The sequence below is a fragment of the Labeo rohita genome, chromosome 24 (assembly GCF_022985175.1).
Source record: "Labeo rohita strain BAU-BD-2019 chromosome 24, IGBB_LRoh.1.0, whole genome shotgun sequence".
Lineage (NCBI taxonomy): Eukaryota > Metazoa > Chordata > Actinopteri > Cypriniformes > Cyprinidae > Labeo > Labeo rohita.
Window position 1 is genome coordinate 7,863,169 of NC_066892.1, and position 127,049 is coordinate 7,990,217.

At 34.0% G+C, this 127,049-nt stretch overlaps 3 protein-coding genes across 6 annotated transcripts; 2 read left to right on the forward strand and 1 right to left on the reverse strand.

The window, feature by feature from the left end:
- Positions 1-4,269: 4,269 nt before the first annotated feature.
- Positions 4,270-38,345, forward strand: snx7 (sorting nexin 7). 3 transcript variants are annotated; one of them, XM_051098676.1, is made up of 10 exons: positions 4,270-4,502; positions 10,152-10,343; positions 10,429-10,539; positions 10,772-10,936; positions 13,099-13,297; positions 13,428-13,627; positions 15,684-15,770; positions 19,485-19,586; positions 26,972-27,124; positions 37,356-38,345. In XM_051098676.1, the coding sequence occupies exons 1-10, from the start codon at positions 4,380-4,382 to the stop codon at positions 37,431-37,433; spliced, it is 1,410 nt and encodes a 469-aa protein (XP_050954633.1). In that variant the 5' UTR covers positions 4,270-4,379; the 3' UTR covers positions 37,434-38,345. The 3 variants fall into 3 exon arrangements, with proteins under 3 accessions (XP_050954633.1, XP_050954634.1, XP_050954635.1); XM_051098678.1 differs by having other exon boundaries at positions 4,291-4,497; XM_051098677.1 differs by lacking the exon at positions 19,485-19,586.
- Positions 38,346-41,496: 3,151 nt separating this feature from the next.
- On the forward strand, positions 41,497-52,088 carry LOC127155487 (uncharacterized). The gene is made up of 4 exons (XM_051097713.1): positions 41,497-41,608; positions 44,284-44,348; positions 48,365-49,197; positions 51,499-52,088. Exons 1-4 carry the CDS (start codon positions 41,574-41,576, stop codon positions 51,646-51,648), a joined length of 1,083 nt encoding a protein of 360 aa, XP_050953670.1. The 5' UTR covers positions 41,497-41,573; the 3' UTR covers positions 51,649-52,088.
- A 2,141-nt stretch (positions 52,089-54,229) lies between these two features.
- Positions 54,230-120,452, reverse strand: plppr5b (phospholipid phosphatase related 5b). 2 transcript variants are annotated; one of them, XM_051097543.1, is made up of 7 exons: positions 120,390-120,452; positions 104,546-104,734; positions 88,993-89,125; positions 83,749-83,999; positions 73,969-74,145; positions 66,567-66,701; positions 54,230-58,210 (listed from the first exon to the last, which is right to left on the reverse strand). In XM_051097543.1, the coding sequence occupies exons 1-7, from the start codon at positions 120,447-120,449 to the stop codon at positions 58,181-58,183; spliced, it is 975 nt and encodes a 324-aa protein (XP_050953500.1). In that variant the 5' UTR covers positions 120,450-120,452; the 3' UTR covers positions 54,230-58,180. The 2 variants fall into 2 exon arrangements, with proteins under 2 accessions (XP_050953500.1, XP_050953501.1); XM_051097544.1 differs by lacking the exon at positions 120,390-120,452 and having other exon boundaries at positions 104,546-104,924.
- Positions 120,453-127,049: the final 6,597 nt, after the last annotated feature.

The following is a 127,049-nucleotide window of genomic DNA, read 5'->3' on the forward strand; positions in this document are numbered from 1 at the left end:
ACTTAGTAAGCAGGAAGTGGTGCAAAATTAAAGTTCATAGGTGGTAAAGATACATAAGAGCAGTATTAAGATATTAGCCTAATATTTCACATACCTGACCAGAAATGATAAGAACAAACATTAATGTTGTCAAGATTCTTGCCCTGAAAATACTGGTTCAGTTTGGCCAACCACAAACGCCTTTTGTTCCTCAGACAGTTTTTTGCACTCTTCTTCTTGATTTGTTATAACTTTTGGCAGTCTGTAGTACTCCAAATGTTTTTCTCAGTTTAGTACAGCCCAAAATATGACAATAATTGACCATTTTCAGCAGCAAAAATCAGCAAAATATGCGAGTTTTGTTCAGTTCAGTGACACTGTTTACATTCAGTGCGGCCAATATGGCCGATTGAAGACGCGTCGTGAAAACCCTCTAATGTTACATCAGAACGATTGCAAATGTGATATTTGATTTTATAAAACAGTCCAGCAAACACGAAGCTAATGTTGACTTACATTTAGACACAATTTCCAGTTTTTGCTCTCTCTCCTCAAAGAAAATTTTCAAACAAAGCCACAACTGCGTCTCTGAGAAACACACGACGGTGATTCGTTATATTCCTTATGATTCGTATATATATATTTAACGTATATTTTCCCTTTTTTACTCTAAAATAATTTCAAATATCAGTATTCAACTTTTTTTTTGAACATCAAAACAGCCTGTGTAAGTGCACCTAATGCCACTTCAGATGCAGATTCTGTGCAACCTCTGCAACACCAAACAATTTTTGATGATACTGATTTCACTGGTAACAGCCTTATAGTGTCTTACTATTTGAATTTATTGAATAAATTCAAGAATTGGACTCAAAAGATGATGCATACATTGAATTAGGTTAAAAAGAAATTGGCCTTATAAAGATAAAAATGTCCATAAAAGGTCAAAACATCCTTTTAAACTTATTGGAAAAGTTCATTTATGTTACCGTTACTGAACAGAATATGAAAAATATCAAAAGCTTTGGGAGTCAGCTGTCCACGGCAGTCCTAAATCCATCAAAATACCTGCACAATAACACGCAAAGCAAAATATCATCTAATTATCATTATTGACAAAACTGCAGAATCTCAACATATCATATTTTTGTCATTATTGCACACTCCTAATAGGTGACCCTGGACCACAAAACCAATCATTTTTAGATTTATATATCATCTGCTGAATAAATAAGCTTTCCACTGATGGTTGGTTTGTTAGGATCGGACAATATTTGGTCAAGATGGTGCAAGATCCGAGGGTGCAAAAAAATCAAAATATTGAGAAAATCGCTTGTAAAGTTGTTCAAATGAAGCTCTTAGCAATGCATAATACTAATCAAAAATTAAGTTTTGATATACTTATGCTAGGAAATTTACAAAATATCTTCATGGACCATGATTTTTACTTAATATCCTAATGATTTTTGGCATAAAAGAAAAATCATTTTGACCCATACAGTGCTACTTATGACTGGTTTTGTGGTCCAGGGTCACATATGCCAACTCTGCAAGACTGCATAGGCCTACAGTCCCAGACCCTTCACTAGTGGTGACATCAACGTCAGCTAACAGATAAAAAAATAAAATCCATTTTACTCTATCCCATTTATTAGCATTCCTCAAAGACCCATTAAAACCTTTCTGAAATCATGCAGATCTTTCTAATGAAGAAGAAGCTGAACCTTCTAAAGGCATTTTAATAGATGAATTAAAAGACAAAGTAGTGTCCAGCTGCTTGGCCACAAAAAAAGAGAAGTGCCTTATAATGAATAGTCATTATTACGACATGTACTAGTTGCTAATGAGAGCGATCATGACGGCGCAGTTGTTGGATTGGACACCTGGTAGGTATTGAACAGCAGTCACATTTAAAATGCATTTAGAAAGCTGATTACAACCATATGAAATAAGGTATAATGGTCCTCGTCAGAATTCACGGCGTCTCAAACAGCGAGTCGAAAAAGACCGAATATCGTAAAAGCGATAATAACTATTGCACCCGTCTGGGGGGTAATAAATAAATAAATGTGTGCTTTGCAACTGTGCATCAGCCAGCAACGAGAGAGACTCGGCTGTGTGCGGATTTAATTAGAAAGCAAAGCTTTTTTTGACAGTAAATTGATTTTTAATTGTCTTCTTCTGCATTCGCTCCAGGTGGCTCAAGTCTTCTCTATTTGATGTTTTGTGTGCTTTATGTGAAGGTTTTTTCCTCCTGCCAAAACACAGTTTATTATGGCACACTGCAGATTAGCAAGCGGCTCCCCCAAATCAAGCCTATTCTACATCTGAGGGACATCCAGTGGGGTTTTAACAGAACTGTTGAAATTCTCTGCAGCACGGTCCAGCAAATGCACTCAGAAACAACAGCAATAGTGGAGTTTTTTTTTTTTAAAACATGGTCTGGTCGACATCGCTAATGGGCCCAACAGGAAGGAAATGTAATTTGAAAGGAGCTGATCTATGTACGCCATTGTTGTGGGGTAATGCTGATGTAATTATTATCTGCCGTTGATGGAGGTCGGTAGAGGAAGGATTTGGGACCGTGCCACAAATTTGTGCAGCATGCCAGGATGTCGTTCATTCACACACGGTCACACAAAACACTATATAGATGGTTAGACGAGCTTTCTGTGAAGTAAACAGCTCTGCTGCTGCAACTTTGCTCAAGACAGACAAGGTAACTGAGCAAGTCAGAATGGGTGTGGTCTGCACATAGAATTTGATCTAATGAGGTTATATTACATAACACATTCCCTATATCCTGCCTTACAAATGACTTTCCAACAGGCTATTTATCATTTACATTAAAAACAGTTTTAATTAACAGCGTGCATTGAATATTCTCACTGCAATGGCTAAATAAAGATTGCTTCACAGCAACTCATACATCATATGGCGTGATATTGTGACACGGTTATGAAAGTCTTTGATCGCCACACGTCAAAATGAGAAAAAAGGGTCCTATAGATTCAGCTTTAAATTGGTTATGAAAGCAAATGATATAAAATGACAGTACGCTAATGTGTTCGGGGTGGGGCTGACCTTTTCTGTTCTCAGAGCTACAGCTGCCTGATTCAGGCACGCGTGAGGCCTGCCCTTTCTATAGATATTCTTATACTTTATATGCTTTATAATGCAATCTATGCAGAAGGGCGTCAGCATTCGAAAAATTATTATTTTATCCCAATGTATGCTATAGGAAAACTCTTGATTTAGTTTCATCAAAATAATGTAATATAATAAATAAAAAGAGATCAGATATATCAAAAAATCAATGCTGATCTGTAGTTTCACTAATAAACTCATTTCAACAACGTAAAGCTTTATAATTTATGATGAGTCCAAATTCAAAGAAATACGATCAAGCCCTACATTCATTATATCCAAGGGAATGGTCTTTATTTGATTAAATAAATGAAATAACTGACAACTAATGAGGAATTCTGTGACAGAATATTTTATATTAATGACTAGAGCGGTCTCATGATAAGTACTTAAATTTAATATAGTCTGACTGGCATGTCCCCAATTAGATATTTCCTAATAAGTCTCTTATTAGATATGCCCGATTTTGTCCCATAATACAGTCTCACACCGCAAAATAGTTGAGTGTTTGCAGAGCTATATAGAAGTGTAATTGCCACTGTCATATGAAGTCTTAATTATGAGCTCTGCCACATTGCAAAGGCCTTTAAATTGAGCAACAGTAGCATCTGCTGGTTGGAACAGGACATGGCAGGAATTCGATGCCAGTTCCACAAATCCCAAACTGATGGTGATGCATTACTGAAAGCATGGGAATTTAATTTAATATTTCAAGACACTAGAGCCTCTACAGTATTTAAAAAGTATTTATTTGTTATATTTTGTAGTGTAAACGTATTTATTTGTATGTTTTGTAGTATATAAATAGTAAATTAAATTAAATTGGATATTTACTGTTAAAGAGCTACATTTGAAACACGTAAATGTTAGTTTACACACAGATGTTTGTAACTTAGGTTACTAAATGGACTCCAAAACCTATAATAATATGTAAGAGTATGTCACACACGTGTATAAACCTGCCTTTTAAACTTCAAAAACAATAATACGATTTAAATGACTATTATTTCACAGTTCAAAATTGAAAGGCAACAGCTGTTGGTCAAAATCCAACCATAACATCAATCCAAATACCGTAAACATACTACTTCACATGGGCGTCCCGCAGCTTTCAACTCTCGGCCCTTTTCTAGGCGAGCGGTTTCCGATTCTGCGCAGTTGAGCCTGATCCGCCTTGGCTGAGCTTTTGAGAGTTGTGCGGAAAAACCGATGAAGTCCAGAAAACTTGTAATAAAGTAGCGATTTGAGCAACGATGAGTGGATCTGTTGTTGACAACACCGTGTCATCGGGCAATTCTTCGGCTGCGATTCCGACAGACATCAGCGGACCAATATTAGATCTAGACGAAGACGATGACTTGGAAGTTTTCAGTAAGGTAATTTATAATCAACTAGTTTCAACTGAGCTCGACCGCAGGTTGTTTGATCGGTTCTGTGAAACCCAAACATAACTAGAGTTGCTATCTTTTGATTCGACATCACAGACGACGTGGAAATCTCAACTTCTCACTGAAATCTTAATGTTTTGCTGTGATCTGAAGTTCCAAAGGTCAGCGATCAGGCGCTGTCATGCCATGTTTTTTTCACTTCTGATTTTTTTTTACAGTTTTACTTTGTGTAGACGAAGTCTAAAACGTCTGTTTATGCAGTACAATTTGTTTTAAATAGTCAGAGCTCATCGATTAGCTCAGTAGAGATCCAGCTTGTGCGAACACTTCTGTTATTTGAGTTTATCAGTCTGTCTCACTGTCGCGGACATAATGTATCTGTCTGAGTGTCTGTCCGCCTGTCTGGAGCGCAGTCAGCAACTAGGCAGAACACCCTAACAATTCCTAGCAAACTGTTGAAACATCCTAGCAATAGCTGGCAACAGTTAGAAAACCCTAGTAATGCATAGTAACAGATAGAACACTCTAACAACTGGCCATAACGCCCTAGAAACCAGGAAGAACACCCTGACAAATTCCAGCAAGCTATCAGAACACCATAACAATGACTGACAACAGTTAGAGCTCCATAATAACACACAGGAACACTCTAACAAAACCTAGCAACCAACCAGAATACCCTAGAAACGCCCAGCAGCCAGTTAGAACACCCTAACAACACCTAGCAATGGTTAGAACACCCTAATAATTCCTAACAAACTGTTAAAACATCCTAGCAATAGCTGGCAACAGTTAGAAAACCCTAGTAATGCATAGTAACAGATAGAACACTCTAACAACTGGCCATAACGCCCTAGAAACCAGGAAGAACACCCTGACAAATTCCAGCAAGCTAACAGAACACCATAACAATGACTGACAACAGTTAGAGCTCCATAATAACACACAGGAACACTCTAACAACACCTAGCAACCAACCAGAATACCCTAGAAACGCCCAGCAGCCAGTTAGAACACCCTAACAACACCTAGCAATGGTTAGAACACCCTAATAATTCCTAGCAAACTGTTAAAACATCCTAGCAATAGCTGGCAACAGTTAGAAAACCCTAGTAATGCATAGTAACAGATAGAACACTCTAACAACTGGCCATAACGCCCTAGAAACCAGGAAGAACACCCTGACAAATTCCAGCAAGCTATCAGAACACCATAACAATGACTGACAACAGTTAGAGCTCCATAATAACACACAGGAACACTCTAACAACACCTAGCAACCAACCAGAATACCCTAGAAACGCCCAGCAGCCAGTTAGAACACCCTAACAGCCTAGCAATGGTTAGAACACCCTAATTCCTAACAAACTGTTAAAACATCCTAGCAATAGCAATGGTTAGAACACCCTAATAATTCCTAACAAACTGTTAAAACATCCTAGCAATAGCTGGCAACACAAGCAACCAACCAGAATAAAAACGCCCAGCAGCCTAGTAATGCAATGGTTAGTAACAGCAAACTGTTAAAACATCCTAGCAATAGCTGGCAACAGTTAGAAAACCCTGTAATGCATAGTAACATAGAACACTCTAACAACTGGCCATAACGCCCTAGAAACCAGGAAGAACACCCTGACAAATTCCAGCAAGCTAACAGAACACCATAACAATGACTGACAACAGTTAGAGCTCCATAATAACACACAGGAACACTCTAACAACACCTAGCAACCAACCAGAATACCCTAGAAACGCCCAGCAGCCAGTTAGAACACCCTAACAACACCTAGCAATGGTTAGAACACCCTAATAATTCCTAGCAAACTGTTAAAACATCCTAGCAATAGCTGGCAACAGTTAGAAAACCCTAGTAATGCATAGTAACAGATAGAACACTCTAACAACTGGCCATAACGCCCTAGAAACCAGGAAGAACACCCTGACAAATTCCAGCAAGCTAACAGAACACCATAACAATGACTGACAACAGTTAGAGCTCCATAATAACACACAGGAACACTCTAACAACACCTAGCAACCAACCAGAATACCCTAGAAACGCCCAGCAGCCAGTTAGAACACCCTAACAACACCTAGCAATGGTTAGAACACCCTAATAATTCCTAGCAAACTGTTAAAACATCCTAGCAATAGCTGGCAACAGTTAGAAAACCCTAGTAATGCATAGTAACAGATAGAACACTCTAACAACTGGCCATAACGCCCAGAAACCAGGAAGAACACCCTGACAAATTCCAGCAAGCTATCAGAACACCATAACAATGACTGACAACAGTTAGAGCTCCATAATAACACACAGGAACACTCTAACTGTTAAAACACCTAGCAACCAACCAGAATACCCTAGAAACACCCAGCAGCCAGTTAGAACACCCTAACAACACCTAGCAACAGGTTAGCAACCAACCAGAACACCCTTAGAACACCCTAACAATTCCTAGCAAACTGTTAAAACATCCTAGCAATAGCTGGCAACAGTTAGAAAACCCTAGTAATGCCTAGTAACCGATAGAACACTTTAACAACTGGCCATAACGCACTAGAAACCAGGAAGAACACCCTGACAAATTCCAGCAAGTTAACAGAACACCATAACAATGAATGACAACAGATAGAGCTCCATAATAACATACAGCAACACTCTAATAACACCTTGCAACCAACCAGAATACCCTAGAAACACCCAGCAGCCAGTTAGAACACCCCAACAACATCTAGCAACAGTTAGAACACCCTAGTAATTCCTAGCAAACTGTTAAAACATCCTAGCAAGAGCTGGCAACAGTTAGAAAACCCTAGTAATGCCTAGTAACAGATAGAACACTTTAACAACTGGCCATAACACCCTAGAAACCAGGAAGAACACCCTAACAACACCTAGCAATGGTTGGAACACCCTAGAAACAAGGCAGAACACCCTAACAATTCCTAGCAAACTGTTAAAACATCCTAGCAATAGCTGGCAACAGTTAGAAAACCCTAGTAATGCATAGTAACACATAGAACACTGCAACAACTGGCCATAACACCCTAGAAACCAGGAAGAACACCCTAACAAATTCCAACAAGCTAACAGAACACCATAACAATGACTGACAACAGTTAGAGTTCCATAATAACCCATAGGAACACTCTAATAACACCTAGCAACCAACCAGAATACCCTAGAAACACCCAACAGCCAGGTAGAACACCCTAACAACACCTAGCAACAGTTAGAACACCCTAGAAACTAGGCAGAACACCCTAACAATTCCTAGCAAACTGTTAAAACATCCTAGCAATAGCTGGCAACAGTTAGAAAACCCTAGTAATGCATAGTAACAGATAGAACACTGCAAAAACTGGCCATAACACCCTAGAAACCAGGAAGAACACCCTAACAAATTTCAGCAAGCTAACAGAACACCCTAGCAACACCCAACAAGTGTTTAGAACACCTTAGCAATGCCTAACAAGAGTTAGAATACCATAGCAACTGAACACCCTAACAATTCTCAGCAAGCAGTTAGAAGACCCTGTCAACTTATAGCAACAGTTAGAATACCTAGCAACAGTTAGGACACCCAACAACTAGGCAGAGCACCCTAACAGCTCTCAGCAAGCAGTTAGAAAACCCTAGCAGTACCTAGAAACAGTTAGAACACACTAGCAACTGAGCAGAACACCCTTACAGTTCTCAGCAAGCAGTTAGAACACCCTAGCAACAGTGAGAACACCCTAGCAACTAAGCAGACCACCCTAAAAGTTCTCAACAAGCAGTTAGAACACCCTAGCAATGCCTAGCAACAGTTAGACCAGCCTAGCAACTAAGTAGAACACCCTAGTAACTGGGCAGAACACTCTAGCATTGCTTAGCAGCAGTGAGAACACTGTAGCAACTAAGCAGAACAGCTTAAAAGTTCTCAGCAAGCAGTTAAAACACCCTAGCAATGCCTAGCAACAGTTAGACCACCCTAGCAAATAAGCAGAACACCCTAACAGTTCTCAGTTGGCAGTTAGAACACCCTAGCAATCCCTAGCAACAGTTAGAACACCCTAGCAACTAAGTAGAACACCCTAAAAAATCTCAGCAAGCAGTTAGAACACTCTAGCAACGCCTAGCAACTAAGCAGAACACCCTAGTAAGTGGGCAGAACACTCTTAACAGTTCTCGGCAAGCAGTTAGAACACCCTAGCAATGCTTAGCAACAGTGAGAACACCCTAGCAAATAAGCAAAACACCCTAAAACTTCTTAGTAAGCTGTTAAAACACCATGGCAATGCCTAACATCAGTTAGAACACCTTAACAACTAGGTAGAACACCCTAACAGTTCTCAGCAAGCAATTAGAACACCCTAGCAATGCTTAGCAACAGTTAGACCACCCTAGCAACTGGGCAGAAACCCCTAAAAGTTCTCAGCAAGCAGTTAAACCACCCTAGCAATGCCTAACAACAGTTAGAACACCCTAGCAACTGGGCAGAAAACCCTAACAATTCTAAATGCTATCTGAGAACACCCTAGCAATGCCTAGCAAAAGTAAGAGCACCCTAGCAACTGTGAAGAACACTCTAACAGTTCTCAGCAAGCAGTTAGAACACCCTAAAATTGGGCAGAACACCCTAGCAATGCCAAGCAGCAGTTAGAACACTATAACAACTGGTCAGAACACCCTAACAGTTCTTACTAAGCAGTTAGAACACCCTAGCAATGCCTAGCAACAGTTAGAACACCATAACAACTGGTCAGAACACCCTAACAGTACTCAGCAAGCAAATAGAACACCCTAACAACTGGACAGAACACCCTAACAACTGGACAGAACACCCTAACAGTTCTTACTAAGCAGTTAGAACACCCCAGCAGTCACTCAGATGTTAGATGATACTCAGATGATCTTTAAACTGTTTTAAACTTTCAGATTTCAGCTTTGTCAGTCTGACATCAAAAGTATTCTTAATGAACTTTTATTTGTAGTTGGAGTGTTTATACTTCTCTAACTTTTTGGTTGGTGTTGTAGTCAGTATCAGCAGTGAGTGGTTATGAATGGAAGTGTGGTGTTTGTTGGGTAAAGCAGCAGTGCAGTTTGTGCTGACTACAGGCCAGTTTGTTATGACAGGAAACAGACGCTCAGGCTTCTTTCCCAGCAGCTGCGGCTAAACGAGAAGGATTTGCATGCGTCAGTGTTTGGACCAGAAAAAGATAGCAAGACAGTAGGAAAATCAGATGTTTGTCTCACTGTGATCAAAACACAAACAGCTCTCAAATCAAGTTCAGAGCAATATTACGTACAATTATAATGATACACTGTGATGGCATGAAACTGTGTTTATGTAGTTTAGTAACAAAAGCGGAACCGTTCATTGTGTTTTATATATTGTGCTTTCTTTCTTTCTCTTTCTTTATTAATTTATTTATGTGGTATTCCAAGGTATTTTAAAGAATGTCAGGGTATTGCTATTTTTACGAGCATTGTACCATAGTAATTTATTTCTGTAAATCAACTTTTTTTGATGCCAATTCACGTCCAGTTTGTTAAAAACACATAAAGTACACCTGTTTTTTGCTTGATGTGTAAACACTCGGGCTGTTAAGTGTTGACGTGTCCTGATGCACGTTTTGTGTTTTGTGTAGGATACGACTCTAACAGACGGCAGCTCTTTCAACGCCTCCATGCAGACCTCTCCTGCTTCAATGATCAACCAGTACAAGTTTGAGGAGGAAGAGGAAGAAGTTGACACCAAAGATATTTTTGTCACAGTCGATAACCCAGAGAGTCACGTAACGGCTATTGAGACGTACATAACCTACCGGGTTGTGACCAAGGTACGGCCGAACTGAGCACAAACTCACTAAGTCAGGTTCTGTGAATACTTCTCTCATCTTTTTCCATCATTCTCCCTCACGTCAGACCACACGGAGCGAGTTTGACTCGAGTGAGTTTGAGGTGCGAAGACGATACCAGGACTTCCTGTGGTTAAAGGGACGTCTGGAAGAAGCTCATCCCACGCTCATTGTTCATGTAGGTGAAGTGTGTGAGTTGTCAAACATTCTGGGGACTGAACACAGTATGGAAGTTTATTGGATAAGGTGTTAAGAAGTCTAAATATTCATTTTTCCATGCAAATGTGCTTGTAAAGTTTTTTCTATTACTAATGCCATAATTTGAAGACATTTCACTCCCCTGTCAGAAATGTTTTTGCTTGTGGTTTGCTAAAAACTCAAAAAATGTTGACCTGGTTGTGTCCTCTCAGCCGCTGCCTGAGAAGTTTGTGATGAAAGGAATGGTGGAGAGGTTTAGTGAAGATTTTATTGAGACGAGGAGGAGGGCGCTGCACAGGTTCCTGAACAAAATAGCAGAACATCCCATTTTCTCCAGCACTGAGGATTTTAAGATCTTTCTCACAGCAGAATCTGGGGTAAGTTTGATTGATTGGTTGATTTTAATTTTTTATTTATCTATTTTTTTTACATTATATACAATTTAGTTTATTTATTCGTTCATTCAGTTACTGATTTTTATACATTTAATATCAATTATTTATTATTTATTTATTTTACCTTTTATTTATTTATTCATTTTTATTTTATTTTTTATTTTTATATTCATTCATCTATTTTGTTTTTATTTTTATTTATTTACCTATTTTTATACATTTAATACAATTTATACATTACTTTATTCTTTTTTTTAATTTCGTTATATGTGAATCTGTTCTGTAAATCTTATACAAGTGATTTATACATTATTTAAACATTTTTATATTCATTCATTCAGTTATTGATTTTCATTTAGTTATCTATTTATTTTTATACGTTATATGCAAGTTCATTTATTCATTTTTATTTAGCTGTCTATGAATCTGTTTTATAAATTCCATACAGTCGATGTATACATTATTAAAACATTTATTTTTATATTCATTTATTCATTTCTTATTAATATTTAGTTATCTATTCGTATACATTATACGGTTTATTAATTTGTTTTTTCTGTTATCTATTTTATACATTTAATACAGTTTATTTATATATTTTATTTTATAATTTATTCATTTTTATTTAGCTATCTATGATACTGTTCTATTCAATTGATGTATACATGTTTAAATGTTTATTTTATGTTCATTCATTCATTTCTTATTTATTAATATTGATTTAGGTTCTATTTTTTATACATTATACAATTATTAATTTATTCATTCATCTGTTTTTATACATTTAATACAATTTATTTATACATTTTTTTTTTTTTATTTAGCTGTCTATGGATCTGTTTTATAAATTCTATACGATTGATTAATACATATAAACATTTATTTTTATGTTCATTCATTCATTTTTAGTTATCTATTTTTATGCATTATATACAATTTATTTACTCTTTCTGTTATCTGTTTTTATACATTTAATACAATTTATTTATACATTTTATACATTTATTTATACATTTATACATCCAGTTTTGTTGAGTTATCTATGAATTTTTACATTATTTTAATATTTATTTTTATATTATTTATTCAAATTTATCAATTTGTATTTAGTTAATTTATTAATTTATAATTTATATTTAGCTATCTGTGAATCTGTTTGATTTGTACATTATTTAAACATTTATTCATTCATTCATTTTTAGTTATGTTTTTATTATACATATATAAAAACAATTTATTTATACATCGTTTATTCATTTTTATTTATTTATTTGTGTAAATTAATTTGTTTTAGGTATTTTTTTTTTACATTTTATAGAATTAATTTATTTTATAAATATAATTTATTATTTGATTAATGTATCTATATTTCACTTGTTTTTATTTAGTTATTTATTCACTATTTATACATTTATGCATTTATAAAATATATTTTTATAATCATCATTACTAACATTATTATAAATAATGTAGTTAATACAGTAGGGGGTATTAAACTTTAATTATTATAATTTAAGCATTAAAGTATTTATTAATCAATTATTAAACTCTGAAGCATAACTCATCCGAATTAATTAATTTTTTATTTATTTATGAATCTATTTTTAGAAATGTAAAAAATACTAGAATCTAGAAACCAAAATATCATAAAAACTAACATCCTAGCAACCATGCAGCAGTGCTAGTGTTGATGTTTCACTGCAAGGTTTTGCTTGTCTGCCAGTATCATTGCTTTCTTCCTAATAAGGATGTTAAAACCTGTCTGTACACATACACACTCCCACATTACCCTGATAATCACTGACCTTCTGTGCGTTCACTATATATGATCTCAGTTTTGCTTTTTAAGAGGCTTATGTTGAATCCAAGTAGATAATGTGACAGTTTCTGTGTTTAGAAGCGGCTGAGTGACCTCTAAGATAAGTACTCTATAAAGAGCTCCTCACTTCCCTTCAGCCATAATAAAGTTTTGCTGCTATAGATATTTGACGCTTCGTAGGCTGCAGTACAGTTTTATCAGCTATTTGCACTGGTGATGCCATTACTGGCCGACCATGAAAATATTCACACATTTTCAGCCATTAGAGGCTTTTGCTGAGAGTTATTTTGCTGTAGTCTCACCGTTCCTCTGATTCTCCGTACAGGAGTTGACCTCTCACAAAAAACAAGGTCCAGGGTTTCTTAGCCGGATGGGAGAGACGGTAAAAGCGGTCGCTGCTGCGGTCAGAGGGGTCAAAAACCGACCTCAGGAGTTCACAGACATGCAGGAGTACGTGGAGGCCTTCAGTCAGAAGATCAGCTCACTTGATAAAGTTACTCAAAGGATTGTCAGAGAGCAAAAAGGTTGGACTTTTTGTCTCGTTCACACACTTTTCACTGAATACTCATCTTGAATTGGTTGGTGCTTACATTAAATGTATTTGAATAGGCTATAGCTGTAGCTATAGTTATGGATATACTGTTGTTGTCACAGAGTACCTGGAGGAGCTGAAGGAGTGTGGGCCGATATACGCGCTGTGGTCACAGTCAGAGGAGGAGCTGGCTGAGCCCTTGAAGACCGTGGCAGGGTGTGTGGACAGATGCACCAAGGAGACTGAGGAGCAGGTCAAACATCTCAATGATCACCTGAATCCGGTCCTTCATGAGTACGTCCTCTGCGCCGACACACTCAAGGTAGTCCAGCTGACGAGATGTTCCTGTTTTGTGTTTCTTAAAGGGACAGTTCACCCTAAAATTCAAATTCTGAATTCCAAACCTGTAAGACTTTCTTTATTTTGCAGAACACAAAAAGATCTGAAATCTAAAGAAACTAATACTGTTATTCAGCAAGGATGCGTTAAATTGGTGATGGTAGAGACATTTATAATGTTACAAAAGATAATTTTGAACTTTCCGTTCATCAAAGAATCATTAAAAATATATCAAAGTTTCAACAAGTGTAATCAAATACTTCTTATCATCAAAAAATACTGGAAAAAGTATCACAGGTTGCAAAAAATATTAAGCAACACAGCTGTTTTCAACATTGTTAATAAATCAGCATATTAGAATGATTTCTGAAGGATCATGTGACACTGACGATTGGAGTAATGGCTGATGAAAATTTAGCTTTGAATCACAAAAAGAATTATATTTTAAAGTATGTTACTGTTATTTTAAATTGCAATAATATTTCACAAAATTGCTGTTTTTTCTGTATTTTTAATCTAATAAATGCATGATGGAAATTCAGTGTTGCATCACAGAAATGAATTATATTTTAAAAGTATATTAAAATAGAAAACTTATTTTAAATTGCAATAATATTTCACAATATTCCTGTTTTTTCTGTATTTTTAATCAAGTGAAACATGATAAATTCAGCTTTGCATCAGAAATAAATTATATTTTAAAGTATATTAACATGGAAAACTTATTTTAAATTGCAATAATATTTCACAATATTCCGGTTTTTCTGTATTTTTAATCTAATAAACGCATGATGAAAATTCAGCTTTGCATCAGAAATAAATTATATTTTAAAGTATATTAACAGAAAAATGTTATTTTAAGTTGCAATAATTTCACAGTATTACTGGGGTTTTTTCAGTATATTTAATCAAATAAAATGCATGATGAAAATGCATATTAACAGAAAAATGTTATTTTAAAGAAATAAACTATATTTTAAAGTATATTAACAGAAAAATGTTATTTTAAATTGCAATAATTTCACAGTATTACTGTTTTTTTTTTTCAGTATTTTTAATCAAATAAAATGCATGATGAAAATTCAGCTTTGCATCAGAAATAAATGATATTTTCAAGTACATTAAAATAGAAAACTGGTCTTTTAAAGTGCAATAATATTTCACAATATTCCAGTTTTTTTCTGTATTTTTAATTAAAAGAACGCATGATAAATTCAGCTTTGCATCACAGAAATAAATTACATTTTAAAATACATTAAAATGGAAAACTGTTCTTTTAAATTGCAATAATATTTCGCAATATTCCTGTTTTTTCTGTATTTTTAATCAAAAGAACGCATGATAAATTCAGCTTTGCATCACAGAAATAAATTACATTTTAAAATACATTAAAATGGAAAACTGTTCTTTTAAATTGCAATAATATTTCGCAATATTCCTGTTTTTTTCTGTATTTTTAATCAAATAAATGCAGCCTTGATGAGCATAAGAGACTTAAAAAAATAAGTGATCCCAAACTTATTTAAACAGTGTTTAAATGGAATACTGTTATTTTAAACTGTAATAATTTTTTCACACATTTTTTTTTTTACCAAATAAATGCAGACTTCAAAAAAAAGAAAAAAAAAAAAAGAATTGATTTGAACATTCTTTAAACTATTTTATTTTACTAATATTTTTTTGTGTTCTGTAATATGATTTGAAATGACGTGAGGGTGAGTAAATGGCATCAGAATTTTCATTTTTAGATAAACTATCCCTTTAAGTATAGAATGTTATTTATTTGTTTAAATAAAATATTCTGTTCTCTTTTTATACTCAAGGCAAATGACCTGCTAGTATAAAAATCATGTTTGAATTGATATGATGTTTGCTGCGTTTCATCCCGTCTGACATAAACCTTGACGCAAAGCTAAGATCAATACAGTCGGCATTATGTTTTTCCGAGGCTTATTACATATTTCATCCAGCCTAAGATTTCATTAAAATATATTGATCATAATTTTCATACTTCATGAGTATCGATCATGGGTTTTCAGGCGGTACTAAGGAGGCGAGACAACATCCAGGCGGATTTCGAAGCGAAGACTGAAGCTCTTGCCACGAAGAAGGCCGACAGGGACGCGGTAGGTCTATTATTGACTCTTTCAATTCTCCACGTAATCCATCCAGTGCTCCTTTGAAAATTCATGGAGATTATTTTTAATAAAACAGAGCTCTTGCTGTCATCCCGGCTTTCATTAGACAGCGCTCTGTTTTAAGCTGTAAAACGAATTTGGAGAGATTATACGATCGCTGTAGATGTCCCTTAAAGCCAGACCGCTCTTGAAGTGGGACGCTTTCAAATATTACTCATATTGCCCAAGCTAATATTGCCATATTTAAGTCTCTTTGGCTTTTTGAGTTTATTTTTGTCAATTCCATCAAATATCAGGTGTTGGACGGTTGAACGCTCTGAAAGGGCATTAATGGACAAAGTACCGATGGTGTCCAGAGAAGCTTAGCAGCATCTCGGCTCTCTTGTCAATTTAATTACGTGCTTTGATTGAGCGTGGTCCCTGCTGACTTACGCTGCTTACTACGAAAGGCCATTTCCAAAATGAGAAGGTATCCCCAATGGCCTGTTTTTTTTTTTTTTTTTTTTTTTTTTTTTTTTTTTAAACCAAAGAACTATATGCTCCAGATTCACCCTGAAGCAAAAACAGCAAGCCATAAAATGAATTTGAATATGATCCTTATGCAAAAACGCTTGTGTCCACATTCAGCTGTGGATTAGTGCATGAAATTTGCATAAAATAACTTCTAGAGAGCAATGTTGGGGAACTTTCTTTTAAAATTGTACTTTGGTCAAGGTAAAAGCTACTTAGAATTTAAATTAGTTAAACAACTTTCAGACTATACTTTAAAAAATCTATATATATTTTCATTCCTAAACCAAAGGCCCCCTTCCTAAAATATAGAATATAGCTATGTATTTAAATGTATAAAGACCTATTTTATTCTGTGAAAACTAAAAAATGGGTCAAAATTGTGTATAAAATATTATGTGGAAAATGTTTACTTAAAATATTTAATAAATATTTCAATTAAAATAAGTGAATGAATATAAATGTATAGATAAATTAAACAAATAATACATTTATAATGATAAATAAATTCATTTTAAAAAAGCAAAATGAATAAATAAATTGAAAAATAATTAATAAATAAAATGCATAAATCAATTTTTATAAAATGTATAAAAATAGATTCATAGATAACTAAATTAAAATGAATGTGTATTTGAAAAGTGAATAGATGACTAATTAAATAAATTGTATAAATATTTATAATAAATGTTTACTAAATATTTAATTTTAATTTAATTTAAATATGTCACAATTTTTTTTTTCTGCTCATCATTGGAGTAATTTTAAATCCTCTGAAGAGAAAATTTGAACTTGACTTTAATATTTATATTTTTTAATAATTATTACTATTTATTTATATATTGGCCTGGAAAACCCTTGAAAATAGCAATATTCCTGAAGAGGTACTTGAAAAGTGCTTGAATTATTGAAAGACAATGTATCTAAATAAGTGTTTAATTTTGTCAGTAAACACATGTTTTCATGCAATTCAAAAAACATACTTTTTTCGCTTATTTCAGTTAATGTCAAAAAAAACAATTGAGATAAGCAAGTAGTAGTACTGACAGTGTCATGTAAACATGGCTGAAGATGTGAAAAGAGAACCAAATCAATTGAGTCATTTACGCTGGAACCGCTCTGATTGATTCAAACGCATGACTTTGATCATTCATTTCAAGTGATTCACTAGCAAAAACCAGTTCATATGAAAAGAGACATTCATTTTTCGATAAAGATTGGATTTTTTTTTTTTTTTTTTTTTTTTTAGATTGGAACGGGTTTGTGAATCACTTTGCAAATTGAATGATTCAAATCAAATGATTCGCAACATGCGATTTGAAGTCCCGATCTAAATCAAATTATGTGCGATACGCAAAGTTACGATCTAAGTCAAATGATTTGCGATCCACGCTCCGAGTCCTGATCTGAAATGACGGTTCACAATTCATTATTCAGATTGGGACTTTAGAGCAGACTGTGAATCATTAGATTTAGTTCGGAGCATTTTGTATCGCAAATCATTTGTTTCAGATTGGGACTTCAAATCGTGTATCATTTGTTTTCGATTGGAAGGTGTTTGTGAATCATTTCTTGAATTAAATGATTTGAATTAAATTATTCAAATCAAATAATTCACGATTTGAAGTCCTGATCTAAATCAAATGATTCGTGCTCCAAAGTCAAATGATACATGATCCAACCTCCGAGTCCTGATCTAAATTGTTTGTAAATCATTCAGATCAGGACTTTTGAGCATGGATCACGAATCATTTGATTTAGATTAGAACTTCAGAGCATGTTCACAAATGTTTTGCTTTAGATCTGAACTTCGGAGCGTGGATCACGAATGACGAATCATTTGATTTAGATCGGAATGGGTTTGTGAATCATTTCTCAAATTGAATGATTCAAATCAAATGATTCGTGATATGCGATTTGAAGTCCCGATATAATTTGAATAATTTGCGATACACAAAGTTGAGATCTAAGTCAAATGATTTGCGATCCGTGCTCGGAGTCTTGATCTGAAATGATGGTTCACGAATCATTATTCAGATTGGGACTTCAGAGCGTGGAACGCAAGTCATTTGATTTAGATCGGAACTTCAGAACTTAATTTCGCAAATTAAATGATTCAAATCGAATGATTTGAATCAAATGCTTCGCAATACATGATTTGAAGTCCCGATCTAAATAAAATCTTTTGCTATACGCAAAGTTCGGATCTAAGTCAAATGATTCGCGATCCATGCTCGGAGTCCTGATCTGAAATGATGGTTCACAAATCATTATTCAGATTGGGATTTCAGAGCGTGGAACTCAAGTCATTTGATTTAGATCGGAACTTCAGAGCTTATTAAAGCGAATTAAATGATTCAAATCAAATGATTCCCAATACACAATTTGAAGTCTCGATCTAAATAAAATAATTTGCAATACGCAAAGTTCCGATCTAAGTCAAATGATTTGTGATCCGAGCTCGGAGTCCTGATCTGAAATTATGGTTCACAAATCATTATTCAGATTGGGACTTCAGTAAGGCATTTGATTTAGATCAGAACTTCAGAGCTTAATTTCACAAATGACATGATTCGAATCAAATGATTCGCAATACGCAATTTGATGTTCCGATCTCAAACAAATGATTCGTGATACGCAAAAGTTCCGGTCATTATTCAGATCGGAACTTCAGAGCATGGATTGCGAATCATTCGATTTAGATCAGAACTTCGGAGTAATTTAGTGAATCGACAGTTTTTCTTGTTTATTTTTCAAACAGTAGAAAACATCAAACCACTAAGGCAATAAATTAGTGTTTGAGAAGTCCTAGAAAGTCCTGAAATTTCAGTTTAAGTAGTGACGATCAACAGCATTTAACATTTTGCTACAAAAGACCTAAAGCACCAATAAAAATATAAATAAATACCTTGTGAATTTTTTTTGAACTGGTTCATTTACACAAAAGAAGCAATTCACTAAAATGTAATTCCAGGTGAGGACATATGATTAATGCTTCTGTTTGCTCAAATGCTGACTGAATCTTTAAAGCTACGTGTGCAATGTAATGTGACAAAAACTGCGATGTAACAAGCAGTTGATGGCGTTTCTGAATTTCCATAGTGTGATGTTGCTCAGCAGTGAACGTGTTTTGTGACTTCAAGTCCAAACATGTCCATATTCATATTTCAATTGCTCATGTGTCTACTGAAGGAATCTAAGGTGCTGAGTTTAGCATGGGACAGCTTGGTGGGACGATCCCCTGAGGAGGTCAAACAGCAGAAACGACAGAAACTTAAGGGCGAGATTAAGGAGGTAACGTTTCGCCTTAGCGCTTGGGCTTGGCCTGACTAGCTTCTTCTGGCTTTATCTACTCAAAGGTTCGTTTGACATGGTAGATGGTTTTTCTGAGGTGACCACACCTTATTATGAGGGCGTGTTGTTGCCTTGTCTTTGTTTCACACATTTTTGCTTAGTTTAGGCCGCATGTGGCTTTACGTGTGAATGCTGTAGTGTGTGACGTCAACATCTACGCTGTCTAACATGCTGTGGCTATTCTGTGTGGATAACAGCCTAATTTTTCACTCTGCTGCTGAGCTTGTTAGTGTAGTAGGCTTTTTCCTATAGAATTAAGGTGTGGTGCATGTGACCTTTTGCAGACTTTGTGCTACAGACATAAATAAAACCTTAAATCATGTAGGCTGTTGAGGAGAAGTATGTTATTATGTTCTTGGAGATCAGGGCCAGTTGCAAGAGACTCATCAGGCTGGGCAAACCTTTAGTTATTTATTTATTTATTTATTTATTTATATATATATATATATATATTATATATATATAACCATTTTTTTCCAGTTTTATTGTCATTTTAGTATTTTTAGTATTTAAGTTAATTTAAATGAATTATTTTTAGTATATTCATTGTATCATTGTTACTTTAGGCATTTTTGTTTTTTATTTAAAGTGTTTGAGTTTTAGGGCTGCCAAAGTTTTGTTTAATCACATTTTTTAAATTTTAATAAATTATGTTTAGTTTACTTTAATTATTTTTTTCAATGTAGTTTCTAGCTTTTATTTAACATTTTACTATTTTAGAACTGCTGTAAACCTAAATAAATTGATTATTTTATTTTATGTTTTTAATTTAGTTTACTGTGACATTGTTACTTAAGCATTTCTTTTTATTTTCATTTTAGTATTTTAGGGCCAAAGTTAATATGTTAATTTTAATAAATTATTTTTAGTTTATTTTTTTCTATGTAGTTTACCCTACCATTGTATCACTGTTAATTTAAGCATTTCCAGCTTTTAACATTTACTATTTTAGGACTGCCAAGTAGGTAATGAGTAAACTTAAATAAATTGATAATTTTTTTTGTGTGTGTTTTTAATTTAGTTCACTGTGACATTGTTACTTCAATTAAAAGTTAAAGTTAATATATTTATTTATGTTTTATTTTAGTTGTTTTAGTGTAGTTCACCCTATCATTGTAACATTGTTACTTTAAGTAGTTTTAGTTTTTATTTAAAATTTTAGAGTTTTAGGGCTGCCAAAGTTAATGAGTAAACTTAAATAAACATATTATTTTATTTTTTTATTTTTTATTATTTAATTTGCAGTTTGTTTTTAATTTAGTTTACTGTGACATTGCAACTTTTTTCAGCATTTTTTTTTTTTTTTTTTTTTTTTTTTTAATTTTCAGTTTTATGGTAATTTTAGTATTTTAGGGCCGCCAAAGTTAATATATTAATTTTAATAAATTAATTTTAGTTTATTTTTAATTTGTTTTTTTCAGTATAGTTTTCTCTATCTTTGTATCATTGTTATTTTTAGTTTTTATTTATTTATTTTATTTTATTTAAAATTTATTTTAAATAAGTTAATGAGTAAACTTGATCATTTTATTTTCAGTTTGTTTTTAATTTAGTTTACTGTGACAATTTATTTTAGTTTAGTTTTAAAGTTGTTGTTTTTTTTTTTTTTTTTGTTTTTGTTTTTGTTTTTTTCCAGTGTAGATTACCCTATCGTTGTATCATTACTTTAAGCATTTTAGTTTTTATTTAAATTTTTTGTATTTTAGGGCTGCCAGAGTTAATGAGTCAACTTAAATAAATTGATTATTTTATTTTCAGTTTGTTTTTAATTTAGTTTTCTGTTTTTTTTTCTTTATTTTAATCCATTTTTGTGTTTTGTAGTACTGCCAGTTTGTTAACTATAATAGGTTTTTTTTATTATTACTTTTTTTTTTTTTTACCTTAAAATTGTTGCTTTTTCCCACATTTTTTTTTTATTTATAATGTTTCTTTTTATTTGCTTTTTTTATTTTAGAGCTGCCAAAGTTAACTTGCATCATTTAAAAATGGTCAACAGCATTACATTTCTCAATAATGGACTAGTGTTAACTTTTTAGTAGAAATCTAAAAATCATGTTAAATGCTGGCTAGTATCAAAAATCAAAAATAAAACATTTTTGTATGTTTTTATTTAAATAATTTTTTCCCATTTGTGTCAGTTTTTAATCTTCATTTGAGTTAAGAAAAATACATTTTATGTTAACCAAAATAATTACGTTTTAGTTCTAGATTTCGCTAGCGAAATGGTTTGTTATAATATCATAGAGGTTCCCATATGCAAGTTATGAAGCTCAAACCTGCTCTTCATCACTTCCTAATCCTACTTTTCCCCTTTTTTCCCCACTTAATTTCCTGCCATCTCTATACTTGTCACTCTAAACGAATGAGAAAAATACTGTAGGATGCCTGCATGTGCTTTCTCTCCAGTAGAGGGCGGTAAAGGTCACTATAAACAAGTGGAAAATCATCCCATTTATAGGAATCTAGGAGTCCCTTCAGTAGTGTTGACAAACTTGAATATGGGACTCAACCTCACCCAAGTTTGCTCAAGATGATTTATTCATTTAAGAATGGATGGTAGAGTCATTAGTTTGGCTTTATGTAAAAATCTGTGTATTTCACTGGCAGCAACATCAAATCAGCGGAACCTGCTTGTCAAAAGCAAGACGCGGCTGTAGACAACGTCTCGTCCCTAGAGCACTGCGTCCATTCACCAAACACAACTTCTGTTCCACAAGACAGCCTCACGTCTGATTCACACAAACGCACGCTACAATGGAAATGAGATGAAGCTCTGACAGACGGCTACCTTTTGACCTTCATTAGCTTACCTGTCAAACATCTCGCTCTCTCTTTCTTAAATGTTCCTCTCAGTCTTGGCCCACTGATCTGACATGCCACCGTTCCCACAGGCCTGTCATTCCCGACATCACTGGGCATGTTTACTGTTAATCTCTCACTATGTTTAAACACTGATAGTGTTGAGTGTCATCCGGATGTGCTTTCACCCCTAGAGAGCTCGTGCACTAAATAGAGTATGATAGAGTTGTTAACAGCCACCTTGTGAGCCAATCAGAAGCTGCGCAGTGACAGGAAAGATTTGTGCATTGTGCAAATATACACAATATGATAGAAAGTTTTCAACACCTCTGGAAAAACTTTAGGGGATTTACTATTTCAGCAACAAAGTCTAATTTTCTTTTAAAAACTTACTGACCTCAAGTAGCACAGGCAAATTTGGAGGCAGAGTAAATATGAACAAGTGACAATTATGATAGTCTGGTTTGAAAGCATATTCAAAGCTGTCAAATATGCTTAGCATCGTTTAAACAACTCGGTTAGACTTTCGAGACAACTCGCAGAGAGCCAAGAAACAAATTAACTTAATTACAGTGACTGATCTAGTTGATATCAGCATATCGAATTTATTCCTGCCTGCTCAGCAGGATTTTACAGGAGTTATACGCCTCAGTAATGAAAGTTTTTACAACACTCTAAAAATGGCCGTACGTCAGCAGTCTGACGGCAGAAGAGCTACTCTAATAATATTGGCGTTGCCATCTTGGTTTTAACTTGTCCGTTCAGAGCTACATGACTTGTCATCTCCAGAGTCACGGGTCAGGATTAGGGATGCGCAAAACTACATATTTTCAAAATTGGTTAGTCAGTATGTCATCCAGAGGATTAGTTGACTGTCTTATGGAAATCCTATACAGTTAGGCGGGTTTAGGGTTGTGACCACCAGACCTGATTAAATTCTTGGCAATGTATGTAAAATTCAACCCCTTTAGTAAAATAAATGATTTTCATCAAATAAATAGACTAAATAACAGCAAGCTTTTATTGCATTTCTTATTAAATGTTGAAAAGAGTTCCGCTGCTTAATAGTTTTGTGGAAATCATGATTTTAGTGCTGATTCTTTGAATAGAAAGGTCAAAAGCAACAGCATAACAAGGCAGCTTATATGCTTTTATCAACCTCTGTGCTGACTTTGATACTACCGATGGCAATATTTCTTTTACTAGGGTTAAAATTTATGTTGGTGTTAGGTGAATTGCATTGGCATGATTCAAATTGTACTTATCGCCTTGTAGCAGTAAATGAAAAGGCGTCATATTGATCACAGTTTAAATATGTAGTACCGCAAGACTCAGTTCTAGGACTGTTGCTTTTTACCCTGTACATGCTACCATTGGGAGATATCATTAAAGGGATGAAAATTCTGTCAAGGTATGAAAATGTAAATTCTGTCATTGATTACTCGCACTCATGTCGTTCCAAACCCTAGACCTTCGTTCATCTTCTGAACACAAAGTAAGATATTTTTGATGAAATCCAAGAACGTTCTGATCCTCCAAAGGCAATGTTCCCAGACCCAGAAACGTAAAGACATCATTAACGTAGTCCATGTGAAATCAGTGGTTCAACTGTAATTTTTTACGAAGCTAAGTCAATAGTTTTTGTGTGCAAAGACAACAAAAATAACGACTTTATTCAGTGTGTCGTGATACTCTTGTTAATGGCGGAAGACGCCAAAAAAAATTCTTACAGGTTTGGAATGACATGAGGGTGAGTAATTAATGGCAAAATTTTAATTTTTGGGTAAACCATCCCTTTAAGAAATCTGAAACTTGTTAGACTGACAATAGTCAGCTCTATATTACTTTGAGGCCTGCAAATCGTGCTTATCTAACTATTAACACCCTGTAGCAGTAAATAAAGAGAGGTGTCATACTGATCACAAGTTCAGTATGTAGTACCGCAAGGCTCAGTACTAGGACCGTTGCTTTTCACCCTGTACATGCTACCATTAGGTGATATCATTAATCTTCTGAACACAAAGTAAGATATTTTTGATGAAATCTAAGAACTTTCTGATCTTCCAAAGGCAATGTTCCCAGACCCAGAAACGTAGTAAAGACATCATTAACATAGTCCATGTGAAATCAGTGATTCAACCGTAATTTTACGAAGCTAAGAGAATAGTTTTTGTGTGCAAAGAAAACAAAAATTATGACTTTGTTCAGTGTGTCGTGGTAGTCTCGATAATGCTGGAAGACAGTGGCGCGAAAGAGTTGAATAAAGTCATTATTTTTGTTTTCTTTCCGCACAAAAAGTATTCTCATAACTTCATAAAATTACGGTTGAACCTGTGATGTCACATGGGCTATTTTAACAATGTCCTTAGTACCTTTCTGGGTCTGGCAATATTTCAGTTACAAGGGATGGTTTAACCAAAAATAAAAATTCTGTCATTACTCACTGTCATGTCATTCCAAACCCGTAAGAGCTTCGTTCATCTTCAGAACACAAATTCATATATTTTTAATGAAATCCGAGAGCTTTCTGACCTTTCATAGATGGCAGTGTAACTGAAATGCTCCCAGACTCAGAAATGTAGTAAGAATATCGTTAAAATAATCCATGTGATATCAGTGATTCAACTGACAAAGCTATGAGAACACTTTATTATGGTTGAACCACTGGACTATGTCAATGATGACCTTGCTACGTTTCTGGGTCTGGGAAGATTTCAGTTACATTGCTTTCTATGGAGGGTTAGAAAGCTCTCGGATTTCTTTAAAATATCTTTATTTCTGTTCTGAAGATGAACGAAGGTCTTACGGGTTTGGAACGACATGAGGGTGAGTACAATCCCTTTAAGAAAATTAAGAAACACTCCGTAGCAGTAAATGAAGAGGTGTCATATTGTTCCCAAGTTCAGTATGTAGTACCGCAAGGCTCAGTACTAGGACCGTTGCTTTTCACCCTGTACATGCTACCATTGGAAGATATCATTAAGAAACTTAAAACTCGTTACACTGACAATAGTCAGCTCTATATTTTTTTGAGGCCTGATGCAAATCGTACTTATCTGACCATTAACACTGTGTAGCGGTAAATGAAGAGGTGTCATATTGATCACAAGTTCAGTACGTAGTACCGCAAGTACTGCAAGGCTCAGTACTAGGACCATTGCTTTTCACCCTGTATATGCTACCACTGGGAGATATCATTAAGAAACTTAAAACTTGTTAAACTGACAATAGTCAGTTCTATATTTTTTTTGAGGTCTGATGCAAATCGTACTTATCTGACCATTAACACTCTGTAGCGGTAAATGAAGAGGTGTCATATTGTTCCCAAGTTCAGTATGTAGTACCACAAGGCTCAGTACTAGGACCGTTGCTTTTCACCCTGTATATGCTACCATTGGGAGATATCATTAAGAAACTTGAAACTTATTACACTGACAATTGTCAGCCCCTTATGTGACCTGTCGTAAGTAGCACAGGTATATTTGTAGCAATAGCCAACTATTATTACTAATTTTCTCCACATTTTGATTTTTTGCACCCTCAGATTCCAGATTTTGAAATAGATGTATCTCGGCCAAATATTGTCCTATTCTAACAAACCACACATCAATGGAAAGCCTATTTATTCAATCTCAATTTAAAAAAAATGACTCTTATGAATGGTTTTGTCGTCTAAGGTCACATGTTTATTTGAGGCCCTATGTAAATGGTACATATCTGACCATTAGCACTCTGTAGGATTAAATGAAGAGGTGTCATATTGTTCCCAAGTTCAGTATGTAGTACCACAAGGCTCAGTACTAGGACTGTTGCTTTTCACCCTGTATATGCTACCATTGGGAGATATCATGAAGAAACTTGAAACTTATTACACTGACAATTGTCAGCCCCTTATTTGACCCGTTGTAAGTATATTTGTAGCAATAGCCAACTATTATTACTAATTTTCTCAACATTTTTTTTTTTTTTTTGCACCCTCAGATTCCACATTTTGAAATAGTTGTATCTCTAAAAGATATTGTCCTATCCTAACAAACCATACATATATTCAATCTCAGTTTAAAAAAAGTTTACTCTTATGACTGGTTTTGTGGTCCGGGTCACATTTATTTGAGGCCCTATGTAAATTGTACGTATCTGACCATTACCACTCCGTAGGAGTAAATGAAGAGGTGTCATATTGATCATAAGTTCAGTATGTAGTACCGCAAGGCTCAGTACTAGGACCGTTGCTTTTCTGTACATGCTACCTTTGGGAGTATGGGAGTACTACCTTTCCTTGAGGCCTGATGCAACATTTGCAAAATTCATTAAAAATTAGATGACTAACTCCCTACTACTAAATTCAGAAAAACTATCTGACTCCTGACTGTTTTTCAATCCTAAAATATTTCTAAATAACAACACTTATCTTAAAACTTGGCTACTTGTGAATGGATTTTAATAGAGAAAGAAACTGGTTCCGTGATTCTCTACCAGCAGAGGCTAACTGGACCATGCTAACTAACCAATCCTTGTGTGTTCAGATGAGAGATGACCTGGATAAGACAGAGGACCGGCTGGAGTGGGCGAATAACGCACTCAAGAGCGACTGGACCCGCTGGCAGAAGGTCATGAGAAATGACCTACGATCAGCCTTCATCGACACGGCAGAGAGCAACGTCAGCTACTATGAAAAGGTGAGACCTTTGCTTTGTTTTTTGTGTTTCTTTACATGTCTTTTTATAATCTTGTTGACATTTTATAAAAGCAATAAGCCAATTGAGGTCGCCGGTTGCTACTCCAAATTTGATCAAGCTTTAAAACAGTGATGTAATTGAGAAAATTTCAGACATGAGAAATAAACATTCACAGCTATGAGGTGGTAAAAACCATTCCCGTTGAAGACTTGGACAAACCGCCAACAGATTTTACAGGGATGTGTGTGGCCATCTGCCTGCATTCATTTGCACAGCCGCCCTGGATGTGTGCCAGCAGAGGGTGGTAGTATCTCATTTTTATCCCTGCTGACAAGTAATTGCACTCCAAGTCTATAAATGTTGACATTGCTCACTAGATTGGACGCGTTTAAGCCGGTACACAGCTTAATTTATCTTTTTTAAAGCTTTCTTCCTCTGCTTTTCAGTCTTAAACAGTAAATTATGACCTCAAAGTTAAAAGTATTTTATAATAGCAACACAAAATAAGAAGCATAAGAAAAGTTTTAGAGATGTTGTGATCTCTGTTACCTGCTGTGCCCTCAGACGCCCTAGAGAACAACCTGTTATTGGACAAAAACAGATGAATGAGTTTATAGCGATAACGAATATGACATACTCTCTGTTTGGTCTCTAGAGAGGTTGAGGAGACAATCAACGGGAGATTTCAGATGCAAACAGAGTCAAAAATAAGCCGTGCTGTACGAGAACTGTCATTCACACCAGTGTTTGGGAAACTGCTTTAAATTAGTAGTTTGGCAAGCTGCCGTTTCAAAGTAGTTTTGACTGTAGAGAAAAACTAGCAGTGAAACTTAAGTCAGAGTGGCAGATGGTAAAATAAGACCTAATAAAATTTACTAAAATATGAATAAAAGCTAAATGCAATTATGAAATGGTCCGATTTTGTAAATTATTCTCCTAGGCCTTTTGTTTTGTATGCGACATTTATTTGCCAAATCCTTATACTTGTTTTTGAAACTCACAAGCAATTTCTAAGCGAAAATTGTCTCTATTTCAATTTTTTTTTAGTGTACTTGATCCAAATGGCCTCAAATAAAACTCTTGGGGAAAAAAAAAATTATATATACATATATATATATATATATATATATATATATATGAAGAGTTCAGATGCAAAACCAGCTAAAAGCCATCTCGGTCAAAAATGAGATAATGATACTGAGTGAATGCTCTCAACACATATTATACATCCATCAACTACTTTTTCTTCAAACTCGCTAAAAAAACAGCTTCAGCCCAATCAGAAGTACCAGTACTTACATAGAAACCTATACATCTGAGCCTGATAAAAATGCATTTTTTAAAGAAAGAAGTCAGATGGATTTAGCTGGTTTTGCATCTGAACTCTTCATATATATATATATATATATATATATATATATAATTTTTTTTTTTAAACTATGCCATAAACTACCTAAATTATCGTTAAACCAGCAACTAGTTGTTGTAGTGGATCTCTTTGAGATATCAGAATAATGGTAATAAAAATTTACTGTTAAATTTAGCAGCAGCACCGCATTTATAGCTTATTTTATTGTCTGATTTTGTAAATAATTCTCCTAGGCCTTTTGTTTTGTATGCAACATTTACTTGCCAAATCCTTATACTTGTTTTTGAAACTCACAAGCAATTTCTAAGTGAAAATTGTCTCTACTTTAATTTTTTTTAGTGTACTTGATCCAAATGGCCTCAAATAAAACTCTTGGGGAAAAAAAAATTATATATATATATATATATATATATATATATTTTTTTTTTTTTATATGTATGTATGTATGTGTGTGTGTGTGTGTGTGTGTGTGTGTGTGTGTATATATATATATATATATATATATATATATACATTTTTTTTTTTTTTTTTTTTTTTTTTAACTATGCCATAAACTACCTATCGTTTGTCAACTAGTTGTTGTATTGGATCTCTTTGAGATATCAGAATAATGGTAATAAAAAATTACTGTTAAATTTAGCAGCAGCACCACGTTTATAGCTTATTTTATTGTCGACAAGTACTGCAGTATGGTGTGCTGTTGTGTTTTTCACAAATAAAACTTGAACCTTAAACTTTTATTGCATTATTTTGAGTATGGTGCAGTTTCAGATAAAATGTGCCATTATGTGTTGAAATTTGTGCAATAAAGCTGAAATAATATTTAGGTACTGTTAAAACTAAACCACAAGAAATAGAAATAAATACTGCATGTTCTAGGGTTGTGCAGACAGCACACGTGTGTTTTTATGTAACCTCCAGGCAAAGAGGCATTTTTATTTAATGTGGAAGGAAGAGCCTGACAGCATCAAACACTGACCTAAAAGAGAATAAGGTGGGAGAAAAAGTAGAAAAACAGTGAGATGGTAGACGAATGAGAAAATGTGTTTGTGTTCGAGAACTTCACCAGCACTGATCTGTGGGGATATCAGTTAATAGAAAATCCAAGCTAGAAAATGTGGTTATTTTGTAGTGAAATTGAGTAAAGTCGTTCTTTTTGTTGTATTTGCTTACAAAAAGTATTTTTGTAGCTTCATAACATGATGGTTGAACCACTGATGTCACATGGACTGTTTTATCAATGTCCTTACTACCTTTCTGGGCCTTGAACGACGTAGTTGCGTTGCTGTTTATGCAGGGTCAGAAAACTTTTCGGATTTAATGAAAATATCTTCATTTGTGTTTTGAAGATGAATGAAAGTCTTATGGGTTTGGAATATGAATAAATGAATAGCAGATTTTAAATATCTTGCAATTAATTAACTGTTATGCTACTAATATTATTTGTTGTGAAAAGTTTTGTGTGTGTGTGTGGTGTTAGAGGTTATATGTTGGCATTTGTTTAGAGTTGCTCTGTGACTTATTAAAAAATAATTACTGAATCAGTGTATTTTGTTCCAGGTTTTACGGTGTAATAATTACTCTGCTGTAATATTAATCTTCAACTTTGTTCTCTGTTCTTCCCCCCTTGCACTTCCGCCATTCTCCCAGCTGAAGTAATTTTCTCATGACAAATGGGAAATAGCAGACAAGTCATTCTCCACTGACATGAGAAAAATGTATTTTCCACCTCAGATTGTGACCGTTTCATTTTCATTTTTGAGCTGGAAGGGTCAGCCGGTGTACGTTAAAGAGATAGTTCACCCAAAAATTGCATAAAGTTAAATTGTGGCATATTTACCATTATGTTGTTACAAAACTGTGTGTCTGTTTTTTCCTATGGAACACATAAGAATGATTCATTATTATGAATTCTAATTATTTTTATTTTATTTTTAAATATTTTTTAAGTTATTTTTATGATTATTATTGTTATTATTGTATACAGTATCTCACAAAAGTGAGTACACCCCTTACATTTCAGCAGTCATTTTAGTATATCTTTTTTTTTTAAGGGACAATACTATAGAAATGAGACTTGGATATATTTTAGAGTAGTCAGTGTGCAGCTTGTATAGCAGTGTATGTTTACTGTCCCCTAAAAAAACAGTCAAAACAGCTGGCAACAAATTTGAGTACACCCTAAGTGATAACAGCACTATGTCATTTAACCATGCAAAGCCACATGTCCTATTCATCATGTTCATGTTTTTGTCTGCTTGACAGGACCATACAAAGTTGTGTGTCTTGTATTACAGCAGTTAAAAAGTAGAAGGTCCGCTTGTCAGAGCTCAGACCATACGCTGCACACTGCAACAAATCGGTTTGCATTGGCGTCTTCCGAGAAGGTAGCTCCTTCTGAAGCTGGCTGACAAGAAAGCCCGCAAACAGTCTGCTGAAGACAACCTGTCCAAGAGCATGAATTAGTGAAACCATGTCCTATGGTCTGATGAGACTAAGATAAACTTGTTTGGCGTCCAGCATGTGTGGTGAGGCCCTTTTGAGGAGTACCAAGAAAATTGTGTCTCTCCTACAGTCAAGCATGGTGGTGGTAGCGTCATGGTCTGGGGCTGCATAAGTGCTGCTGGTAATAGGGAGCTGCGGTTCATTGAGGGAAACATGGATTCCATTATGTACTGTACATTTCTGAAGCAGAACATGATGCCCTCCCTTTAGAAACTGGGCCGAACGGCAGTTTTCCAACATGATAATGACCCCAAACACACCACCAAGATGACAGTTGCCTTGCTGAGGAAGGCGCAGGTGAACATGATCTGACCTGAGCCCTATTGAACACCTATGGGGCATCCTCTAGTCTAGCGGAAGGTGGAGAAGCACCATGTGTCTAACGTCCAGCAGCTCCATGATTTCATTATAGAGGATTTGAAGAGGATTCCGGCAACAACCTGTGCAGCTCTGGTGAATTTCATGCCCAGAATGATTAAGGCAGTGTTAGATAACAATGATGCTAACACAAAATAATGACACTTTGGGCACAGTTTTGACAAGTTCACTTAGGGTGTACTCACTTTTGTTGCCAGCTGTTTTGACAAAAATGGCTGTATGTTGATTTATTTTCAGGGGACAGTAAATATACACTGCTATACAAGCTGCACATTGACTACTCTAAAATATATCCAAGTTTTATTTCTATAGTATTGTCCCTTGAGAAGATATACTAAAATGATTGCTGAAATGTGAGTGAAATATATATATATATATAAAGATATAAAGACATTTTCATTTTACTTCCCTGTAAAAGTCAACTGTAACATTGTTAAATATAATATTTAATATAATATTAACATAATTATGCATTTAATTGTACTGTCTTATTACTTATAATGAATATGTAATGTACATTTTCATAATTATATTTAATGTTTAATTTGTGTATTGAATTTTATATATATATATATAAAATGTATGTATATGTGTAATTATATAATTTACATTTTCATAATTATATTTAAGATTTAATTTGTATATTGATATAATTTATATATTATATTAATTATATTATTTTCATATTGGGTATGTTTAATATAAGTTTAGGTATTAAATTATTCCTAAAAGTATCAGTAAATTAAGTAATATAAATGATATTTTCATCATTGTATATAATATTTATGTATATTGATATAATTACAATGACTATAAATCTATCCATCTATTAATTATTGTTAATTATTAATATATATTATAATTAGTACAATTTATATATATATATATATATATATATATATATATATAAATTAAATTATACTAAATTAATATCAGTAAGTTAATATAAATTAATCTAATCATAAATAATCATATTATATATTAAATCTAAATATTAAAATGTTAATAAATTATAATTTATATTTTAATTCATATTTTTATTTTGTATTTGTATTGTATATATTTAATGTAGTTTAGATATTATTCTTTATACTAAATTAATATCAGCTTCCAGGTCAAAACAACAACAGTGCACTACTGTATAATTATTAATTATTACTCAATTTCATATTTAAATTATTATTTTTTTTATATATATATATTCATAAAGACATTTGCATTTGACCTCTGCTCCCTGTACACATCATTAAACTGTAACGATGCAATCTCTAATATAAGGAACAATGCAACCCAGCATACTGGTGTGGGCGGACATTCAACATTTGCATGCCGCTTCATACAAAAAAAAAAAAAAAAACACAGCAGCCATGTACTGCAACATGGCAACTTCAGAGAATTGCCATGGAGATGCCATAGCAACAAGCCTGTAGCTGAAACGATAGCAAAGATGAGGAAGCTGTCATTAAATGTTAGATATAATTCAGCAGCACAGAGCCTTCGCAGGGTTTTCAAACACAGACAGCTGAAACATTCCTCTTGTTAAAGCAACAGCTGATGCAACTGATGTTTAAAAATTCACATCTCAAGCCCTTCGACCGTCTCTCTCCCTTCCTGTAGCTGAAACAGAAGTGTTGTTCGCTGTCTGATCTGTGCAGTTACGTCTCAGGTGTGTCTGTGTTGATGTGTTTTATTATTCATGCATCGCTGCCCGATTAGCAGCGAATTTGGCTGAGCTTGTGTCAAGCTAATGACCCTCCTGGTAACACAAGAGCCATTATAGAGACTGGTAAGCATGTGTCAAACTCTCAAGACGACTGAAATTGGTGTTGACATGTTCAACAAATCAGTGATCTGGAATGATCACATGGGTTTTATATTGTGCCTTTCTGCCTTTATTATAGTTTTATTGTGTCCTCATGTGCACGGCATTGCAAATACAGCTTTAGTTGTTGATTCTGAGGTTTCTAGAACATGTTGTGTTCAACTTTTCTTTGTTCTCGTTTCTTTTTTCTCGCACTTCCACATTGACCGTTTTCTTAGCTGAAGTAATTTTCTCACGACAAATGGGAAAATTGCAGACGTGTCTTTCTTTGCTGAGATCAGAAAAACACATTTTCCACCTTTGAATGGAACAGCTTCATTTTCATTTTTCTTGTCCTCATTTGACCAAGTTGTGCTAGAAGGGTCAATCAGTGTTCTTTAAGAATAGTTTAGTGTACTAGTGTAGTTTATTGTGTTTTAGGGATAGTTCACCCAAAAATTTCAATTGTGTCATCATTTATGCACTCATCTCATTCCAAACCTGCATGACTTTTTCTTCTGTTTTGTTTGATTGTTTCTTTATTTATCGCATATTTGTTGGCTGTTTTTAATCGTGATTAAATTATAACATTTGTTTATTAATATAATTATACATTTAATTAATTATACTAATATAATATATGTATTATTTAAATAATTTCTATAATATCTGGATATTAATATTTTAATTATTGAAAACTGTATATTTTATATATTATTTATATATTCATAATTATGCTATTTATATTTATTATTATTTATTTTATTATTTATTTATATATAAATAAAATTAATTAATGATACTATTTTATTTGAATTATTTATTATTAAATTATTTTTATAATAATTGGATATTAAAATGTTCATTTTATATATATATATATATATATATATATATATATATATATATATATATATATATATATATATATAAGATTATAATTCTTATATATTTTATTATAATTAATATATATATATATATTGTATCATTTATATATTCATAATTATACTATTTATATTTACGTTTATTTAAATTAATTTATTTATAATTTATAATATTTGTAAATTGCTATTTTTTTATAGATATACTAATATTTTAATTTATTTATAATACTTGTATGTTAATATATTTAAATTATGGAACATTGGCGTGTTATTTATTGAATGTTGGTGTCTGCTATTAATTAATTTTAAATTTAATTAGATATTTATATATTAATATAATTATAATTATAAGTGTCACTATTTGAATTAATTTATAGTACTTTGATATGAATGTATTTTCATTATGGGACATTGGCATGCTAATTATTGAATGCTGGTGTCTGTTATTAATTATAATTAAATTTAATTAGATATTTATATATTAATATAATTATAATTATAAGTGTCACTATTTGAATTAATTTATAGTACTTTGATATGAATATATTTTCATTATGGGACATTGGCATGCTAATTATTGAATGCTGGTGTCTGTTATTAATTATAATTAATTTATTTATAATTTATATATTCATATAATTCATTTATATTTTCATATATATATATATATATATATATATATATATATATATGTATATGTATATATATATTTGATGTGTAATATGTATATAGATAGATATATTTTAGATAATATTTTTAAATTAATTTATTTATAATATTTGTTTATTGATATATTTTAATTATTGAATGTTGGTGTCTGTTATTAATTATAATTTATTTATTAATATAATTATAATTTATATTTTCATATTTATTTTAATATTAATAATTAAATTAGTATTATACTAACTATATTATTTAAATTATATATAATTAGCATAATTAAGACAAAAAAGTGTATATATACATATATATACATGTGTGTGTATATATATATATATATATATATATATATATATGTTATATGTATATATACACACACTTTTTTTTCTTAATTATGCTAATTATATCTCTTTATTGAAGACTAGTGTCGGTTACTAATTATGTTATATTAATATTTTTTTAATTATAATATTTATTAATAGAATTTATATTTTCAATTATTTATATAATGTTTTTATTTTATTTATATTTTTATATTTACTATTATTTTAATTAGTTTATAATACTTGTATATGAATATACATATGATTGTTTTTATTTATTTATTTTATTTATTTATTTTAGAATGTCGATCCAAAAAGCGATTCAGGTTTGTGTTGCACTTACTGACCATTAACCATAGCAAAATCATCATTATTTGCTGTCAACATAGTTTCATTCTTTTGCTCTATGAATTCACAGATTCCCAGATTTCTCTAAACTTTAGCAAGCAAAATATGATCATTCTTTGCATATGCTTTTATTCTAATCCTACATTTATGTGAATGACAGTGAATGGCACTGAGCGACCGCTGTTTTAACCGCCGCAGCTTAATCAATATGTTGAACTTGAGTGACACAGATGTCCACTGCTTCCTTAAACTCCACTGTTTGGTACTGAGACAAATATAGCCGTGTCCTAGTGTGATTTGGAGGGCGACTGTGGTCCGGCGGCCTCACGCACAGCCTGTCCAAAGTCGTTTACTGAGGTCACGTCAAGTCTGAATCCTGTGGTGATGGAGTGCATTGATTAACTGCTTTTGACAGTCGGTCAGCCGCAGCCAACACACCTCCAGAGCTTCTGCTGTGAAACACGCTCGCGAGCCGCATCTGAGCCGTTTGGGCCGAGGGGTGTTGAGGTGTTTAGGGGTCTGGGCGGCAGCTGATGAGTCCCAGAGAGGACATTTATCAAGGGCTTAGAATCTTGACACCTAAATGGCACTCGGGATGAGGAGCCACCGCAGCCTGTGAATGAAATTGGAAACCAAATGGCAGCCACTTGTCAGGCCTCACGGTTAACGCTTTTTAAACTTCTATTTATTTCACTGCAGTCAAACGTTTTTACTGATGTGAGAATGTTTAAAAAAAAAAAGTCTTAAAGTCTTAGATGGATGTATGTATTACATATTACAAATTAAATACAAATTAAATACATATTTAATTATTTAGTATATAGTATAATTTATATATTTATAATTATACTATTTATATTTAATATTATTTAAATGGATGCATTTAGAATTATTAATAACATTTGTTTATAGATATAGTTATAGTATTTACTATTATTTAATATTATGTTAATATATATTAATTATTGAACATCGGTGTGTTATTTTCAAATGTTGGTGTCTTATTATAATTAAGTTATATTATATTAATTAAATTCTAATTTATATTTTCATAATTATACTAGTTATTATTAGTATATTTTAGTATAATTATTTAAATATATTTTAAAATTATATCATTTAGATTATAATTATATATTTTATTGTAAAATATTATCATCTATCATATGTAATATATACAATATAAAACTTACATATATTTTTTATGATTTAGTATGTTATATAATTTATATATTCAGACTTGTACTATTTTTATTTAATAATTATTATTAAATTATTAAATATATTTACTAATTATTTTTATTTATTTATAATACTTATAACATATATATATATATATATATATATATATATATATATATTTTTTTTTTTTTTTTTTTTTTTTTTTTTTAATTATTGAACATTATTTTTTTCAGTGGTGGTGTCTGTTATTATAATAAAATTCAATTTAGATATATAATTATAATTTATATTTTCTAATATTTTACTGTATTAGTATAATTATTTAAATATATTTTTAAATTATTCATAAATTATTCTAAAATAATATATTCTATAATATGTGTAATATATAATATAATAATATTCAGAATTTACAATTTTTAGTTGTTATTATTTACATTTATTTGTAATTTATATTTGTGTATTGATGTTTATGATATACTAATATACTAAATTACTAATATTTAAAATTGAGTTATATATTAATAAATTTTAATTAAGTTAACCGATTTATATATATATATATATATATATATATATATATATATATATATATATAAAATTTAAATCATAATAACATAATTATTATATTAATAATAATATTATACATATTATTAATTATTAAAATGTATATATATAATTTATAGATTTAGAATTATATAATTTACATTAATGATCATTCATTGCATTTCAGTTATTTACTAAGTGACATGTATTTATTCCATCTGTTCTCTTGCAGTGTTTGGCTGTATGGGAGTCGTTCTTGCATTCTCAAAGGACAGACGCTGAAGAAAATGGAAAGGTTGACTTTTCCTAATCTCTCATGGTGCTTATATCTGAACGGGACGACCAAAGATGCTTTTATTCCTACAGAAACCAGTAAGATTCATATTTAGAGACTGAGGCACCAAAGAGAGGGACAGTCGCCCTGTACAAACGTCTCCACGTTCAACAACGAAATGAACAGTACGTTTGGCCCACGTTTGAATTCTTTTGATAATAGGGGAAAATAACGTTGCCAAATCTTTTATACTGAGAACTTTTTTTCCATTTTTGTTTATAAAAATACAACACAAAAATAATTCCTGGAAAATGAAGATGCACACACTATGGCTTTATTGCATCAGCTGACCTTTCTAGTGTGGATTTTATCCATATGATGTTTGAGATTCATACGCCCTGCCCTTTTGCAGATCAATGCAAATGCTGTTTACCTCTTATCAGAGCTGCCTCGCTGCAAAAACCATTCGATTAGTGTAGAAATAAATATAAATGCACTCTGAATCTATGCATTTCTTACATCGGACTGGATTGATCATTGTGCGATTCCATTCAGGTTACTGAAGCTGAATCTATATGCCAACATCATATATTGAAGAAAATCCTCACATTCCAGAATTGTTTACATGTTATTGAAGTGCATAAAATCAAAAGAATTTACCTGTTGCCTTTGAATATAAAATGAGTGTATTGTTTTAGATACTTCGATATGATTTTGAATGCAGTGCACTAATATCGTAATGTGTAATAAATTGCGAACTGATTTAAAACTCTGCTTTTACAGATCATTAGTGAATTTAATGTCTTGGAATTGTAAAGAAAAAAATGATTGAAAGAAGTCTTGTGGTGTGTGTTTTTAATTCTGTCTCGAGGGAAAATAAGCAAACAGTGCAGTACGTTGGATCCTGAACTGGGTTACCATCACAGTTTGATCACATGAAATATTAAAAAGCTCTTTAAATAACTCTGTGCTGTACAATTATTGCATTAGTTATTGGAGTAATTGATTAAACAAAAAACAGTGTACTTTAGGGTTAATTATAGCGTCTTGACCAAACCAGTTCTTTTTAGTAAAAGAAAAGATACGGTTCAACCTATATTGTATGACTCATGAACAAATGACTCTTATGAACAGGTTCTTTTTAGTGAATCAAAACGTACGGTGCAACCAATGTAGCCTGATTAACAAACGAATAACTATAATGTACTGGTTCTTTTTAGTGAATCAAAAGCATACGGTGCAAATGGTGTAGCCTGATTCACAAACAAATGGCTCTTATGAACTGATTCTTTTTTAGTGAATCAAAAACAGTGCAAACAATGTAGCCTGATTCACATACAAATGACTCTTATGGACAGGTTCTTTTTAGTAAATCAAAAGCATACAGTGCAATGTAGCCTGATTCAAAAGCAAATGACTCTTATGGACAGGTTCTTTTAGTGAATCAAAGCATATGGCACAAATGGTGTAGCTTGATTCACGAACAAATGACTCTTATAAACAAGATTTTTTTTTGTGAATCAAATAATACAGTGCAAATAATGTAGCATGATTCACAAGCAAATGACTCATTAACAGGTTCTTTTTAGTGAATTAAAAGCATACAGTGCAATGCAGCCTGATTCACAAGCAAATGACTCTTATGGACAGGTTCTTTTAGTGAATCAAAAGCATACAGTGCAAATGGTGTAGCCTGATTCACAAACAAATGACTCTTATGAACTGGTTCTTTTTTAGTGAATCTAAAACAGTGCAAGCAATGTAGCCTGATTCACATACAAATGACTCTTATAAACAATTTTTTTTTGGTGAATCAAAACATACAGTGCAAATAATGTAGCATGATTCACAAGCAAATGACTCATGAACCAGTTCTTTTTAGTGAATTAAAAGCATACTGTGTAAACAATACTGCCTGATTGACAGGCAAATGACTCTTATGAACTGTTTATTTTTGTGAATCAAAGCATACAGTGCAAATGATGTAGCCTGATTCACAAACAATTGACTCATATGAACAGGTTGTTTTTGTGAATCAACAACACAGTGCAACCAGTGTAGCCTTATTAATGAACAGATTGTTATGAACTGGTTCTTTTTAGTAAATCAAAAGCATACAATGCAATGTAGCCTGATTCACAGCAAATGTCTCTTATGGAGAGGTTCTTTTAGTGAATCAAAGCATATGGCGCAAATGGTGTAGCCTGATTCACAAACAAGTTACTCTTATGAACAGGTTCTTTTTGTGAATCAAAGCATGCAGTGCAAATTATGTAGCCTGATTCACAAACGAATGACTCATATGAACAGTTCTTTTTGTGAATCAACAACACAGTGCAACCAGTGTAGCCTTATCAATGAACAGACTGTTATGAACTGGTTCTTTTTAGTGAATCAAAAACAGTGCAAACAATGTAGCCTGATTCACAAGGAAATGACTCATGAACAGGTTCTTTTTAGTGAATCAAAGCATACAGTGCAAATGATGTAGCCTGATTCACAAACAAATGACTCATATGTACAGTTCTTTTTGTGAATCAACAACTGTTATGAAGTGGTTCTTTTTAGTGAATCAGAAACAGTGGAAACAATGTAGCCTGATTCACATACAAATGACTCTTATTCATAAGATTTTTTTTAGTGAATCAAAACATACAGTGCAAACAATGTAGCCTGATTCACAAGCAAATGACTCATGAACAGGTTCTTTTTAGTGAATCAAAAGCATACAGTGTAATTTAGCCTGATTCACAAGCAAATGACTCTTGTGAACAGGTTCTTTTTTAGTGAATCAAAAACAGTGCAAACAATGTATCCTGATTCACATACAAATGACTCTTATGAACTGTTTTTTTTTGTCAATCAACAACACAGTGCAAACAGTGTAGCCTCATTCATGAACAGACTGTTATGAACTGGATATTTTTAGTGAATTAAAAGCATACAGTGCAAACAATGTAGTCTGATTCACAAATCAATGACTCTTATGAACAGGTTCCTTTAATGAGTCAAAAGCATACAGTGTGAACAGAGTAGCCTGATTCATAAACAAATGATTCTTATGAATAGGTTCTTTTCTTGAGAATCAAACCACAATGCAACCAATATAGCCTCATTAATTAACAGACTGTTATTACCAGGTTATTTTTAGTGAATCAAAAGCATACAGTGCAACCAACATAGCCTGATTCACAAGTGTCTTTAATGAACGGGTTCTTTTTAGAGAACTAAAAGCAAACAGTGCAAAAAATGTAGCGTGATTTACAAACAAATGACTTAAGTCATATTTTAAGCACATGTAAAATATCATTTTGAGAGAAAATCAACTGATATCTTAGAGTTTTGAAGTACATTCAGTTTCTTCAGCAGACCCCTTTCTCTGGACCACTGAAGTTTGTCCATGTGGACATGAATATTCCAGAAGCATGGAATGTGAAGAGGAAAACCAAGCCCAGACTTATCCCAATCCAAATCCCAACACTTTCACCAAATGTCTTAAAGTTATGCACCCTCAGACTTAATCACTATTGCTTCCACAGCAATATTAATTTTATATTTGGTTTAAAATTAAGTGCACTACAAATGTAAAAGCACATGAAGTTTATTCCATGGCTCTTTCATTTTTCCCTGCCATCAGCAGCAGCTGTTCCCTGACTCAAGCATCTGAGCCTTCGCTGGCAGAAAGCAGCTCTGCTCTGGGCTTTCCTCATGGAGACTTGGAGAAGGAAAGTACATGAATGCCTGAGTGACCAGATGGATCAGACAGCCTCAGGGAAGCCCACAGTTTCCTTCCACTCGTCATGCTTCTATCTGTTTCTTTCAGTATCTTCCAGCACAAGACTTCAGCGTGACTAAAGAGAAACTGCCAGAGCAAGATTTCGAATCCTGCCATTTTAATGGCGTTCTCATTGCCTTAGATGTTTCTCGTCAAACTCTTTAGAAAATGAAATGCACTACATACATTAAGAGCAGGTATGCACATTAATATTTTGGTAAGTTTTGTTCATTAGCTGTTGGCAATGGGAAGGCCGCTGTCATACCTCACCTTGGCGAGTTATTGAAGCGTGTCCAAGTTCCTGGTTACTGTTGTGTCTCTTGTGTGTAATTATGGCATTGGGTGCAAACATGACCATGTCAAAGCGTTCAGAAGAGACCACGAGATAAACCTGTGCCAACATGCAGCTCACGGAAAATAAACAGAAGACTAAAAGGTACAGTTATTAGCTTTATTTGACTATTATGCTTCTTAAATTTTACTTGATATCAGACTGCAAGCCCAGTGACTTTCAGTGTTTAGTTTCATTTTTTGGTGAAAAAAAAATTAATAAAATAAAAGCTATTTTAAATGAACAATGTAATGAATATTCAATTTATTAAAGCCAAGTAGGAATCTCATAAAGTTAGTGTTTTTAAGTATTTTACATTTATTAATAAAGTTGAATAAAGTAGAAATGTTTAGAGGATGAAGTTGAATTTACGAGAATAAAGTAGCAATGTTTCGAGAACAAATTTGAAATGTTTTGAGAATAAAGCTTAAATGTTTAGTAAATAAAGCCGAAATGTTTTGAGAATAAAGCTGAAATGTTTAGTGAATAAAGTCAAAATTACGAGAACAAAGTACATTCAACCGGCCTCACAACCGCAGACCACGTGTAACCACACCAGCCTATGACCTCCACATCCAGCATGTTCACCTCCAAGATCGTCTGAGACCTGCCGCCTGGACAGCTGCTGCAACAATCGGTTTGCATAACCAAAGAATTTCTGCACAAACTGTCAGAAACCGTCTCAGGGAAGCTCATCTGCATGCTCGTCGTCCTCATCGGGGTCTCGACCTGACTGCAGTTCGTTATCGTAACCGACTTGAGTGGGCAAATGCTCACATTCGACGGGGCCTGGCACTTTGAAGAGGTGTTCTCCTCACGGATGAATCCCGGTTTTCACTGTACAGGGCAGATGGCAGATAGTGTGTATGGCGCTGTGTGGGTGAGCGGTTTGCTGATGTCAACGTTGTGGATTGAGTGGCCCATGGTGGCGGTGGGGTTATGGTATGGGCAGGTGCATGTTATGGACAAACAAAGAACACAGGTTCTTTTTTTTATTGATGGCATTCTGAATGCACAGAGATACCGTGACGAGATCCTGAGGCCCGCTGTTGTGCCATTCATCCATGATCATCACCTCATGTTGCAGCATGATAATGCACAGCCACATGTTGCAAGGATCTGTACACAATTCCTGGAAGCTGAAAACATCCCAGTTCTTGCATGGCCAGCATACTCACCGAGCATGTCACCCACTGAGCATGTTTGGGATGCTCTGGATCAGCGTATACGACAGCGTGTTCCAGTTCCTGCCAATATCCAGCAACTTTGCACAGCTATTGAAGATGAGTGGACCAACATTCCATTTTTGGTCAGTGTATAAACAACAATAAAACATTCTAAAAGACTGAAGTCACCTTTATTTATATACCGCCTTTAACAATACAGAATTGTGACAAGGCGGAGTGAATTGTGAAGTGGACTCCAACTCGTTAACATAAGTTATTGTTATCTTCCGCATGTGCAAAAGGTTAGAATATACTCTCAAAATATTATAACTTTAATCTTGTAATTGCTACGAATGAATCTCGCAATTTTGATGTTATTCTTAAAAATATTTTGACTTTATACTCAAAACATTTCGACATTATTCTCATAATTTTGACTTTATTGTCGAAATATTATGACTTTAATCTCATAATCTTAAATACCTAAATCTAAAAGTTTCGTTTTCAGTTCTCTCTGTTATGAAAACCCATTTCTGCTAACAAGTTTTAAAAAAAATTGTAACTTTATATCTTCCATTTTTTGAGTTTATCTCAGAAAGTGAATTTATGTCTTAATTTAGACTTTATACTGTGGCTTGGAAGCAGTTGTATCGGCTCTGCTCTCTCTCTCTCTCTCTCAGTGTTCCTGTACTCAATCTGCTGGAGGAATTAAGAGTTTTCACACCGTCAAAACAAGCCATTTCCATTGTATGCTGCACTGAACACAAGGGCTGGAACAGAGAAAATTACTCTGCTTCTGCATTACGCTTTCACAAAAAGTGTGCTTTAGAGATGTTAGAGGTGGTTTGTGAGTAGCGCTGATATGAGGTGATGGTAATGGAAAACAATAGCCAGGAATAATTATGGACCTCCATGACTCATTGGTCCTGGGCTATAGAGTCGTTCTCTATATCTCTATAAGCGCTTTGATGAACTGCAGAAACATTCACAGGGATTCTGTTAGCATTGTACGCTCAATTCATCTCACTGCTTGCTAAACTGATGTTGTTTTGCTATAGTGAAGAGCTTCTATTGTCCTGCCTGTTGCCATCACATCAGAAACAATTCAGTACCAACCATCACGCTGAATACAACACACTATGGGCTGCTTTGTAAAAAGTCTCCTGTCAGTCCTTTCTTTGGAAATTCAGTTTCATTTTTGACTTCACTGTGGTTCAATTCAATTAGAAAATGTCCAAAATTGCATTTTGTTGTTCAAATGTTGGTTTTTAATATGTATATATATATATATATATACACACATACATACACACAAACACACACACACACACAAATACCTGAAATTACTGCCTTGAGTTATTTTGGAATAAATGTAAAATGCTTAAAACACTAACTAGATGATATTCATAGTAGGCTTTAATAAACTGAATATTTTTTACACTGTTAAAATATAAAATAGAAAACATTGGAAAATACATATTTAATGTACATTTTTACTGGAAAAAGAAAGCAACAATGTCATTAAGTCAATAGCCTAACTGCACTTCTGTCTTCAGACTTTAAAAAGGGGAAAATTCTGGTCTTTTATCCATTTATGTCAAAATGTTTCCACAGAAAAGACGAGAAGAGGGATCTGTGCTGTGCTTGGGAATGTTCCGATACAGATGGCGGCATCAGTGGTAAGCAATCAAACACATTCATATTCAGTCAGTGAATCTATGTAATGGCTTACGTTGTAATGAATCTAGTTGGAAAGAGTAAAATGCTGCCAAAGAAAAATCAATAATACTCTCTGAAATGGCTCTAACGCCACATCAGAGTCATAATCAAAGTCCTGAGTGACAGTCCCACAGAGTTCCCTTAAACATAGTTTAGTTCAAGCAGCAGGAGAGGAGATAATGGATGACGCCGGCGTTTTCCTGTACGCGACTTGCGTCTAATTACACTGTTGCTTTCACCTGCTGCTACGGGAAATTCCTTATGGGGATCTGGAGGCGTCCATTATGTGTGGCGCAAACATTTGTCTGCTACTGAGTCTAGCTTGCTACCCAGCATGCCTCAAAATCACCTCGCAGTGTGCATCGGGACTGAAAGGCGCGACTTCCTGCCAATCACTCAGCATGTAAAGGTTTCTCTACGCATGGAGGCATGAGGCCAGATGCTTAATTTGCAAATGTTTTTCTGTTTTGACTGGTTATTATGTTTGTTTGGGCTTTTAACTATTGTTTTGACTGGAGGGTGAGAATTTATTTGTCTCTAAAACAGTTTTTTCAAAAATGGTTGGAGTGATAGGATACTGGGCACACTTTTATGCTACCAGTCAAAAGTTTTTAAACAGTACGATTTCTAATGTTTTTTAAAAGTCTCTTTTGCTCACCAAGCCTCCAAAAATGGTAAAATTTTGAAATATTTTAACTATTTAAAATTGTAATTTATTCCTGTGATTTCAAACCTGAATTTTGAGCATTAAAAAGATGCTAGATTGGTCCAATTTAAGACATAGCCACAGTATTTTTACAGTATTTATTTTAGAGGAACTTCCAAGCAGCCTCATGTGGGAGCTCAACAAGGGCACAGCGTGAGTAACGACCACTGCTGACTATTAGACGCGCAAATGACACTTCACTCACAACAGCACTCTGGTACTGAGTCATATGTGCTCAAACCATATACAATTATTGTAATTGATACAATTACCAACCCAACTCCCCGTTATGGTATTTCCTTGCATTGACATTTTCTCTGTCAGAGACAAAAAGGAGGAATAGTTCACCCAAGATGAAAATCTGCTAAATATTTACTCAGATTTGGAGAAATTTAGCATTACATCACTTGCTCACCAGTGGATCCACTGCAGTGAATGGGTGCCGTCAGAATGAGAGTCCAAACAGCTGATAAAAACAGTATAATCCACAGGTAATCCACACTTGTATGGACTCCAGTCCATCAATTAACATCTTGTGTAGTGAAAAACTGTGTGTTTGTAAGAAACAAATACATCATTAAGATGTTTTAACGTTAAACTGTTGCCTCTGGGAAATGACAAATCTACTTTTTCACTGGAGAAAGCAATATTATGGATAGAGGACTCACATTTTAACTGAAATTAATGGTTTGAAGTTAATATTTTAATGATAAATTGATTACAAACACACTGCTTTTTACTTCACAAGTGTTTACTTTTGTCGTGTGGATTATTGTGATGTTTTTATCAGCTTTTTAGGACTCTAATTCTGACGGCACCCATTCACTGAAGAGAATCCATTGGTGAGTAAGTAATAATGCTAAATTTCTCCAAATCAGTTCAGATGAAGAAACAAACTCTACATCCTGGATGGCCTGAGTACACTTACACCAAATTATTTATTTAATGATAAACAACAGCATTGTTTACAACAAATTTTGCACAAAAAAAAATATTTCTAAGGCTACTCTGTGGGTGATTTTTAATAAATTAATTTAATAAATCATGATTTTTGTGTGAAAACATTCTAAGCTGTTAGGGAACATCAAAGCTTAAAGTAGTGCATATATTGGATATTTTTCCCAAACTCTAGTATTTGGCATCTTCTCAAAATGTTGTGAGCAATAACAAAAAACCAACACCGCATATTATGCAGAGATCTCACAGGAGCAAATATTAGCCAGATGTTGTTTACTCCAGTCTCATTATATAAACAGTGGCCCCAACGTCTGAGACCACAGTGAAAATTTGATTAAAAAGGGGGGAATATCCAATATAAATAATAAGAAGAAATATGTAAGATTCTGCATGATTTCTTGGCCACACTGATTTTGGAATCTTAGTTGTTCTTGCTTTGAATGATACACAAGATTCTTTTTGAATATAGAAACATTTAAGCATGGCAATTTGTAATATGTTAAAATGAATCTGTATTAAATTGGTAAATAATGGAAAATGCACTAGCTGTCTATGAGTTTGTACCCCCAATATGTCTCTCTGCTCTCCAGAAGTTAGATGTTAAAGACGTTTGCATTGAAACCCTTTACCACTTACCTGCTCTGGAGCAAACGGTGAGTCACTGCGAGTCCCACAGCGTCAGTGCAGCTTTCTGAAAGATAGCCGTAGAGTGGGACATCGATCAGAGCCGGGCCACGCTGGGCTCAGACCTGACATTTAAAAACCGGACCTGTGATTAATCATCGGCCTAACAGGGCTCAGACTTCACAGCATTTGTAATGAAGCCCTGTGAACACTCAAAGACCCAAGAGCAAGAAAGCAGGAGGGTTTACCATCTCTGTGATAGATGTAACCTTGTTAACAGTCTAAATAGGAATGCTTATATTTACCCAAATATCCTGAGAATTCATTCTTGTTCCCAAAACAGACATTAGATCTTCTCAACATATTCCCAATGCAGGTATGAAATCAATAAGATGCAGTTTAGCTTCTAAATCAGCTAATCAGGGTTTATAGGATTACTTCAAAATTACCAGCAGGTGTGTTGCACTAGCCTAATGGATAATCAGAATATCTTTTCCAGTTATTCTTTTCTAGGAGTGAGCTTAGCAGTAATAATAAATAACACAAATAGTGCTAGTGTAGTTATTTGTGTCTATATTGGGGGTTTTGCTAATGAAGAATGGCAAAAAAGCTTTTCAGAAAGCACCTATTTGGTAAGGCTGCGATGATAAATTGATGCTTCATGATGATTTGTGAATCGAATGAATCACGATTCTCTCTGGAATCGATTCTGAGCTTTTTAACAGCAGGTGAAGCTCTAATCTAGTTTTTAAACAGCAGACTCAAATGCTCACCAAGAAGACCGGTAAAGCGCGTCTCAGAATGCTTTTATGGCGTGAAATTAATGTAAACAAAAACTACTGTGAACATCTTTGTAATTCGCTTCAACCTTTTTAAACTTTACATTATGAACGACTATTTTAGGTGAAAGTTTGTGTAAGGAATTGAAAGCAAGCAGAGTACAGGTGATTATAAGGCAGTGCCATCTCGTTAAAAACTAAGCCCAAAATCTGCAAAACGATGATTAAATAAGCAGCAGGTGTGTTAATGCTTTTTTATGTTTTTATTCAATTTTGATTGTACTGTAAACCGAATCATTACATTTTATTGTAATTGTACATGATATAGAGGGTTTGCACTTACATCATGATTTGGTTAGTTGAGTTACCCGGATTGGCGATACTCGGATGTAAACAACAATATGGATTGCATGGTTAATGTACTATTGAATACATTGTACTGCTAATTTGTGCTGTTTAAACCACAAAAAACGTAGCTGCTGAATCATGGAGAAGGACTTAGTAAGCAGGAAAGGGCACAATATTTTGACAAACGAAAGTTAATAGGTGGTAAAGATACGTATGAGCAGAGTTAATTAAGATATTAGCCTAATATTTCACATACCTGACCGGAAATGATAAGAACAAACATGAATTGTCAAGATTCTTGCCCTAGAAATCCTGGTTCAGTTTGGCCAACCACAAACGGTCCGACTGGTTAGTACAGCCCAAAACATGACAATAACTGAACATTTTTAGCAGCAATAATCAGCAAAATATGCAAGTTTTGTTTGGTTCAGTGGCATTGTTTATATTCACTGCCGCCAATATGCCTGACTGATGATGTGTCGTGAAAACACTCTGTAAGAAGTGTTTCTTAAACAGCAAATTAGCATATTAGAATGATTTCGTTTTCTTTTTTTTTTTTCAGATGATAATTCATTTCACAGATACCAGGAGGCCAAACAGAAGGCTAGGCAGAAATGCAGTTACTTGGACGAGAGGAACATCATTTTGTCCCCTCATTTATTTGCTCAGCCCAGGTCATGCGTATCCGGAGCAAATGATGCATCGGATGAAGGAAACTCAAGATGGAAAGCATCTCAAATCAGTAGTGCCCCCTCTAAATCTGCCAACCCAGATGTGAGCATTACCACTGAGAGACCAAATGCATCGGACCCAAGCTTTGTACCCATAAATCCCAGCATATCTAGTGATTCAATGACCCAGAGACAAAATACTGTCAGCGAGAACTCACTGCAAATACATATTGTAGAGGTGAACAGCATTCTGCCAATGATAGAGTGGATTCCCGAATCATCTCATGAGCAAATGACAGAGGAAACAACATCCTGGAGGTGTGAGGGATTTGTCTCGGCGAAGCATGAAACAAGGAGTCCCGAAGCTCTTTGGAAAAAGGCATCTGGACAGAAAATCGAATGGTGCCGTGAGCGCCTGGCTAAGGCGGCCCACCTCGGGTCATCACCTACTGCAGCCAGACCCAGAGTGGTGATCCGAAGACTGGCACGAGGAAGAGGTCACAGAGGGACAAGCAGCCATAAGGAGCAGAAGCTCAAACCGTTGGTGAATCACAAAGACTTGCACAATAGCTACTACAGTCATTCAACACTAAAGAATCGCTATGGATGTCTCTGTAGCCCTGTCCAGCCACGGTTGAGACACAGTACAGACCAGCGAGACGCCGCACAGACCCTGGACATGAAACAACAATGCCAGGAGAGAGAGTTTTCAAATGCGACTGGGGTAAGATTTATGTTCTCAAACTACACACGTTTTGCTCTTAAAGCCCAGACTATTTCATTGGGATTCCCGCATTGTTTTCTGTCCACTTCTTACTCAGACGTGTCAGTTGATCGATGTCCTGACTTGAACTTCTCGCCTTTAAAGCACAAACGCCAATTTTTACAAGCGTGCAAATTGAATGAGAAGCAAAACAATGCGTAACAAAATAAGGCTGCTTGTTCTTGCTGGGAAACCTGTGGCATGGATTGATTGTTTTATAAGGATATCGACCTGTTTCGTGGTAAACAGAAATGAATGGTTTTGTTACACAATCAGCCACTGTTTGATTCCAGATGAATGCTGGGTTATGGACCGGTAGCTATTGTTAGCTGCAAAGTATTACAGGAGCAATTTAGACTTTATTGGTTATTGGAGTGCATACTAAACACTGCTTTAGTAATGGATAAAAATATGTCAGTGCATTGCAATGCATAAGACTGGTAATGAAAAATCAGTGCATCTGTTGTAAAACTTAATTAAATATATAATTTAATTAGATGAAATGAATCTAATTTCTTGTAAAAAGCAAACAAATCCAAACAGAGGCAGACAATCAAATAGGCCAATAACTGAAGGGAACTGACTTTACAAAAGCATTACACATTACCTTTTTAAAAGTAATTACAAAATTGGTACAGAAAAGTGAAGTTACTTTGGAGAAAATCTACATGCCACAAGTTTAGATTTTCACAAGATCCAATTTTCTTTCGCATTCTATCTGAGCCACTTCGAAATGTCATTTTAAATTGGATACATATCCAATATCTGGACGTCCAGTCTACGTCTAAACACACATATCCCATTCTCCTCAACCCACCACAATGCGAGGGCGACAAGTTTGCCCATAAAGGCTACACTGTAAGTCTAATGGACAGATCTGATCTTTTGGCCCACCTGTTTACATTCACTTTAGACATGACATGCAAAATCATTTCAAAATGATCCTACATCGCTACAGAAGTACCGGCCCAGTCTTTGCAAAGTGAACATGCAAAGATCATCAAACACCCTTAGCAAAAAAGGTAAAACAGCGATATAGGGCGATTTTGAAGTTGAGGGAGAACATGAGATGGGAGTTTTTTCGACATACCCTAACTGTCATGAACTGGGAAAAAAAACTGATTTCGGGCAGAGCAAGACAAGCATTTGACATTAAAAAGTATATAAATTGTATTATTTTTATAAAAATAACAATTTCGCTAGATAAGACCCTTCTTCCTCGGCTGGGATCGTTTACAACCGTATTTTAGATCGTTTGAAGACGCATTTAAACTGTATTTTGGAAGTTCAAACTCGGGGCACCATATGAGTCCATTATATGGAGAAACATCAATCAAAAAACATTTTTTTATGACTGAAGAAAAAAACGTGAACATCTTGGATGACAAGGGGGTTCTGGAAGTAGATTTCTCCTTTAATGTAAACACAATGTTGTGTCAAAAGTGAACAGACGGGCCAAAAAATTGGATATGGTCAAAAGATTGGATTTGTGCATTAAAAGTCCTTGCACACTGAGTCTGAAATTATCGCCCGGAATTTTCACGTTGTGTCGACCTCACGTTGTGTCAATCATATTTACACACTGTCTCTAAAGCATTCAAAAAAAAAAATTGGAATGAGTTAAATTTTCTGCATTTTTCACATCTGTAACAAGCATTTTGAGAGGTGTTTTGACAATTCAGAGCCACTGTGACGTTACATGATGAATACGAAAAGAAACGGACTCGGTGTGCAAGGACCTGCAGTGTAAATGCAGCCTAAATGTACAAACAGATCAGCAATGGATATTAAGAAAGCAAATAGGATCAATTTTCATCTCATGTTGAGTTTAAACAAACCGATTAACTTCAAACAGGCATTACTGAACCATGAAGTGACCAGATCAAGTAAATTTCCCTCTTAATGTGACCCAGCCATGCTAAATTAACCTTTATTAGTGTGATGTTTGTGCTTGCTTTATTGTGAATAATGATAAACCTCTCAAAAAATAAAAAGACTTCCGTAAGCTCAGGTGGCCTGTTTTCACGGCAGTTCAATCTTCACCGGGAGCATTAGCAGCAGTCAAACCCAGAGAAAATAAGAGGGAATCTCAAAGCAGGAGAACGTGTTTCCCTTCGGAAAAGAATCAAACCTTGTGATGTGGGAAGGAATGAGAAATAGAGACTTTCCACTTTGACCCTGTTGAGTGACAGTTATAAATGTGAGCTAGTCGAATCGCTCCATCTTTTCTGATTGCTTGTTTGTCCGTTTGTTGCTCCTCAGGACATACGGTGTCACTCAGGATGCCCGAAGGACGCCGAATCCCCAACGACTCCGCACCATGTCACTCTCTCTCATATTTTACAGGTTCTCCAGAGCAAACCAGCCAATTTTCCTGAGGTCAGGGGCCAGAGATGCCACAGGGCTCTTTAAACGCATTCAATATTAGACGTCCGACGTTTTATACCCCGTAAAGTGCTTGTCAAAGAAAACACCACAGCTTTAGAATATATTTTTTTATTCAAACTTTAAATTTCATCGTCTCTACAGTGTAAAAGGTCATGAATTCAAAGCCCTAAAAGGACTCAGAGATGGATTCACATCGACTTGGTAGGAAATCCATCTGTAGTATCCAAATAAACCATTTAGTAGTGATTCTCAAGGTGGGATGGCAGAAGAAAATATAGCAATCAGAAGTTAAAAAAGCTTTTTGAGGTCGAAAGAACATCTTTTAACAACCGAAAGCAAGCTAGAAAACAGAACGTAAATATAAACACGATTAAAAAACATCTATTTGGTACACAGTAAACCAGTGTGATACTACAGCTAAGATTCAAAGAATATCAATGATTAATACAGTACAATATGTACTTACAGTATGCCATCGTACACCCACAAACCCCCAGCCACACATACACGTACAGCACAAACATAAGAAAATAAACATCGATAATCTCTGACAAAAATTATAATCATGTGCATTTACACTGTACACACCATGTTGGTTTTTACTGTAATACTGCTGCAGGCGCTGAGCGCTTTCATTAATTTTTATGCATGTTTTTTTTCTTTCTGCATTATAAAGTGCAGCTATCCCTTCTGTGATTAGTGCTTTAGCAATAATATACCATTTATCACACCAATATATTATATATGTCTATATATATATCAATAAAAATATACATACCATTTGAGGGGAAGCCAAATGGGAATTTTCTCATGAGATATGAAGAATCACATTATTGCTCTTAAGGATTGGTCACATCAGCAGGACGTCGTACTATACGAGGGGAACCATATAATCAAGCACCAAAAGTCTAAAGCTTTTAAAAGAATATTCTGGGTTATTAGGAAAATAACCTCCTGTTGAACCACTGATGTCACATTGATGTCCTTACTACCTTTCTAGGCCTTGTGTCAGTTGCATTGTTGTCTGTGCAGGGTCAGAAAGCTTTTTGATTTCATCAAAAACATTTTTATTTGTGCTGAAGATGAACGAAGGTCTTACGGGTTTGGAACGGCATGAGGGTGAGTAATTACAGGATTTTCATTTTGAGTGTACTGTCCCTTTAAGATGAAGATAACCCAGAATATTCTTTTAAATGGCACCACGACATGACTGAATGAAACATAGGGCCGGAGTTTTGAAATATAACTTAGCGTAGCACTGATATTTTCAGAACAAAATAATGTAGGAGGCTAATTTATATCCACAATTTTACACGAGGTATCACGGTTTTTAATAATCACAGGAGGACAGGTGACTTTCTGACTTAGTTTTTCTTTAACATTAAAGGAGAAGTCCACTTCCAGAACAAAAATTTACAGATAATATACTCACCCCCTATAAGAAATTATGTTTTTTGAGGAAAACATTTCAGGATTTTTCTCCATATAATGGACTACGACGGCGTTTTAGTGCCACCTTAAAAAATAAAAAAAAATCTAAGATTACGAGATTAAACTCGTAATATTTCGAGAATAAACTCGAAACTACGAGAATAAAGTCGAAATGTTACGAGAATAAAGTCGAAATGTTACGAGAATAAAGTCGAAATGTTACGAGAAAAAAAGTCGAAATATTTCGAGAATAAACTCTTAGTAATACGAGATTAAAATCGTAGTATTTTGAGAAATAATGTCAAAATTAGGAAAAGAAAGTCGTATTTTACGTGAATGTATTGTACGCTTCCACCCACAACACAAACCGACTGAAGCTGTCAATGCAACCATTAATTGCAATGCCGTACGGCTTGAGTTTATCATATGAATCCATATGCCACAATGCGCTGGGACCCCGGCTGAAGTACTGGCGAAGCCGTTTTTCTACTGTCGTGCCGAACGGTTCTTAAAACGCTGTCCGTCTCCGTTGGCATGCATATCCCCTCAGCATTTGTTGGTAACCTTATACCTGTCGTCGCCTTTTGTTTATTTTATTTTTTGCGTTGTTTGTAGTTGTGTCCTTTTTTTCTGTTATTTAACAAAGTCCCAAAAACAGAAACATCTGATCATCATCCATATCTCTGTTTATATTACAATTGCGTTACCAAGGCAACGACTGACACATTTGTGTTTACATTCCAAAGAGTTCCGTTATCAGCACCACAGTGGAAAATGAAGCCGTATCCGTGCTGACTGGCCCGGATCGGCACGGATCGGCACGGAACGGAACGGTTAAGCGAAGAGAACGGTTCGGCCCGATAGTGGAAAAGCGGCTAAAGTCTCTTGAGAAACAACATCCTGTTCGAATAGCACACAGATGTAACCACCGATATCCGTGGAGTCGACCACTGGTCGCCATTTCAGACTGCACAAAAGAGGCAATTTCGGAGAATAAAGTCGAAATGTTACGAGAATAAAGTCGAAATGTTACGAGAAAAAAATCGAAATATTTCGACTTTTTTCTCGTAACATTTCGACTTTATTCTCGTAACATTTCGACTTTATTCTCGTAACATTTCGACTTTATTCTCGAAATATTACGAGATTAATCTCGTAATCTTAGATTTTTTTTTTTTTAAGGTGGCACTAAAACGCCGTCGTAATGGACTGATATGGTAACCAGAGTTTGAACTTCCAAAATGCAGTTTAAATGGAGCTTCAAACGATCCCAAATGTGGTTGTAAACGATCCCAGTCGAGGAAGAAGGGTCTTATCTAGCAAACCGATTGGTTATTTTCATTAAAAAAAATACAATCTCGAATGCTCGTCTTGTCTTGCTCTGCCTGAACTCTGTGTATTCTGGTTCAAGACAGTTAGGGTATGTCAGAAAACTCCAATCGTACTTTCTCCCTCAACTTAAAAAATCATTTTAAAATCATCCTACATCTCTGCAGAAGTACCGACCCAGTCTATGCAAAGTGAACATGCAAAGAAGATCAAACACCCTTAACAAAAAAGGTAAAACGGTGACATAGGACAATTTTGAAGTTGTGGGAGAACATGAGATAGGAGTTTTTTGACATACCCTAACTGTCGTGAACCGGAAAAAAGTTCAGGCAGAGTAAGACAAGACGAGCGTTTGACATTAAAAAGTTTATAAATTATATTATGTTTTATAAAAATAACTGATCGTTACGCTAGATAAGACCCTTCTTCCTCAGCTGGGGCTGTTTACTGCTGCATATAAACTGCATTTTGGAAGTTCAAACGCGGGGCACCATAGAAGTCCATTATAGGGAGAAAAATGCTGAAATGTTTTCCTCAAAAAACATAATTTCTGTACGGCTAAAGAAAGACAGACATGAACATCTTGGATGACAAGGGGGTGAGTACATTATCTGTAAATTTTTGTTCTGGAAGTGGACTTCTCCTTTAACAATACTGATCCTCAGTGAAAGATGTGCTGGCCACTAAAACAGTGTGAAACAAATGCCGAGGCGAGTATCGTTGTTAAACAGACACGTCTGACGGACTGACTCATTATTTGAGATGGCTGGTGATTGTCTTAGCAGATGATCTGTCTTTCACAGCTGGGTGATTTCAACTCAAACCCAGGCTCTGAAAGCCCATTGGCCGCTGAGTGAAACTGAATCCTGGCTTGTGAATTATCTAACCAATTGATGTGGAATTTATTTTTTGCTGCCAGTGCAGTAGGTGAGTACTTACGTTTATCTGAGCTTTGGTATTTTTGATTTTTTTTTTTTTTTATGTGAGCTTTCAAAAGGTATTTTTAGCTTATTTTCTGCCTTATTTTTGTGGACACAGTGTATTTATGTATGTATGGAAACCAAATTCTGCCTCAGAGTTTTTTACAATTTGAGAAACTCACACTGTGAGATATAAAATCATAAGAGTAGCAATTAAGAGAGCTTCAATGAAGAAAAATCAACTCATGTGAGATAAAATCACAATTATGTGAAAAAAGATGCAGTTGTGAAATCTACAATTGCAATTATGAGAAATAATGAATGAAACTGTCACGTTTTGAGACTTTAGTCACAATTGTAGGATATTTAAAATCACAATTATGAGAAAAAAAGATGCAGTTGTGAGGTATAAACTCACAATTTGAGACTTCAGTCACAATTTGATTAAAAACTTGCAAGTGTGAGATATTAAATTGCAATTAAGACAAATCACAATTATGAGACAAATGCTTCCATTTGTGAAATATAGTCACAATTTAAGAAAAACGTTGCAATTCTGAGAAACAAGGTTGCAATTTTGAAATAAGTTGCAATGGAGAAAAACAAAATCATATTGTGAAATTTAAAAAAAAAATCTAAATTATGAGAAAGTTACAGTTGTGAAATATAAAGTTGCAATTACGAGAAATAATGAATGAGCAAATGAATGGTCACAATTTGATATTTCAGTCACAATCGTGAGATATAATGTTGCAGTTAAGAGAAGTAAAGTCATATTGTGAGCTAAAATCACAGGAGAATTAAATCTGCAATTGTGAGATACTGAAGTCACAATTATGAGAAAAGACACAGTTGTGAGGTATAAACTTACAATTTAAGACTTCAGTCAAAATTTGATTAAAAAGTAATTGTGAGATATTAAAATCACAATTTTGAGAAAAAAGATGCAGTTGTGAGATATAAACTCACAATTTTAAAACTTCAGTCAAAATATGATTAAAAAGTTGCATTTGTGAGATATTAAGTTGCAATTAAGAGAAATAGTGATATTGTAAGACAAAAATCACAAAAATGATACAAATGGTTCCATTTGTGAAATATAGTCACAATTTGAGAAAAGAGTTGCAATTCTGAGAAACAAGCTTGCAATTTTGAAATATTAAGTTGCAATGGAGAGAAATAAAATCATATTGTGAGATTTAAAAAAATCTAAATTATGAGAAAGTTACAGTTGTGAAATATAAAGTTGCAATTCTGAGAAATAATGAATGAATGAATGAATAGTCACAATTTTCAGACTTTAGTCATAATCGGGAGATATAATATTGCAATTAAGAGATATAAAGTCATATTGTGAGATATAAAATCACAGGAGATATAAATTTGCAATTGCAAGATATTAAAGTTACAATTATGAGAAAAAAGATGCAGTTGTGAGGTATAAACTCACAATTTGAGACTGCAGTCACAATTTGATTAAAAAGTTGTAATTGTAAGATATTAAGTTGCAATTAACAGAAATTGTGATAGTGAGACATAAAATCACAATTATGAAAAAAATGGTTCTATCTGTAAAATATAGTCACAATTTGAGAAAAAAGTTGCAATTCTGAAAAACAAGGTTGCAATTTTGAAATAAGTTGCAATGAAGAGGAAAATCATTGAGAAAAAAAAAACTTGATTATGAGAAAGTTACAGTTGTGCAATATAAAGTTGTAATTAAGAGAAATAAGTGAATGAATGGTCACAATTTAAGACTTTAGTCACAATTGGGAGATATATTGCAATGAAGAGAAGTAAAGTCATATTGTGAGATATTAAAATCATAATTTTGAGAAAAAATATGCAGTTGTGAGGTATAAACTCACAATTTGAGACTTCAGTCACAATTTCATTAAGAAGTTTCAGTTGTGAGATATTAAGTTGGATTATTATGAGAATATGGTTCCACTTGTGAAATATAGTCAAAATTTGAGAAAAAAAGTTGCAATTCTAAGAAACAAGGTTGAAATTTGAAATTTGATTTATAAAAAAGGTGCAATTATAAGGGGGAAAGAAAAATCGCAATTATGACAAATATTGTTCTTTTTGTGAAATATAATCACAGTTATAATCGCAGGAAAAAGTGATATTGTGAGACAATTACGATTATGACTGAAAGTTGCTTTTGTGAGACATGAACCTTTCGTGAAAAAATTGTGAGAAGTTAAATTGCAATTAAAGTCACTGTGAGATACAAAATCACAAATATGAGACAAAGTTGCATTTATGAGTCACATATAACTTCTCTCACAGTTTAAGAAATACTGTGAAATGCAGTGTCACAATTTCAAGAAATAAACTCATAATTACCCCTTTTTTAAAAACTCTGAAGCAGAAATAGGATTCCATATGTTTGTACTCATCCAATGCAAGCATTAAAAAAACCCAAAAAATTCATACATGAATAAACATTTTCTGGAATATATGACGACGAAAATTTTCACAACTACAAGTTAAGTTCATTTTGAATTCCAAGCGCAGGTATTTGCATCAACCTGCCACAAACCTCTCATATGCAAACACAGACACGTACGCTCCCCACATACGCGAGCGGCTGAGATATTCTGAGCTCTGGATGTGAGCTCGGTCTGCAAAAAAGCCAACAGAACCGGTCAGGAAAATGTGAAGTGCAGCTTCAGTCATTAATTGCGTGATGGTAACAGTTATTAGTTGACAGGACCAATATTTCCACACACACACAAAGCAAGGGCAGAGCGATCCAAAACGACACCATAGAGATTATGACCACTGCGTTAGCGTTGAGCCGGGACTATCGGGACTGGACGGTAAACAGCGTGGATGTCCAATGTGTTTGCCACACCGGCGAATCAAGGTCACGTGATCTCAGCGAAGGCGATGTGATTCTGTTAACAGAGTGAGACGGAAGAAACAATGTCAGCAAAAACTGAGAACATCAAACACATCAAATCTGCTTCGGAAGTGGAAAGACTCTTTTAGATGTTTCCACACAAGGTTTAAGAAGAAAATATTTACACTTTCTACATTTACACCTAAGCTCACTGCAAAATAACATCTTGTTTTTCAGTAAGAACATCCTTTTTTTCTTTTTCATTAACCTCTTGAAATTGTTAAAGGATTAATTCACTTCCAGAATAAATATTTTCTGATCATTTATTCACCCCCATGTCATCCAAGATGTTCATGATTTCCTTTCTTCAGTCAAAAAAAATTATGTTTTTAGACGAAAACATTCCAGGATTTTTCTCCATATAGTGGATTTCAATGGGAGCCAATGGGTTGAAGGTCCAAATTGCAGTTTCAAAGGGTTCTACATGATCCCAGCTGAGGAATAAAGGTCTTATCTAGTGAAACGATTGGTCATTTTCTAAAAAAAAATAAAACGTATATACTAACCACAAATGCTCATCTTGCACAGTTCAAAAAGGTAGGGTAAGGTGAAAAACTCAATGTCATTTTGTCCTCCAACTTCAAAATCGTCCAACATCATTGTTTTACCTTTTTTTTTGTAAAGGCTGTTTAATTTTCTTTGCACGTTCACTTTGTAAACACTGGGTTGGTACTTCTGCCTATGTCTACATGACCTTTCCAATGTGATTATGTAATGCATGAAGTCGAGCTAGTGCGAGATGAGCATATATATATATTATTTTTTTTTAAGAAAATGACAATTGTTTACTTAGATAAGACCCTTATTCCTTGGCTGGGATCGTGTAGAGCCCTTTGAAGTTACACCGAAACTGCAGTTTGGACCTTCAACCCACTGAACTCCATCAAAGTCCACTATATGGAGAAAAATCCTGAAATGTTTTCCTCAACAACCAAAATTTGCCAATAGGGTAAGAAAAATAAACAAAATTAAATTATTTATAAATTTTATGTATTTTAATAAATCTTATAAATATTTTAAGTAATTTCTTAATATGTTAAATCAATTTATTAAAATTGGATATATTCACTAAAAACAAGTCTTAATATCTTTTGAAAAACCTTAAGGATGTTTATTTATTTTAACTGGAAAACAAGACAAAAATATTTAAAGAAAAAAGCGTTCAAGAGTTTTTATTTTTATGTTTTGAAAGAAATCTTGTGAAATTTTATTACAATTTTAAGTAACAGTTTTCTATCTCAGTATATTTTCGAGTGTAATTTTTCCTGGGATGCAAAGTTTGAAGTCAGTGAGATTTTGTAATGTTTTCCTCCAAGGCTGCATTTATTTAATGAAAAATATAGTAAAACTGTTATAACTGTCAAAATAATATTGCCAGGGCTCAACACTATGCCTTGACATGTGCTTGTAAATCAGTCATTCACTTGTCTGAGTAAAAAAGTTACTGGTCTGGGGCAAAAAAAGTATTTTTTTTTTTGGCATGAATGTAATCCACTCTGTATCATCACTGCTCTATGAGGTCTTACTTTAATCAGCATATTTGTAATATTTATTATATATAAATATAATAAATAAAAAGACGAGTGTTTGACATTAAAAAATACATAAGTTGTATTTTTATGAAAATAACCGATTGTTTCGCTAGATAAGACCCTCCTTCCTTGGCTGAGATCATTTACAACCACATTTGGGATCGTTTGAAGCCGCATTTAAACTGCATCTTGGAAGTTCAAAATTGGGGCACCATAGCAGTCCATTAATGAAAAGTCCTGAAATGTTTTTTTTTTTACGATTGAAGAAAGAAAGACATGAACATCTTGGATGATAAGGGGGTTAGTACATTTCATCATCTGTAAATTTCTGTCCTGGAAGTGGACTTCTCCTTTAATGTTGAACCCTGATTACTAGTTAAAATAAGTTTTCAAAAATGTACTCCTATGATGCAAAGCTGATTTTTCAGCATCATTATTCCAGTCTTTAGTGTCACATGATCCTTCAGAAATCATTCTAATATGTTGATTTGCTGATTACAATTATCAATGTTAAAACAGTGATGCTTAAAGAAAAACTTTTTTAGGATTATTTAATAGAAAGTTCAAAAGAGCAGATTTTATTTATATAAATCTTTTGTAACATCATACATGTCTTTACTGTCACTTTTGATCAATTTAATGCATCCTTGTTGAATAAGAGGATTAATTTCTTTAAGAAAACAACAACAAATATTTTTCAGCCCTCTACATTGCGAGTAAATCACTCGCATATGCGACTACATCTTTACTCTGGGCGACTAAACGATGTGTAATATTAGCCACTGGCTACAAAGTTTTCAGATTTTACTCGCCAGTGTGTGATTTGAACGCTAAGTATAAGTTTAACACAGATATATTTTCACTCGCCGAACACTGACTGAGCGCTTCAGAGTTTCATTCTCTCTCAAGCGATCTGTGTTATTTTTCAATTCTGCGCAGCATACCTGTATTTGACGTACCGTAAACTCTAGAGTGAAGGTGCACGACTCGCCGTCGCTTTGTCTCACACACACAAAGAGAGAGAGAGCGAGAGAGTCTTACATACCATGCTGAACTGACATGCTACTAGGGCTGCACGATAAATCGCATGCGATTGTGAGGCGCACTTAGTCAAAGCTACACGCTACATATAAACGATATTAAGAGTTCCTTTGGAATTCTTCAGCTTTTAAGAACTGCCGGTTTCTTCGGTAGTAGGCGGAACTAATGCGCAAACAACAATCTCATTGGCTGGTGCTCACCTATTATCGTCCCTGTTTTGATTTCAGCAAATCACTTCAAGCGAACGCAGACAACGTGATTAATATTCATGAACCCAGCAGCTCATTAATCCTTAGGGCGTTTTATATTGTTCTTATTAGTAGAACTTGTGTAATAATAATAAAAATAATTATAATAATAGTTATTATTATTACTATTACTATTATTATCAGATTTATTGTTAGTTTTTTCCCTTTCTTTATTATTACAGAAACACTTAATTACCAAAAAAGCACCACCACAAGTCCTAAGTTTAGTTAAAATAACTAATATCCATTCATACATGGTTACCAACACTGTAAAAAATGCCCGTGAATTTAACAGTAAAAAACTGTAAAAATGCTACAGTAAAAACATGTTAAATGGTTAACAGTAAAATACTGTAAAATTTACAGTGAATAACCATAAATTGACATTCCCAGAATTCCCTGTGTTACATTTTTTTTATTTGATGTTTTTTTTTGTTGAAATAACTCTTTCTTCTTAGTTTTCACTTAGTTTTGTACAATAGGGTTGTATGTTACATCTAATGTTGTTAAATTAATGTTTATTGCATTATTTCAGTTTCATGTGTGTTACCATGATGGTGTTTAGTGTTTGTGCGAATGACACTGCATCTTCTATATATGTTAATATTTAAAAGCTTTTTGCGATGAGCTTTGGTTCATCATGTGACTTTCTCATCACCACCTGCTTTTGGTGGTTATCAGTGTATTACAAAGGTACAAAACAGATTTCAGTACTTCAATAGGTTGGTAAATTAACATTATATCAGTTAATGAAATTACAGTATTTACCTGTAAATTTAAGTGAAAACCATAAAATGTTAAACGTTGCTACCGTAACTTTTACAGTAAAACTCTGGTAACCACAGCTGCCGGTTTTTTACCGTACATTTTACGGAATTTTTTTTACAGTGAAGTTTTAATTCTAATTACTAAAGTTCTATCATTATCATATTATAATGCTTGACTGACTGATGTTAAGAGTGTACTTTCAGATATTTAAAAAGCTGTGCCATTTTACAAGATGTTTTAAATTATAAAAATAGGATCCTTTCACTGAGTCTCAGAATTTAGGACTCCACAAGATCACATTAGAAATGCAGTAAAACATTAATGCATGAGGACAGAAAGCATCCATGTGTGCCAAGCTGTAATGATGTGAGTTTAACACAAATATATATATATATATATATAGGCAGCTTTGCTAAAATATAGGCCTAAATCTCCCACTACTCCTTTATCCATATAACACAGTCAAAGTTCCTGCATGAGGCTGACCATAGGGACCAAGCAACAGCAAACACTAATGGTTCTGTTTAACCTTCAGCTGCCATATGCTCTCGGTTTACGAGCCCAATCTGAAAGAAAATGAGTCCCAGTCAGAATCGTTCAATTGTACATGGCGAGATCGAAAAGATGGATTGTTTCCGTCAGATCTGATTGGGCGTGTGACTTCGCTGGTCAAAACTTTATTATAAAACGCAATGTTCTGTTTCTTACACGCTTCACGCAGATATACACACAAATGGGAGTTCTGCTGGAGTTGTAGCTGAATTTAATGATAGCTAAAATTTCATGGTGCTGAAACTACACGCTGCATTAAAAAAATCCATAAATAATACAGCTGGAAATGGAGTGAGGTTATCAGAAGGATCACAGAAAATGCTCCGCAGGTCACATCGCTGATATATACACTGTGACCTCGGTAGAGAATATAGGGCGGATTTTGCCAAACAAATTATTTCTTGCTTCCAGCCACTTTCGCCGTGATCCCGCAGTCTGTGTGATTTGAAGAGACAAAACATAGACGCGGATTTTCCTCGCTTTGTCCTCCTACTTTCAACGGCATTATGGTTTCTGACAGCAATCTGTCTGGGGGATATTTCAGCAGAAAGCAAAGTGGAATCGTCTGTTTTCCATCCCAGAAACCTCACGGGACGTAACCGCATCCAATCTACACGGCCGGACGGATATCGCAAATAAATATCTCGAATTGGCACCCTTGACTAAAGAAGAAACAGAAGATTAGCATTTTTATTGGGCCTTAATATCCTACACATTTCATTTGCTGCATTTCAATAAACTGTCTGTGAACAGACATTGTTCCCAAATGGTTTTATTGCAGCTGAATAAGCAAACAACAACAACATTTAATCCCTCATATACTGCAGAGAGAAAATTAACACCGCATTCTGGGATTAAATTATTCTCTCGTTTGCTTGCTTGCAGGATCGTGAAACGAATGTGTAAATAAAGGGTCATACTTGCAGCTTAATTACAGTCTGACGGGGCTCAGCGGTGGCCTGTGGCTTAATTAAAAGCTGAACACGAGGTCTGACTCTCCGCCATGGAGGATAACGGCTGCTTGGGAGCGCCTCAGGAACGGAGGATTTTCAAGCGTGTTTCGAGTCTCTGAGGACTTAGTAGTGCGTTTCGACTTCTATTGGAGGTAAGGAATTGCTGACGGTTTTTAGGTCACCTGACTCAAACACCAACACCAGGTCTCAGCTCAGGTTTTAAATGGATTCTGGAGCAGTGGCTATGGAAGGAAACGGACTGGAAGAACCTGCGCGTGTAAGGAATCCTTATTAGATCACAAAAAAGCCTTGAATGGTGAGACTCTAAGGTATATTGCAAAAATAAAAAATATAAATAAAAAATAGACACGTGTCAAAATATCTTGTAAAAAATTATATTTTTTGTCCAATCAATCAGCCAATATCAGTGTGTATTTTGAATCCAGTGTGACATATAAACTGAATGTGTGTTCAATGAGTTTTCAACAAACTCCCCACAGGATGAAAATAATGTTTTAATTTATTTTATGATACATCATATAACCAGGGTTGTTTCATTTATTTAAAGTAAAATCATAAAACTGTTGTTACTTGAAATGGTTAAATTAAACTTAAAATATTTTTAAAAACATACTTATTTCATATATTGCAACAAAAATTGAATTAAAACATAACATTAAAACATTGACATATTTTTTTAAAACAAATAAAGATGACAAAAAACTAAAAAATAAAGACATTTGTTGATAACAGATTTTACTAAAAACTCAAAATGGCCACACCCAAAAAGGCTGACATATGAAAAATAGGGTATTGTTCTATTTAGTATGCAGTTTTTAAATCTAATGAGACCAATCTTATGATTTTTGGCCAAACTGATCAGAAGTTACAAGAAGAAATGTCATATTTTTATATATTTTGACCAGTAGGTGGTGCTGTGCCAAAACTACTTATGTGACCTCAGGTCATGCTTGTTACAACACATACCAAATTTGGTCAGCATACACTAAGGAGTTGCTGAATTTCATAAAATTTAATGCGTTTTACAAAAACGGTTTGGTATATCAAAAAGCTTTTGATAACTTTTTTGACAGAACGCTCTGAAGATCATGTGAGCCAATTTTGGTGAAAAACTCATCTAGGATTTCAAAAAAAGTGTTTTTTTTTTTTGTTGTTGATTCATATAAATTCAAATTTCGACTCGGTATGAGCCAAGGAATGAGAAGACAAAATAATTTTGCTCCTAGATCTTACGGTTCAAAAGTTATTAGCAAAAAGTTCAAATTTGTCCTGTTGATGGCACTACAGAGTTTGAGTTAGAGACTCCAAATTCGCTGTGGTTAATGATGAGACTGTTGTCTATCTGTGTGCCAAATTTCATAACTTTCCCACAAGCGGTTCTATAAGATTCATAACAATACGTTAAAGGGTTTTTAAAAAAATGGAACATATGAAAATATAGCTAGATCAATCATATGATTTTTAGGTCAAACTGTTCAGACATTATAAACAAAAATGTCTATTTTTATATCTTTTGACCAGTAGATCATGTGCTGTGCCGAAACTACTCATGTGCCCTCAGGTCAATGACAGGACAAAAGAATTTTGCTTCTAGACCTTATGGTTCAAAAGTTATAATTAGATACATGAGGTCAAATTTGGCCTGTTGGTGGCACTAAAGAGTTTGAGTTAGAGACTCCAAATTTGCTGTAGTTAATAATTAGACTGTCTTCCATCTGTGTGCCAAATTTCATAACTTTTCCGCAAGCAGTTCTATAAGATTCATTAGATAATACAGCATGTATCTACAAAATCGAAATGGTCCACTCTCAAAACGGAAATGGTCCATGCAAAAAATGGAACATAGGAAACTTGAGTATCATTTGATTCTGTATGCCGCTCTGAATCTAATGAAATCAATCATAGGATTTTTTTGGTTAAACTGTTAAAAAATTCTAAACAAAAATGTCATTTTTTATATCTTTTGACCAGTAGGTGGTGCTGTACCCAAACGACTCATGTTCCCTCAGGTCATATTTGGTATAACACGTACCAAGTTTGTTCAGGATCTGCTAAAGTGTTGCGAAGATATAGTCTCATGTCCATTTTTGTGTGAATTTCGTCAAATTAATTAAAGCACTTTACGAAAACAGTTTAGCATATTACAAAGCTTTTCATAACTTTTGCCAGCATTGTCTGAAGATGATCTGAGCCAATTTTGGTGAAAATCAGACACACCATCTAGGACAAGTTCAAATTTTGCTTCTAGACCTTACAGTTCAAAAGCAGAAAGATTAGTTCAAATTTGACCTGTTGGTGGCGCTACAGAGTTTGAGATAGAGACTCCAAATTTGCTATGGTTAATATTGAGACTGTCCTCTATCTGTGTGCCAAATTTCATAACTTTCCTGCAAGCTGTTCTATGGGCTGCCATAGACTTCCAGAGCAGAAGGAGAAGAAGAAATGAAGAAATGACAGTAGATCTTTAAATAAATAGTAAGCTAAGTGCAAATTATGGGGGAAACGTAGATCTAGCAGTACTAGACCTATGATTATTAAGATTAATTAATTATTGAATATTTACAATTATATTACAATAATATAATTATTGCATCATACTTTATTCAAATTACAAATAAAATATGTGTGTGATATAATTTTTACTGGATGGTCAACCAGTTGCACCCTGAAAATGATTGAAAATATCTTCTCCAGCTCCCTGAATGTCAACAGATAATCTGCACATTAGCTTTAAGTTAAGAAAAAGATCAGATGTAACCATGAAGATTGAACTGCAAAGGACTTGAAAACACACAGCCGGAGATGCCGAAGCTCTGGGTACGCTTCAATTAGATACAGGTAATTGGTTTGTTCAGTTGAAATGAACATGATTGGGTTTTAACTGGGTTTTAATGACGTGTCACTGTACTCCAGAGCTTTGGCAGCTTGAGCTCCTCACACAGGTGCGCATACGTTTATTGCCTTGTGTTCTGCAGGTGTCTGAAGCGGCTGCTTTTGCCTGTGATCCAACTAAAGAAACTCAGGAGACGGCCTTTCAGAGAGCGGGACGACAATTCCTCATCATCCGTTCTCAGTTCTGTCACCTGAGGGACAGGAGCGCACGGATACACATCTTGTTGATACGAGCGCTCAAACTGACACAATTAGGACCCTTGAGAGCTGATTCAACACAGGGCATGTACCACGCGGAAGCTCATCTGACAGCATGGTTCCACAGATATCAAGGTGCTCTGTACCTGTGAAGCGATGTACTTTTCCAGTGGACTCTCAACCCTGGGCGAGCTGACCATCGGATTGCTGCTTAGGTGGTCCTGTGGGGGATCCTCGTTCAGCAGTTGTTTGCCTTTGAAGTTATGGACCACACACACCACCTGAAACAGGATAAATATATGATTATTTAAAAGGACAGTTCACCCAAAATGTTGGTGTCAGTGGCTACCATCAACTGTTTGGATGCCAACATTCTTCAAAATATTTTTTTAGTCTGTAACGGAATAAACAGATTTATACAGGTATGGAACAATCTGAGAGTGAGTGAATGATGACAGAATTGTCAACTATTCCTTTAAGGATTGATGAAAAAAGAGTTTGATGAGTTTGATGAATGCTGGCAACCCAAAGTTTAGTATTAAAATCTCAGTCAGTGTTTCTTACATTACAAACATACATAATTTAGCACGCATAAGTTATGCACAAGTGTAAATAATGAACATGTAAACCTTGAAATGGCAGAAAGTGTTGTGTAACACCGGTAGAAGAAAAAAGAGCTGCATGAACGCCAGTGTGCAATGAATTTCTAAATATTAGTGGACAAAAAAGTACAAAAATAAGGATTTGTGCAGCTGTTGATTTGTTTTGAAGTTCTGGAATACAGTGTCAACATAATACAGCTGCACTGTCACTGGAGCGGATAATATTAAAGCACACAAACTTAATACAAAGCTACTGTGTAACGCACAGTCAGGGACAATCGTGTGTCACAGTGGGGAGAGAGAAGAGTGAAATAACAGTAATTTTCTTAGCTGACATGTGAAAGACCTCGACCTATAAAGCGGAATACAGCTACTATCCATAGCTGTTCCCACTCGGATAGAAAGATAGATAGATAGATAGATAGATAGACAGATAGATAGATAGACTAATAGATAGAACGACAGATAGAATGATAGAGTGATAGAACAATATATAGACAGAACGACAGTATGATAGATAGAATGACTCATAAAACGATAGATAGATAGAATGACAGAATAATATAATGAAAATAGAATAAAAAATAGAACTACAGAATGATAAAATGATGGATAGAGAGAGAACGGCAGAATGACATAAAATGATAGAATGACAGAATAATATAACTACAGATAGAACAACAAGATAAAACGATAAATAGATAGATAGACAGAACGATATATAGATAGAATGATAGAACGATAGAACAATAAATATAGACAGATAGATAGATAAATAGATGATAGATAGATAGATAGACAGATAGATAGACAGACAGATAGATAGATAGGTCGCACAATAGAACAGATAGAACAAATAAAAGGATAGAACGATAGACAGAACAATATATAGATAGAATGATAGAACGATAAACATGGATAGATGATAGATAGATAGATAGATAGACAGATTAGAATGACAGAATGATACATAAAACATACAACAGAACGATAGACTGAATGATAGAATGACAGATAGACAGAATACATAGAACGATAGATTGTTTGAACAATAGAACAATAGACAGAACAACAGATAGAATGATAGAACGATAGATAAAACGAAAGAACAATATATAGACAGAACGACAGAATGAAAGACAGAATGACAGCATGATAGAACAATAGAACGACAGATAGAATGATAGATAGAATGACAGATTGATAAAACGAAAGAACAACAAAACGATAGAACGACAGATGATAGATAGATAGAACAATATAGACAGCATGACAGATAGAGCGATAGAATGACAGAATGATGGATAGAACGATAGACAGCGATAGACAGAAGGACAGATAGAATGACAGAATGACAGAACGATAGATAGAATAACAGAATGATACATAGAATGATAGAATTATAGATTGAATGATAGAACAATAGATAGAACTACAGTTAGAATGATAGAATGAAAGATAGAACAATAGAAAGAACAATAGAAAAAAACATTAGAACGATAGAATGATAGAATGACATGATAGATAGAATGACAGAATAATAGAACGATAGAACGATAGATTGAACGATAGAACAACAGAACAAGATAGATAGATAGATAGATAGATTTACATAAAGTCATTACTGTACTTGCTTGCACTTCTTGCTGTATATAATTCTCTATTCCAAATATGTATTTGTATGTTGCTGAGTGTCCGCTTTTTCTGACTTCTGTGCAAAATCTGTTGATGATATTAATAAAAAGCCCCAACACAGCAGCCAAGGGCCAAAGTAGGTCACATATTCTCTTGGTAGTTTATATTCTGTCATCATATATGCAGCTTCTGGATCTCCAGCTAAACAGAGCATGTTTGAATCACTAACCTATTGTGGTCTAAATGAGGTCAATATCTTACAGAGTGGGCTCCTTACTCGACGAGAAAGCTTAGCACATGCAATTTCAATAATTGGAGCGTGTCAGCTAATCACATGATTCTTTGTGCGCTTCCTCCAACAAAACGGCAGCTAAATGCTTTCATAAATCACAATCTTAGTCGCCGAAGAGGATTCGTAATGGCCTGGCAGTAGGGCTAAACACTTGTCTGACCCTCAAGACCAGAGGGCGATATGCAAGCAATATAAACAATGGAACGAAAAAACATGAGTATAATTTTACATTTGCTCAAGAACAATAGACAGACAAATCAAATGACAGAACAATATAACAATAGATAGAATGATAGAACAATATGTAGATAGATAGATAGATGACAAAACGATAGACTGAATGATAGAATGATACATAGAGGATAAATAGACAGATAGAGGATCTATCTATCTATCTATCTATCTATCTATCTGTAGACAGATAGATAGATGACAGATAGATAAATAGATACATAGATATAGATAGATGTACAATGACAGAACGATAAATGAAACGACAGAACAATAGAACGATAGAACGATAGAACGATAGATAGATAGATAGATAGATAGACAGATGGTAGAACGACAAAACAATAGATTGAATGATAGAATGATACATAGAGGATAAATAGACAGATAATGACAGAACGATAGACAGAATGATAGAGCTATCTGTAAATAGATAGATAGATAGATAGATAGATAGATAGATGTACAATGACAGAATGATAGATAGATAGATAGATAGATAGATAGATAGATAGATAGATAGATAGATAGAAAGAAAGATAGAAGATAGATAACGACAGAACAAACATCAAAATGATAGACAGTCAGAGAACGACAGAATGATAGATAGATAGATAGATAGATAGATAGATAGATAGATAGATAGATAGAGAGATAGAGAGATAGATAGATAGATGTACAATGACAGAACGATAGATGAAACGACAGAACGGTAGACAGACAGATAGACAGATAGATAGAAAGAAAAATAGTAGATAGATAGATAGATGTACAATGACAGAATGATAGATAGATAGAAAGAAAGATAGAAGATAGACAGAAAGTGACAGAACAAACATCAAAATGATAGTCAGAGAACGACAGAACGATAGAACGATAGAACAATAGATAGATAGATAGATAGATAGATGTACAATGACAGAACGATAGATGAAATGACAGAATGGTAGATAGACAGATAGACAGACAGATAGAAAGAAAGATAGAAGATAGATAGATAGATAGATAGATAGATAGATAGATAGATAGATAGATAGATAGATAGATAGATAGATAGATAGATAGATAGATAGATAGATAATGACAGAACAAACATCAAAATGATAGACAGTCAGAGAAGGACAGAACGATAGAATGATAGAACGATAGATAGATAGATGTACAATGACAGAAAGATAGATGGAACGACAGAACGATAGAACGATAGATAGATAGATAGATAGGGAATGACAGAAAGATAGATAGAAGATAGATATAGATAGATAACAACAGAACAAACATTTAAATGATAGAGAATGACAGAACGATAAAATGATAGAACGATAGAACGATAGATAGATAGATAGATAGATAGATAGATAGATAGATAGATAGATAGATAGACAGATGTACCAGGACAGAACAATAGATAGAATGACAGAAAACAGAACAATAGATAGATAACGACAGAACGAACATTAGTTAGAGAATGACAGACAGATAGAAAGATAGAAAGATAGATAGATAGATAACAACAAAACAAACATTAGAACGATAGGTAGACAGACAGAGAACGACAGAACGATAGAACAATAGACTGACAGGTAAGAGAGAGAAACAGAATGACAGAACGATGGAGTGAACAACAGACAGATGAAACGACAGAACGACAGATCAAAGGATAGAACGATAGACAGAACGATAGATAGATTGATTGATAGAGAATGACTGAAAGAAAGAAAGAAAAAAATCTATTTTCCATAGAAGGTTCTGCAGAAGAAAAAAGTCAAGTAGGTTTAGAATGACAGGTGAGTAAAGGAATTTTTCTTTTTCACATTTTTTTTGTGAGTGAACTGTCTTTAAGGTTTAAGTGTTTTGACAAAGCTATAATCAGCTGCCTTAGCAAACACCACTAATAATGTGATAAAATAAGTTTAGTCAAGGTTGAAAGTTGACATCAGAGAGCAATCATGCAGCTTTCTAAACACGGCTCCGCTCAAATCTCTCCAATATTGCTCCAATACAAGAACTAGGCTGCCACACTGTTTGTTCAGCACCAACAGCCCACTCTCAGACAAATTAATAGCTGAAGTCAATCAAAGAATCATTAAAGAGCTCAGCCTGACAGTTCATTACTAGAGAAATCTCTGAGAGACCACTCAGGAATACTTTTCTTTATCTTGACAGTGACTGGAATGAAGTTAGACAGGAGTTAGGAAATGTTTTCAAACTATTTAATTCACTCTCTGATAGTTAATGAAATCATAAGGGGGAATTCTCTCGACAAAGAACCATTTGTGAAAAAATCTTCAACTGAAATGACACCAAAATTTTGCCACTAAGATGTCACAGCTCTCTAAAAAGTTCCTTTGTAGCTGTGTGGTCTTCGTGGATCCACAGCTTGTGGGCCTCTCAGCCCTGATGTGCCCTACATCACAGCAATGTTTTTATCCATTCTTCTGGGACTATTATCTTTCATCCCAAAATCAGGCCTTATCTGGAACATTACATGCTGAATTTGCAACATGCGAGGTTGAATTTCATGGATTTTTTATCTTAATTGTGGCACTCTTTTTTGAACTTTTAGCGTATTGATTTAACCATCAAGTTGGTTGAATTCTACAGGCTAAAGTCTAGAAACAAAAACAAAATTTATACCTGCAGATAAGCAAAGCATGAGTCATTGTGTTTGATTGTAGTGTTTGAAAACTCAGCTATGGTCTCCATAAATGCATTAGCATTTGCTCTTATCTCCTGTGCCCTGAGAGGGAGCCTGTATCGTGATGTGTCCAGATGGTGGTGGAATAAGGGTGAAATCCATCTTCCTGCATTTGCCAACTCTTCTGCGCAATTGGATTTAAAGGAATAAGAGGCCTGAAGCAGAGGGTCTGCAACAGGGCTGGATGTTGCCATGAGCTTAGCTGGTCCTCTAGAATGTCAGTATGTGAGCGGTTCTTCTACTTAGCTTCCCACCAGCCGACATGATCCTTTCTCTATCCTGTTATCCTTGCTTGATTGAGCTATGTGTAATTTGCTCATTCAAATCCGTGTAACTCTAACTAGTGTTAGTTTACAAAAACTGTATCATCATTTAATCACCCTCATAGTTTGCTTTTTATAAAACTACTGCATGGGTTTAGAAGACTTAAATGAAAAGGATTTTTACAAAATACTTTTTTATAAAAAAAGATTGTATCCATAAAAAGCAATTTCTAGAAGATTAAATACTTTTCAAATATTTTTACGATAAATTAGTTATATCAGTGTTGTTATTGTTCACTAAAACAATTAAAAACACTTTTGTTAGATAGATAGACAGACAGACAGATAGATAGATAGATAGAATGATAGAACAATAGATACAACAATATATACAGTGAAAGATAGAACAATACAGCTGTGGAATGATATACAGAACAATAGACAGTATGATAGATAGATAGATAAGATAGATAGATAGAATGAGAACAACAGACAGAATGATAAAATGATAGAATGATAGAACGATAGATAGAACGATAGAATGATAGATAAATATAGAATGACAGAACGATAGAAAGAGAACAATAGAGTGATAGAACAATAGATAGAATGATAGAGCGATAGATAGATATAGAACAACAGAGTAATAGACAGAACAATAGATATATAATAATAAAGGATAGACAGAATGACAGGCAGAACATTAGAATGATAGAAAGAATGATAGAATGACAATGACAGATAGAACGACAGAACGACAGATAGAACGATACATAGAACGATAGAACGATAGATAGATAGATAGATAAATAGATAGATAGATAGATAGATAGATATGGAATGACAGAACGATAGAATGACAGATAGATAGATAGACAATAGATAGAACGATAGATAGAATGATAGAATGATAGAGTGATAGATATAGAACAACAGAATGATAGACTGAACGAAAGATATATAGAACGACAGATAGAAGGATAGACAGAATGATAGAACAAACAGATAGAACAACAGAACGATAGATAGATAGATAGATAGATAGATAGATAGATAGATAGATAGATAGATAGAACTCTATTCAGAACGGCAGACAGAATGATAGAACGATAGACAGAACGACAGAATGACAGAATGATAGAACAATAGATACATAGATATAGAACGACAAAATAATAGAACAACAGAATGATAGAATAACAGAACAACAGAATGACAGAACGATAGAACGACATATAGAACAATTGATAGATCGATATAGAAGGACAGAATAACAGATAGATAGATAGATACAGTGATACAGAACAACAGAATGATAGATAGAACAATAGATATATAGAATGATAGAAAGAAGGATAGACAGAACGATAGACAGAACGGCAGATAGAATCATAGAACGATAGAATGATAGACAATGACAGAATGATAGAATGACAACGATAGATATAGAACGATAGAATGGTAGAATAACAGAACAATAGAATGACAGAATGACAGAACGATAGATAGATATAAAACGACAGAATAATAAATAGATAGATAGATGATAGAATGATAGAGTGATATAGAACAACAGAATGACAGAACAATAGATATATAGAATGATAGGAAGAATAGACAGAACGATAGAAGGATAGACAGAATGGCAGATAGAATGATAGAATGATAGACAATGACAACAACAAAATGATAGAATGACAGAACGATAGATAGATATAGAACGACAGAATGATAGATAGAACGATAGAATGACAGAACAATAGATAGATAGATAGATAGATAGATAGATATGGAACAAAAGAACTGATTAACTGATTAAAAACTTACCAGAAAGGTGGCGATGGCCACACCGATGATAAAGCCGGCGATGACATCAGACCAGTGGTTACGATACTCTGCTACCCTGTTTATACCCGTTAAGAAAGCCAGGCACACCAGACCCAAAGACATGACTGGTTTAGCCAGACGAGTTCCTTTGGCTTTCACTGTAAATGTGATGTACATCTGAAATCAGAGAGAAAGAAAGTATTGATTTTGATTTGCAATCATTTGCGTTTCATATCACACAACTCAAGCTGTTTTCTGTACTCCTACCTCTCGGTTTGTGGGTATTTACTGTACTCTTTGTCACTTTATGTGTTTTTTATTGGTTGGATAGTCATTAAAATAACATGTAAATATCCGATCACACAAACCTCGTGACCTAAGGAGGTGATCTTAAATGCAGACATGACATCAATGTAAACGCATCATGTTATTCAGGCCAAAAACATGAACCTTCCTCCTCCCAAACCAAACTATGTCAACATCCAGACACTCAGGAACCCCACAATCATGGGTGGATTCGAACACCACTTGCCATCCAGGGCAAAAAGAGCATAAACACAGTGACAGAAAGCACTTCAGCAGCCTACTGTTGTTATGGTTACATCCTCAGGCGAATTGTGACTTGTTTGCAAGCTTCTATTTGTGACTAGGTGAAAATATGTGCTCTGACCATCTTATAATCTAACTTCTGTTACAGATACTTTTTTCATTCTTTACTCATTACATTCTTCAAAAAAAGAAACTCATACAGGTTTAGAACAATTCATTTTCATCCTTTAATAGATGAGTCCTCTGAACAAATACTGTTTATGTATGAGTGTTTATGTTCTCAGAGAGGTTCATGGGCTGGTGAACAGCTATCCATCACCCATTCAGATCAGTCAGGTAAAGACAGAGTGGCAGAACATGCCTATCCATCCAGAGAGACATCTGTGACTTTGTCTCTGAAGTCACGTCATAGCAAGTGAATGAGAAAATGTGGACAAATGTGGGCTGGTCCTGCCGACTCACTGTGGAGTATGCATGTGTGTCAGCGCTGAAGGTCGTAGATAATCAGCCATCACTCCTGAGGAAACGCCACACAAAGACAGTAATTGTTACCTTGTGCGAGTCGGAGACACTACAGCGCCGTCTCGCTCTTTCAGAGTCTCTCTCTTGGATTCAAAGGTCATTGTCACATTGTGACCTGATTTTATTCTGTCTCCAGGAGGAGCTGGGGTGAGCAGGCGCTTTTGATGTCCTCAAATCTCAATATGTATGACCAGGCAGATCAGACAAAGTAATGCAGGTACAAGTATGCACATCCAAAGGAGATATATGGAACAGAAATATGAAGTATATTTAGTATTTACATAGTGCTACTCAAGCAGTGAAGTGCTTTGTCGACATCTGATGCTCACTTTTGACTCTCATTTAAACAGATAGTTCACCCAAAAATGAAAATTCTGTCATTAATTACTCATCTTCAGAACACAAATTAAGATATTTTTGATGAAATCTAAGAGCTTTCTGACCCTGCATAGAGAGCAACGCAACTGTTAGGTTCAAGACCCAGAAAGGTAGTAATGACATCGATAAAATAGTGTTGCCAAGTCTGCGTTTTTTGCGCGAAAATGGGCTACTGTAACAACGTTTTTTTTATGTCCCTGGGTTGAAGCGACCCCAAAAACGAGATATTTATCCCCTGGAATTCACATTTTACCAAGGAAACACCACCAAAAAATGTGTATTTTAGTTCCCTTTTGAAATAGGATTGGAATAGTTTTGGGTAGCAATTGGGTGGGTTTTGTTGTGCAAACCTGGCAACCCTGAAAACAGTCCAACCATAATTTTATGAAACTACGAAAATACTTTTTATGCGCAAAGGAAACAAAAATAACGACTTTACTCAATAATTTTTTCTCTTCCATGTCACATGGACTATTTTAATTATGTCCAATTTTAATGAGTCAGAAAGCTGTCAGATTTAATCAAAAACATCTTAATTTGTGTTCGAAAGATGAACCAAGGTCTTACAACATGAGGGTGAGTAATAAATCAAATAATTTTTTATTTTTAGGTGAACTATCCCTTTAATCTTTAAAAACACTAATTTATTAACAATGTTAATATAATATAATATAATATAATATAATATAATATAAATATATTATATAATGTAATATTGATATATAATATAATATAATATAAGCAAATCTCAAAATGAATCACATTTATAATATTGAAATGCCTAAATTTGTACTTGTAGCATTTAAAATGACTGATTTTAATTAATTAGTGTTTTATTTTTAAGCTATGTGGACAAAACAATTAATATATTTGAAAATATGATTTTTATGCTCATCCTGACTGGATTTATTCGATAAAAAATTTGTGCTGGGCAACGATTAATTATATATTTTGAAAATATTTATGTGTTTACATGTATATATTTATAGTCATATAATTTATATTATATTTAATATATAAACATAACATTTTTCTTAAATATATACATGAATGTGTGTGTATTTATATGTACATAATAAATATACACAGTACACACACATATATTATGTACACAAACTTTTATTTTGGATGTGATTAATCGCGACTAATTGTGATTAATCATTGCCCAGCACTAATACAAATACAGTAAAAAAAAAAAATAAAAATTGTAAAGTACTATTCCAATTTAAAATATATTTAAAATACATTTTTACATTTTTCTATTTTAAAATGTTATTGTCATTTGATCCTTCAGAAATCATTCTAGTATGCTGATTTGGTTCTAAAGAAACATTTATTATTATGATCAATGTCAAAAACAGTTGTACTGCTTAATATTTGATAATATATATAAATAAAAACAATCAGGATTCCTTGATAAATAGAAAGTTAAAAAAACAGCTTTTTTTGCAACATTGTAAAACTGTTTAATTAAGTTAAAATAAAAATAATTTCTTTATAATTTCTTTATAAAAAAAAATCTTACCAACCCAAAACTTAAACGGTATTGTAATTATTTTAATATCATTGTCTCCCTATTCTTCTCAAAAAAAAAAAAAAAACAACCTATTTTATTTAGAAGTATGTCAGACTACAAAAATAAAACTAGCTGGGAGTATTGTTGCATGCTGACTTTTCCTCTGTCCTACATTTTGCAACTGCGATTCATGAGCCGGTTTAGTCCTTGGTCATCTGCCTTTAGGGCTTCTGTCAAAAACCATGTAGTCTTTTTGAACGCAACAAAACGCCATCTCACAGGTCAAGGGCAGAGCTGCTGGACTGCCTCAAATCTGCAGAGAGTAAGTTGTCAAAATATCAATTTTACACACTGTTGCACAGCTGCAAAGTTCTTTCCCGAGAGATACCACTTGTCCTTCCTGTCGGGGCCGACGGCCATCGGCTGTGATATGCTTTCATTTACATCATCTGAAGGCCTAAAAGACTATTGTATTTGTGACAGCTATCATTTTCAGGATTGAGAACATCACATTATTTGTTCAAAGACTTTATCAACCCGTCTCAGTTTGCCTTGATAGTTCTTGGAGAAAGTCAATCTCCCACGGGAGTCTGACAAAGTCATGAAACTCTGCAAATGGACTGACTCACAATATCCTGCCAACTCTTCTGACTTCATTTGCCACCTCATTCTTCAAACCTGAAAAAGTGTTAATGCGTGTTTGCAGCTCTGTTCCAAAAACTAGTGAGCTGCTCCCTACTTAGACTGCAGACTCATTATATATCATTATAAAAGACCAACTGGGAGTCTCTTTATTACTTAAATTGATAGTTTGACCAATTACTCACTAATTAATTGTCATTAATTACTCACCCTAATGTTGTTCCAAAACAGTAAGACCTTTGTTCATCTTTGGAACACAAATTAAGATATTGTTAATGAGACACCATCATCTCTCATTTGATTGGAAAAGCATGTTCGCTCAAAGACACCTTGTAGGAAATCAAAATTTTTAAGTTCTCAGACACAGTAGAGCACATCCTACAGACACTAATCAGACTACTCTTGTGTCTACATTAATAATCAAACCTCCTGGGACACTGTGATTCTTTCTGAGTTCTAGTCATCAGGGCTCGACTTGACTAACAGCTGGTACGAGATATTCTCTCCCTACGGAGTGAGATTTCCTTGCGGGGCCGGTGCACATCTGGAGCGGCATCGCTGATGAAAAAGAGGTCTAAACCGTGCCAGATGCTCATTACTTGATTTTTGGATTCTGTCCTTCATAGTCTGCTCGCCTGTACGGGACGTCTCGCATCCTAACCGGGTCACTGTGGCTAATTAGACCATGAAGGGAAAAATTAAGGGAGGCCATAAAAGCGGTGATTATAATGGGAATGAATAAGTAAAAGAGCTGAGAGGAAAGCTCATATGTTATCTAATTTTTTGGGATGGTTAGTGCTTGACTCGGAGCCCATTTCTAAAACGATTTGCGAGTTGTAACATTTATATTAATAATTAGGTTTTAATTGGTTTTTGCACAGACAAGCAGCAAAAATATGATTTTTCCCCCATATCTGATTCAGGTTTGCTTTGTTTGTTATGGAAGCCTGTCTCCACCATGGAATAGGAAAAAGCTAATGGATATTTTTATCCCTCAAATCAGAGTTAGTTTTTTCAATTCTAAGAAAAAAATATTGTGAGATGTAAACTCAGAATTCTGACATTTTTTCTCACAATTCTGAATTCACAGCTATTTTTATTTCTCTCAGAATTGTGTATAATTGATATTAATTCACAATTGTATTAAAACTTTGAATTGTTAGTTTTAAACTTGCAATTCTGAGAAATAAAGTCAGAACTGCAAAATATTCTGATCACAATTCTGAGTTTTTTTAAGAACTTGCAGTTCTGAGAAAAGTCTTTTTTCCCCCTCAGAACTGGACTTTATAACTTGCAATTGTTTTTTATAAAAAAAATTAAAATGCTTTTTTTTATTATTATTTAGAAAAAAAATCTTTTTAGTTGTTCATTGTCTGAATATTATTTGGACTTTTTTCTCGTAATTGTGAGAAAACTTTGAATTGTGAGTTTTAAACTTGCAATTCTAAGAAATAAAGTTGCAATTCTGAGAAATAAAGTCAGAACTGCAAAATATAAGCACAATTCTGACTTTTTTCTTGCAATTCTTTCTCAGAATTGTAAGAACTCAATTCTGAGAACATCTGCCTTTTTCCCCCTCAGAACTGGACTTTATAACTCGCAGTTGTCTTTTATTAAAAAAATTGAAAAATACTTTATTTATTATTACTTAGAAAAAAAAAAACCTTTTTAGTTGCTCATAGTCTGAATATTATGGAAGCCCGTTTCCATCACTGAATAAAAAATGTAAATGCAAAAAAGGTAAACTGTGACTTTTTTTTCACAATTGCAAGTTTACATCTCACAGTTATGACTTTTTTTAATTGATATTAACTCGCAATTGTAAGACAACTTTGAATTGTGAGTTTTAAACTTGCAATTCTAAGAAATGAAGTTGCAATTCTGAGAAATAAAGTCAAAACTGCAAGATATAAACTAACAATTCTGACTTTTTTCTTGCAATTCTTTCTCAGAATTGTAAGAACTCAATTCTGAGAACATCCGCCTTTTTCTCCCTCAGAACTGGACTTTATAACTCGCAATTGTCTTTTATTATAAAATGTGAAAAATGCTTTTATTATTATTTAGAAAAAAATATATTTTTAGTTGCTCATAGTCTAAATATTATGGAAACCCATTTCCATCACTGAATAAACAATAAAAAAAGGCTAATTGTGACTTTTTTCTCCCAACTTAAAGTTTACATCTCACATGTTCTGACTTTTTTCTCTCAGAATTACATATAATTTATATAAACTCGCAATTGTGAGGAAAAAAACTTTGATTTGCGAGACTGAAACTCTCAATTCTAAGAAATAAAATAAAAGATATAAGCTTACAATTGTGACTTTCTTATAAGTTTATATATCGCAATTCTGACTTTCTTTCTCAAAACTTTTTCTCAGAATTGTGAGAAATAAACTTGCAGTTACAAACACGTCTGTCTTTTTTTCCCCCTCAGAACTGGACTTTATAACTCACAATTGTTTTTTAATAAAACATTTTAAAAATGCTTTATTTATTATTTAGAAAGGAAAACTTTTGCTCATAGTCTGAATATTATGGAAGCCTGTTTCTGTCACTGAAAAAAAAAGGTAATTGAAAAAAAAAACAAAAAACATTTTTTTCCCAATTGCGAGTTTACATCTCACTGTTCTGACTTTTTTTCCCCAGAAATTGCGTATAATTGATATAAACTCGCAATTGTGAGAAAAAACCTTTGCGAGACTGAAACTCTCAATTCTGAGAAATAAAGTCAGAACTGTGAGATATAAAATAACAATTGACTTTCTTTACATATCGCAATTCTAACTTTCTAATAAAATTTTCTCAGAATTTTTTTAAACTCTTTTTTCCCCTCATACCTGGACTTTATTTGTTTTTATTTATTTTTATACTTATTATTATTTAGAAAAAAATATTTTTAGTTACTCATGGTCTGAATATTAATGAAGCCAGAAATAAAGGTAATTGCGACTTTTTTTCTAGCAAGTTTATATCTCACAATTCTGACTTTTTTTTCTTAGAACTGCATGATACAAACTCGCAATTGTGAGTTATAAAGTTATAAAGATATAAACCCGCAGTTCTGACCTTCTCTCTCAGAATTGGGTGATGTAAATTTGCAATTTTGAGAAAAAAACTTTGAATTATGCAATTTTGAGAAGGAAAGTTACGCTGACTTTTTTTTTCCTAAGAATTGCGAGTTTATATCTCGCAACTGTGATGTTCTTAGAATTGCAGGTTTATATTTCTTTGCAGTTCTGAGAACATATCAGTGTTTTTTCCTTCAGAACTGGACTTTAAAATTACTAATTGTGAGTTTGTATCTCCAAAATAAGTCAGAATTGCGAGATATAACTCGCAATTGTGAGAAAACGCCAGAATTGAGAGATACAAACTTGCATTTGCAAAATTGAAAAATCTGATCAGATTTAATGCAGTTTTTTAAAAATTCATGATACATAAAGCACAGTAGAAAAAAAGTGTAAAATCAGATCACTGTATGTTCAGCGTAAACAAGCCTCAGTGTCACCAAATGAAAACCAGCCTTATCCCATATGAGAAAGGTCTGCGCACAACCTTTAAATTGGCATTAAAACTTTTCACACCAATCCAACTCTCATTTCCTTTCTCATTGGTAATACTTCCTGCTGTAAGATTGCTGACAGACAGGGCTACCACTGCGTTCATGGAAAAAAAAGTTATCACTTTTCATACTGCGTATTACTAGAAAAAAAGTCTTTGCCACAAACAACTGTACTCACGCTATAGTGCTTTGTGTCATATCTGTGCTTGATCAGGCTATGGGCAGAATCTAAATGAAGCTCCTTTGAATTTGCATCTGCATTTCAAATGCATCCCTGCGTTGTGCCATCTCTCCTGGATGCACTCAAGATAAACATGCTTCATGACGATCGCAATAAGACACAGAGATATACATATCAATGATTTGCACTGGGCATTAAAAATTCAAACCAAGCGGTGCTTGCTATAAGAAGAGCCTAAATCACCTTCATATGCATGCTGTATTTAAACATCAGCTCAAAGTCAAAAGCAGACTGACGGTTGTCACTCTACATCACGTTCATTAATGGTGGTAAGTGTGAAGAGCACTAAAGGACGTGCTTTGAAAATCCTTCTTGAAGAACTTCAAAGCTAATGACTTTCCAGTGACGTGTAGATGTCAAACAAATATAACGGTTCTTATAAAGTTCATGGCATCTTAAAAAAAAGACACAGTGCAGCAGCTAAAGATGTCCATTTGCATGTGATACATTTAAAGACAACTTTTCCAAGTAGGTTTTACCATGGAAACAGTCTTAACAGCTAAAGCGCAGCATGTTAATTAATCCATCACGGCTAAAAATATCAAACCTAAATGAAGAAAAAAAGTCTTGGTGTTTTAAATAGGGATACATTTAAAGACACTTTCCCAAGAAGGTTTTACCATGGAAACAGACTAACAGCATGTTAATTAAACCATCACTTAAACAAATAAATAAAGAAAAATCTAAACTCCTTCTGTCATGCCAATAAAAGCTTTTAACAATGCATTTGCATCATTTCTTTCAAATTAATAAATATATATAAACAGAGACCTACACTGCCCTCCAAAAGTTTGAAAATGCCCTGGAAGAGTGGAGTTTTGGACAATATTGGCATGAATCCTTTTGAATTTGTAATAAATTTGCACTGATAAGGGACAACACAAACTACAAAAACATATTTTATTATATAAACAGTTTATACATAGAAAAAACTTAAATTTCGATTCACCATTAGCAGTTATTACAGCTCTGCATAATCTGGGCCTAAATTCATTGTATTCTATTTGAAAATGCAATTTATTCATGTGATTACAAAGCTGAATTTTTAGCATCATTACTCCAGTCACATGATCCTTCAAAAATCATGCTAATATTCTGATTTGCTGCTCAAAAAACATTTTTTATTATTATCATTATGCTGAAAACAGCTGAGTACAATTTTTTCAGGTTTCTCTGATGAATAGAAAGTTTGGAAAAACAGCATTTATCTGAAATAGAAATATTTTGTAACATTATAAAGTCTTTATCATCACTTTTGATCAATTTAAAGCATCCTTGCTAAATAAAAGAATGAATTCCTATACCCCCCCCCACCCCCCAAAAAAAATAACTGACTCCAAGCTTTTGAATGGTATAGTGTAAAATGTTACGAAAGCTTTTTATTTCAGCTTTGATGAAAAGCTCATCTTTGGATCCTTTTATTAATCAAAGAATCCTGAAAACAATGTTACTGCATAATAATAATAATAAAAATGTTTCTTGAACAGCAAATCAGAATATTAGAATGATTTCTGAAGAATCATGTGACACTGAAGACTGGAGTAATGTTGCTGAATTTAGCTTTAATGACAAGAATAAATTAAATTTTAAAATATATTCAAATACAAAACAGGTATTTTAAATAGTAAAATTATTTTAAAATATTACTGTTTTTGCTGAATGCTAAATGCAGGCTTGGTAAAAAGAAGATACGTCTTTAAAAAACATTAAAACTCTTACTGTTCAAAAACTTTTGTAGTGTTTATATAATATTCTGTAAAAAAAGGTTTAGAAAATGTGTCTTATTTTTGGAAAAATGGGATTTTTTACACATGCATTTGCATCTTTTTAAATAAATAGATATATATACACATGCATATACATACAATATATATATATATATATATACACATCAGGATTGTGTTAATATTCTGTAAAAAATTAAAAGTATTAAAATTGCCTTATTATTATTAAAAAAAAAAAAATTTATTATGTTTTTACAATACTATGTTATGGCAACACACTTTCACCATACTGCATGATTTGCAAACTAACACATTTTGATGTTTGCATCATATAACCAACTCCATAAGTATGGCTTTTTTGATGTTGTAAACTTGCTTGTTCGCTCACCTGGTACTGTTGGTACTAGGTTATTTTTAAACCCAATTAACCTCACCTCACCAGAACTTTCATTTCCAAACCGCCATGATACGTACAACAGCCAGCATGGTAAAACCCTGCCAGATTCATGTTCATCTGTTTGAACAGAACTGAACACCTCTACCTGGACATTTGTGCAAGAAACTACGCAATATTTTGCAACAACGTCACCACAGGCGTATTTTTCCAATGAGGCTATAATGACAATTATGAGATACTCACAGCCATATAGACAGCAGCGTACACACTAAGCGCCGCCTCTTTGGAAGGAAAGGTCTTGCGGGCACGTAGGATGTCGTCCTCGTTGCCGGTGCAGGCTTCCTGATGGCTGATGTAGCGAAGAGCTTGCTGGCAACCCAGAGCTGTGTAGTTGGGCTTACACACTGTCAGAAAATGAGGAGCCAGGTTCCCCGTTACCACCTGACCAGCGTTCACAAAGATGTCTGTGGTGAAAAGGCCAAACATGTATACACCTATAGAGAAGAAAACAGATACCAATTATTATATAAACAAAGTGATTTCTAAATAGCTATCATGCAAAATTACCATTACCACACCCCAATATGTCTATTAAACACTTCCTGCATTTGATATTAAAACTCCCTGCCTTCATTTGACATTAAAAGTATGTAATCCCTTAAAGAGAATCCATCAAGATGGGGCTTAAAATATGTATTTGACAAACGTGACCTGGAAAATCGGTTCAATTATTCAGCGGTCGCGCTTGGCCTGTTTATGTGGGCTCGGTTAGCACAGCGCGTACCAGAACCCGAAATTTCCCATTTAAGCACATTAAGGAGACGGATATGACTAAGACTAGGTGATCTCCACAGTGGCACACATCTCGTCGCTGAGCTGTGAGGACGCATTAGAGGAGCTAATGTTCTGAGCTGATGAGATAATAACCAAACCTCATAATTGAACGGAGCCTTTCTCATCGCTGCTCTGTAAACCAAACCATAATAGCTCAATTAAAAGAGCTCAAACATCAGATGTGCGTGTGATTTACAAACCAAATCCAGCATTTATGCAGTAACGTACAGCCCCGTTTCATAAGCGCCACCTGCTGTCAGAGAGTAAATATGCGTCCTTATTCAGCCTGTCTGCTGTTTGTGTTTTTATTAACTCACCACTTGACAATCCTGAAGCAAAACTAGAACCACTGAGCTTGAGGAGCCCAAAATAATTATGGACAAGTCACAAATTAGCCTCCCCTGTATTCTTATGAGTTTTACAAAGATAGATATTAGCTGAGGAACAGGAAGTCACCATTGTTTCTGAAAGAGCTCTATTTTTCTCCTTCACTCCTAAATGTCATGTTCTTTTTGTTTGGAACATCTTTTCAGCTCAACAGAATGACAGGCTTGACAAGGCTATTATTATAGCCACTGAAAGAATTGTATCAACAATAAGTCACTTTCATAACTGTTGGCGGACGTATTCAGACAACATTAACAAAGCCCTGTTTAGCATGTTTCCCTGCGTAAATACAGTCACTCAGAGAAACGCCTTGTGGAGTTTTTACGTGACACACAGCAAAACAAGTTTGGCAGATGGTTTGGAGGGAAAATATGGTCTTGTTTTACTAAGAGACTTGAGAATGCCAGTTGAGGTTGGCATAAAAAGGCCATCCTATAATGTCACCGGCTGGCGTCAAATCAATCCTGTTTTCTGTCACGTTGGCTACATAATAACTTTGACGCTTACAGTCCCCGAACTGTATTTCTGTCTGCAAGCGAACTGGAGCTAAATATGGCTCATTCACACTTCCTCTCACACAGAGATCTCAACAACTGTGAAGACACCAAAAGAACAGAAATTTGTTCAATCAGCTAGCATCAGAAAGATTCAACTGATTCAAACTCCTGTCTATGAATGGTTTATTAAAATGAGTGGCTCAAAGGAGTCATTTGTTAGTGACTGGTTGCACTGCATGTTTTGGATTCATTAAAATTAACTGACTCAAAAGAGTTGTTAAAGTTATGCACATTAAATATAGTACATAAACGGCATTAAACAAGTTTGTTCAAACAACCAGCATTCGTTCATAACCACTCTGATTCAGTGAGTTAATTCACAAAGATTCAACTGATTCAAACTCTCGTCCATGAGTCTTTTTGAATGGTTCATTAAAAAGACTGGCTCAAAGGAGTCATTTGTTAGTGAATCAAACAACATTGGTTGCACTGTATGTTATAGATTCACTATAAAGAACTGACTTAAAAGAGTTGTTCAAGTTACAAACATCAAAATGCATTACATAAATGGCATTAACTATGTTTATTTTGCGAAAATGACCAGCTGATTTGTTCAGTGATCTAGCATTCGTTCATATCCACTCTGATTCAGTAAGTTAATTCAGAAAGATTCAACTGGTTCAAACTCCTGTCCATGAGTCTTTTTGAATGGCTAAAAGGAGTCATTTATTAGTGAATCAGACAACACTGGTTGCACCGTATGTTTTGGACTCACTAAAAAGAACTGACTCAAAAGAGTCGATCAAATTATACACATTAAATGTATTACATAAATGGCATTATATACGTTTATTTTTGCAAAAATTACCAGCTGATTTGTTCAGTCAACTAGCATTTGTACATATCTAGTTTGATTCAGTGAGTTAATTCAGAAAGATTCAACTGATTCAAATTCCTGTCCATGAGACTTTTTGAATGGTTCATTAAAAGGACTGGCTCAAAGGAGTCATTTGTTAGTGAATCAAACAACAACAACAACTGTATGTTTTAGATTCACCAAAAAGTACTGACTCATAAGAGTCAGAAGATTTTAAATTATACACATTAAATGCATTACATAAATGGCATTAAATGCATTTTTGCATTTTCTGCAAAAATGAGCAGCTGATTTGTTCAACCAACTAGCATTTGTTGGTATGCACTCTGATTCAGTGAGTTAATTCAGAAAGATTCAACTGATTCAAACTGAACTGTTCATTAAAAGGATTGGCTCAAAGGAGTCATTTGTTAGTGAATCAGCCAAAACCAGTTGTACTGTATGTTTTGGATTCACTAAAAAGAACCGACTCAAAGGAGTTGTATATATATATAATATATTATATATATTGATTTTGTTAAATAAATGACATTAAATAAGTTAATTCTGAACAAATGACCAGCTGATTTGTTCAACTAACTAGCATTCGATCATTTCCACACTGATTCAGTGGGTAAGATTCCACTGATTCAAAATGAATAGTTCATTAAAAGGATTGGCTCAAAGGAGTCATTTGTTAGTAAATCAGCCAACACCGGTTTTGTGAAAATGACCAGCTGATTTGTTAAATCAATTAGCATTCGTTCGCATCCACTCTGATTCAGTGAGTTAATTGAGAAAGATTCAGCTGGTTCAAACTCCTGTCCATGAGTTTTTTTGGAATCGTTCATTAAAAGGATTGGCTCAAAGGAGTCATTTGTTAGTGAATCAGTCAACACCAGTTGCACTGTATGTTTTAGATTCAATAAAAAGAATCGAAAGAGTTACAAGAGTCAAAAGAGTCACATTAAATGTATTGCAAAAATGGAATTACATATTTTTTTTGCAAAAAGGACTAGGTGTCTGTACATTATACATCAAAAAAAAAAAAATACGTAGACATGAAATACTGATTCAAGATTGAATGATTTCATAATCTTACCTCTATAATATTCTACAGCTTCTGCTAATAACCTATTAAAACTCTAAAAAACTATATATATGACATGGATAGATTCAAAACATAATTTCGTTTTCGCTTCAGGCTGGAAGATTGTTTTTTGCAAAACATGCCTTATAATTAAATGGCCTGAAATGATAATAAAAGAAAAGATTTTACCCAATTATGCATGCTTTATGAAAAGACATTTAACTCCATTACCTTCATAATGATACATTCAGCTAGAGCTCAAATTGTTCCAAAAAACATCAGATTTAGCATTTCACTGATATAACTTGGACGAGAAACAGGAGCTATTTAATGTTTTACTGGCACAAACACACAATGCTTAGAAGTGTTTTATGTTTTCATTCACAATCATTTTTAATATCAAGAGTCAGCGTGAACCAAGAGTTTTTCTCAAGCAGAGAGATGGGGAGATATTACTGAAAAAGCCTGCCTGAGCTAACCGAGAGTGCACCATGACCCACAGCCATTTTCTAAATTTAATCTCTCCCGAAGAACATCGCAGCGTGACTCATTATGCAAATAACACAAGCCAGTGACTCCAGGTCACAATGCAACTGGTCTCATTTGATGCTTTTCAGTTAAGATGCATCATCAAACCTCAAACAAAACAGGAAGAAACATCATTCAAAACACTGTCACTTTAAGCAGCCGCCACTGGCTGGAAATGCACATGACATCTTCTAGGTGCTTTATCTTCTGAGTTTGCGGTTTGCAAGGAATCAAATTAAACAATCATGACAATGCTTTTGAGGAGCCAAGTGCTGTAAAAAAAGATCTCAGATAGATCCGATTTCCCCTGGGCCACATTGACTGCTGCTGAACGGTGACAGATGCTGTCAGCAAAGTAAAGGTGATCTTCTCAGCACCCTGTAGGAAGCTTAGGAACATTTATGCTTATCTGATTTGTCTTTAAGACCGCTAATGCCGTCAGATGTCCAACAATCCCACAGCTTGGATGACAAGGTGCAGCAAACTGTGAAAGTATGACTAAAGTACTGTATATTCTGCTGGAAAATGAGAGCCTCTGTGGTGAATGGGAACCATTTAATGCAGAAATTAATAGGAGATTGAAGTGGATTTTCTCTGAGGATCAGGCTAATAATCCATGACGTTGCTGTTTCTTTATCTCACAAAAACACTAAAGCATTAGAGGGAGAAATTGAGTGAAAAGGGGAAAAATTGAACTGCGAGAACGAAAGAGCAAGGAAGAAAGACAGACAGACAGACAGCACAGATTAAGTCCAGACTTAATTTGTTAAACTTCAGTAAGTGTATATGACGTGACTGGAGCGGCTTTACCATCATGATGTTGTAGAGCGTGCGGCTACACAGCAAGAAACACATGTAGATCATATAGAAGTACAGGCTATGTTCTCAATATTGAGGCATCAAAATGAATTTTGTACCAGAACATTGAAATTAAAAATATAACCTAAAAATATAATGTTATGCTATTAAGAACTTTCTTTTAGAATGTTTTTTTCCAAACTTCCTCCATTTGTGCTGTACAGAAGAAAGTCATACATGAGGGTAAGTAAATGAGGGCAACTTTTATTTGAGTGAACAGTGTTTCAGCCGCCCTCCTTCACTGGTCATAACCTAAAATGCAAGGGATTTTGACACTAGTGCACTTACCGTTGGTTGGTGCAACCTCTCTTTCTGTTGAGAGGGACAAAACACTTCCAAGTAATTCCCACAGTTTAACTGTAAATTGAATGCCAGGGCTGAAAGCACAACTTTTCATAAAAAGATCCATAAAATGAAGTGGAATAGGCGTGACATACCGAGGAAACGGAAAGTCCTCCGCACTAATGGGTTGAGGTAACAGCAGTCCCCGGTCACGATGGTCTTCTCTCGACTGTCAAGATCTTTCGATGTGTACTGTATCAAGAACAACGCCGTTTCTGTCACGGTGATCTGAAACAAAGCGGAACATTCAAAAATGACAAACGTCTAAAATAAAATTAAATAATACCTTTTTACATTTTGCTGAAGAAAATGTGAGTTGTGCTTATTAGTGCAAATGTCACCATGTTGCTTTGGAGGTCTTGGTAGTTGTTTGGGTATTACTAGATGGTTTGTAGGGTATTATGGATCGTTACTACGAGTATTAACGGATGTTTTTTAATGTCCCAATTAGACCATATTCAAAATCATTTTCGATTTTATCAGGTCTAAAACCGTATACAGAACCCAGTTTTACAGAAACTGTATACAGAACCCAAAACCTAGTTTTCATTTGCCAGTGAAAAAGGGGGAAAGCTATGGAAGCCTGTTTCCGTCACTGAATAAAAAATACAAAAAAGGGAATTGCGACTTTTGAATCACAGTTCTGACTTTTTTTCTTGGAATTGTGAGTTTACATCTGAGAAAAAAGTCAGAATTGTGAGATATAAACTCGCAATTGTGTATTCTAAAATCAGAATTGTGAGATATAAATGCACAATTTTGACTTTTTTTCTCAGACTTTAGAATACAGAATTCTGAGACCATCAGTCTTTATTTCCCTCTCAGAATCTGACTTTCTAACTCAAGTAAATTAAGTTTATATCTCACAATTCTGAGAAAAAAAGTAAACATTGTGAGATATAAACTCGAAATTGTGAGAAAAAGTCAGAATTGCGAGATATAAACTCAGAATTGTGAGAAAAAAGTCGGAATTCCAAGATATAAACTCAATAAACTCAGAATTGTGAGAAAAAAGTCAGAATTGCGAGATACAAAATCAATTTTGCAAGAAAAAAGTCAGAACTGCGAGATACAAACTTGGAATTCCAAGAAAAAAAGAATTGTGAGATACAAATTCGGAATTGCAAGGAAAAAGCCAGAATTGCAAGATACAAACTCGGAATTGTGAGATGCAAATTCGGAATTGCGAGATATAAACTCGGAATTGCGAGATACAAACTTGGAATTGTGAGATAAAAACCCGGAATTGCAAGATACAAACTCGGAATTGCGAGAAAAAAGTCAGAATTGCGAGATACAAACTCGGAATTGTGAGAAAAATAAAACACAATTGCGAGATGCAAACTTGGCTTTAAACTCAGAATTGTGAGATGAAAACTCAAAATTGTAAGATACAAACTTGGAATTGCAAGAAAAAGTCAGAGTTGCGAGATACAAACTCGGAATTGTGAGAAGAAAACTTGAAATTGCGAGAAAAAAGTCAGAATTGGAAGATACAAACTCAGAATAGCGATTTTGCAAAAAAAAAAAACAGTTTTAGACTTTATTTCTCGCAATTGCGAGTATATATCCTACAATTCTGAGAGAAAAGGTCAGAATTGTGAGGAAAAAAACGAAATTACCTTTTTTTCAATTTTTATTCAGTGGCGGAAACAGGCTTCCATAGGAAACAGAACAAGAGACTGAATGAAAAAAGTTTAAAAATGAAAACTAGCCTAAAAACAGAAGCAAGATATTGATGAGTCTCTGGCTGCATTGTTAAACCCTGACGGTCTGGCCTCTGCAAATGACTGTCATAATAAATGTGGTGTTATTTATTGTGCTGATGCTCATTATGAGAATGGGCACTATTTCTATCCCATAAATCCAAATTAGAGTTCGTTCTGCCCTTATTTGCATCCATTAGTAGATGAAGTGTTGCAATATTGCTGTAGACAGAAGCCTTGCCTTGACTGCAGGCCTTTTCACATTGTATACTTCATCTATAGGATTGAATAATTTTTGTAATTTTGACTTTTTGTAATTTTTTATCAAAATGTAATTTCCTTCTCCGCTGATGTCACCAAGGCTTCTCATATTTAGCCCTCTTCTTCACAATCCAATCAATTCCCAATGGATAAGGCTGTTTAATATCCTGCCACATTCGGAAAAACATCACATATAGTCTCACATACTACAATCCAGGATTGAATCATCACTTCATTAAATCAAGTAAATTGGAAAAATTCATGTCATCATTAAAAACGGATTTTAGGTCCCATAAAGATTTTAGCCATTTAAAGTAAACTCTATCTGCAATAAAACTAATGAGACATTTCTTTCTCTTCCTCTGTTCAAGAGAGCAGAGATCTGGGTTTGACTGAGGTAACAAGACCAGGATATGAACACACATGAGGAGCTTGAGGCTCTTCCTGATCTGTCAGAGTGATTTAAGAGCTTGTCCGGCTCCTCGAGGGTTTGCTTTTGGGGCTTATAGATGCAAGCGGTATCTTCTGCATTCAAAAGCCGAGAGACTTAATCTCACATTCCCAAACTGCATAAACCTCCACATAAAAATCTGGGTAGAGAAGCGTCAGAGTTTGGTGGCCTCTTTGCCCCCCCTCCTTACTTCAAAACAGTAGCACAACCGCCCAAGGCTTTACACACACATACTGCAAAATCTAGGTTATGAGCATCCAGCAGAAGTGAAAATGATCAGGAACGACAGAAAAAAAAAAAAACATCAACCCTTCTGTTTGATCTCTACATCCATCAGGAAATAGATTTGTCAATCAAATTACTTAGATGATTAAACAGATTAATCACGCTGTATCATATATTTATTGACAAAAGCTAATCTATGAGATTTTAAGACTTTAATGTGGTATTTTTGGACAATGTAAGCATGTGTACTTGTATTTTTCAATATATATTTAATGCAACAACCTCATGGGGGGGAAAAAACTTGCTGATACAATGAGAATAAAGAGCTTGTCTTGACAATTTCCAAGTGAAAAAGGATATTCAACAGGAAAAATGACTTGATTGTATCCATTAGGAATTTACTGGGTCGTGAAAAATGTTCTACGTATGACAGGTAGTTAGAGGGCTGAAAAATAAGAGAGCTGCAATTTATCTGACAGATTGCAAATTTACGACAGAAGACACAATTTTCTTGCACTGAAAAATGAGATTAATATCACGCTGATATTATAGTGTTGAGGTCAAAAGTTTACATGCACCCTGCAGAATCTGCAAAATGTTAATTATTTTAACAAAATAAGCAGGATCATACAAAATGCATTTTATTTTTTATTCAGTACTGGCCTGAATAAGATATTTCACATAAAATATGTTTACATATAGTCCACAAGAAAAAGCAATAGTTGAATTCATAAAAATAACCCCATTTAAAAGTTTACATACACTTGATTTTTAATACTGTGTTGTTACCTGAATAATCCACAATTGTGTTTTTTTTTTTTAGTTGTTCATGAGTCCCTTGTTTGTCTTGAACAGTGTAACTGTCTGTTGTTCTTTGGTTTTTCAGCATTTTTTTGTATTTGAACCCTTTCCAACAATGACTGTATGATTTTAAGATCCATCCTTTCACAATGAGGACAACTGAGGGACACATATGCAACTATTACAGAAGGTTCAAACGCTCACTGATGCTTCAGAAGGAAAAACAATGCATTCAGAGCCAGGGGGTGAAAACTTTTGAACAGAAAGAAGATGTGCACATTTTTCTTATATTGCCTTTTTTTTTTTTTTTTCATTAGTACTGCTCTTTAGAACCTACAGAAGTTACTATTTTTCTCAGAAGACAAAATAAATAAAACATACCCAGATCTTCAAAAAAGTTTTCACCCCCTGGCTCTTGCATTGTGTTTCCTTCTGGAGCATCAGTGAGCATTTGAACCTTCTGTAATAGTTGCATATGAGTCCCTCAGTTGTCCTCAGTGTGAAAAGACGGATCTCAAAGTCATACAGTCATTGTTGGAAAGGGTTCAAATACATAAAAATGCTAAAAAAACATAGAAATTGTTGGACCTGAAGGATTTTTTTCTGACAGTATTTCAGTATCAAGTGTATGTAAACTTTTGAACAGGGTCATTTTTATAAATTAAACTATTATTTTCTCTTGTAGACTACATGTAAACATCTTTTATGTGAAATATCTTATTCAGGTTAGTACTAAATAAAAAATAACATGCATTTTGTACAAAATAATTAACATTTTGCAGATTCTGCGAGGTGTATGTAAACTTTTGACCTCAACTGTAGGTGATATAGCACCAGTGTCACCAAAGAAATTCTCTCATTGGTCAAGCAAACCAATAGCCCCGCCCTGAACTCATATCATTGGTTGAGCTTGTTGTAGTGTCATACTGGACAGGATTCTTTCATAGCAACTACTATTAGCAACTAAAACAGTATGACTGTCTAAATAACAACAGGAGGTATAAAAGTAGGTTAACTAAAGCTTTAAACAGAGTGTTTATACTGTTAGTAGTTAAGTTGTAGATTACATTTTAAATGGTACTATCACATTTACATTAAACTTTTTTAATTGTTAAAACTGTTTAAAAACTGTTAATATTCTAAATGCATTCCTCCACAACAAACGGCTTGATTACCGTACAGATGGATCTAAGCGCATATGAACACAAAGAACTAATCTGCATCAGAATAAAAAGGTTAAATCTTCAGGGTTAATCTCTAAGCACAAGGTTAAAGTCCTCTGAGCAGGAATACCTCAACATTACACCATAGCCTTATGTTGTAAGTTTTCACACAAGAAGAGAAGAACCATCCACAAACTTGGATTGACACTGTTAAATAACAGTTTTATATTAACATATTCACATGTTTCTGCATAATGGCACTCTAATAAATGAGAACACAATATCATGATGTGTAGCCCAATGCTAATGCCCGACAGTGGGCCAGTAAACTCAACCATTTCCAACCTAATGGGCTAAAACTGACTAAACACACACCAATTCAAGCATGAAGTCCTGATCACTCAGCCAGACATGAACATCTGTTGGTTTCTCGCTGGTTTGTAGGGCCCAGATGATCGCTGTTGACAATGGAGCGATATTTGTTTGGACTGTGTTAATGAACAGCTATTTCATACTCCCGATAGCCTATTTTCTGTTGACAGAGAGTCTTTTCAATCTGTTCCGCAGAGCTGAGAGAAATCTAAGGGTCTTTTATATGAATAAGGAGAATATACTAATCCGCAGTCAAAACCTAGATGTTCCTCAATACATTTCTAAAATCAACTTTTTATGGAGAAACCCTCTAGTACATGAATTCAGTATCATTACTTGGATGTAAAAAGACAACTGACAGAAGATTATAAATATATAAAGACCACATAAACATATACGATTTAAACACAATCAAATCTTCAAAATGGAGTAGGTGTTGTATAATTTCTAAAATCAGGGGATTAAGAACAATTTCTTGTGATTTCATTCTCGAAAGAAGAAATTACTAACCAATACTAACAAGCAGTTTCATCACCTTCATTTGGATGTTCATTTCCACTAGGGATGCACAATATTATCAGACTGATATTGGAATTGTTGGAAATGGCCGATAATGGCTTTAAATGTAAATATGGGCATTTGCCGATATGAAAAATTATGCGATATGTCTTGCCAATAAGAGGAATAACTCAGATGCTCAGGGTGTGCTAGAGATTAGATCACATCAGCAGTGTGACCCATTCTTGAAGCAAAGTTTTGCCTAAATGATGATTAGATTGATGATTAAGTAAACAAATAGCACATGGAAGGGCAGCAGCAGCAGCAGCCTCCCCCGGGGTCCTAACGCCCGTTCGGTAAATAAGTTTTAATTCTGTAGAGGGCGCTGTTGGCCGACTTGTAATAAAATGAAAGTAAAATACACAAATAACATTTAGACTGTGTTTCTGATTAAATAAAGCAGTAATTGATGTTATAAATTCATGAGTATGTTTTTATTTAAAGGTCAAAAGCTATAGCTTACATGAATTAAAAAAAAAAAAAAAAAACTACAAACATGACACTTGTAAATTAAATAATTTTATATATACTAATTTATTCATTAATGTGTAATATGCTATATATTTTTTTAAACAAATTATGAGCTCTAAAAGATTTTCAGAGCTTTTACAGCTCTTTTGCTTTAGATCTTCAAATGTTAAATTTTCAAAGCTTCAATGCACTGTAACTTCATTATTGTTAATTTAATTTTAACAATTAAGTTCTTGTTAAAAACTAACTAAAATTAAAAATAATTTGCTTATAATTTCCACACAGGAGAGACTTGTTTCCAGTCAAAAGGACATATTGTTATGGGCATCAGCTATCAGTCAAAATGAGCTGAAAAATATTGGCATATCGGATATCGGCAAAATTCAATATCATGCATCCCTAATTTCCACCACATTAAAAAAGAAAATCATGCTTTGGTAAACTATAATTTTTAGGCAAAAAGTCATGATTATGACAGAAAAGCCAAAATTATGACATAAAATTCAAAATGTTGCATTTAGCAAAATTTTAGCTCTTCATTTCATAATTCTCACAATAACAGTTTATTTTTTTCACCCATGCATTAGACTTTGTCCTGCTTATTTTTTTTTTTTTTTCTGAGCAAAATAAATACATAATTGTAATTTTAAAACTTTACCAATCTTCATCACAATACTTTTAACCATTAGGTATTACCCTTTTGTCAGCAAGATATTTTCAATCATTTATATTATATTGTATATTTAATCAACATAATAAAATGTCATATGATCACTTATTCTTTTATATATTAGTACAGGTCAGAAAAAGTACGTTGTTTCATTTTTACATAAATATATGTTACGCTGACTGACAATGAAACATTATTTCATCTATATTTTGACATTTTATTTTAGTGCTGTCAAATTAATTGCAAATAATCGCATCGAAAATAAAAGTTTTTGTTTACATAATTTATGTGTACGGTGTATATTTATTATGCAAATATAAATACAAACACGCATGTATATATTTAAGAAAAAATGTTTACAAATTAAAAATATTTGCATGTAATATTAATTATATGATTATAAATATATACATTTAAATACATGTTAATTTTCAAAATATATACTGTATGTGTGTGTATTTATATATGCATAATAAATATACACAGTACACACACATATTATTATAACAACACACATATTATATAAACAAAAACTTTTATTTTGGATGCGATTAATCGTGATTAATAGCTTGACAGCACTAAAGTTATCTGAAACATTAAAGCAGACACTTTACTTGCATATGTTTTCTATGTATTAAAAATCTTTTTTATATACATTTAATCGGGTGCGGACACCAAAATGGGACGTGTCGTCTTTGACCCCCGTAACCAATATACTGGGCCGGTAAAAGAAGACCTTTCTCTACGATCTATAAAACTCTGGAACAAAGTGTCATTAGTCAAAACAACAATACATCTTTATTACCAAGATGGCTGCCAAGTGAAATGACTTGCTTAAAGGGACTTTGCTTGTGGTCAGTAACGATAGAGACGATATACTTTATTTGAGCAATGCAGAATACTAAAAGATTTTGAAACCACACTTGTTCATTCTGTAATGTAAAGTACTTTCTGTGATAGATGAAATGCATTTAATATAATGAGTGCTATTACAGATTTAACTTGGAATGATCAGGACAGGTGTGATTACTTTTGAATTGTGAAGTAATTTACTGTATTCTGGTGATCTAACGATTACATAACTGGCATGTGAACATATGTGTCTGAAAGCATAATGGTGGATTTTGCCATAAAATAGTTTTTCAATAACAGAAACTGGTTGTTGGATTGTCTGAGATGGCTCAATTGTGAACTCTGCTTTGATATACAAGTGTGCATCAAGATATAAAAGCAGTAGTAGTTCTGGGGAGGAACATAAATGGAAAGCCTCAAAATAACAAGTTAATATGAAAGAAGATGATGGTCTATCATATCTGACTGCATGTCAGAAGCAGACGGCTGTCAACTATATCTGTGGTTCCAAAAACCAGAGTTTGCAAGCGTAATAAAAAAAAAAAAACACCAATTCAACGGCTTCAATGTCAGACAGAGACAGAGATCAAAAACAACATACACTTCACTCGAAGAAATAAAGGTTCTTCAGTGTTTTTTTCAACACACAGTTTCATTGATAACGTCAATCCTTAGCAAACCATTAGAAATATCTTTTGAAATACACTTAACTAGGGCCTTATGGGATGATATATGATATCTTCATATTATTCTGAAAAAAGAGATGCTTTTGATTATTAAAATTCAATGAAACCTTAAAAATGAAATTAAAAATTACTGGAAAACAGAATGTGATAAGAATAACACAACAAATAAATTATTTCACAGGGCCTTAAAATTTTAATTGTTATTAAACTTTTAATAAATTGCTGTTAAATTGTGTACGTTTCATGATTACAATTAATTAGACGTGTTTTGATTCATATTTTTACATTTAAACATTAAAACAGAGTCTAGAAATATTAAAACGGAAAACGTTACAAACAGAAACTTAAAGGTCTTGGCAACAACCCACCAAAATAAAAGTTTGGTTTAACTTGAAGAAACTTTTACAGATAGTACTACTACTACTACCACTACTACTACAATTATTATTAAAACATTATTTTTTAATGAATATTTACCACTGAAATTATTTACCAGAAAAATGTAAATACACAACACTGTATTTGTGAATAAATAAATAAATAAAATAAATAAACATACAACATAAAATCAATCAATTAGAGTTGCTTTTGATTGTTAAAATTCAATGAAACCTTAAATTTAATCCAGAAAATTATTGGAAAATTAGAATTTGAGAAAAATAAAACTGAACTGAGAAAGAAAACATATAAAACGTATTTCATAGCGCCTTAAAAATTAAACTTTTATCAAACTTTTAATAAATTGCTGTTAAATTGTGTACATTTTATGATTACATTGATAACTTTACCTACCTTTTGATTCATATTTTTTCAAATTTAACCATTAACACGGAGTCTAGAAAATTTAAAATGGAAAAAATGGAATCCAGAAAAATTAAAACAGAAAAAAAAAAATGGAATTTGGAAAAAATAAATAAATAAAATGGAATTTGGAAAAAAATATAACAGAAAGGTTGGGGAAAAAAATAAAATTGATTTAATAGGGCCCTACTTAACCTTTTGTTTACAGTATATATCAAAATATACACATAATATGCAAATTGTACATACAAAAATGAAACCCTCTGACAATAAAGACCAGTTAGCTTTGTTAAAAAACAAATAAATAAAAATAAAGAAAAAAGTTATTTGCGAATAAATCCTATGAAACTTTCATCCGGAAAAAAAAAAAAAAAAAAAAAAAAAAAAAAAAAAAGAGAGAAAATTACATAAAGCATATTTTAGATCTATTAATATATAATCCTTTAATAAATAATTAATGTGCACAAAATATATTAAATCATAAAATATTTATCAAAGCAGTATTTACAATGCATTTGAATTTATTTTAGACTGATTTACAAAAAATAGTTTTTTTTTTTTACAGTACGACGATGGCAGATTTTTTGTGCTTAACATGAAGTTGTCAATGCAAAAAAGGTACTAACAACAGGATTTCCTTTACACAAACATTATTTCTCATTAATAAGACATTTCTGTGAGACTCGCCTAAAATGACAGCCAGCTGTAAAACCCTAATTGGAAGCTTTGCTTCAAAAAATGAGTCAGAGAAATATGTGCATGCCTATATTAGCTTATTAGTTATAGTTATTAGTCATGTGGTAATTGCTTTCTTGTCCTAAGTGACTTCAGCACGTCTTTATTACAGGGACAGTCCCCCTGGAGCAATCCGGGTGAAGTGCCTTGCTCAAGGGCACATGATGATAGGGGACGTCTCAATGAGTGCGCATGAGAATGTGTTTGGTATTCAACAAGACGTTTACATACAAATACACTTGCAAATTATGAGCTCGAATGACTGGCACATTGCATCATAAAGCAACAGTTCTCCTAGAAACGAAAGTTTGCTGGAAATGTACTCACCCTCAGGGAATCCAAGACGAGTTTGCTTCTTCATTATTTGAAGAAATGATCAGCTTTTTGGACTCTCATTCTGACGGCACCCATTCACCGCAAAGGATCCATTTGTGAGCAAATGATGTAATGCTACATTTCTCCAAATCTCTTCTGATGAAGAAACAAACTCATTTACATTATGGATGGGCTGATTTTGAGTACATTTTTCAGCAAATGTTCATTTTTGGGTGAAGTATTCCTTTAATCCTGCCACGACTATTGGCCCGGCTTTACGCTATCAAATGAATCTGCAAAAGTCATCATGAAAAGTCATTAAACGTATGGGTAAAGCGATTATATTCAAACTCTGCTCATTACAATCTCTGATGAAGAATGGGCTTTGTTGTGGCTTAGCACATTTGGCAGCAATCATCAAAATCCTTTTATTATCAGAAGATTTATCAGTGTTAAATAAGATTTTACGTTGTAATCTGTTTTAAATAAAGATGTGATGGGAATACCAGTCTGGCTTATCCAAATGTCTGACTGTGAACGTGTGATATCGCAAAATCGCATTCAGATCCGACCGTGAACTTATTACGTTGAGGGATTTTTTTAATCATTCGCTTTTGTAAGACTTTTCCCCTATAATCCGCACCTTAACGCATCAATGTCATTTTTGCCAATATCTGCTCAAATTGAGCAATATCTCTGCCTGAAGCTCATATCTTTACCGCAAGCCTTTCAGACTACAAATCACGGCGTGATGGTTTCAGTACGCGTCTGCCGTGGAGTTTATGAGCAGTACTTTGTGGAGATAGAGTTCATCTCTCTTTACGACAGCTTTGGCTGGGGTCACAGTGTTGCGACGTGCCGGCCGGATTGTTATTTTTTCTGCCTAGAAAAACATAAGCTAGTATCTGTCTGCACCACTCAGAAAGGTGTTGGGGAAAAAATATATGACAAGCTAGCTGCCATGTAGCAACACTTATAATCTGACAGCAGTGTAAATGAAAAATGCATCTATTAGAGTCTGGAAACGGTCTAGGAGGGAATCACTGAAAATAAGTAGGCTATATTTTCTTTTTTCCTTCCACTTATCTTTTTTTGCATACAAACTATGAAGCCATTCCCATCAAGCCAAACAAACCAAACAACGCAATACTTTTGACTAATAACAAAAAATCTAGTCTACACTACAGCTTATTCTAGCAAGAAAACACTCACTTGAACAGTAATCAATCGTCTACATGTGTATAATGACAATCATAGCTTGTTTATTTATTTATTTATTTAAAATTTAGTATAGGCTACCAGCAAAACAAAGAATATACAGATCGTTCACCAAGTGCTAAATTTTAGGAAAAATATTTAATATTTACTATATATATAATGCAGCTAAAAGAAAAAAGAAGCTAAATAATCTAACTGTCACTGAGACAAAAATAGAAAAAAAAATTGAAAATAGAAAATAAAATTAATAAAATATAAATAAATATTTTTATAATACATGCCAGAGACTAACTGCATGGCAAAAAAAATAATAAAAGGAAAAAAATAAATAATGAATTAATTAATAATAATAATAATAATAATAATAATAATAATGATAATTGTTATTATTATTATTATTCACACCTGGTAAGCAATTCATTTATGGCAGTTATAACCAAAATAACATTTGGACTCTGGCTCAAGGATAGCATTTACTTGCTATTATCTCCAACCAAACTCCTAAATGCAAAAAAAAAAAAATAAAAAATAAAATAAATAATAATAATGATAAAAATAAAAAGTAAATTAAATGTAAATTGTAAATTAATTGTAAATGTAAACATGTAAACTAAAAGTAAAATGAATAAAAATAAATAAACACTGTTAGAATACTTGCAAAAAAAAAAAATAATAATAATAATAATAATAATAATTATTATTATTATTATTATTATTATTATCATTATTATTATTATTATTATTCATGGCTGATAATCAATATTTATGGCAGGTGTAACCAAAATAGCATCAAAATAGCATTTACTTGCTATTAAATATCTCCAACTAAACTCCTGAATGCTAAATAAATAAATAAATAAATAATTGCGAAATGTAAATTAAAAGTAAAGCGAATAAAAATAAATTTTTATAATACTTTAAAAAAATGCCCGAGACAAACGGCATGGCTTGACTGCCCCCACTGTCTCGCTATAACTATTATTATTATTAATAATAATAATAATAATAACAATAATAATTTTATTTTATTTTTATATATTTATGGCAGGTGTATCTATTACATTTGGACCTGGATAGCATTTTCTTGCTATTAAATATCTCCAACCAAACTCCTGAATGCAAAAAAGAGTAAATGTAAAAACGTAAAAGTAAAACGAATACATATAAATAAATACTTTTATAATACCTGAGACAAATTTCATGGCTCCACTGGCTCCACTGTCTCTATATCATTAATAATAAGAATATTTTTTATGGCTTGTAAGCAATATTTATGGCTGGTGTAATTAAAAATTACATTTGGACCCTGGCTCATAATAGATAGCATTAACTTGCTATTAAATATCTCCAACCAAACTCCTGAATGCCAAAAAAAAACCCTGTCCACTGAATGTGATCAGTCCTAAGAAAAAGAATAAATGAATGAATAAATAAAAAATAATAATAAAATAAAATCAATAATCAAATGCAATCCTAAAATAAATAATGAAACCAAAAAAGAACTCAGGTTCTTTTAAGAGGTTTGATGCATAAAACATCCTTTTATCTGCTGCCGTGCATCTGTTAAACACATCAGATGGATGCAGAAGCACACTATGAGCTGACAGAGCAGCAAAGGTCCAGCGTGGCGGCACTTCAGATTGAGTCACTGCCACTGATGAAATAATGTGGGCTGGTGAACATTAAATTACAGACAGTGAGATGTGAGATGTCTATACTCACAGTTTGCTGTTTTCTGCAGTTTTCAATGAACAAGTGTTATTAAACAACGACGCAGTTGTCAGTGAATAGTCAAGCTAATGAAGGCATTCAGTATTGGGGCAGTGCCTGGTGTGATCTAACATCAAAGGCTTCATCTTCAGCTAGATATGAGGAGAGAGGGGGTTTATGATATGCAAGCTTAATTTATGCATGCATAGAAAATGAAATCTCATTATGCTGATTTACCAAGATGGAACATGTGCAGTAAACATATTTGGATCTGGTTAATTATACAGTCCTGCATGCATGAAAATGAGTATTCCATGCAACTGAATAGGAAGCAACCTTTAAATAAACATACAAAATCAGCAGAGTTGGAATGTATTTGTATGATGAACAGCAGTGTCGACTAAAGGCAGTTATGACTCACACACAAGTCTCGTCTTAAAGAGTCATGGTGTGCAGTATTTCTGTACCTCAGACAGCACTGTTGCACATATTCCAAGATTCCTTTTTTTTTAAAAAAAAACCTCTCTCTTATGCATCTCTAGCTTGAATTATTTTTTATGCAATCACTTGCATGCTGCTCAATCAATAATAAATAGCATTTTAAAGTGCTCTTATTAAACCTCTCTCGCATACGTCTAAAAATCAAAACAGAAATCAAGTAAAAATCACTTATCCAATCAAAATCTAAAATAAATCATGTATGAATTATTAAAGAATCACTTAGCCCATGGTGCTTGGCAAAAATAATATCAAACCACTAATCAATCCACCAGGCAATTGTTTCTCTAATCAATCAAAATCAAGTTTTGCATCCTGAGTTTGATTGCTTCCAGGCAATCATTCATTTAAAAAATCCATGAATGCAAAATAAATGAATAAAACACAAATAAATAAATGTAAAATCAAAGTAAAAATCAAAATCTAAAACAAATCACATATGAATTATTATGGAACCACTTATCCCATGGCACTTGGCAAAAATAATATCAAACCACTAATCAATCTTCCATGCAATCTTTTCTCTAATCAATCAAAATCAAGTTTTGCATTTCTTGTTTGATTTACTTTCAATGCAATTATTCGTTTAATAATCAATAAATGCAAAATAAATAAAATAAAATAAAATAAAAATAAATAAATGTAAAATCAAAGCAAAAATCAAGCCCAAAAAAATTAAGTAAAATCAAAGCAGAAATTAATCTTCCATGCAATAATTTCTCTAATCAATCAAATTCAAGTTTTGCATCTCGAGTTTGATTTGCTTCCATGTAATCATTCATTTAATAATATAGAAATGCAAAATAATAATAATAATAATAAATAAATAAAATAAAATACAAATAAATAAATAAATAAATGTAAAATCAAAGCAGAAATCAATGCAATCATTCATTTATAAATCCATAAATGCAAGAAATAAATAAATAAATAAAATAGAAATAAATAAATGTAAAATCAAAGCAGAAATCAAGCAAAATCACTTATCCAAAAAAAAAAAAAAAAAAAAAAAAAAAAACTAATCACATATTCATTTAATAATCAAGAAATGCAAAATAATAATATTAATAATAATAATAAATAAATACAATAAATAAATTAAATTAAATACAAATTTCTTAATAAATAAATGTAAACAAAGCAGAAGTCAAGCAAAATCACATATTAATTATTATGGAACCACTTATCCCATGGCATTTGGCAAAAATAATATCAAACCACTAATTACTCTTCCATGCAATCATTTCTCTAATCAATCAAAATCAAGTTTTGCATCTCGAGTTCGATTTGCTTCCATGCATTTATTCATTTAATAATCCAGAAATACAAAAATAAATAAATAAAATAAAACTAAATAAATGTAAAATCAAAGCAGAAATCAAGCAAAAAAAGAAAAGAAAAGTAAATAAAATCAAAGCAGAAATCAGGCAAAATCACTTATCCAATCAAAATCTAAAATACTATCAAACCACTAATCAATCTTCCATGCAATCGTTTCTCTAATCAATTAAAATCAGGTTTTGCATCTCAAGTTTGATTTGCTTCCATGCAAAAATTCATTTAATATTCCATAAATGCAAAAAATACAAATGAAAATCAAAAACTCAAATTAATTAATATTAAAAACAACCGATATCAAGTAATCACATCAATCTCTAGTCTGATAGTCTTTTGTGTAATTATTAATTCATGAATTACTTAAAATCACTGAAAACCAATATGAAAATCAATTATAAATCATAACCTCACACTCCCAGTAAAAATAAATATCAAGAACCTATAAATCAGTTCCTAGTCTGATGTGCCTTCAAACAGTTACCAATTCATCAACACTTTGATATGAAATCAGATATAAATCAATATGAAATCAATCTGATCTGCCTTGATGACTGTGAATGCACTTAAAATAAATTACTGATCACTTATCAGTCAATAACACTTATACATCCACCATCATTTATAAATCTTAAGCTTAATTTGATTTTATGCAATAACTCATTCATTCATCAATAAATGTAAATCACTTGAAAGCACTTATCAATCAAGTTATCAAGCCCGAACTGCTATCAATAAATGAACGGTAATCAATATCATCTGATCACTCACTTATCAGTCAGTGAGCTGCCTGGCACAACCACAGTGTTCAGTGACTCACCATCAGTGTGGGGACTCCGGTGACCACCGCGTACAGCAGGGCGGGCGGGATGGCGCTGGTGTCCTCGGGTCCGAGGTAGGGTTTCGTGTACGCGGTCTCGTAGCAGAAGAAGCCCTGCACGTGGACGTTGAACGTGTCCGTGTACTCGAAGTAATATGCCAGCATGACCGTCCCCGCCATGATCACCAGCTGGAAATAAAGCATGGTCGTCAGAGAGTGGGGCAGGAACATTTACCAACAATCCAGTGGAGAACCTCCAAACATCTGAGCTCTCGTTATAGTTCCCGCATATCGCCGGGGTCTGACGCTCGGAGCGCACGCGAGGTTGGCACGCGAAGACGCACGCGCTCGCATGGCACAGCGCTCGAGCTGGAATGAGACTGAGAGGAGAGAGCGCGATAAAGTGCCACCGCGCGCTCCTAACTACAGCCAGCTGATGATGAAGAGACACGTCAGGCGCCGTGCCCGCGCCCCATCATCATCATCATCGTTCGCTTAGAGGGTTTAAAGAGACGCGCTATTCAGTCAGTCAGCAAATGCCACCTCTGCTGTTTCAACGCTGACGAACAGCAATAAACCTGGCTGTTTCAGTAAAATACACTAATACACAGACGGTACAATGTCAAGTGATGATTTAAAGTTCATAAAAACTTAACGCACACACTAACACAAAACACTCGCTCATGTTTAAAATATAACGTAAACAAACTTGAGGGAAGTAAGCCGTTTTCTGTTATTATGTGCGAGACTTCCGGTCTATTAGCCGCTATAGGGAAATAACGAGAATAACAAAGTGTGGTAAACGGTAAAACTGTTTGCACTATAAACCAGTGTGTTCATAATTATAATATTACATTAAAATAATATAGTAAGACACATCAGTTTGCAGTATTAAGCAGCAAAATGTACTGTTTATCTGGAAACGAATGACACCGGAAGCCAGGCCTATTAAATTTACAAACACCCGTTCTTATGAGACAAATAAGGTGGCTATATTACTACTGCTGTTAATCAACTAAAAAAATGAGTCATTGCACAGTAATTAATCACAATCAGTTGCATCTACATTCAAATTTGTAATCATAAATATATTTTTGCTATGAATTATGAATAAAAATAAGTATTGTCGGTACAAATACTGATACATCTATTACTATTCATTTTTTAATCAATTTCTGGAGCAGCCATTCAACATCACAGTAAAGTTTGTGCTATGATTTTTAACATTTAATAGACATGAACTGTTACAGAACATTAAAAAATTCTCTACATTTGAATTACCAACATAACATTTCTATGGAAGCCTGTTTCCGCTATTGAATAATTATAAAAAAAATGATAATTGTGAAAAAAACTTTTTCTTAGAATTACATGATACAAACTCACATTTCTGTCTTTTTTCTCAGAATTGTGAAATATAAACTCGCAATTGCAAGAATATAGCATCGATTTTGCATCTCGCAATTTACACTTTTTTTCTCAAAATTGTGATACAAACTTGCAATTCTGACTTTTTTCTCAGAATTGTGAAATATAAATGCGCAATTCCAAGAAAACCTGCAATACTGAGAAATTCTGACTTTTTTCCCTCAGAATTGTGTGATATAAACTAAATTGCAAGAAATAAAGTCAGAATTGTGAGTTTGTATCACGCAATTCTGGGGAAAAAATTCAGAATTGCTACTTTTTTGTGATTTCTCAAAATTGCAAGTTTTCTTGGAATTGCGTGTTTATATTTCACAATTTGGAGAAAAAAAGTCAGAATTGCAAGTTTGTATCAGGCAATTTTGAGAAAAAAAGTAAAATTGCGAGATGCAAAATCAATGTTTTATTTCTTGCAGTTGCGATTTTACATCTTGCAATTTTGACTTTTTTTTTTTAGAATTGCCTGATACAAACTCGCAATTCAGATTTTTTTTCTCAGAATTGTGAAATATAAACTCGCAATTGCATATTATAAAGTCAGAATTGCGAGATATAGTCACAATTCTGACTTTTTCCCTCAGAATTGTGAGATATAAACTCGCAATTCAGAGAAATAAAGTCAGAATTGCGAGATATTAAGTCACAATTCTGATTTTTTTCCTCAGAATTGCGTAATATCAACTAACAATTGCAAGAAATAAAGTCAGAATTGTGAGTTTGTATCATGCAATTCTGAGAAAAAAATTTTAGATAAAAATTGACTATTTCTCACAATTGTGAGTTTATATCACGTAGTTCTATGGAAAAAAGTCTGAACTGTGACTATATCTTGCAATTCTGACTTTATTTCTCACAATGCTGACTTTTTTTCTCAGAATTGGGTGAGACAAACTTGCAAATGCGAGTCAAAATTGTGAGATATAAAACACAATTCTGAGAAAACTTCAGAATTGCAAGATACAGTCACAATTCTGACTTTTTTCCTCATAACTACATTATATAAACTCACAATTGTGAGAAATAAAGTCAGAATTGCAATTTTTCTATCACACAATTTTGAGATAAAAAGTCATAATTGCGCAATTTTGACTTTTTTTCTCAGAATTGCATGATACAAACTCGCAATTCTGACTTTATTTCTTGCAATTGCGAGGTTATATCTCGCATTTCTGACTTTTTACCCTCTGAATTGTGAGATATAAACTCACAATTATGAGTTACAAAGTCCAATTTTGCCGAAAAAAAGTTTTCAAAGTCCATTTGTATCACACACTTCTGTGAAAATCAGTCAGAATTGCGAGATGTAAACTTGCAATTGCAAGAAAAATGTCAGAATTGTGTAAAAAAAGGTCACAATTATCTTTTTTATTTAGTGTGCAGAAATGGGCTTCCAATTATTTCAGACCCAGAAAATCTATCAGAAAGACTATATTTTCTTTATGAAAAGACAAACTACTACAGCTACTAAGAAGAAGTGTTTTCTCCCAAAAGAATGGTTGAATAATAGCATAAAGAATAAAATATTAAAACCAAAACCCAACACTGATCAGCTGCAGCACAATTTAATTAAACCGTCTTTGACTTTATCTCAAAAGCTGACACTTTCGGCCTTTTCAGTTATCAAATTTCTTTAATAATACCTCATCTATTAAAACATCTGTGATAAAGTCTTATGGGGATTAATTTCTTCTCTCCATCAAAAACATTAATAAAACTCAAGTGAGACATTGTGAGGAATCATCTGCTCTGCTGGAAGCCCCTCAGATGTTCACATTAACCTCACAGAGAATCAATTACAGCGCTAGCATATGTGTGACACGGTGATGTGGTAGAGCCGTACATCTGTTAAAAACTCAAGGAAAACTAATCATGATAATTGGGCAGCTGTTATTTACATTACTGTGACAGTCAGAATGTGTGAGGAGAAACACAGCAGCTGGGCTAATAAATGTAGGTGTGGCTTTCATAATGGGAGAGAACTGGGAGAGACTGTTCTTAATCTGAGCATCATAATCTAATGATTTTTTAGTCATTTAGTACCTTACATAAACAAGCATTACATAATGTGCAATATTGGCTACAGAAAATGATTTCTTTGAGTTCAGGAATATGATTGATGATCTTGGGGATCTTGTTCCTAGCTACGAGCATGTTCTGAACATGATGTATCACTGAACATGAAAAGCTTATTCTTGATTTTTACAGTTCAGAAACACCCTAAGGAGCCCGCTGGCCTAGATTGAGTTACTAAACCCACAGACCAATAAATCAGAGTCCTAATAAAGATGTGTTAGAGTACATCACTTTAGACTACCATAGAAAGAAGGCAATATTACAAAGTAATGTAACAAAATACACATTAAAGGATGGAATGATATTCATAAAGCTCTTAAATGCAGACAACTTGTGCACATTTAATCACTGCCTCTATAAACAGCACCTAAAGTATTAAAAGACTAATGACGGAAAGCAACTTCAAAGCAACTAGCAAATTTTATCTTTTACGCCACGCTTCATGAGAAATTCATGGCCTGTCTTCAATGTACTTGAGAAGATCTGAAGGGATTCTCTTTGCTTTTTTCTAAATATTTGTGTCAGGCTGAGAAATATTGAAATAAATGGCACTCTATGAGAGGAGCAATACAATACATCTATGCAATTATTCAAATGTTCAGCCATGACTTTGTGCTTCATTTCTGCTGTAGAATACTAATAAGAGGCCTGTCAATTCTGTAACCCACCTTTTTTTATATAATATTTTAAAGATATAGGGAACCCCTAAAAGGTTACATAACCTTTTCTGTCTATGAAAACCCTGAAAGGTTATTGAATGAAACTATAAAGGGATAGTTCACCAAAAATGTAAAAATTAGTGTCATAATTACTCACCCTCATGTCGTTTCAAACCCGTAAGACCTTTGTTTATCTTCAGATCTTTCTTGGTCTTGAACTTGTCAGTTGCATTGCTGTCTATGCAGGGTCAGAAAGCTCTCGGATTTCATAAAAAATATCTTAATTTGTGTTTCGAAGATGAACAAAGGACTTACGGGTTTGGAACAACATGAAGGTGAGTAATTAATAACAGAATTTTCATTTTAGGTAAACTGTCCCTTTAAATGTTCTATATGGAACTTTCAAGGGGTTCTAAATATGATGCGCATTATAGAACACTTTAATGTTCTATATATGTGATCCTGGACCACAAAACCAGTCTTAAGTAGCATTGGTATATTTGTAGCAATAGCCAAAAATATACTGTATGGGTCAAAATGATCCTTTTTTCCTTTACGCCAAAAATCATTAGGATATTAAGTAAAGATCATGTTCCATGAAGATATTTTGTAAATTTCCTACCTTAAATATATCAAAACTTAATTTTTGATTAGTAATATGCATTGCTAAGAACTTTGGACAACTTTGTTTGGATTTTCTCAGTATTGATTTTTTGCACCCTCAGATTTCAGATTTTCAAATAGTTGTATCTCGGCCAAAATAGTCCTATCCTAACAAACTATTTATCAATGGAAAGCTTATTTATTCAGCTTTCAGATGATATATAAATCTCAATTTCAAAAAATTGACCCTTATGACTGGTTTTGTGGTCCAGGGTCCACAAGAGTGTATGTCTTTAAACAGCATTAGAAATCAGTGTCATTGTCAATATGAGAGCGGCTTTGGATGAGATTGTATTCTGAAATTAAAGCTCATGAACTGGGTTCTTTTAGAAAGGGCTTTTGGTAAACAGCCAGCAAGAGCAGTTAATTAGTGTTTGAGGGCCACCATACTTCAGCTAAATGGAACGGTTCAACTACAAAGACTGCATGTTTGATTAACATCAATTAGAATAGTCTGCCTGAAACATTAAACATCTGAAATAGTCCCTGCTAAAACCAAAACACAATGACAACTCCACACACGTAGAAGAAAGGAGGTAAGATGGTTGCATGTAGACATCTGAACATCAAGTTGAGAAGACTTCAATACTTCGAAAGATCAAAAGTTTACATACACCTTACAGAATCTGCAAAATAAGATCATACAAAGATCATACAAAATATATGTTATTTTTTTATTTAGTACTGGCCTGAATAAGATATTTCACATAAAAGACGTTTAGATGTAATCCACAAGAGAAAACAATAGCTGAATTTATAAAAATGACTCGTTCAAAAGTTTACATACACTTGATTCTTAATACAGTGTTGTTACCTGAATGATCCACAGCTGTGTTTTTTTCATTTAGTGACAGATGTTCATGAGTCTCTTGTTTGTCCTGAACAGTTTAACTGCCTGCTGTTCTTCGGAAAAATCCTGCAGGTCCCACAAAGATCCATCTTTTCACACTGAGGACAACTGAGGGACTCATATGCAACTATTACAGAAGGTTCAAACGTTCACTGATGCGCCAGATGGAAAAACAATGCATTAAGAACTGGGGGGGAGGGGTTAGGGGGACTTTTAAACAGAATGAAAATGTGTATTTTTTTTTTCTTATTTTGTCTAAATATCATATTTTTTTCATTTAGTACTGCCCTTCAGAAACTACAGAAGATACTAACATGTTCCCAGAAGACAAATTAAGTTCAGTTTACCGTGATCTTCAAATTCAAAAAGTTTTCACCCCCTGGCTCTTAATGCATCATGTTTCCTTCTGAAGCATCTGTGAGTGTTTGATCCTTCTGTAATAGTTGCATATGACTCCCTCACTTGTCCTCTGTGTGAAAAGATGAATCTCAAAATCATACAATCATTGTTGGAAAGGGTTCAAATACACAAAAATGCTGAAAAACCAAAGAAATTGTGGAACCTGAAAATTTTTTTAACTGTTAAGGACGAACACAGTATTAAGAATCAAGTGTGTGTAAACTTTTGAACGGGTCATTTTAATAAATTCAACTATTATTTTCACTTGTGTACTGTATGTAAACATATTTTGTGTTAAATATCTTATTCAGGTCAGTACTAAATAAAAAATAACATGCATTTTGTATGATCCCTCTTATTTTGGTCAAATAATTAACATTTTGCAGATTCTGCAAGGTGTATGTAAACTTTTGACCTCAACTGTACATGCATATAAACGTCAGTGTGATGCAGTCTTCTATAGTACAGCTTGTTAAAAATCTGACTGTTAGCCTGTCATTTTGTGCATACTGTGGCTTTGTCTGGATGAGCTGTCTATTCGTAACTAAGAATGTCTAGTCTTTTTCGAGCCTGCAGAAGGAAGTTCGGTATCAAAGCCAACTACTATAAGATATGAATATTTTGGGCGAGTATAAAGAGTAAGGACCCTTTCTCTCTCTAATAGTTTGGCGCTGCTTGCTTAGCGGCTGTTCCATCACTTATTCATACAGCTCATGATTCTTTTAAATGACTCCGTGACTTTAAGACAGATGCTTCACGGAGCACTTTAATCATCCACTTTTTCCATATAAAGGCGTGGGTGTAATGAAGCATTAAACTCAATATTAATGCAGATCATTCAGGAAATAAGGCAGAGAAGGAGGCAGGGCTTTTCTACTGTACACATCCCTCTCTCTCTCTCTCTCTCTCTCTCTCTGCCAGCAGCCCTCCTCTAAGCATTAACTTGCTTTTATGAATGTCACAGAGAATAACATCACCACCGAAAAAAAGTCTCATTACCTGAGAACTTCCTTAGAAAAGATGGTTTTATGAGCCACCCTTTTGCATATGACACAAAGATATTTTATAGAGAGTTAATTTAATGCAGCCTTTGATTTAATAGGACATTTGTTATGTTAGCAGGTTCTTTTACATCTGTTTTTATGTGTTAAAGGGACAGTCCATCAAATATGAAAACTCTGTCATTTACTCACCCTCACGTCATTTCAAACCTGTAAGACTTTCTTTCTTCTGTGGAGCACAGAAGATGATATTTTGGTTATCAAACAGTTTTGTGTCCCATTGAATTCAATGGGAAATGCATACTGGTTTGGAACGACATAAGGGTGAGTAAATGATAACACAATTTTCATTTTTGTGTGAGCTATCCTGTCTCCTGGGAGCCTGCTAAAATGACAGCATATGTGCTACACCTCCAGAAACTGATATTTTTCAGCATTTTACAAAATCAGACTTTGCCAAGTCAAGCATTATGTTCAGATAATTTTTGTCTGCCATGTTTGTTAATTTTGAACAAAACCTAAGCAAACCAATAATTAGGCTGTGTGGAAAAGTCTGGCAGAATGTAATCACCAGAGCGTCCACCTCCAAAAATTAATTTAATCTGCAGTTCAGAGATTCATATGTACGTTCTGGGAAAACCAATGGTACATAAGCCTGTGTGTATCTCCCATCTAGTCTTTAATTAATTAGATCATTTCAGGGATCTCAAATTTGTGTCACTGCTAGACAATTACATAAGGGATAAAGCAGCAAGCTGCTCATTACTGCAAATTAAACCCAGACGCTTGATCAAGACACTGTGGATACTTATGAGTTTATTTTGAAATAATGCCTAGCTGACTGTACATTAAACTGTTTTAAACTTGAATATTAGTAGTATAAATGTATAGTTGCACTAAACACTAAATTAAAAGTTCCCCAGCAGTCTGGAATTCCACAGTGTAACATAATCTCTTATAAGAGCAATGTTCTGAGTGCCAGCAGTATATTATTAGTGTATTGGGACTCACTGGATCAAGAATAAATTATAGTCTGACCATGTTATAGGGATCACTGGATGTTGAAAGAACTCTACAGTCGACTTCTCTTGCTTTTAAAAGGAACCTGAGAAATGAAATATGAAGCCTTGCTCTTGCTTCAATGGTGGCACAATATTGCAGAAAGGAAGTGCCACCTAGTGGCCACTAGAATAGAAAACCTCGTAACTCACTACACAACAAGGAGGACTAAAATATAAAACACAAATCCATGTTAAAGCAAATTATCAGGTGCATTATGGAAGTCTAATTTAACATGAATAAAAAAAATTAAAATAAAATAAAATAATTCCGTAAAAACTTTTGCAGTCAACTGGCAACTACCCAAAACAACCTAGTTTTGGTCATAATTAAAGACAAAAAACCAAAACTATAATATAATATAATATAATATAATATAATATAATATAATATAATATAACATAATATAATATACCTTAAACATCTATGCAACCTATTAACCATCCAGAACAACCTAGTTTTGGCCATACATTTATTAATATAATATAATATAATATAATATAATATAATATAATATAATATAATATAATATAATATAATAAACATAATACTTTGAACAAATGAACAAATCTCATAAATAAAAAAGCATAATATAATATAAGTGTAGCTGTAATGTAATTAATTTAACTTAGGAGTTTCAAATTTCTTCCCCAACACCAGAATGAACAACCCTTCAAATTCATCTAGAATCTGTTCCTGCATCACAAAAGCACAATTATGCAGAAGATCTACATTCTGCTTGAAACAAGTGCCACCCAGGACAGAAATGCTGTCAAGCGCTCTTCCTTCTTAGGATTGATATTTCAACCTAGAGCCCTCTGTGATCTCATCACCGGACAGATCTCAACAAGGCATTTCGGAGCACTTGCAAATATTTGCAGACAGCCGTGTCGCTGATTGCCGTGGCACAGCAAACAGCCGTTTCATTCCTGCGGCTCTGTGCCAGCCTCAGCCCTTCAGATTAATGAGGACGGGCCCACGGGGAGCGATGACCAAGCATTTCATTACAGGCTAACAACAAAAGCTAATTCAGCACAGTCTCTCATAACTGTGATCCCTTCGGACAGCAGTAAACACTGCCGCATCGTGGAGGGAATTAAGATTTTTCACAGCGCTCCACGCATGATATTAAGATCTCAAGAGGCTGCTGACAAGCCTGGCGAGCGAAAAACGTCTTTGCAAACCTCTACCACTCAAAAAGTAATAAAAAATTGATCAGGGTCTGTTGAGATTAATAAAGATTTAGCTGTAAGAATTAATCTGCAAATAAGCTTAAAACAAGCAGAGATTCTCATGTTTTTAAATATCACACACAAAACAGTAATCTATGGAAACACATTTCTGCCATTTTTTCTTAGAATTACTTGATTTATACTCACAGTTCTAAGGAAAAAAAGTCAAAATTACAAGATATCAACTTGCAATTCTGAGAAAATTTCAGTCTTTTATTCCCCTCACAACTGGACATTATAACTCAAAATTGTGAGTTTATCTCACAAGTCTGAGAAAAAGTCTGAATGGCGAGATATAAACACGTAGTTCTGAGAGAAAAAGTTTAAAAAGAACTTTTATATTGCGAGTTTATATCTTGAAATTCGGATTTTATTTCGCACTATTGCAAATTTATATCTCACAATTCTGAGAAAAAAGTTAGAATTGCGAGTTTATATCAATTCTAACTTTATAACTTGCAACTGCAAGTTTATATCTTACAGTTCTGACTTTATAACTCGCAGTTGCGAGTTTATATCACACAATTCGTAGAAAAAAGTCAGAATTCCGAATTCATAACACAATTCTACCTTTATAACTCGCAACTCGCAATAATTTACATCTGACACTTCTAACTTTATAACTAGCAATTGCGAGTTTATTTCTTTCATTTCTGACTTTATTTCTCGCAATTGCAAGTTTAGATCAATTCTGAAAAAAAAGTTAGAATTCCGAGTTTATATCACAATTCTAACCTTATAACTTGCAACTGCGAGTCTATTTCTTTTATTTCTGACTTTATTTCTTGCAGTTGTGAGTTTGCATCACATTTCTATGAAAAAGTCAGAATTTCAAGTTTATATCTGACAATTCTGACTTTATAAATAAAAATTGTGAGTTTATATTTTGCAATTCTGACTTTATAACTCATAATTTTGAGTTTATATCTCACACTTTTGACTTTATAAATCACAATTGTGAATTTATATTTTGCAATTCTAATTTAAAAAATCGTAATTACGAGTTTATATCTCACAGTTCTGACTTCATTTCTTGCAATTGCACTTTCATATTACAATTCTGAGAAAAAAATTTGGAATTGCGAGTTTATATCTGACAATTCTAACTTCATATGTTTTGCAATTCTGACTATTTCTCACAATGGTGAGTTTATAACTTGCAATTTTGACTTTAATTTTCACGATTGCAAGTCTATATCTCACAAGTAGTATTCTGACAGTAGTTGAGAAAAAGTATCTGAGAAAAAAAGTCAGAATTGCGAGTTTACATCTGACAGTTCTAACTTTCTGACTTGGAATTCTAAAATTAATTTCTTTGACTTTTAAATAGTAGTGTATATTACATTAATGTAATTTTGCATTATTTTTTAATCTGTATCCCTCTATACAAAGTTTCTTATACTTTTTCACATATTTCACCAGTTTGCCCATTTAAATTGTGTAACTTGCAAAATTTTCTTGTATATTAAGTGAGAAAGACATTTAGACACCAAGAGCAAACCTGTCTATCATGAGAAATCTGCTGCTGGTTTGTTATGTGTAACATGAGGGCTGATTGACTGCTGTGAGTCAGGCTAGAATGCTTTTGACAGGCTTTATATGTTTCTGTCTTTTTTATTTATTTTATTTTTACATAGATAGACCCTCACTCCATATATGATTACACCTGAAATGCTTCAGCAGGCTGTAAAGTCTTTTTATGATATGGAGAAAAAAAGTTTTATAAAATTCAGCAGGACACATTCTTATACAAGATGTCAGGTACAGTGGGATCTAAAAGTATAATAAATAATCCAATGCATTAAGTAACTATACAGTACAATGCATCTGTTTCCCTGAATAGCAATCTTCCCAGATATATGCAGAGAACTGTGTGACTTACATAAATGCATTAGACATTGCCACTTGAATTTAATAAATCTTTGTAATTACGCCTCTGTGATGGCCGAATATGCAGTAATTTTGCAATGCATTAGTGAATTACAGTGCTAAGAGGCGTTTCTGTGCCTTTAGGTCTGAGGGATGAGTAGTGCTGCATCTCTGGGTGTTAAAGCATTGATGTAGACCTCTGTGGAGGCACTAGGATCTCAGTGTTAGTCGGGCCCACACACATCAGCACTGCAGTGGAAAGTTAAACACCTCCTATATAACACCCCCTCTGCAGCTGAGCGCTACTGTGTAGGCGACACTCTTCCTTAGCTCAATCCACAGACTTGCTGATGTACATCTATAATTTACTGTCAGACAAAATGTGTAAAAGGTATATCATTAGCTTGTCAATCAAATAGGTGCACTTTTGTGCTTTATATTTGCAAAAAAAAGGGGGAAAATTTATCTAAAATTTATTCACCCTCAGGACATCTGAGATTTAGATGAATTTGTTTCTTCATCAGAATAGATTTGGGAAAAAAATAGCATTACATAACTTGATCACCAATAGATTCTCTGCAGTGAATGGGTGCCGTCAGAATGGGAGTCCAAAACAGAATGACAGTCAAAAATAAAAAAAATTGCTGAAAATTTTTGATTAGAACAGATTTGGAGAAATGTAGCATTACATCACTTGCCCATCAATATGCACTGCAGTGAATGGGTGCCGTCAGAATGAGAGTCCAAACAGCTGATAAAAACATTACATTAATCCACAAGTAATACACACCACTCTAGTCAATCAATTATAAGTCATCTTGTCTGAATCAGGAGAGAAATATGCACCAATCAGGCACAATTTACAAGCAAAAACAGTCCAAAACAGTTCTAAACGAATATGTTGGTGGATTTGTTTCATACAAACATGCAGCCTTTCACTTCACAAGATGTTAAGTGATGGACTGGAGTTGTGTGGATTATTAGAGAGTTTGGACTCTCATTCTGACGGCACCCACTCACTGCAGAGGATCCACTGGTGAGCAAGTGACGTAAGTGACATTCTAAATTTCTCCAAATCTGTTCTAATGAAGAAATTAACTTTTCTATATCTTGGATGGCCTGAGGGTGAATACATTTTCAGCAAGTCTTTATCTTTTGGTGAACTATTCCTTTAAGGTACTTGTATGCATTACTAAGGTACCGAAATGCAACCTTCAGGGGTTAAAAAGGTAAAAAGGTGTGGTATTGCCACGATGACAGAATTTGTATCTCTGAAGGCATTAATTAAGCTGTTGTTTCCATGGTGTACTACAACAAATAAATGAGTAGTTGCTAAAACAACCTTAATATCACTCAGACGAATCAAACTTTGACACATAACGAATCTGCCATCAACATAAAAGATCTTGCTAAAGTGCTATTACCTTGCTAAATTATCAGTCTTTCCAATCAAAGTCCCACATTTGAGTGAATAAAGTGTCCTTGAACTGAGAAAAGTGTTATATATTGTAAATAAAGCTTTTAAAAAAAACAATATTTTTCACTTGGTGTACAGTAATATTGGCAAAAATCTCACATACATAAAAGTACCCAAGCTGCTATCAATCAAAAGTTTGCGGTCATACTTTTTTTTTTTGTAAAGAAATTAATACTTTTATTCAGCAAGTATGCATTTAACAGATCAAAAGTGTGAGTAAATATGTTTAAAATTTAAAAAAAAGATTTAGATTTCAAATAAAAGCTTTCCTTTTGAACCCTCTATTCAAAGAATCCCGTTTTCACAAAGCAATATAACATTTTTTAACATTTATAATCATAAGAAATGTTTCTTGAGCAGCAAATCAGCATATTAGAATGATTTCTGAAGGATCATGTGACACTAAAGACTGAAGTAATGATGCTGAAAATTCAGCTTTGCATCACAGGAATCAATTCCATTTTAAAGGCACAATATTTAAGATTTTTTAATTAAAATATCCAAAAAAACCCCACTAGAATAGCGTTATATATTTTGTTGTGTGTGCTTACATTACTCCCAAATGTTTTCAAAAAATGTTTAAATCCAGAGAAATAAGAATTTATCATTGCATCGCCTGCCAATGATGTCAAACACCTTTGAATTCCAGTTTTATTTTGTAAAAAACAAGGAAACACGGATCGCATCGGCTGTGAGGATGAAGATAACAACTACCATGAGTCCACACTCAATCTCAGTCATCAAACTGAGCCTTTGTTTCTTGTTTGTTTTTGAATATGTGCCCTCTAGTGGCGAAAACTTACATATTGTGCCTTTAAAGGAGAAGTCCACTTCCAGAACTACAATTTACAAATAATTTACTCACCCCTTGTCATCCAAGATGTTCATGTCTTTTTGTTTTCAGTAGTAAGTAAATTGTGGTTTATAAGGAAATATGGATTTTACTCCATATCACAGACTTCAATGGTGCCCCTGATTTTGAACTTCCAAAATGAAGTTTAAATGCAGCTTCAAAGGGCTCTAAATGATCCCAACTGAGGAAGAAGGGTCTTATCTAGCAAAACGATCTGTCATTTTTTTTTGAAAAGTGTAAATTTGTATACCTTTTAAGCACAAAGCATGTAGCACTAGCTCTAGGATGCGCGTCCACGATGCTACGTACTACAGAATCACGTCAAAAGGTCACGTGCAACTCACCACCTGACTTGTTGATTCTTTCTGACAATGGAATGGATATGGTCCATTCTTGATAGCATTGAGATTCCTGCTCTGTTGGCAATGGTTGGCATTTTCCACATGTGCACCACTATATCCCGTTTGAATGTGGTCTGCCCGAGGCTTGAGAGACTTGTGTCACCGCAGCAGTCTCCGCTCTCTGTCTAAGTTCATTGTCTGTGTATTCCGGCTCAAAAAGATAGGGTAGGGCGAAAAACTCCTTCTCATTTTCTCCTACAACTTCAGAATCGTCCGACATTGTTGTACCTTTTTGTTTATAAACAGCATTTGACTTACTTGCACTTCATTAGTCTTTGCACGTTCGCTTTATAAACACTGGGTCTGCAGTTCCGTCTACGTTGCACGTGATTCTGTAGCATGTAGCGTCGTGGACGCGCATCCCAGAGCTAGTGTTACACAAGCTTTTGTGCTTAAAAAGTATAAAAATTCAATTTTTTCGAAAAAAATGACAGATTGTTTCGCTAGATAAGACCCTTCTTCCTTGGCTGGGATCATTTAGAGCCCTTTGAAGCTACGTAGCTACATTTAAACTACATTTTGAAAGTTCAAAATCGGGGCACCAGTGAAGTCCATTATATGGAGAAAAATCCTGAAATGCTTTCCTTAAAAACCATAATTTCTTTACGACTGAAGACAGAAAGACATGAACATCTTGGATGACAAGGGGGGGTGAGTAAATTATGTGTAAATTGTTGTTCTGGACGTGGAGTTCTCCTTTAAGTGACCTTGAGCTAGGAAAAATGTTATATAATGTAAATAAAGCTTTTAAATAATCTATACTTTTTCACTTTGAGAATGATAAAATTGGCAAAAAAAAATTAATAATAAAAAAAAACCTACATACATAGAAAGAAGTAATCAAGTTGCTATTATTCAAAATTATTCAATTGATCAAAAGTGACAGCAAATACATTTATAATGTTACAAAATATTTCTATTTCAAATAAAGGCTTTACTTTTGAACTTTCTATTCAAAGAATCCCATCAAAACACAACCTTCACAAAAATATTAAGCAATAAAATTGTTTTTTAACATTAATAATAATCAAAAAAAAATTCTTGAGCACCGAATAAGCTCGTTAGAATGATTTCTGAAGGATCCCAAAACACTGAAGACTGGAGTAATGATGCTGAAAATTCAGCTTTGCATCACTCAAATAAATTACATTTTAAAATGTATGAATAGATAACTTCAACTTCATAAATGCAGCCTCGGTGAGCATAAGAGACATCTTTTAATAAGATTTTAAAAATCTTACGACCCGAACTTTTAAACTGTGGTAGTTTCCATGTGCTTTACTACAGAAGCACAAAAAAACGTCCCCCAAAATCAATCAAAACATAAGCAATACCCAAACAGCGCTTTTCAATGCATTAATCATGCTGCCAATTTGTGGTTAGAAGGGAAAGGCCTCAAAGAAGAAAACCCTCAAGCATTAAAACAAGCTTTCAAGGTAATCTGGCCACTGAATACCGACTGTACAAGGAGTGCAAGGAGTTTGTTTGCCAAACTGTAAGTGCCTTTAATTGTGGTCTAGTTGTATTCAACATACACTGTGCTAAATGCATAGACACAAAGAGGTTGATGATGCTCCTCTTTATGATACCATTAGAGAACTTCATTGTGAAAATGGACCCTGATTCATCACTTTCAGCTCTATGTTTTTATTTATTTTTATACTGAAGACAAATAATGTTTGCACTAAAGAGAGTCAAGAGCATAATAGGTTTTATTAACTCAAATGTCTCTAAAGAATTCACAGATAAGAAAAGATAAATTCACACTAAGCCAGCTTTCATTCTTTTCTTATTTACACTGTGTACAGGCTTCAAGGTCATGAAAAAAGTAACTTTTTATTAATATGCAGGTGTGTGTATATGACATTTATTTGGTTTCTTACCTCCACGGTGAGATCTTTGTAGAACTCCTTGCGACTTTTTAAATCAGTCATTTTTTCCATTAGCTTTGATGCCTGAAAGAAAGGTAAGGGAGTTCAGTGGGGAAAATATAAGCAGCAGAAACCACTTGGTGGCACTAGTGATCATCTTTTGATGGTCGCACCTGCTGTGTTCAAACTGGGTAGGAGCGTTGTTAAGGTTTCAGAGATGTTTTCTCAAAGCAGACTTCACATCAAGATTTATTTTTCCGACATCTTTAAATAAAAAGTTTGAGAAAAGCCATAAGAGTTCACAAACTTAAATTAGATGCTTTCTACAAGTTTATAAAAGCATTTTTTATTTTGCAAGTTGTATCCACCAAGGTCACTATTTAAAGAGAGTAATGTTTCGATAAAAAGCACCCCTGAGCTTTTGGAAAGTGCAATATTAAAAAATACAGAAGAAGTGACATATGCAGACAGAATTTGCTGACATTATTTGCTTTCAAAAGCATGTTTCAAAAGTTAAAAGAATTCTGAATCAAATATTTTCTCTTTATACATTTAATTTGGTAAATGTTAAAGCAATGATCACCCAAAAAAAATTAAATTAACTGTAACACCCTCAGGCCATCCAAGATGTAAATAAGTTTGTTTCTTCATCAGAACAGATTTGGAGAAATTTAGCATTACATCACTTGCCCATCAGTATGCACTGCAGTGAATGGGTGCCATCAGAATGAGCGTCCAAACAGCTTATTAAAACATCACAATAATCCAAAAATAGTCTACTTCTAGACATCTACAGTCCAGTTAACATCTTGTGAAGTGGAGAGCTGAATGTTTATAATAAAAAAGTCATCACTAAGACGTTTTTAACCACAGCTTCTAGCTAAAATACGAGTCTTCTATGCAAAATACTACTTTGACAAAGGCATCTCATCTGAATCAGGAGAGAAATATGTACACATAAACCATCATTTACAAGTGACAGCGATCTAAAACAATTCTAAACAATGTTGGTGGATTACAGACTAACATTTTTCCAATTTTAAAGTTACCCATTCACTGCTGAGGATCCAGGTGATGCTAAATGTCTCCAAATCTGTTCTGATGAAGAAACAAATACTCTATTTGGACAAATAAGCCAAACATAAAAATGTCTGCAATTATATACTCAACCAGTCAAAAGTTTTTGAACAGTAGGATTTTTAATGTTTTTAAAGAAGTCTCTTCTGCTCACCAAGCCTGCATTTATTTGATCCAAAGTACAGCAAAAACAGTCAAATTTCAAAATATTTGTACTAAAATATATATATATATATATATATATATATATATATATACTGATATATACTAAATTATACTGATTCCAAGCCTTTGAATGGTCTAGTGCAGGGGTGGCGAACTCCGGTCCTGGAGAACCGCAGACTTGCAGAGTTCAGCTCCAACCCTAATTAAAACTCACCTGCCTGTAGATTTCTAGTAACCCTTCAGACCTTGATCAGCTTGATTTACTCGGTAGCCCAACCCGTGCGTTGATTAGGGTTGAAGCAAAACTCTGCAGGGCTGCGGCTCTCCAGGACCGACGTTCGCCACCTCTGGTCTAGTGTATAATGTTACAAAAGCTTTTTATTTCAGATAAATGCTGATCTTTGGATCTTTCTATTCATCAAAGAATCCTGAAAAAAAATGTACTCAACTGTTTTAAATATTGATAATAGTAGTAATAATGAATGTTTCTTGAACAGCATTTAGTATATTATAATGATTTCCGAAGGATCATGTGACACAGAAGACTGGAGTAACGATGCTGAAAATGTAGCTTTGATCACAGGAACAATTTACATTTTAAAATATATTCAAATAGAAAACAGTTATTTTAAATAGTAAAAATATTTCACAGTACTACTGCTTTTGCTGTATTTCAGATCAAATAAATGCAGGCTTGGTGAGCAGAAGAGACTTCTTTAAAAAACATTAAAAACCTTACTTGCTACTGTACATTTCAAATGAAAAAATAAATAAATAAATAAATATTTGGACACTTCTTGCTTGAGAAATGTTAGTGGGACATGTGCATAGTTAATGTGATAAACTAAACCCGTGGTTACTCTGCTACATCACCTGTGTGAACTTGAGAAGACCTTAAAATCACCTTCAGACCAACAGATTAGTAACTAAGGATGGCTAAGGAATGTTAAGCTAATAAAAGCTTTTGCCTAATTTGTTTCCAGTGAACACAAACAAAGCCACTGAAATATATATTTTGATGATTATTGTTGCTGAAAATGGTCAGTTATTGTCATGTTTTAGACTGTACTAATTGGTCAGACCAGGAAAAACATTTGGAGTACTACAGACTGCCAAAAGTTTTAACAAATCAAGGAGAAGAGTGCAAAAAACTGTCTGAGGAACAATGTTTGTGGTTGGCCAAACTGAACCAGGATTTCCATGGCAAGAATTGACAAGAATTGACAACATTCGTGTTTGTTCTTATCATTTCCAGTCAGGCAGGTGAAATATTAGGCTAATATCTTAATAAATACTGCTCATACGTATCTTTATCACCTATTAACACCTGTAGTTTGTCAAAATACTGCACCCTTCCCTGCTTACTAAGTCCTTCTCTATATGATTTAGCAGCTTTGACACCTCCGTGAAGTTGGCACCCCATAAAAAGAAATAATGACCAAAACTATGCCATTCGTTTGTGCTACGTTTGTGCTGATTTGTGTCGCAAAAACGAACGTTTGTGCTGGTTTGGTGTTTAAGATATTAAACATTATATTTTTGACCGTGTGACGTCACTTTCCACCCCACGTTGCCCAAATCGCTCCAAACCGGATCGATTTGTGCCCGTTTGTGCCGTTCAAATAAACACGGTATCTGTTTTCCTTCCCTAGATATAGCCAAAATATTTTCGGGGCTGTGACGTCACTCTCCACCAAGGCCGGTTCTACGCAGGGGCAAGAGGGGGCAGTGCCCCCTCAAATAAATGTCTTGCCACCTCAAATCAAAATTTTGAAAACTTGAGAAAGCACATGTTAATATACTCACAAAATGAATATATTACAAGTTGACAAAATGATCTGCGGTAGCGGAAAAATCCGCCGAAAAAGGGACACTACATAATACGGTATTAGATTTTCCTCATGTCTCTGTCCCTCCGCTGTGTGTATTCATTCACAGGCTGCAGCGCACGCACACACGCCCACACACACACACTCCTCCCCTTAGCCCTCGGTAAACATCCAATCACCGTCCGTATGCAAATGAGTCAAGACGCAGGCTAACGTAGTGTTGTGTCGGATTTCAGCGCGGTCACGGAGTGGAAAGACTTTGAAGAAGCTGCAGCGTTTTTATGAAAAAAAAAAAAAAAAAAAAAAAAAAAATATATATATATATATATATATATATATATATATATTAAAAAATGAATAAAAAAAACATAATATGATCTGTTCTATAGCCCATCTGCTTTTACTTAGTTTTTTTTTATTATTCATAAGACAACCTTTCAGTTTTGTAAATATTCTAGTAATAGTGTTAAGTCTTACTTTAGGTTAAACGTTTTTGAGAATTAGACCACCCGGCTAAAATAAATGTTATGTCGTTGATTGATAAAATCTGGATTAAGGATATTTTATTTTATTTTGTTTTATTTATTGAATTTTTATTTTTCAGTTTCCCCCCTGAGGGATTGCCACCTTATTGTGGTCAGGGGGTTTGCGTGCCTCAGTGACCTTAAGAGCTATACCAGCAGGAGCTTAGTCTTCAAGTGGGACACCCAAATTGGACAGGTCTGAAGGTAGAGGCCTGACAAAGTGCAATCCACTTCTCCAGGCTTTGGACACAGCTAACAACACAATTCAGCAAGGAAAATACTGTTACTATAAGCACAGGGAAAAAAACAGTGCTCGAACATGATGCGTACACATGATGCCCCCTTCACATTTCTGACTGCCCCCCCCCCATATGTGCCTGTCTAGAACCGGCCCTGCTCTCCACCCCAGTTCGTCTAAATCACACAAAACTGGTGCCATTCGTTTGTGCTCGATTTGTGCCGGTTTGTGCCGTTGAAATGAATGCAAAATATATTTCCCCTTCTTAGAAATAACAAAAACAATTTGAGGCAGTGACGTCACTCTCCACCCCATGTAGTCCAAATCTCTCCAAACCGGTGCCGTTTGTTTGTGCTCGATTTGTGCCCGTTTGTGCCGTTAAAACAAACCTGGTATCTCCGTGCCCTTCTTAAATATAATGGGTAAAATATTTGTTTGGGACTGTTATGTAACTCTCCACCCCATATCGCCGAAATCGCTCCAAAAGGTGCCATTCGTTTGTGCTCGATTTGTGCCGGTTTGTGCCGTTGAAACGAACGTCAAATATGTTTCCCCTTCTTAGAAATAACAAAAACAATTTGAGGCGGTGACGTCACTCTCCACCCCATGTCGTCCAAATCTCTCCAAACCGGTGCCGTTCGTTTGTGCTCGATTTGTGCCTGTTTGTGCCGCTAAAATAAACATTGTATCTAATTCCCTTCCTTAGAAAAAAACAAATACAGTATGGGGCAGTGACGTCACTCTCCACCCCATGCCTTCCAAATCTCTCTAAACCGGTGCCGTTCGTTTGTGCTCGATTTGTGCCGGTTTGTGCCGTTAAAAGAAATCATGTAACTATGACCGCTGCTTAAATATAACGAAAACAAAACTTTTTTTACGAACAGCGACGTCAGTCTGCACCCCATGCAATCTAAATCATTCCAAAATGTTGCCATTCGTTTGTGCTCGGTTTGTGTCCCTTCGTGCTGTTAAAAGAAACCAACCACGACCTCTCTTTAAATATAACGAAAATTTCAGTCTCCACCCCATTATAGCGCCACTGAAGTTTTAAAAAAGTTAGTGTTCATGCTGCCTTAAAATTTTAAATTTAGTCAGCTCCAAGTTTTCACTAACTTCATATTTCAAATTGACTAAATTTAAATTTCAAGGCAGAACACTAACTTCAACAAAAAAATCTTTATAATTCGGTTGTGTTGGATTTGTGCCATTAGAATATTAAACATCGATTCCCCACGAATATTCGTTAATATTTTTAATGACAAAGTGGCTGTATTTATTTTCGTTTCTTTAAGTTATTTTAGAAATATGTTTGGAACATTTTATGTTTGTTAAATTCTTTTTTTTCTTTGCCGACCAAGCCGCCAGCAGCAGACAGTGAGCTGATCGTATCTAGCCTTCTCAAAATCAACACGACTTGCCTAAAATAAAATTTATAGATATAAAACAATTAATGCATTTCACAATATTAATTAAAACATTTAACATATAAATGTGCGCTTTTAGGCACGTTTTAATCCATGCGGAGTGTGGAAGCTACAGCGCGCAGACATGGCGGCGCCGGCAACATCGCTTGCGATTTTTTAATTAATATAGTAATACATCATTCGGAACTGCAAAGAGTCTACTTTGATTGGTGTGCACTCACAACATCAACAAAACATTCGTTTTCATTAAATTTAGATTTTTTATATACAAGTACGTACAAATATATTTACCTCACTGATTAGCTACAGTAGTATCTATCAATTTCTTTTTCCAATGACCGGTAATTTGTCCTGGCATGCACACATTCAGTAGTCTATAGCTTAAGCCTACTTTATCTACGAGCCCTTTTTCCACAGTCCCTTTTTCGTTTTCTTATGCAGTGCGGTAAATAATTGTTTATAAGGGGGACAAAAAAACTCTACCATATTAGCTATGAAATGCAGTCATGCCACGCAATTACATTTAGGCTACATGTTTTCTATAGATAATGGTATATTAAGTGCTTAAGTTTTCTCCCTTTAAATATCCAATTTAAGACGAATTTTACTTACAGCCAGGATTTCTGGCACAAATCGAGCACAAACAAACACGCGCTTTGAATAGGCTATATAATTATATATAGGCTATACAATTTATTAATATTAGCGAATGTTCATTAAGAATCGATGTTTAATATTATAATGGCACAAATCGAGCATATTATATATATATATATATATATATATATATATATATAATATATATATATATATATATTTTTTTTTTGTTTTGTTTTTTTGTTAAAGCTATTATTCATGCTACCTTGAAATTTAAATTTAAATATGAAGCTAGTGAAAACTAAGTGAAAAGACTACATTTTAAATTTTAAGGCTGCACGAACACTAACTTTTTTTTTAACTCTGCAGTGGAGCTAAATTTTCGTTATATTTAAAAAGAGGTCATGGATACATGGTTTCTTTTAACGGCACAAAACATCACAAATCGAGCACAAACGAACACCACCGGTTTGGAGAGATTTGGAGGACATGGGGTGGAGAGTGACTTCACTGCCTCAAATTGTTTTTGTTATTTCTAAGAAGGGGAAATATATTTGGCATTCATTTCAACGGCACAAACCGGCACAAATCGAGCACAAACGAATTGCACCAGTTTTGTGTGATTTAGACGAACTGGGGTGGAGAGTGACGTCACAGCCCCGAAAATATTTTGGTTATATTTAGGGAAGGAAAACAGATACAGTGTTTATTTTAACGGCACAAACGAGCACAAATCGAGCACAAACGAACTGCGCCGGTGTGGAGCGATTTGGGCAACAATGGAGTGGAAAGTGACGAAATAATGTTTAATATCTTAA

Excerpts from the sequence above, each read along its gene's own strand:
- snx7 (XM_051098676.1), top strand. The coding sequence starts at position 4,380 with ATGAGTGGATCTGTTGTTGACAACACCGTGTCATCGGGCAATTCTTCG. Across the intron at positions 10,540-10,771 it reads ATCCCACGCTCATTGTTCAT|CCGCTGCCTGAGAAGTTTGT; the intron begins GTAGGTGAAGTG and ends GTGTCCTCTCAG. Across the intron at positions 27,125-37,355 it reads ACGTCAGCTACTATGAAAAG|TGTTTGGCTGTATGGGAGTC; the intron begins GTGAGACCTTTG and ends GTTCTCTTGCAG.
- LOC127155487 (XM_051097713.1), top strand. The coding sequence starts at position 41,574 with ATGCAGCTCACGGAAAATAAACAGAAGACTAAAAG. Across the intron at positions 41,609-44,283 it reads AATAAACAGAAGACTAAAAG|AAAAGACGAGAAGAGGGATC; the intron begins GTACAGTTATTA and ends ATGTTTCCACAG. Across the intron at positions 49,198-51,498 it reads AGTTTTCAAATGCGACTGGG|GACATACGGTGTCACTCAGG; the intron begins GTAAGATTTATG and ends GTTGCTCCTCAG.
- plppr5b (XM_051097543.1), bottom strand. The coding sequence starts at position 120,449 with ATGGAAAAAATGACTGATTTAAAAAGTCGCAAGGAGTTCTACAAAGAT. Across the intron at positions 89,126-104,545 it reads CCGGAGTCCCCACACTGATG|ATCACCGTGACAGAAACGGC; the intron begins GTGAGTCACTGA and ends GCTTTGTTTCAG. Across the intron at positions 58,211-66,566 it reads AAAAGTACATCGCTTCACAG|AATCACATCGCCTTCGCTGA; the intron begins GTACAGAGCACC and ends CTCTGTTAACAG.